The following is a 144,179-nucleotide window of genomic DNA, read 5'->3' on the forward strand; positions in this document are numbered from 1 at the left end:
CATGCGTTGAAGATTTGGAGGCATTATCTCTATGGTGTGTCTTGTGAGGTGTTTACTGATCATCGTAGCCTCCAGCACTTGTTCAAGCAGAAGGATCTCAATTTGAGGCATCAGAGATGGTTGGAGCTGCTAAAGGACTATGATATTACCATTTTGTACCATCCAAAAAAGGCTAATGTGGAGGCCGATGCCTTGAGTAGAAAGGCAATAAGTATGGGTAGTCTTGCATTCCTTACTATTAGTGAGAGACCCCTTTCAGTTGATGTTTAGGCCTTAACCAATCAGTTTGTAAGGTTCGATATTTCGGAGCCCAGTCAGGTCCTAACTTGTGTGGTCTCTCGGTCTTCCTTATTCGATCACATTAGAGAGCGCTAGTATTATGATCCTCATTTGATTGTCCTCAAGGAAAAGGTTCAACATGATGATGCCATAGATGTGACTATTGGAAATGAAGAGGTATTGAGGATGTAGGGCTGGATATGTGTGACCAATATGGATGGGCTACAGGAGTTGATTCTTGAGGAGGCCCATAGTTCGCGGTATTCCATCCATCCGGGTGCCATGAAGATGTATCAGGATTTGAGACAACACTATTGGTGGAGGAGAATGAAGAAAGATATAGATAGGTTTGTAGCTCGGTACCTCAATTCTCAGCAGGTGAAATATGAGCATCAGAGACCCGGTGGCTTGCCTCAGAAGATAGAGATTCCAGAGTAGAAGTGGGAGCGGATCACCATGGATTTCGTAGTTGGGCTCTCACGGGTTTAAGGAAGTTCGATGTTATTTGGGTGATTGTGGATCGGCTGACCAAGTTCGCGCATTTCATTCCTGTGAGCACTACCTATTCTTTGGAGAAGTTGGTTGAGATTTACATCAGAGAGATTGTTCGCCTTCATAGGGTGCCAGTTTCCATCATTTCAGACAGAGGCACACCGTTTACATTGCAGTTTTAGAAGGCCGTGAAGAGAGAGTTGGGCACTCAGGTAGAGTTGAGCATAACATTTTACCCTCAGATAAACGGATAGTCCGAGCGCACTATTCAGATATTGGAGGACATGCTACGCGCTTGTGTCATTGATTTTTCATGGGACCAATTTCTTCCACTCGCGGAGTTTTCTTACAACAACAGTTATCAATCAAGTACTTAGATGGATCCGTATGAGGCTTTATATGGGAGGTGGTGTAGATCTCTAGTGGGTTGGTTTGAGTCGGGTGAGGCTAGGCTTTTGGGTACAGAATTAGTTCAGGATGCATTGGACAAGGTGAAATTGATTCAAAAGTGGCTTCGTACGGTGCAGTCGAGGCAAAAGAGTTATGCTGACAGAAAGGTCTGTGACAAGTCTTATATGGTTGGGGAGAAGGTCTTGCTGAAGGTTTCACCCATAAAGGGTGTTATGAGCTTTGGGAAGAAGGGCAAGTTGAGCCCTCGATTTATTGGTCCGTTTGAGGTGCTTCGGAGGATTGGGAAGGTGGCCTATGAGCTTGCTTTGCCGCCTAGCTTATTGAGTGTGCATCTAGTATTTTATGTTTCTATGATTTAGAAGTATATCAGAGATCCATCTCATGTTTTGGATTTCACCATGGTTCAGTTGGATGGTGATTTGATTTATGATGTGGAACTGGTGGCTATTTTGGGGCGTCTTGAGGTCAAAGGATATAACTTCAGTGAAGATGCAGTGGAGAGGTCAGCCCGTCGAGGAGGCTACTTAGGATACCAAGCGGGAGATGCGGAGCAGATACCCACACCTATTTGAGGCTCCAGGTATGTTTCTAGACCCATTCGAGAACGGACGTTTATTTAAGAGAGGGGATGTAACGACCTGGTCAGTCGTTTCGAGAGTTATAGCCCCGTTCCCTATTTTTCTGCTTCATTTGTGTTCTTCAGCTATATTATGTCTTGCTGGGTCAGTTGGTTCGGGTCCGGAGTGGTTTTAGAGTAAATTGAGACACCTAGTCTCTTAGGAGAAAGTTTAAGTTGAAAAAGTTGACCGGATGTTGACTAATGTGTAAACGATCTCAGATTTGAATTTTGATGGTTCAGTTAGCTCCATTAGGTGATTTTGGACTTGGAAGCGCATTCAGAATGTAATTTGGAGGCTCGTGGTAGAATTAGGCTTGAATTGGCAAAGATAGAATTTTGGCAATTTTGGTCGGTAGTGGAAATTTTGATATCGTCGTTGGAATAGAATTTTGGAAGTTGGAATAGTTTCGTGGTGTCATTTTTGGCTTGTATATAAAATTTGAGGTCATTCGAATGTGGTTTAGCGGGTTTCGGCATCATTTGTGGAATTCGGAAGTTTGGAAGTTCTTAGACTTGAATCCGAGTGTAATTTAATGTTTTGATATTATTTTGAGTGATTCGAAGGTTTGACTAAGTTTGTATGATGTTATGAGATGTTTTGGTATGTTTGGTTGAGGTCCCGAGGGCCTCAGGTGAGTTTCAAGTAATTAACGGATCATTTTTGGTCTTAGGATGTTAGCTGATCTGCTGGTATTTTTCTGTTGATGGTTTCCTTTTACGCATTCGCCAGGCAGGTCTCGCATTTGCGAAGATCATCTGGAGATCAAGAGAGAATTTTTATTCACGTTCACGAAGGAAGGGATGTGTTCGCGAAGGCCCAGGAGTAGAGTGCCTCGCGAATGCAAGAGAAGTATCGCGTTCGCGAAGAAGAGAAGAGGCAACTGGGAATCCCATCTATTTGGTCTACGCGTTCGCGAGGGGTGGTCGCGTTCGCGATTGTTTGAGCTGGTAAATATTTGTGTTCGCGAAGCAAAGGTCGCGTTCACAAAGAATAGATTGAAGAGGCAATCCAAGTGGTCTACGCGAACGCGAGAGTACTGTCACGTTCGCGAAGAATAAAATCTGGGAAGACACTGTTATATTCAAAATCGAAGGTTTGAGCCCATTTTTCATATTTTGAGCTAGAGACCACGGATTTGAGCGATTTTTGAATGCATTTTCAGGGTTGATTGGGGTAAGTGTTCCTCACTTGATTTTGGTTAAATTCCATGATTGTATCTTGATTTCTATCATCTAAATTGTGGATTGGGGTGAAAAAATGGGAAAAAAATGGAAGAGTTCTTGGGATGGAATTATAGGGTTTTGAAGGAGATTTTCTTGTCGGATTTGAGTAAATTTGGTATGGTCAGACTCTTGAGTAAATGGGCTTTCGGGTTTTGTAAATTTTGTCAGATTTTGAGACGTGGGTACGGGGCCGGGTTTGAGCCAATTTCGGGTTTTGAGTATAATTTAGTAGTTTTTCTCGTGGAATTGAATCCTTTAGCATATAATAATGGTATTGTACTGCTTGTGGCTATATTCTGGGTGTTCGGAGGCCGATTCGAGAGGCAAGGATATTGTGGAGTAGAGATTTGCTCGGACTGAGGAAGTAATGGTTATAAATCTGGTCCTGAGGGTATGAAGCCGAGAATTTTGTGTCATGTGACTATTTTGGAGGTGACACACATGCTAAGTGGCGGGCGTGTGGTCGTGCACTGATGGGGATTGTGACTTGGTGCGTCCCATAGTGTCACGACTCCAAATACTCCGATCGTGATGGTGCCTATCACCGTTCTAGGCCAGCCAGAAACAACACAAACAATACGGAGATCATTTATAAATTCACTTTTCTAAACAGATTAAGTACCAAAGCTTTCATTTTTAAAATAGTAAAGAAATACACGGAATAAGTACGAAAATACATCAACCCAACCCGAATCTGGTGTCACTAGTCATGAGCCACTACATACAACTCAACACTGTCTGCTCAATACAAAACAAGTCTGAAATATTTAAAATACTAGGATAGGAAGGAGGAAGGCAGGTCTGCGAACGCCGTGCAGCTACCTTGCGATGTTCGGATAAGGCTCTGAGAGTGCTGGAAGCTCTCACTCTGATGCTCGGGCACCTGGATCTGCACACAAGTTGCAAGGAGTAACGTGAGTATGCCAAATCAGTAAGTAACTAAAGTAAATAAAGTCTGAGTGCAGTGACAAGCATTTAAAATTATATGCATACTTATCAAGAAAATCTCAACGGATATATCAAGTCAAAATCTGCAGTTCATAGCCAATTATCTCCTAAAACTCCACTTTTCAATTAAAAATACTATAAAGACATTTACTCAACATTTTTCAACAGAGGCTTAGTATAAAAGAAGAGTGAAAGCAGAAAAATGTCATAAACAAGCCCCTCATGCAAGGTATCACTCATAAGTATAGCCTCTCGGGCAAGTCTCTCAGTCAATCGCAACTCAGCTCTTGTCAATCAGTACTCACACTCAACACTCCAGCTCAATAGATATCTCATAATAACAATAATAACCATTGTGGCGTGCAGCCCGATCCATAATCTATAATCGACTATGCTCACTGTGGGTGTACAAACTCCGGAGGGTCTCCTACAGCCCAACCGTCATATCGTTGCGGCGCGCAGCCCGATCCAATACATATCGTTGTGGTGTGCAGCGCGATCCATATAAATATCGATGCGACGTGCATCCCAATCCATAAGTTATATATATAATATCACTGCAGCGTGCAACCCGATCCATAATATATATGTAATCCTCACCATTAGGTCCTCAACCTCTCTCAGTCATTAACCTCACAGCCACTCAGGCATATCAGTGAAAAATCAGGGAACTCAACCCAAACAGTTTTCATATATTAAGAAGTAGAGTGATGAAATCGGATTTAAATAATAAGCAGATAAAACATGACCGAGGATATGCTTTCAAATCAAAACAGGGTGAGAAAAGTAGTAAAATACCCCTAAGGGTTTAAACAGTTCGGCACACGGCCCCATACATGGCATTCAGCCCAAGTTAACGAATTCATTTCTCAAATACATGGATATCATATACAGTATATGAAAATATGCAGCTATACAATCACCACGGGATGGACCAAGTCAAAATCCCTACAGGGTACACGCCCACATGCCCGTCACCTATCATGTGTGTCACCTCATTTATCAAAACCGTACTAAATTCTGGGGTATCATACCCCAGGTCTAGATTTACAATTGTTACTTACCTCAAACCGAATGAAATACTACTCTGTGACGCCATTGCCTCTCAACTCGGCCTCAACTCGCGTCGAATCTATCCAAAATCAGAATCATCAAAACACCCTCGGATTCAAGCCTAAGGTTTTCAAAACTTCTGTATCCCGCAAATGATCAAAAAGTCTATCAAACCTCGTCTGAATGACCTGATATTTTGCACACACGTCCCAAATGACACAATGGACCTACTCCAATTTCTGGAGTTCCATTCCGACTCCGATATAAAAATTTCTGTTACCAACCAGAAAATACCAAAATTTCAATTCCGCTAATTCAAGCTTAAATCTACCACGAACCTCTAAATTATATTCCAAACACGCTCCTAAGTCTCAAATCACCTCACGAAACTATTCGAATCATAAAAACCAAATTCCGAGACCGTTTACCCACAAGTCAACTTCCGGTTGACTTTTCCAATTAAATGGCCAACTTAAGAGACTAAGTGTCTCATACCTCTACAAAATCACTCCGAACTCGAACCAACCAACTCGATACCATATAATACAGCTGAACAAGACATAAAGAAGCAGAAATGGGGGAAACAGAGCGGTAACTTATGAAACGACCGGTTGGATCGTTACACCCCCTCTTAAATAAACGTTCGTCCTCGAACGGGTCAAGAAACACACCTAAAGCCTCAAATAGGTAAGGATATCTGCTCCAAATCTCCCGCTTGGTCTCCCAGGTAGCCTCCTCCACGGGCCGACCTCTCCACTGCACTTTCACTGAAGCTATATTCTTTGATCTCAACTTTCGGACTTGCCGCTCCAAAATAGCCACTTGCTCCACATCATAAGTCAAATCACCGTCCAACTGAACCGTGTTGAAATCCAAAACATGGGACGGATCGCCAATATACTTCCGGAGCATAGAAACATGAAATACCGGATGCACACTCGACAAGTTGGGTGGCAAAGCAAGATCATAAGCCACTCTCCAATCCTCCGAAGCACCTCAAAATGTCCAATGAACCGAGGAATCAATTTACCCTTCTTCCCAAATCTCATAACACCCTTCATGGGTGAAACCTTCAGTAGAACCTTCTCCCCAACCATGTAAAACACATCACGGACCTTCCTGTAAGTATAACTCTTTTGTCTGGACTGCGCAGTACAAAGCCGCTCCTGAATCACCTTCACTTTGTCCAAAGCATCCTGCACTAAGTCTGTACCCAAAAGCCTAGCCTCACCCGGCTCAAACCAACCAACTGGAGATCTACACCGTCTCCCATATAAAGCCTCATATGGAGCCATCTGAATACTCGATTGATATCAGTTGTTATAAGAAAACTCCGCGAGCAGTAGTAACTGATCCCATGACCCTTCAAAATAAGTGACACAAACGCGCAACATGTCCTTCAATATCTGAATAGTGCGCTTGGAATGCCCGTCCGTCTGAGGGTGAAAAGCTTTGCTCAACTCAACATGAGTACCCAACTCTCGCTGCATAGCCCTTGAGAACTATGAAATAAAGTGAGTACCTCTATCTGAAATGATAGAAATTGGGACACCATGCAAGAGAACAATCTCTCGGAGATAGATCTCTGCTAACCGCTCTGAAGAATAGGTAGTACACATAGGAATGAAGTGCACGGACTTGGTCAGCCGATCCACAATCACCCAAATAGCATCGAACTTCTTCAAAGTCCGTGGGAGTCCAACTACAAAGTCCATGGTGATTCGCTCCCACTTCCACTCTGGAATATCTATCTATTGAAGCAAACCACATGGTTTTTGATGCTCATATTTCACCTGCTGATAATTGAGACACCGAGCTACAAATCCCACAATATCCTTCTTCATTCTTCTCCACCAATAATATTGTCTCAAATACTGATACATCTTCGTGACACCTGGATAGATGGAATATCGCGAGCTATGAGCCTCCTCTAGAATCAACTCCTGAAGCCCATCCACATTGGGCACGCATATCTGGCCCTGCATCCTCAATACCCCATCATCACCAATGTTCACATCCCTGGCATCATCGTGCTAAACCTTGTCCTTAAGGACAAGCAAATGAGGATTATCATACTGGCGCTCTCTGATGCGGTCAAACAAGGAAGACCGAGAAACCACACAAGCTAAGACCTGACTGGGCTCCAAAATATCCAACGTCACAAACTGATTGGCCAAGGCCTGAACATCAACTGCAAGAGGTTTCTCTCTAATAGGAATAAATGCAAGGCTACCCATACTCACCGCCTTCTTACTCAAAGCATCGTCCACTACATTGGCCTTCCCCGGATGGTACAAAATAGTAATATCATAATCCTTTAGTAGCTCCAACCATCGCCGCTGCCTCAAATTGAGATCCTTCTATTTAAACAAGTGCTAGAGGCTACGATGATCAATAAACACCTCACAAGACACACCATAGAGATAATGCCTCCAAATTTTCAACGTGTGAACAATGAAAACCAACTCTAGATCATGAACGGGGTAGTTCTTCTCATGGGGCTTCAACTGACTAGAAGCATACTCAATAACTCTACCCTCCTGCATCAACACACACCCAATACCAACTCTCGAAGAATCACAATACACCGTATATGAACCTGAAGCTAATGGCAAAACTAACACTGGAGCTATGGTCAAGGTAGTCTTGAGTTTTTGAAAGCTCGCCTCAACTCATCCGACCACCTGAATGGAGCACCCTTTTGAGTCAATTTGGTCAAGGGTGATGCAATAAATGAAAATCCCTAAACGAACCGATGGTAATAGCCCACCAAAGCAAGGAAGCTGCGAATCTTTATGCCTGAGGATGGTTTAGGCCAACTCTGAACTGCCTCTATCTTCTTCGAATCAACTTGAATACCCTCACTCGACACCACATGCCCCAAGAAAGCCACTAAACTGAGCCAAAACTCACATTTGGAGAACTTTTCATAAAGCTTCTCCTTCCTCAATCTCTACAACACAACCCTCAAGTGCTCTGCATGCTCCTCCTGACTACGCGAGTATACCAGAATATCATCAATGAGGAAAATAACGAACGAGTCGAGATAAAGTCGAAACACATTGTTCATCAAATGCATGAACGTTGTTAGGGTATTGGTCAGCCCAAAAGACATCACAAGGAACTCATAATAACCATATCGGGTCCTGAAAGTTGTCTTAAGAATATCCGAGTCCCTGATCTTTAACTGGTGATACCCTGAACGGAGATCAATCTTGGAGAACACTCTCACTCCCTAAAGTTGGTCAAATAAATCATCGATATGAGGTAAAGGGTACTTGTTCTTGATTGTAACTTTGTTCAACTGCTTGTAATCAATGCACATTCTCATCGTGCCATCTTTCTTCTTCACAAATAGAATAGGCACACTCCAAGGTGACACACTGGCACTAAAATGACCAGTAGAAGGACCTAGCATGGAAGAACCTTGAACCGATGGAGCACGGGATGAACTCTGGGCTGGTAGGGCATTAAGTGATGAATGGCCCTGATGTGAGCTATGAGAACCATGGCCCGATGATGCCCCACGATGAACTGAGTGAGCTGACTGAGCATGTCTTAATGGACGGCCTCTGCCGTGCTGAAACTGACCTCTCGAAAGAGCACTACCAAAACTACCGGATCTCTGAGGCCTCTTGGCCTTCCTTTCATCTCGCTCCTAGCAACGAACTGACTCAATCTCACGAGAAATGTCAACATCCTCCTCAAAAGTAGCACCTAACACCCTCTTCCTGGTCATGAGAATCCGAAGCTGATATGTGAGGCCATCAACGAACCTCTTGATCCTCTCTCTATCAGTAGGAACCAACCAAACAGCATGGCGAGCTAACTCCGAGAACCTTATCTCATATTGCATCACAGTCATATCACCCTGACACAACTGCTCAAACTGCCTGCGCAGTTACTCCCTACGAGACTGTGGCACATACTTCTCCAAAAAAAGAATGAAGAACTGCTACCGGGTAAGGGGCATTGCATCAACAGGCCTACGCCTCTCATAAGCCTCCCACCAAGTAAAGGCAGTTATAGAAAACTGATAAGTATTAAATGCGACCCCGCTGGTCTCCAAAATACCCGCTATACGAAGAATCCTCTAACAATTGTCCAAGAAACCCTGGGCATCCTCGCCCTCTGTACCACTGAAAGTCGGAGGTTGAAGTCTACCAAACCTCTCCAATCGACGCTGCTCGTGCCTGAGCCGGTCCTGCTGGAGCATCCGCAACTGGGACCTGATCATGAACTGGGGCGGCAGGTGGATCTGCAGGTATTACCCTAGCTGTTGTGCGGGCTACACCCCTGCTCCTACCACGGCCTCGGCTGTGACCTCGGCCTCTAGTGGCCGCAACTGGTGGTACTGGTGGTCGTTCCTCCTGACCAATAGCGCGTGTCCTCACCATTTGTGAGAGAATAGAATAACAAAAATTTAGTACCAGAATCAACAGATTCGCACGACAGGAATTTCAAGAATGTCAAGTTTTTCCTAAAGGTTCTGCAGCTTCCCGAGGATAAGTACAGACGTCTCCGTATCGATCCGCGAGACTCTACTAAACTGGCTCATGACCCGTGAGACCTATATAACCTAGGCTCTGATACCAACTTGTCACGATCCCAAATACCCCGGTAGCGATGGCTCCTATCACCATACAAGGCCAGCCAGAAATAACACGAACAATACAGAGATCATTTATAAATTCACTTTTTTAAACAGATTAAGTCTCAAAGCTTTTATTTTTAAAATAGTAAAGAAATACGCGGAATAAGTATGAAAATACATCAACCCAGCCCGAATCTGGTGTCACTAGTCATGAGCCACTACACACAACTCAACACTGTCTGCTCAATACGAAACAAGTCTGAAATATTTAAAATACTAGGATAGGAATGAGGAAGGGAGGGTTGTGAATGTCGTGCAGCTACCTTGCGATCTCCGGATAAGGCTCTAAGAGTGCTGGAAGCTCTCACTCTGATGCTCGGGCACCTGGATCTGCACACAAGGTGCAGGGAGTAACGTGAGTACACCAAATCAGCAAGTAACTAAAATAAATAAAGTCTGAGTGCAGTGGCGAGCATTTAAAATCATATGGATACTTATCAAGAAACTCTCAACGGATATATCAAGTCAAAATCTGCAGTTCAATAGCCAATTATCTTGTAAAACTCTGTTTTACAATTAAAAATCCTCTAAAGACATTTACTCAACATTTTTCAATAGAGGCTTAGTATAAAAGAAAAGTGAAAGCAGAAAAATATCATAAACAAGCCCCTCGGGCAAGGTATCACTCATAAGTATAGCCTCTCGGGCAAGCCTCTCAGTCACTCGTGACTTAACTCTCATCAATCAGTACTCACACTCAACACTCCGGCTCAATAGATATCTCATAATAATAATAATAACCACTGCGGCGTGTAGCCCGATCCATAATATATAGTCGACTATGCTCACTGGGGGTGAAATATTACTCCGCAATGCCTTTGACTCTCGACTCAGCCTCAACACGCGTCGAATCTATCCAAAATCAGAATCATCAAAACACCCTCGGATTCAAGCCTAAGGTTTCCAAAACTTCTGTATCCCGTAAATGATCAAAAAGTCTATCAAACCTTGTTTGAATGACCTGAAATTTTGCACACACGTCCCAAATGGCACAACGTACCTACTCCAATTTCCGGAGTTCCATTCCGACCCCAATATCAAAATTTCCGCTACCAATCGGAAAATGCCAAAATTCCAATTCCGCCAATTCAAGTCTAAATCTACCACGGACCTCCAAATTACATTCCGAACATTCTCCTAAGTCTCAAATCACCTCACAAAGTTATCCGAATCATAAAAACCAAATTCTGAGATCGTTTACCCACAAGTCAACTTTCCGGTTGATTTTTCCAATTAAATGGCCAACTTAATAGACTAAGTGTCTCATTCCTCTACAAACTCACTCTGAACCCAAACCAACCAATATGATACCACATAATACAGCTGAACAAGACATAAAAAGCATAAATAAGGGAAATGAAGCGGTAACTCATGAAACGACCGGCCGGGTCGTTACACATAGAAACTGTAATGTTGAACAACCTGTTGTTAGCTATATGCTCCCTATGTATTATAGAAAGATTGACTGTAAATCACGCTAGACAACATGTTTAGGCCTTATGTCGGTATTGTTTGGACTAAGGGTGTTAAATGGGTGGGTTGAGCTGGGTTGGGTTGGGATTTTTTTATACCCGTACGGGTTATGGTCCGGGTCGGTTACGGGTTGGGGCTTACCGTGTTTAACGGGTTCGGGTTCATCTGGATAAAAATTGAACCGTAAGGGTTATGGGTTGAGGGGGCCGGGCCGGGTCGGGTTTAGTGTATTTTTTAATTTTTTTTTTGTATTTTATATAACTATTGTAAGTTATATTAATACAAAATACAAGGAAAATGCAAAAAAATTGCACTTATAAATTGCAAGTACTACATTTATTTCATAATTCAAACTTACAAATTGAAAGGTTTACATTTAACAACAAGTAAATTAACCAAAAAAAGGTAAATTCAAAGGTTTTGCATTGCCTTAGTAAGTTCTTCATAATCAATATGAATTGAGTGACCTTCTTTTGAAGTGTTAAATTCGGATGGGTTACCATGTGTTAATATATCTCCAGGTTTCTCGTCTTCTGGGCTATCAACATCTTCACGTCCTTGATTTCTTCGTTCCGATCTAATCCAATCTCTGAAACATACTAAAACATCCAAAGCATTGCTTCCCAATGAGTGACGGATGTCTTTAAGTTGTCGTCTTGCTTGGCTAAATGCACTCTCTGATGCAACAGTTGAAATTGGCACATTCAGCACGTCCCGGGCCATAGCGAAAAGAACAGGAAATTGCTTTCCATTCTCATGCCACCATCCCAACGGTGAAAATTCTTTGTGCGAGGCTCTTTTTGCTTCTGCAAGTAGAATTGAAGTTCATCAATGTTCCTGGTACTGGTTTGAGTGTTAGAAAATGTAGAAAAAAATATTAAAACTATCAAGGCATTCTTCATCATCCACAGTAGTAGAAGTGGTACAGTGCATAGTGGGATTAACATTGCCTACAGTACGAGCAGAATCATCAATTACATTTGCATAATAATTATATAATTGTTGTAAATATTCATTTAGCTTGTTCATACAATTATATAAATATGGGGTTTCAGTTGGTCCAATCTCCATATAAGTAGATAAAACATTCATTAATTGGTGACAATCAGACATCTTAATAGAAGGATTTAAAACAGCACCAATTAAGTAAATCGGAGGAATTGGAAAGAAATATTTTTTGAATTTTGCTTGCACTTTTTCCACAACATCCTTATATTTTTCTTTCTTAAATTCAAAGAGTAGAAAAGAAATTTCAGTTATATGTACTAAAGCCATAGTAACAGTAGGGTAATATGCTCCAGAAAACTCAACAGTAGCTGTATAAAATTTATGTAAAAATTTAACAACATCATTAATGATCTCCCAAGTACCACTTGTTAGCATACGGTTTAGATCAGTACAATGCGCATTAACAACTTCAGTTATTGGGAATCTATATTTGTAGCAATATTTTAAAAATATATATGTATAATTCCATCTAGTAACAATTTCGTCTGGCATGAATCTGGGTTTAAGGTTATACTGGACACACTTATTCTTAAATTCCTTTATTCTATATTGTCTATTATTTCCTTGAATAACACCAACTGCTCTTCTAACATGAGTAATCTCAATTGAAAATAAATCAATGCCACTTTTAACAATTAAATTATAAATATGACATGCACACCTAACATGAAAAATTTCATCAAGAGGTGGTTGAAAATGCAGTTTTAATATTGAAATTGCGGCATTATTGTTAGAAGCATTATCAAAAGCCATGCACAATACTTTTTGCTTAAGATTATAAAATTCAACAACTTCACAAATAGTACTACTTATAAACGTAGCAGTATGACTCTGATCTTCATCATATCTAAAAGCGATAATACGTTTTTGCATACAAGTAGTATCATCTATCCAATGACATGTAATTGTCAAATAATCATTTCCATTAACAGCATGGCCAATATCAGAAGTTAGAGAAACTCTACAAGGAAGGTGGCTAAACAAATAACGTATGTATGTTTGATATTGTCCATGAAGTCTAAAGATATCAGCTCTACAAGTACTTCTAGGGATACCTTTAAATAAAGGATTGTAAATCCTTTGAATATACATAATAAGATATGATGAAGAAGCAAAAGAAAAAGGTAGACAACCCAAAGCAATTATTTTTGCTAACTCCTCACGATCCTTCATTTTATCATATTTCACTAGACCTCCAGTAGTAGGATTAAGAGTTGTTTGATTTCCATCACCATCAGCGCCCCGTTCTATGGGATGCTCAGTTCTCATATGTCTACTAAGCGTCCCAGTCCCCCTAAATTTCCTCCAGTCAAATGTTTAAAATTACCTTTACAAAGTTTGCATCTAACTCTGTCATTACCTTGAATTATTTCAAAAAATTCAAAACCTTACTTCTTTTTCTATGATTAGTAGTCGGAGCCACATGTGGTCTACTAGTAGTGCCATGACCACCACCCCTTGTAGCAACTCCAACACTACCAGCTCCAGCACTAGTAGGTGTAGCTGGTATCTCATCTTCCATTCCTAATTCATTATCTTTTATTCCAAAATCTTCTTGTAATTGTTCATAATCTATATTATCATTAGGCGATGTTTCGGAAACATATGTAAATGGGGTATTACTATTACTACCAGATGCTGAAGGACTACCTCTTTTTTTATTTTCCCTACCAGCAACTTTTCTACACGCTCTTTTAGCAGTATTAAACATATTGTAAAAATTAAAGTATAAGCTAAAATTAAATATGCAATTAAAATAGTAAATAAAAGAAAGAGTTGGAGGGAGTGCACTGAATTCGACAATAAATTGAGCACTTATTTACGCAATTCCGATATTACCACGAACAAACGTCAAGCAAGTATTTCAATTTTGAAGTTCAATTGTTCAAACTTCAAAATCCGAATGATAAAACACGATAAATTAAATTCAAGAAAAAAGAGCCAAATAAAATTAGAAGATGAATTGAAGACCTGAAGTCTTGAAAATTGGAGAATAAGAGAATGAGAGAAATTGAGAAATGAGAGTTGAGTGAAGAAATGAAGTAGAAGGAGGGTATTTATAGTTTTAGAGAAGGTTAATTTTGTAAATTGAAAAAAGGTTAAATTTTAAAGAAAAAAGAGGCTATTAATGTAATTAACCCATTGGGCAACGGATCCCTGCCAAGGGTGACTGTTGCCAACGGTTAGTGGGCCCCACTAATTTCAAAAAATTAAAAAAAAAACAAAAAAAAATTAGTCGTTGTACCGATCCGGTCCGGTTAAACCGGTACATGGCACTGTTCACGTTGACCGGGTTTGACCGGTCCGGTTAATCGTTACAAAAAAAACGTACCAACCCCCTCTACCCCTCCTACCCACATCACCCGGCCCCTTATGTACCGGGCCGGTCCGGTTCCGGTTTTAGCCGGTCTGGGCCGGTTTGGTTACGGGTCAACTCGGCCTGTTAGACACCTCTAGTTGGGATCCTTAGTGGTCGTTTCTTGTTGTCATCTCACTGTTTCATTGATATCCCGTACTTAGTCATGTTCATCCATTTTTATATCATATCTCAGTCTCTTTTATTCTATTTGATGCTTCATGTCATTGTTGTTTAGGCTGATTATCTTGATTTCTGAGAGCCCGAGAGACTGGAGAGATTGATGACTGAGTGAGGCCGAGGGCCTGATTGTGAAGTCATTTATGGGATTGGGTTGCACGCCGCAACATGTTTTATTGATTCTGCCATGATTGGTATTTATATAGCACTTGGGCTGAAGGAGTTCCTCCGGAGTCTGTACACCCACAGTGAGCGCAGGTACTTACTGAGTGAGAGTGTCGTGTGCCGAGTGCTGAGCGATTGTGAGGAATGAGTGGCTGTGAGGTTGGAGTTATTGGGAGGACTGAGTGATGATTTGCTCGAGAGGCAGGATATGATTTCATCATTGATGCACATAGTTGCCTTATATTCTTGCTTTGAGAACTGTTAAAAGATAATTTATCTGACCTTACTTGAATTTGACTTAAATCAGCTGATTTGACTTAAACTCTGGACTGAAAGCATGCCTATACTTTACTGAATTTATGAAATGAACTGTATTTGCATAGCTCGTCACTACTTCTCAGTTCCCTATTTATTTCTGTTACTTACTGAGTTGGTGTACTCACGTTACTCCCTGCACCTCGTGTGCAGATCTAGGATTATTTGATCGGGGAGGTTGTTGATAGTCTTCGCAACAGTCTGGAGATAGCGAGGCAGATGTCCGGCGTTCGCAGCCTTGCTTTTCTTATTCCCTATCTCTCTTTAGTTATATTTTGGATTTCAGACTATGTTAAATCTTGTTATTGTAGGACCAGTTTTATTAGATGTTCATGAATTAGTGACACCCCGATGTTTGTGGATTCCATTCGGTATTTCTATATTGAGTTCAACTCTTGTTTTCTTTTATGAAAACTCTTATTATGAAAAGGTTTTTAGTATATCTTTAAATGATTTATTGAAGTATTGTGAGAGTTGACTGGCCTAGTATCATCGATAGATGCCATCATGACAGGTTTGAGTTTAGACAACAGTAATTTGTATGAGGATGATATGAAAAATGCTTAACTTGGGAATGGTTAAATTTAGCAAGCTAAATTAACCATTTCAATTGAATTGATACTTTCCGGATTTTGGTTCATATTGATCTCTTGGTCATAACTGGTTTTTTCTAATTGATATAGGCAGGCACATAAGTTCTGAATTTAAGAACTACGACATGTACACGAGATAAAAGTCGTGTCAATCAAGTTTTATATCCTTCCTATCCAATTATGACAAAAACCTGTATATACACATTCTGAAGGTCAAGGTGATGGACTAGCTTTTAAGGATGTCAATATGGAGAATTTCAATGTAACTAATTGATGGTTGTGACCTCAAGGTCAAATGTGATTTACTTTTGCATAAAGGAGATGTAGACTCATTTCGTTGTAGCTTAATTTTGCATCTATTTGCCTTTCACTTTGCATTATCTGGATCTAAAGAACCAGTAATATATAGGTCATATCTTTGTAGCAAGTGAAAGTTTTTGCACAAACGAAAAATCTGATTTAGTCATATTACTGATGTGTATCAACTGTCTGTTATGCGCTACCTGTCTTTTTTGGTCACGGAGTCAAAGACTTCCTAGTACTTCAATCGGAGTAAAGATCACTAAAATGGAACTTGGATAAGATCGATCAGTCCTGTCAAGTTGCAAATATCTGGATGTTCACTTTATATGTCATATAACTACTTTATGGGAGCAATTATAAAAGTTAATTTCTAAATTGTGAGTTATTGAGGCAACATTCTGAGCATGTTGTAATACTTAAGAGTTTTAATTGCCTCATTATTCCACTTTTTGACCTATTTATTACACTAACTGACAACCTTTTCCGCTAATATTTTCACATGTTCAGCAAGTTTTGCGTTATGGTAAAGCTAAGAACTTGATCAAATGTTGAGTGCACGAAGAGCTTTCGCTGTTGGATTTAGCTGGTAGTGAGGGAGTTGCAAAGAAATTGACTGAAAGAAGCTCTAATCCATATAGGTAATCACTTATGTTTACACTGCCTTAGCAAAGGGAAAATGCATAAGTACCCCCTGTCCTATACCCGGATTCCTAACTACATATTTTTTCTTTGCGGGAATTCTATTAGCCCCTAAACTTATTTTAAATGTAATTATTTACACCCTTAACGCTGACAACCAAACTCTTGGCAAGTGGTGAGCTACACGCGCCTCCACATGTATTTCTAGTATTTTTTTTTTATTCTTTCTTCTTTTTCTTATCCTTTTTTTCTTTATTTCTTATTATTCTCATTTTTTTTGGTTATTTCATTCTTTTTCTTTTTGTTTTGGTCATCGGCGGCATAAAATGGTGGTCGTCGGAATTTCACAAACACCATTTTTTCCAATGATTTTTTTTCCGGTAACAGATTTTTATCCCGATCTAAGTGTGTTTTGTTTTTTATATATATAAATTTTTCTTGAAAGTATAATTTATGTGTGGGAGGAAGAGCAAAAGAAATAAAAACGAATATAAGCTGAGAAAACTTTTTCCAGTTAAAATTTCAATACTTCATGTTTTTTCCGGCGTGAGAAGGTTTTCCGATGATGAATTTTTTCCCCCAAATCTGAGTGTATTTTACTTTGCTTATGAATAGATCTTTTTGAGAGTTTAATTTGTGTGTGAAAAGAAAAAATGGAAGAAAAACGGTTTGACAAAGTCGCCGGTGAATGAATATCCGCCGGCATTAGAGAAGAAACAAAAAAAAAAGTAAAAGAAAAAAGACAAAGAAAAAGGAAAAGGAAAAGGGAAAGGGAAGAAAAAGTAAAAAATAATCTGAAAATCATTGAAATACACACATTCTGCCACGTCAGCGTTAAAAGTGCAAATAATTCAATTTAAAATAAGTTTAGGGGTAATAGAATTACCGCAAAGAAAAAGTGTGTAGTTGGGAATTTGGGTATGGGTCAGGGGTACTTATGCATTTTCCCCCTTAGCAAATAAAGGTAGTCCAATCTATATAGGCAATCACTTATTTTTGCACTACCTCACTAACTGCATTACATTTAAAGCAATCTGCCCATCCTAGTGACATTCCTTGCACACTTGATCCGAGAACATGGAAACTCCTAAAGCAATCTTTGCCATGTAGAATGTAATAATGGCACTACCATATTGAGTACTGCTTATCATTGATTACACTATTGTTTAAATTTCTCCTTATTCCTTAAGAAACAAAGAGAATGTTATTGCTGATTAATTTGTAACTCTTTTATTTCCTAAATTCTCTTGAATAACCGTAACTTGCTGCATTCATTTACATATTTCTTCGGCTTCTTGATGTTAGTTAGTCAGTTATTGGTTTCACTTTATCACGACAAGATTTATAAGCAGTTATATGTATTGAAGTACAGTAAAATATAGTAGTAAATTTCTATTTTTCTCTTTTTCATCTGCAATTATTATTTTTGGACATGAGATAATTCATATACTATTATTATATATAGATAGAGAATAGGAGAAAAGCTAATAGATTAGGCTTTAGTGAAGTATGTTTTGGATGTATATGTGGAGATGGGTGAAAACTCCCTGAAATATTACGTGATAGACTGTGAAGAATCAATATCCTACTTTAAGAAAGCCTCATATTGACTTGTAAGAAAATGTTATGAGGAGTAGATGCTGAAGATGTTGTTTGTTAAGCTTTGAAGTGTAAAGAATTGTTGTGAGGATTAGATGCTGAAGGTGTTGTTTATTTATAAGTCTGCTTTACATGTTGCATATACTACATAGTTCCTCACCAGTTATTGATTACGCTCTCTTGATGAAATTCAGGTCGAGGAATGCTTATAGCATGAAGAAGTTAGGACTCCATCTTTCACAACACACACAATTACTGCACTTCACAAAGTTCCAGATCTCATTGTTCTTACTGACGACAACTTTTCTGTGGTATGAAGCATTGAATGCAATACCAAATATAGAGGTAGTTTTACTTCTAGGGTGGAGCTGGTAGTATTCTGTATAGTTCATAACTTTAACGAAGGTTGTTGAAGAATTCTTCTTTAGTACGTAAATGGTGTAAAAGAATTACATACAATCTGTCATGGGCTGCTTTCCAGACACGCCCCATGACCCCTTGGCCGCGCCCCATGGTGGCCTAGCAAGCCTCACAATGCCTAGCGCCATGGTCGGCCCCGTGGTCTTGGTTGCGCCAAGTGACAAGCGCGCATGCGCCTCTGTCGCTCCACCGATGCCTCTCGCCAGCGCCCAAGGGCTGGCCAATGACAACAGCGCCGCGCGCCCTGACAATGCCGCGCGCGCAGATCCTGATGCCTCGCCAGCGCCCAGCTGCAGGCCCATTCCAACAACGCCTCGCGCACAGACCCTGATGCCTAGCACCAGCGCCCAGCCTCGGGCCAGCACATCAAGTGTCGCGCGCGCCCACAGCAACGCGCGCGCAGACCCTGACCCGCAAGACAAAGATGCTGCCATCGGACTTAGTTTTACCTTGTAATAATCTAAGTCCTTTTCATTGTAATCATAGGCTAGTTTTCATCATTTTCATTTCAGTGTGCTTCTACAGCTTTATTAGGGCTAGTCTTGTAATGTTGGTTTATTTTTTTTAAGCATTATTAAGGGGGACCAAACAATCAAACATTTCAATCAGCATTTTCTGGTGTCTCTCCCCTCGACACCGCATCATTGTAATCAGCATTTTCATTCATCAATAAAATCATCATCATCATTCAAAACCCAATTCTCTCTCAGCTTCCGCAATTTGCTCACGACATTGGTTTTTCCGCACGGCACTGACAATCTAGTCTAGCGTGCGGCGAGGACCTCATTGGCGAACAACAACCGCACTGACATCGGTTGCTTAGCCTTACGTTGCCCTTCCAAAGAACATCAGTAAGGCGTTGCGTAACAGTTGGTATCAAAGCCTAGGCTCGACATCGGACGAGGGAACACATTTGCCATCATCACCATTTCTGACCATGGTGAATCATGGGGAGCGCCTAGCATCCCTAGAAGAGACGGTTGACCGATTACGACCCATCGTGGATACGGTGCCTGATCAAAACAACAACCTAGTGCAAATGTTGGACGACCTGGACCGCCGAATGCGGCCTGCTGAAAATGACATTGCAAACATCAGTCGTGACTCTGACGACAACCGACAAACGGCAGCCATCGAAACTGCCAATATTCATGGCAAATTTGAGGACCTCCAACAGGAGCGTGCCGACGATTTAGCTCATCAGCAACATGAGGCAGACAGACTAACTGCCATGCAACAAACCATAGACGACTTGACAGACAAGCTCAATGTTGTCAATGCTGCCTTACAGAGCCTACTTCGAGAAGGCGACAACCACATCAGGGGTGCAGCAAACCTCACCCCCATTCCACAAAAGCTTAAGATACCGGAGCCAAAGCCATACGACGGATCCCGGGATGCTAAAGAAGTGGAAAACTTCATCTTCGACATCGAACAATACTTCGATGCCGTAGGCCATTTGGAAGAATCCAAAAAGGTAGCGACTGCTGCCATGTATCTTCAGGGCGATGCCAAACTTTGGTGGCGGGTCAAATACGAAGCCATCAAGGCCGGTGAAGATACTCTTCAGACATGGGACGAATTGAAGTTGGCCATACGCCTACAATTCTTCCCCGAAAATATGGAATACAATGCAAGGAGAAAGCTACGGGAACTCCGCCACACCAGATCAGTGCGGGAGTACGTGCGCGAATTCTCCGCACTCATGCTAAACATACGCGACATGGGGGACAAAGACAAACTCTTCGCATTCATAGAAGGTTTGAAACCTCATGCCCGTATGGAACTACAAAGACAATGGGTAGACACCCTGCCCAAGGCCATTCAAGCTGCAGAATGCCTTGGCGATTATCATTTGGGAACTCAGAACGACATACCCGAGCCGTCTGTCCGAGGGGGATTCAACGGGAACCATCCCAGCAATGGTGGCCCAAGCAAAAGTGGGGGAGATCGGAGCGCATCCAAAACTAAGACTCCTCCCTCCAACAGCAACAGTGCTGCATCCATCAACAACAATCAGAGGAGAAAGCCTCCCTCAGAATGTCGTCATTGCGGCGGGGCACATTGGAACAATGATGCCCAAACATCAAGGTCAATGCTCATCAGACTGTCGAGGATGAGACAGATTCATCAGACACATCCGAAGACGATCAGGTAGGCGCCTTCAATGCAATTGTTGGCTCTATCCCACATGCCTTAGCGGGGACCAGTGCATGTCCTCCTAAGAAAACATCAGTCCCAATCACCAAGAAAGGGAAAGAAAAGATGGAAGAGAGGCCTCCTAAACAAGCGAGGACCCTAATGTTCGTCGAATTGAAAGTGAACGGCAAGCCCCTTCACGCATTGATAGACACGGGTGCCACCCACAACTACTTGTCATCAACGCAAGTAGAGCGCCTAGGTCTTGTTGTACAAAAGAGCAAAGGCCGTGTCAAGGCTATCAACTCACCACCCCAGACATTGGGTGGAACAGCTACAAATGTCCCAGTGAAACTTGGCCCATACAAAGGAAGCATCGACCTGCGCATCGCAATCATAGATGACTTCGACATCATAGTGGGTTTGGAGTTCATGAGGCAAACCAACACCATACCGGTACCATATGCCAACATGCTCCTGATGATGGGAGAAAAAGGGGCCAAGCCCTGCACCATACCATGTTTTCCCATAAAGATGGCCGCTGAAAACATCTCGGCCATGCAGTTGGAGAAGGTAGTCGACAGACATGAACCCCTGGTTCCGGCTACCCTTCGCAGCAACAATCAGCCATCATGTCATCTGCCTCAAAAGACTGGTGACGCTCCTCATCGTGTGAAGACTTGTCAGCCATGCCACAAGGACAAGTCGGATCACTCATCACAGACTGGACCCTCGCAGCCATTACATATCCCTCAGAGACCATGGGAAAGTGTTTCCCTCATATACATCACGGGATTGCCCCAAGTCGGCAATCTTGCATCCATCATGGTTGTCATAGATCAGTTCTCAAACTATGCAACTTTCATAGCAGCCCCGCAAAACATCTCAGCAGAAGATACAGCTCGACTCTTCTTCTCGCACATTGTCAAACATTGGGGCCTGCCCAAAAACATTGTTAGTAGGCGCGACTCACGCTTCACTAGCAACTTTTGGACCCATCTCTTCAGGTGCTTTGAGTCAACATTGAGTCACAACACAGACATCCATCCACCATCGGATGGCCAGACAGACCGGTTCGATGACATGCTGGAGGAATATCTCCGCAACTTCGCAACCCGATCACAGAAGCATTGGGTGAAGCTCCTGGATGCTGCTCAACTGTGTTTCAATTCTCAAAAGAGCCATCATACAAACAAAAGCCCATTTGAAATTGTTACCGGACAGCAACCGCTTCTCCCGCAAACGGTGAATGCATCAACCATGCTGAAATCTCCTCGAGCTGCCAACTTCTCGAGCGAATGGGAGCGCAACATGGAGATAGTGCGGAGCTATCTCATCAGGGCCCAAGAGCGGGCAAAAAGGTTCACCGAACAAAAGCGTTGCTTTGCCCAACATCAACCAGGGGACAAAGTAATGTTATGCATCCCAAAGCGGTACTTGTTTGCAGAAAGGACCCATGACCCTCGTCTGCAACAAAAATACATCGGGCCCCTGCCCATTGAAAAACGCATTGGGAAGTCCACATACCAGGTAAAAACTTCATCCTGGTGGAAGATCCATCCAGTCTTCCATGTCAGCCGCATGGAATCATTGCGTCGCTACAACAGCAAGCTCACAGAGCAGAGGGGCGCAGACCTCCCATCCACCAACCATCAGAAACATCATCATCATCATCATCATAAAGCTCCGAGGACGGCGCCAACTCAGGTGGGGGAGAATGTCATGGGCTGCTTTCCAGACACGCCCCATAACCCCTTGGCTGCGCCCCTTGGCGGCCTAGCAAGCCTCACAATGCCTAGCGCCATGGTCGGCCCCATGGTCTTGGCTGCGCCAAGTGACAAGCGCGCATGCGCCTCTATCGCCCCACCGATGCCTCTCGCCAGCGCCCAAGGGCTGGCCAATGACAACAGCGCCGCGCGCCCTGACAATGCCGCGCGCGCAGATCCTGATGCCTCGCCAGCGCCCAGCTGCAGGCCCATTCCAACAGCACCTCGCGCACAGACCCTGATGCCTAACACCAGCGCCCAGCCTCAGGCCAGTACATCAAGTGTCGCGCGCGCCCACAACAACGCGCGCGCAGACCCTGACCCGCAAGACAAAGATGCTGCCATCGGACTTAGTTTTACCTTGTAATAATCTAAGTCCTTTTCATTGTAATCATAGGCTAGTTTTCATCATTTTCATTTCAGTGTGCTTCTACAGCTTTATTAGGGCTAGTCTTGTAATGTTGGTTTATTTTTTTTAAGCATTATTAAGGGGGACCAAACAATCAAACATTTCAATCAGCATTTTCTGGTGTCTCTCCCCCTCGACACTGCATCATTGTAATCAGCATTTTCATTCATCAATAAAATCATCATCATCATTCAAAACCCAATTCTCTCTCAGCTTCCGCAATTGCTCACGACATTGGTTTTCCCGCACGGCACTGACAATCTAGTCTAGGTGCGGCGAGGACCTCATTGGCGGACAACAACCGCACTGACATCGGTTGCTTAGCCTTACGTTGCCCTTCCAAATAACATCAGGAAGGCGTTGCGTAACACACAATTACTGCACTTCACAAAGTTCCAGATCTCATTGTTCTTACTGACGACAACTTTTCTGTGGTATGAAGCATTGAATGCAATACCAAATATAGAGGTAGTTTTTCTTCTAGGGTGGAGCTGGTGGTATTCTGTATAGTTCATAACTTTAACGAAGGTTGTTGAAGAATTCTTCTTTAGTACGTAAATGGTGTAAAAGAATTACATACAATCGCATGATTTCTATTCTTAAGTAGGTTGTGGTATAATGTTGCTATTTTCTTATCTATTCTCTTTGAATTATCCTGCTGGTTAATGGTATTGATGGAGTACCTACTTTTCTGATGCAATATTGTAGTTAACTGATCCTCCATGTCTTCATTGAGTATATTTTTGTCTTGCTATTTCTTTGCTTCCTCTTTTTGCTGTAGTTACTCTGCACATCTAGGTCAGGAATGCTTCTCTTGTGCAACTATTGTTGCATCTATTAACAGTGAGGATGTCGTGTAGTATCACCGGGTTCAACTAAACCCTAACTTTTGACGCGGAGTAAAATTTTACTTGTAAAAATTCATTAAAATTACAAAAATAGTAAATATGAACCCATATATAATGGCTTCAATACTAAAAACTTTAAAAATTGAACCTATAAGATTTAAATCCTGGATCCACCTATAGGTCTGTTGTGTACTATTGAGTTAATGCTCTTTTGTCCGGCATATGCACGGGCACTAACTATCTAGTAATTACTACTATTTAGAAGCGAGACTTAGGGCTGTTCGTCGTCCTGCTTCCTGATTTACAATTAGCTCCCTATTTTTTATCCAGAAGCAGGGGTATTTTTGTCACTCTACTCACTTTGTACTTTCTGCAGCGCCTTTTCCCTTCGCACTCTCTTCAATACGCGCTTTCTCGTCCTCTATCGACGTGGAAGACGAATCGGTTCTTGCTTCTGCTGCTGTCAGTTGTTCTTCCAGATAAGTAACGCCTGCTTTTGGATGGATATCCGATTAGGGGTGACTGCCAATAAAATCTGCAATACCTTCTGTTCTGTTTGGGTTTTCTTTTCCTCTTTTTTGGTTCATGGCTTCCTACTCTGTTCCTTTTGGTGTCTCTGCTTGCTAGGTGAAACAAGTGAGTACTTCTTGTTTCCTTCTCTGTCTCCTCCTTTAGATTTCTGTGTACTGCAGTATGTTACTCAAGAGTTATTAGTTGCGACCTTCATCTGTTGTAGCCTTTTCCCCCTATGACCATGTTCAAAGAAAGGAGCTGTAATTTCTTCTTTAATCAATAAACTTGTGGAGATTTGTATTCACTTAAAGCTAGTCACACAACTGGTCGTTCTGGTGCTTCTCGCATTATTTGCCCCCCTCTCTCTCTCTCTGTATCCTTGTACTTGAAAAAGATAACAATATTCATACTAAGATACCTATTCAAGTTGTTGTCACTATAATGTATACCCTTTAAGATTAAAACAAAAGGCCCACCAATTAGACCATAAATAATTGTTGGGAAATCTGGGAATAATGTTTAAAAGAATATTTTAGTAAATTCTTATTTACCATGTGACTGGTAGCTTGTATCCCCACCCTCCTTGTTTTCACTTGGGTTAAATTGCAGTCTACGATGAGCGACCAGCCTTTTTGTTGGGCTGTGGAAGGGACATAAAGATGGATGTTGGGTATGCTTTGTAAGTCTATTCATGCCTGTGCAAATTTCCAAGGCGTTGTTGTTGTGTTAGCATAATTAGGCTATAATACATGAAGTGATATGGAAATATGTAACAAGACTTTGTAACTTGCATCTTTCTTTTCATGTTAAATTTACTTGAATAAGTATTAGAAATGTAGAGATAAGTGGTTGGCACCAAACATGGCATAAAATTTACGGATGGATGCAGATAAATGAGTTGTTAAAATTTTGTAATTTTTCCTTCAGAACATTTGGTGAATGATTTTTGCTTGGAACAATGATTTAATTCAGTTATTTTTCCTTATCAGTTACCAAGGTACAGTACCAAAATCTTGCTGGAAAAATCATATTATTTTACCGTGGTACTTTTACCTGGGTGTTGTATTATATGATGTGTTAGAAGAAAATGAAAAATAACTTATCTCCAACTGAATGGCTCCAAGATTCCAGGCATGTTCCTGGAGAAAGTCTGCTGTCGACCTGTTAAATTTTGATCTACTGAATAAACAACGGAAATTTAGCCTTTGTGATCTATATTACGAGGATACTGGGTGGGGGTATGTAATTACATTTGGTTTTTTTGCATCATTGTATCTTAGAAGAGTCATACGAAGTACTGATAGCCTTTCTAACGTAGAGAGGGAAAGAATTTAAAGTAAATTAGTGCATCATGAGTTCTCCAAGCGTAAGAAGAAAGCATTGTATTTGAGAGAATGAATATAAATCAACTGAGATAATAAATTTAGGAAAAATTCTTTATTTTGTCAGACAAGTCAGCCTATTTTATGTGTTCGTTAATGTGCCAGAATGATATATTTAGTGCTTATTATCTATTAGAACACAAACAAATAAAGGAGAGAAAGGGGAAACAAATTGCTTCCACCCTACGGAGATGAAGTGAACCATAATTATTTTTAATGTTTGCTTCGATAATACACTGTTGCCAAAGTCTGTAAGAAATTCTCTTTTTTAAATCCTGAAAGGTTCTTCAATGAAAATTGGTGAATTACATGTTACTTTGATCGGTCAATCAGTCCACATCATAAAGTAATGGAATATTTGTTTCGGTGAGTTTAATTTCTTCTGCAACCTTTCTTTTGTTTCATCACTTTCTTTGGCAATCACCATTCCTTGGGTATATTAGATTTCCTGTTCTTTTGGATTGTTTCTTGTTGAATCTTCTACATGCATGTCAATATTTTTTCTGATTTGCCTATGCATGTTTGGGAATAGATACCTCGATTCAACTTGTGAGAAATACTGCAAATAATATTTGTTTTCAGGATATTTTTCCTAATTAAAGTGTACCATTACATTTGAGACAGTGACGCTACAATTTCCGTACAGAATTATTTCTAAGAGTATTTTTGATGCCCAACATGTTCTGTATGTTGACAATGACTGAAATTGTTTTTTATTTTTGTAGAATTGTTGACGTTTCTCTTACGTTCAGTACAACTAACACACTTGCAGAAAAAGTTCAGCACTGTAAGGTAACCAAGTATCTTATTTTCGTAGTTGTTGTTGTCCACCATTTTCTTTTGTACAATTATTTTGTTTATTTTTTGTTTGTTAGCTGATTTATATGCGTAACAAAAAGTTTGGCTTGACATATTCGCCTTTTCATTTATGGTGTCGTCTCACGGTGTCCATTTTCTTTTATTTCACTTCGGGTAAGGTTTTGGTTAGATTTTGCCGCTTAGTTAGCGAAGCTTTACCTTTGGAAAAGTACCTTTGAGAGGATGTTATAATACGAAGAAAAAAACCTAAAAAATTATCGTAATTGTTCTCCCTATAGGTACAAAAATTGATCAGAAAACTCAGAGGTATTCAGCTGATTCCAATGTCACTTATGCAAAAACTAATAGTCAAAGCGTACTTTTTTTTTTGAAAACATACCATGACATTATGAATCGCCTCCCATATTTTATTCCTTGGGGTAACTATATCTGGTCAAAGATCGCCTCAATTTTGTCACTTCCTGTCGTGTGATATCCATGTCGGTGATAAAAATTAATACAATGTTAAAAGGCTATGACAGTTTGCGCAGTATCATTTAAGAGTAGGTACTTCGGTTCTGATGGATCATACACAAAAAAACAAACGCCCGCTGTTAGAAACGGATAGGAATGTCAACCGACGTGAAAAATACAAAGCCATGTCAGCAGAGAAAAAGCAGAAGTTGCTGCTACAACGTCGACTTAAATAACAAGAGTCAAAGACACACACACCTCCTGAGAAAATAACTGTGGATCGCTTGACTGGAATAATGGATCCACCTGAATGCTCTACGAACACTTCTTACATTCTGCATCTAGGTTAGAACATACGATTCTCCATACATAATCGCTTTCACCTTGTCTCACAGCGTTATCTCTCATTTTAAATAGTTAACTTCCTCTATGCTTACTCTTTGATGTAGCTTTTAATACGTCTAAGAATCATCCTCTGCCTTCTGCTATGGGTAACGAAATAGATGTATTGCGTCCACTTTCTACCTATGAAAAAGGTGAGTATGCCGGCTTCTACGCTTACTTTTACACTACTTGCCATCATTTTGTGCCATCTAAGGACCACCTAACTTGGTCTTAGGTTCAATGTCAGTAGTACCTGTCACACCTCCTTTTTCCGCGCCCGAGGGGCGCAGGGGGAGTTTTTTCCAATTAAGTGACAATCGAAACGGGATTTATTTAATTATTTCAGAGTCTCCACTTCTGAGGTTTAGGGTGTCCCAAGTCACCAATTTTTAATCCCGAATCGAGGAAAAGAATGACTCTATATTATGGTCTGCGTATCAGAAATCCGGATAAGGAATTCTGTTAACCCGGGAGAAGGTGTTAGGCATTCCCGAGTTCCGTGGTTCTAGCACGGTCGCTCAATTGTTATATTCGGCTTGATTATCTGATTTTATACAAGTATGAAATTATGTGCCACTTTTATCTTTTAACCGCTTTTATCATTCACTGTTATTTTTGCAGGACTTGCAACGTCGTGAAAATGTATCTCGAACCGCGTTACAATCAATGTACCCGTGGTCGTCGACACACTTTGACTCCGTTGAGATTTGGATTTGGGTCACATCAATGTGCACCCGAGTTTAAGGAAATTAAGTTATTAAAGGCGCGCCTAAAGCGACTAGCGTATTTATTTTGGGGTAAGACCGTGAAATTTTACTAAACGGTCCATACCGAAGTCCAAATAATTTTTAAAGCAAATATTTACTGAGGGCCCCGCAATTTGTATTTTATTTGGCGAGGCTCATCTCATTCTTATTTTTTAAAAATGAATTTGCAACGTCATGGACACGCATCTCGAACCACGTCACAATCAATGTACCCGTGATTAGAAACATATTTCGATTCCGTTGAGATTTGGATTTGGGTCACATCAATGTGCACCCGAGTTTACGAAGGTAAGATTTATTAAGGCGCATCCTAAAGATTCTAACGTATTGTTATTTTAGGAAGGTTGTGAGATTTGCTAAACAACCCGTCCTGGAAACTAAATGCTTCACTAATATACATTTAACAAGGGCCCCGCATCTGCACGTTTTGTTTATTTTCATCAAGGCTCATCTCGTTCTTATTTTAAAGGATATCCTATAGCAACTACGTTTCTTATCGCGTTTGTCCTTATCAATTGCAAACAGTGGATAGTCCTAATTAATTACATGCTTGCAAGTTATCTGTAACAACATTCAGAAATGCCTAAAATCAGAAACGAGGCCGTCCGAACAAATAATCACGGGCCCAAATCCATCCCAAGCGTGATTGGCCAGACCTTGGCCACCGCTTGTTCGAAACAGGCCGGCTTGGCCTATTTTGGCCTGGACTCGACCGTTGTGAGGTTGAGGCCCTGAATTTGTGTTCCTGATCTTAAAACATGGTTTTAAGAGTTATGTATAGCAATTTATTGGAAAGGAAAGAACTTATTTAGTGTACGAATTTCATGCTTGGCATATATTACAGGCTTATACTACACCTTTGAACTAAATATGAGATACAAACTACTGCCTGGGGCATACTCTCATCACCAGCCTATATGCACATTCTAGCATTCAACTACCATACATTGACATTTATAGGCATGAAGACTATCTCTAGTACCCAGAACAAAATGTAAAACTATTACACATTGCATGAATATTTAATGTAACAATCTATGTGTAAAGAGACATCCTTCAAAATCTTTCATTTGTATTCATGCTCATTTTCAATTACATTTCTTGACAGTGCATTGGTTGTGTACCTGGTATAGAGGACAAAGAAGAAAGGGATGATCAGCTGGGCAGTATGCAGTAAACACAGCAACAGCAGATACACAGCAACAACACAGCAACAATATCAACCAAAAATGATGAAGCTCCCGAATAGTCGAGCAACAGACAACGAACCCAGAAAAACAGAGTAATGAACCAGCAGAGACAGCAGAGTATTCAATGTAACACCCCAGCAATTCAACAACCAAAAACAGCTCGAACAGGCAACCAGCAGCAATTGGCCAAAGCAGCTAAACCAACCTAAACTCTTATGTAATTTTCAGATAGTATTTGGTTACAATACTCTGAGACTCTATGCTTCTTGTTTTTTTTTTCTCTGCAGACTAAAAATGTCCAGCCTAAGACTCCAAACTCTAGCCTTAAGACTAAAATTTCCACTTTGTTTTTTTTTCTTTTCTGAAGACTAAAAACCAGCCTTAAGACTAAAAATTCCAGCCCTTTTTTCAGTTCTCAAATGGCCTATTTATAAGCCAAATGACTCAGTGCAGCCAGGCTGCCCCTCATCTGCAACTTGTAGCCTGCCCATACTCTTTAAAGCCCATGCCTAAGCATCTTTGGTGCCAGCCCCTTTTGTTCCCCACGCCTGGTTTTGTTTAATCAGGAGTTATGGACATCATTTTATTATTCAATTTAAGCCTCATACCCTTGTGTCTTGTTCCCCATTGGTATTAGTTTAATCCTAAATTAGTACCCTACTTGTTAGCCCATTTATACTAATCTTTTCTGTCTTTTTCAACACCCCAGAATGCCCTTGTTAACCCTGGATTATTACTGCCCTGCCTATTGCAGCATCAGGGCACTTTGGGCTTTGAACATTCGATTTCAGAACTGCCCCAACCTGGCCTTTAATTGTTTACAATGTAGTTACAAACTACCATTCTTGGGTAATGCCCAACATTCAAATCACAATACAGGCTCATTAGTCATGCGACATTATTAGCTCATTCGATTCATTAGTTATAAAAACTAATCGACGACATTTATCGAGTCGACTATACTAATTATAGCAGGTAATAATCAGTCGCTCGCATAAACAATACGTTCAGGTACCTAAGGGGTATCAGACAACTTTTGTTAAATTACTGGGCCTATATGAATTAGTTCATTTGACGACTAATCTAACTGACGATCATGTTTATCACAGAGTGTATTCAGAACAAACAGAAGACAATCGACCAAATAAAAGGCCTTTAACAGAGATGGAAGAAATCCGAAATAAAAATAACAACATAACAAACAAACACAACAGAACATGCTGACAACTTAATTAGAACTAAAACAAAAGAAAGAAAAACTTACCAAAAAGGTTTGAAATCAAAAATGACCCAAATTCTGATTCAACTTCGAACCCTTGAGGCCGAACAAACTTTAATCAGGGTGTTCTCACATGAGAACACCTTGATTAAGGTCTATTAGACCTCAAACCCTTGTCAAAACTGGCCGGGTTCCCCAGGTGCATGTGTTTCAAGTTCTGGATTTTCAGATCTTGATTTTTAGGAGTTGTGGGTAGATTCGGACCAAACCAAGCTTGGTTTGGTCACGAGGAAGGTCAGGGGAGTGTCTGGTATGAAGATGGGGTAGTTTGGTATAGGTCCAGGTTCGACTCAAATCTTCAAATGAAGATTCGAGTCGAAGGAAAGTGATTCGAGTCTAGGGAGTAACAGATCCATATTCAGGAGAGTGAGGGGGTCTTAGGGTGTTCAGGAGGTGGCCACCGGCGTCCATGCCGCCGGCTTTAATGGCGAGGGAGACGGGGGCGGCTAGGGTTTCTAATGGGAGGTCCGGCTTTGAGCTTGGGGACGAAGGGGTGGGGTGTTGGTATAGGGGGCGTGGGTGTAAGAGAAGGTTTATATATGGTCTATGGGATTGGATCTGAGCCGTTAGATCAGATGATCTCAACGGCTTGGATCTGATGCTGAGAAATGAGACGGGGTCGTTTGGTAGTTAAACGGGGTCGTTTGGTTTAAGTGAGGGGTTGGGTCAGGCTGGTTATTTGGGTCGGGTTTGAACCTGGGTCGCTGAAAGAGGTCCTGAACCGTTAGATCGGCTGGGACGGACGGCTCAGATTGATTTGCCTGAAACGACGTCGTTTCAGGAGGTGCCTGGGCAGGCCTAGTCTGGACTGGGCTGAGTGCTGGTTTGGGCCTGTTTTTGTTTCATTTATTTTGGGCCCAACCGATTTCAACTTTCTTTTGTTTTCCAATTTAAAGAAAAATAAAAATAAAAATAACTAATAAAACCAATGAAATTAAAACAAATAACAATATAGCACTTCAACATAATTATCATAAAAATAAAAATGTTTAAGTAAGTTAAATCATAACCTAAAACGGACGACGCACACATATATATTTTGAATTTTCTTTTGGAACGATTGCTCGTAAAGCAAAAATCACGTGCTTACAGCTGCCCCTCTTTGCACGAAGACACGAAGGGTTTTCGCGCAAAGATAAGCGAGCGATTTTTGCCCGTCCGAATACTCTGTGTGAAGCATTTTTTGAAAGAGATTTGACCGAACTTTTGCTTCAGAGGTTTCCTACATATCCTGGGCTGAAACAGGAATCAGGTCAATGTAGTTCGGGAAATTTTGGTAGCTGGGACTACCGTGTGACTGTATTGCGTGCTGCTGTTGTGCGCTGTTGTATACTGCTGTAGGATGCTACTGCTCAACCAATCTCCCTATTACATTGCTCTAAAAGGAAAACAAGAAGCTAAGCTAAATTGAGGATCCTGAAATCTTATCCATCTTCAACTTGTTCTTGTTGCTTTGCTTTCTTGTCGGCTAACACTTTCCTCCGATGCCTTTATCTTGTGACTTTGGGAGATGATGCTGGTCCTTTGCTGACGTTTGAATGCTAGTTTACATTACTTTGCTTGATCCGCTGGGGACATGGCTTTCTTCTTTAAATCTTCCAATGGTTTCTTCAGTGGTATGTTTCTTCATCAGCATCGTCATACTGGGCATGTTACAACGTTCCCAAACTGCTTCTTTTGAGATGCGTTCCTTTTTCCTTTTGAATTGCATACTTGCCTCTGCAGTTGTCTGCTTCTTGGTGCTGGGGATTTTATTGTTTCCCGTTTGGGGCTCTCTGTTGTACCCTTCCGTCTTCAGGTGGGGTGACTGATTCCAAAATCTAGAGCTAAAGAGTATTCCCGCATTATACTGGTGGGCGACCTAGAACTTAAATGTATTCCCGCATTATACTGGTGGGCGACCTAGAACTTAAATGTATTCCCGCATTATACTGGTGGGCGACCTAGAACTTAAATGTATTCCTGCATTATACTGGTGGGCGACCTAGAACTTAAAAGTATTCCCGCATTATACTGGTGGGCGACCTAGAACTTAAAAGTATTCCCGCATTATACTGGTGGGCGACCTAGAACTTAAATGTATTCCCGCATTATACTGGTGGGCGACCTAGAACTTAAAAGTATTCCCGCATTATACTGGTGGGCGACCTAGAACTTAAAAGTATTCCTGCATTATACTGGTGGGCGACCTAGAACTTAAAAGTATTCCCGCATTATACTGGTGGGCGACCTAGAACTTAAAAGTATTCCCGCATTATACTGGTGGGCGACCTAGAACTTAAATGTATTCCCGCATTATACTGGTGGGCGACCTAGAACTTAAAAGTATTCCCGCATTATACTGGTGGGCGACCTAGAACTTAAAAGTATTCCCGCATTATACTGGTGGGCGACCTAGAACTTAAAAGTATTCCCGCATTATACTGGTGGGCGACCTAGAACTTAAAAGTATTCCCGCATTATACTGGTGGGCGACCTAGAACTTAAAAGTATTCCCGCATTATACTGGTGGGCGACCTAGAACTTAAAAGTATTCCCGCATTATACTGGTGGGCGACCTAGAACTTAAAAGTATTCCCGCATTATACTGGTGGGCAACCTAGAACTTAAAAGTATTCCCGCATTATACTGGTGGGCGACCTAGAACTTAAAAGTATTCCCGCATTATACTGGTGGGCGACCTAGAACTTAAAAGTATTCCCGCATTATACTGGTGGGCGACCTAGAACTTAAAAGTATTCCCGCATTATACTGGTGGGCGACCTAGAACTTAAAAGTATTCCCGCATTATACTGGTGGGCGACCTAGAACTTAAAAGTATTCCCGCATTATACTGGTGGGCGACCTAGAACTTAAAAGTATTCCCGCATTATACTGGTGGGCGACCTAGAACTTAAAAGTATTCCCGCATTATACTGGTGGGCGACCTAGAACTTAAAAGTATTCCCGCATTATACTGGTGGGCGACCTAGAATTTAAAAGTATTCCCGCATTATACTGGTGGGCGACCTAGAACTTAAAAGTATTCCCGCATTATACTGGTGGGCGACCTAGAACTTAAAAGTATTCCCGCATTATACTGGTGGGCGACCTAGAACTTAAATGTATTAAAATTGCTTCCCCGTTCTTCCGAGAAAATTTTCGACAATCGGCAGAAAATTTTCTGCCCCGGTTTTGGTGACTTCCTTGGCGTTGCATCTCGCTGTCCTCATCAATCCTTTGTTTTCCTGCAGCAGACAGAAGGATTTAATTAGTTTTTATCGTGGTGGTAGAGGGTGCCTTTCTGGCGGATCATCTTCCTTTCTTCCCCTTTTCTTGCTCTTTGTCCCCATAATTGGTTGGCGGGCAAAGTTGCCTGTTGGGGGTCTCTAGCCTGCTTGGGATTGGTTTTCAATTTATCCCCTTCTCTGCTTTCTCTTTAAACACATGATGTGGGAGTCTGCTTCTAACTCCCGAAACCACTCCCTTTTGGAGCATACTTCTTCCAACATTTCCGAGCACAATCCCTGCATTGCTTGGGGCCGGCCTTTAAGACTGTTTGTATTATCCTGCATTGGATGAATTCCCCTTCGGTTTCTGGTAGTAAGCTTTGAAAAATCCTTTAAAGACACATTTTAGGAAAAGAAATAAAGATATGGAAAGGAGAAAATCTTTCTGAACCAATATTTTGTGGGAGGAGACAATCAAAAGAACTTATCTGGAGGACACAACTGGTCCTCGTGATCATGGCGTGCACCATAGATTCTGACCCAGTCTATTTGTATCAATTGATTTGCCCGATGGTTTGACTTGCTGGGGATGATAAAAGAGTGTTCATTTCGTTTCGAATGTGGTAGCTTTGCTGATCTGTCTCGTCGCCTCATAGTGCCCTTCGAGGGGTTTTCACTAATGAGACTCTCTCTTTTCTCTCATCTCCCGGCGCCTTATGGTGCCTGTGAAGGTTTTCACCAATAAGACTCTCTCATTTCATATCCCTCATCTTACATCGCCTCTCGGTGCCTGCGAAGGTTTTCACCGATGAGACTCTCTCATTTTATTTCTTTCGAGGAATCGGGGCGTTGTAGATACGACCCTCTCTTCTGGAGATTCCTTTGACTATCAATTCGTTCCCAGTCTTACGATCCTCTTCTTTGCTGGGGATTGGTGTATTATTCTCGGTCTTATTCGCCTGACTCGACATCTCTTGAACATCGATCGGGAGGTCTTTTGGACGTTGATGTTGGTTTTGGTGTGGGGTTAAAGAAAGGCTATAAAATTGAAGATAATTTGATGGGTGATGTGCTACAACTTTTGGAATCAAACCTTTGTTGGAACTTAAAAACATAACCTCTGCCCCAGTTTTCTTGCTTGGGGAATTTATTATTTATACTTATGTTGCGCTATGTGTGTTACGCACGCTGTGCCTATTACGCACACTATGTACATTATGCATCGTATATCCACTATGATGCATACTATGACCGAGCCGTGAGGCGCCTACGTATCCTCTTTGAGGAATCAGGTCAAACGTAGTTCCCACGGTTTTGTTATTTGTGATTTTATCTTCTTCCTTTTTCTTTTCCTTCTTTTCATTTTTTCATGTCTTTTTCTTTTCTTTTCTTTTCTTTTTCTTTTCTTTTCTTTTTTCATATCTTTCCCATTAGAAAATTGCTTAAGGCTCAAAGGGGGAAGCGAGGGTTAAAAGTGTTTGGATAGAAGAAAGAATTGCCTCCGTCATCTCATTATTCAACAAATGCCAAATACAAACAAATAAACCAAAAATTGCCATAATTGAAGAAGTTACGCATAATATCTCTTGACTGCATCTGAATTGATAGCCATGTCGACGCATCTACCTTCGACATCTGTCAAACACAAAGCACCGTTGGACAATATTCTGGTCACGATATAAGGCCCTTGCCAATTTGGGGCGAATTTGCCTTTTGCCTCGACCTGATGTGGGAGGATCTTCTTTAATACCTGCTGCCCTACTTCAAATTTCCTAGGGCGCACCTTCTTATTATACGCTCTTGCCATTCTCTTCTGGTACAGCTGACCATGGCACACTGCTGCCAATCTTTTCTCATCTATCAGGCTCAACTGTTCCAAGCGAGCTTTGATCCATTCATCATCATCAATTCCGGCTTCAGCGACAATTCGGAGGGACGGAATTTTGACCTCCGCTGGTATCACGGCCTCAGTTCCATACACCAACAAATAAGGAGTTGTGCCTATGGAAGTTCGGACCGTAGTGCGGTAACCCAACAAAGCAAAGGGTAATCTCTCGTGCCATCGTCTGGATCCTTCCACCATTTTTCGCATTATCTTCTTGATATTCTTATTGGCTGCTTCGACTGCTCCATTCTCCTTGGGACGATATGGGGTGGAATTGCGGTGTGTAATCTTGAATTGTTGGCATACCTCTTTCATCAGGCTGCTATTAAGATTCGCACCGTTATCCGTAATGATCACTTTTGGGATCCCAAATCTGCAGATGATATGGGAGTGAACAAAGTCCACCACTGCCTTCTTGGTTACCGATTTGAAGGTTTTAGCCTCAACCCATTTGGTGAAGTAATCAATGGTCACTAGGATGAACCTATGACCGTTGGACGCTGCTGGCTCGATGGGCCCAATGACATCCATGCCCCATGCCACAAACGGCCAAGGTGCTGACATCGCATGTAACTCTGTTGGTGGAGAATGAATCAAATCTCCATGTATCTGGCACTGATGGCATTTCCTCACAAAAGTGATACAGTCGTGTTCCATGGTGAGCCAATAACAACCTGTTCGAAGGATCTTTCTTGCCAATACATATCCGCTCATGTGCGGTCCGCAAACTCCCGCATGTACCTCTTCCATAACCGTCGTTGCTTGACCGGCATCCATGCATCTCAACAATCCCAAATCCGGGGTTCTTTTGTACAATACTCCTCCACTGAGGAAGAAACCATTCGACAAACGCCGAAGGGCTCTTTTTTGGTCTCCAGAGGCATGTTCTGGATATATCCCCATTCTGAGGTATTCCTTGATATCATGAAACCAGGGTTCGCCATCTGCTTCTTCTTCTATGGCATTGCAGTAGGCGTGCTGATCACGGACCTGGATGTGTAGAGGATCCACATACATTTTGTCAGGATGGTGCAGCATTGATGCTAAGGTGGCCAAAGCGTCCGCAACCTCGTTGTGAACTCTAGGGATGTGTTTGAACTTTACCGATCAAAATTGCTTGCTCAGATCATGCAAGCATTGTCGGTATGGTATGAGCTTTAGATCTCGTGTTTCCCATTCACCCTGAATTTGATGTACCAAGAGGTCCGAGTCTCCCAAGACCAAGACGTCTTGGACATCCATGTCAGCAGCCAAGCGCAGACCCAGAATGCAAGCCTCATACTCGGCCATATTGTTGGTGCAATAGAAGCGTAGTTGAGCCGTAACAGGATAATGCCGTCCTGTTTCAGAAATGAGTACTGCTCCTATTCCAACCCCTTTTGCATTTGCAGCTCCATCGAAGAAAAGCTTCCAACCCGGTTCCACAGGTAATTCCAAATCAGTCGTATGCATCACCTCTTCGTCAGGAAAATACGTTCTTAAGGGCTCGTATTTTTCATCAACGGGATTCTCTGCCAAATGGTCTGCCAGTGCCTGGGCTTTCATGGCCGTCCTCGTCACGTTGATAATATCAAATTCTGTGAGTAGAATTTGCCACTTTGCCAACCTTCCCGTGGGCATAGGTTTCTGAAAGATGTACTTTAATGGGTCCAAGCGGGATATGAGATAAGTAGTATATGAAGACAGGTAGTGCTTCAACTTCTGAGCTACCCAAGTTAGGGCGCAGCACGTTTTCTCGAGTTGAGTGTACTTGACCTCATGCACTGTGAATTTCTTGCTAAGATAGTAGATGACCTGCTCCTTCCTTCCTGTGTCGTCATGTTGCCCCAGTACACAACCAAATGAATTTTCCAAGACCGTCAGGTAAAGGATTAGAGGTTTCCCGGGCTTAGGTGGGACCAATACGGGTGGATTAGACAGATACCCTTTGATTTGGTCGAAAGCCTCCTGACACTCTGCCGTCCAACCCACCGCAGCATCCTTTCTCAGCAGCCGAAATATGGGCTCACAAGTTGTTGTGAGTTGAGCGATGAACCTGCTGATGTAATTGAGTCTACCCAGCAAACTCATTACCTCTGTTTTGCTCTTTGGCGGTGGCAAATCTCGGATGGATTCAATTTTGGATGGGTCTAACTCAATCCCCCGTCGACTGACGATGAATCCTAGCAACTTTCCTGATGGAACCCCGAATGCGCATTTGGCCGGGTTAAGCTTGATATCATACCTGCGGAGTCTTTGGAAAAATCTCCTCAGGTCTGCTACATGGTCCTCCTGACGCCAAGATTTGATGATCACGTCATCGACGTATACCTCTATTTCTTTGTGTATCATGTCATGAAACACAGCAGTCATTGCTAGCATGTATGTCGCCCCGGCGTTCTTCAACCCGAACGGCATTACCCGATAGCAGTAGGTTCCCCATGGCGTAATAAACGCTGTCTTCTCAGCATCCTCTTCGTCCATTAGGATCTGATGATAACCCGCATAGCAATCCACAAAGGATCCGATCTCGCGCCCAGCGCAATTATCGATCAGGATATGAATGTTGGGTAGCGGAAAATTGTCCTTGGGACTTGCTTTGTTGAGGTTGCGGTAGTCGACGCACACCCTGATTTTTCCATCCTTCTTTGGGACTGGTACCACATTGGCCAACCACTCGGGATACCGAGTGACCCGAATGACCTTCGATTGCAACTGCTTGATCACTTCTTCTTTGATCTTTACACTCATTTCTGTTTTAAATTTCCTTAGTTTTTGCTTGATCGGAGGGTACGCCGGGTCAGTGGGTAATTTGTGAACCACTAAATTGGTGCTTAATCCAGGCATATCATCATATGACCATGCAAAAACATCTTTGAATTCCCTGAGAGTTTTGATCAATTCTGCTCTGACATTCGGCTCAATGTGGATACTAATTTTGGTCTCTTGGACGTCATCAGCGTCTCCTAAATTCACAGCCTCGGTGTCATTTAGGTTAGGCTTGGGTTTCTCTTCAAATTGGCACAGTTCTCTGTTTATTTCTTCGAAGGCTTCACCTTCGTCACATTCAGATTCATCATCACAAACGACCTTTTGCATCATTGAGTCGGTTTCAGATTGATTTATTAGACTAGGTCGAAGATCCGCTGTGCATGCCATGTCATTAGGACCAGTAAAAAGAGAACTGTTCAGAAAGAAAAAGAACAAAACAAGGAATTAAAATGGGACAAAAGAAAAGAACTTCATTAAATTTGCGGGATAAAAAGGGTTCACACTTTTACAAAACGAAAGTAAAATTGGGATTACACCCTTGAATAATCCGATCAAACAAACGAACAAACAAAACAATAATCAAAGCCTACTACCAAGACTCCCCTCGGACAGGAAGAGGAGTAACCGTCCAATTGTTGGTCTTGGCCTCAGGCCCCACAAATTGTATCTCTGCTCTGCTGGAACCTTCTCCAGCTTCCACCATACTGACATCTGTGAATAGCCTCTCAAAACTCTGATTCAGGTCTTCATTTATACCGATCAAAGGTCCTCGAATCTTTGGGATCGCTGACCCCTTGGCACTTGCTTTAACAAAAGACCTTGAGAGGCGTGACACTGGTTCAGGCAGAAACCAGACCCTCTTCTTCATTCTTCGCGCCTCCTTCCTGTCTGCTGCGGTTGGTTTGAACCCCAACCCGAAGGTTTCCAGATTCTTAGGAAGGGAAACAGGTTCGACTATCCCTTGAAGTTCAACTCCCAGGCCTTTTCCCGGTACAAATCCGTTACCCAGCATCTCCGAGACCATCATGACCGTTGCGGCAGCTACCCTAGGGTGCGGGATGATTTCTCCTTCAGAAATTTTGTTGGCTGACCCTGTATCGAGAATCTGGTAGACCCAGGGGCCCTTGTCATCAGTGGTCTCTATGAAAGGCACAATGGTTCCGCTCATGGTGCATGTTGTATCCTCGCCGTGCAGTACGACCTCTTGTCTTTCCCACTCGAACTTCACTGTTTGATGTAGGGTGGAAGGCACCGCTTTAGCTGCATGAATCCAGGGTCGTCCTAACAGCAAGTTGTAAGATACCGTAGCGTCCAATACCTGGAATTCCATGGTAAACAGGACCGGACCAATGGTCAGTTCAAGTACAACATCCCCCACAGTGGCTGTTCCGTTTCCGTCAAACCCCCGGACATAGATGCTATTCTCCCGGATTCTTCCACGGTCGAATTTTAATTGGTCCAGGGTGGATAATGGACAAATATTGGCGCTTGAGCCGTTATCCACCAATACTCGAGTTACCACCGAGTCTTCACATTTGACAGCTAGGTATAGAGCTTTGTTATGCTCTGTACCTTCCACCGGAAGGTCATCATCTGAGAATGTTACCCTGTTCACCTCGAAGATCTTGCTGGCAATGGTTTCCAGGTGGTTTACAGAAATCTCACTGGGTACATGAGCCTCGTTCAATATCTTCAACAGGGCCCGACGATGCTCCTCAGAATGGATCAGCAACGACAACAGTGAGATCTGGGCCGGTGTTTTTCTCAGCTGTTCGACCACAGAATAGTCATGTACTTTCATCTTCCTCAGAAATTCTTCAGCCTCTTCTTCGGATACTGGCTTCTTGGTTGCCACTGGGTTTGTTTTTCTTAGCTCCACCGGAGCAAAACATCGACCTGATCGAGTCAGCCCTTGCGCTTCACAACTGACTTCTTCCACCTGTTTTCCTTGGTACGTCACCACTGCCTTTTCATATTTCCAAGGCACCGCCCTGCTGTCAATCATTGGCAGTTGGACCACAGGCTTTATGGTCACTCATTCTCTACATACCCCTTTCAACACGACTGCCGGTGTGGGCAGGATCCCTGGTATTACCAACTTGCTTGGCTCGGGTTTGCTTGCTATGATAGACGGGCTCTTCCCCAATATCACTACCGGCTTGACGCCTTCTCCCTGCGACTGTACACTTGTTCCTCCACTGGTTAAGACTTCTTTCGGGGCGGCTTGGATCATCATCACTGTTTGTGAGGGTTTTCTTAATTCTCCTCCCTCACACACCAACTCAATCATGTGAGTTTCGTGGTGCGCTGGCAGTGGGTTTTGGTTGATGTTATGAGCCTCTGGTGTCTGGACCTCGATCTTATTGGTGTCAATAAGATCCTGTATGGCATGTCTTAACTTCCAGCACTTCTCGGTATCGTGCCCGAGCATCCATGAACAGTATTCACAACTGATTGATCGATCTACATTCTGAGGTGGGGGATTTGGTTCCCGAGTGTGGACAGGACTAACCAAACCCAATTGCCGCAGCTTGTGGAACAAAGCGGTGTAGGTTTCTCCCAGCTCTGTGAAGGTTCTTTGCTTCTGCAACCTGTCATTCCTAGCATCTGGATTTCACCGGAAGCCTGCCCCTGAAGGGTTTCTATATGCCCTTGGCAGAGGGTAGGTGTTTTGTGGTGGTGCATATATGTTCTGGGGAGCCGGTGCGCGCCATTGTGGGCGAACCGGAGGCTGAGTGTATACCTGGGCTTGGTGTACGGAACAATGTGGTTCTCGAGGTGGATAGAAATTTTGTGGTGGGTTGTATGGGTAGTTTGACCTGTGAGGCCTGGGTTGGTTGTAATGCGGCCTGCCAGCCCGGGACCAACTGCCTACCTCGATCATGGCAACCTCTTCTTTCTTTCTTCTCAGCGCACCTCCCGTGCCGCTTTGAATAGCCTGGGTTGTGGCCTTAAGTGCCGAATAGTTCAAGATCTTGTCCGACCTCAAACCTTCTTCTATCATGACCCCTATTTTGACCACCTCATTGAAAGATTTTCCAACCGTTGTCACCAAGTGACCAAAGTAGGTTGGATCCAATGTCTGCAAAAAATAGTCCACCATCTCTCCCTCTCTCATGGGAGGATCGACTCTAGCTGCTTGTTCTCTTCAGCGGAACCCGAACTCACGAAAACTTTCCCCGGGTTTCTTCCCAGTTCTCAGTAACGTGAGACGGTCAGGGACTATCTCCAGATTGTACTGGAAATGACCTGCAAAAGCCTGCGCCAGGTCATCCCACGTGTACCACCTGCTGAAATCCTGCCTGGTATACCATTCCAGTGCAGATCCGCTCAGACTTTGGCCGAAATAAGCTATCAAAAGCTCATCCTTGCCTCCTGCCCCTCTCATTTTACTACAGAATCCCCGCAAATGTGCCATGGGATCACCGTGCCCTTCATATAAATCAAACTTGGGCATCTTGAACCCAGCCGGGAGTTGGACATCCGGGAAAGGGCACAGATCTTTGTATGCCACGCTGACTTGATTTCCCAGCCCGTGTAAGTTCTTGAAGGATTGCTCCAGGCTTTTGAACTTTCTAAACACTTCATCCTGTTCAGGGGCCTTAACCAGCTTCTCAACCTCTGCCGGTACTTCCAACTGTAGATTGTAAGCCTGTGGTTCGGGTGCATGGAATGTAGGCTCAGGGGGATAGTATTGGGTATCGTGAGCCTGAAACAATGGCTCACTGGTCGTTCGCTGCAAAGGGGCTGATGCAGGTCCCACAAAAATGGGAATATTGGGTGTTGGGAGAGATTGATGGGGTGGTGGAGCTTGGGAATCATGAGGGCTTCTTTCTTGATGATAGAGGGGATTTGGGCGGCTTGTGGAAGGGCCAGAGTGAGGGTACTCCGGCATGTGTCCCAGTGTTTCAGGACTCTTTTGTATTTTGGCTAGGGCTAGTTGCATTGCATTCATTTCTAGTCCCATCCTTTCAATCTTTTCCATCGCTTCTTTTAACAACTGGCTCATCGGCCTTTCTTCCTCATTGCTATTCTCAGAAGTAGTCATGCTTGTTGCTACCGGTCCTTTGGATCTGGTTTGGTATGAATGTGTTGCCAGAATTCTTTAACAACTAACTGTCTGAATCAGACAATAACAAACTTCGTTAGCGTTAGATTTCAACAGATTTGATCATAACACATAGAGGATGCAATGCACCTAGGCAGTTAACCGTTTCTATATGCTTTTCTTCAAGCAACATGCGTCATCCCGGCTTGCTCAGTTATCCCCTTTTAAAGTATTTGGAAATTCTGTGTTTCATTTTATTATGTACCTTATTCTCTTTCTTTATTAAAAGCGGTCGAATCTTATGGGGATTGCCTACGTATCACGTCCCCGCGTGAATCAGACTAGGCGTAGTTCTGCCTTAAAGTAAAGAAACACACAATTCTTGTGAAATCATTAAATTCATTCTCAAAATTTTGCTATTACAAATTAAATCAAGCAAGGAATAGCAATAGTACAGACTCCACAGTTCTTAACCCGTTTTGACTAAAAGAAAGGAAAATAACATATGGAAAAACGACAAAGCCAAATAAACAGGACTCAACCCAAGATTAATTTTCCAACTTAGGGACCCGCGAGGCATCATTCGGCCTTTCCGCGGCCCTTGGTGTGAGGTCCCTCTGCAGGTTTTTCAACTCATTCATGATTCGGTGGACGCAACCCATGATGGAAACAAGGAGGGTCTTTCGAGGCTTTTGCTCGCATGCCAGGCATCTCATGTAGATGTAATGCCCAATCTCGTCGATCTTTCCCCGGATGTTGTCCCTTTCTGTGAACAAATTCCTTATCTGTTGGTTCTTCAATCCCAGTGTTTGCGCATTGTTGGCAAGCTGATCCTGGAACATCTCCATTTGCCTTTCCATTCTGGTCATTGCATCGTAACATTGCCTTCTATCGGCTTGGGCATCTCGTGTTTGCTTGAGGATCCTTTCTCGAAGAGAGACATTCGTTTCCCTTAATGTCCCGATGCTCAGTTCATACTCCCTTATGACTCGTTGCAGGCGCTGCCTCCGAGCCATCGCACCCTTTGCCCACTTGGTTCGCAATTTTGCTGTGCTGGCCCTGGCTTTTTCCAAATCTTCCTGGCATTCCGCAACCTGATCCTTTAACCCTGCTATCAATCTTTTATCTGCCCGGCTTCTCAGCTGGCTATTAGCCTCTTTTTTCATTCTCCGGATCTGAGCTTTGAGGATCTCGCCTTCTCTGATTAACTTGTTCTTTTCTCCCTTGTGGGCAGCAGACTGTAATTGGCACTCAAACTTCATATCCTGAACTTGTTGCTTCAGTTTGCCTGCTTTGACAAGATATTCCTGCTCTTTGGCCAACCAGCCCCACTGTTCTTGTGAAGATTTGGCAAATTCTTGCAGGTGAGGTCTTTTGGTCGGTCTTCCAGATGATGTCTCCCCTTTGTACCAGGCCTGATACCCGGGCGAAACTTCCCCTTTTGCCCGATTCATTACACAAGTATTTGCTTCTAAGTATTGACATTGGCTCCAAATTTGACGAACCCTTGCTTCAGGAAACTGGCCGTCGAGACTGATCTCGATTACCTGGATGCTCAGATCCTCGTCTTTCGGCACTATCTGATACCTCCCAAGTTGCCTTAAAACCCGATGCGGCGCGTATGGTTGAATACTTTTGAGTCCCATTAAGAGAAAATGGGGCCTGGCTGCTGGCATGTATATGACTTCGTCGATCGGTAACCACCCTAGCGCCCACTGTATTTGACTAGCGTTGAGGGTATGGAAATATGAGGTCCATGCTGTGACTCCTTCTGGTAGGTAGGTTTCATCAACTCTGGTATAGAACTCCTCTATGCAGGTCTTTCCAGCGGATCCATGGCTCAGAAACTGGGCTCGGTGACATAGGTGTTCGGTCATCCACATTTGCAACAACAAATTGCAACCCTCGAAAAAGCTTCCTCCGGCTTTGCAAGAAGTGAGTGCCCGGAATATATCAGATACTATCATGGGCGCCAACATACTATCACTCTGTGTGAGCAACGTACTGACGACCCCTGCTATCTTTATGTCAATATTCCCATCTTTTCTTGGGAATACTAGTAGTCCTAAGAAAGTTATCATGAAAGCAATTCGTCTATGTTCTTCCCACTTTTGGCGATTACCTTTGCTGCACAACTGGTTTTCTGGCTTGTCGAATCCTCCTATGTGACCATATCTTTGATATATGAAACTCATGCTGCAAAAACCTTTTGCCAAGTCAGGGTTATGAATTGTTCTGACTATCTTTAAGGAGTCCAGGAACCGGTGTATTGCTACAGCTCTTGGAGCAATCAGATATTTGTGCCTCAAAGGAGTCTCAGCGCTGCCGATATACCCTGCTATTTCTTCTAAAGTTGGGGTAAGTTCAAAATCTGAGAAACGGAAGACATTGTGCGCAGGATCCCAGTGGGGGACTAGTGCCCTTATGATATCTCCTCGTGGCCTGATATCCAACAAACTCGTGAGGCCTTTCAGATACTTCTTGATTTCGTCATGCCCTTCTTTGCCCAAATCATTCCACCAGAGCCGCAATTGGAGGGGAATTTTATTCATGATTGAAAAGGGTTCATTCGGAATCGTGCTCATTCTGCACATTTATTAATAAGATTTTAACAAACGACACTTATCCTGATAAAAACAAAAATATATGCGATTTTTTGTGAATTTTGAATTTTCGTATATATATATAAAAACTTTCTAAAGAAGTCAATAACGGATATATTCTGGATTTTTGTTTCGAAAACTAGGAGCTTGAAAGGACTTTTCTAGACCTTTAGCAAGACAAATACTTTTGCCACAAATAAAGATATATATACATTTTGAAGTAAAGAAAAACTTTTGAATTTTTCATATATATATATACATATATTTGCCAAAAATTATAAATGTAAAGACAACAAGACTCTTTTTTATTATTATTTTCATAAACAAAAAACCATTTTAAAAATAAGATCTCTTTTTTTTTTTTTATGATTTTTATGACAAGACAAAATCTATATTTCTATTGATATTTTATTTTTTGAAAAACAGAACAACGACTTTTTCAAAATTTTGGTAGAGTTTTGACAGTATTTGTTTTTTTCTTTTTTTTTTCAACAATAAACAATCAATTCCTAACCGTTATTTCCTTTTTTTCACAATATTCCAAATATTCAAACATCGGTCAGCATGCGGGCATGAGACAAATAAATGCACGGGAAACAATAGGATGCATCAGAATGGTCTTTTCATATCAGGTTGGTAGTCCTAGACGGACCCAACCCCTGTGTTGAGTCCCCTAAGTCATATGCAACATGATGCAAATAAGCGTTCCTACTAGGGATCCGGCATGAAGTCACGTTATTCTATGTTCAAAACCTGGGTTGGTGTTCTAGACAGTGTACCCGAGCGGACAACTCGAGTTGAGGAAGGAGCTCCTTTCCGGGAACCAAAAGGCCAGCCGGCTTAGAAACTTTCCGAGCCTCTTTTATCTAGGGTATGACACTAACAGAATAGGGAGTCTCAACCAGTGAGCACATCCCCGGAGGTAAGAAGAGAAAGGTTTCGGCACAGTTTATATACAGTTCAAATAATATCAAAGCGGTAAAAGCAGCATTTAGCACATTAGGCTCAGAACATGTAATAATCAGATAATAAATAAAGCCAAATAATAACAATTATTCTAAGCTCGAATTCTTAACCCTGAACCAGTGGTTCTGGGTAAATATAAATCCCCAGCAGAGTCGCCAGAGCTGTCACACCTCCTTTTTCCGCGCCCGAGGGGCGCAGGGGGAGTTTTTTCCAATTAAGTGACAATCGAAACGGGATTTATTTAATTATTTCAGAGTCGCCACTTGGGAGGTTTAGGGTGTCCCAAGTCACCAATTTTTAATCCCGAATCGAGGAAAAGAATGACTCTATATTATGGTCTGCGTATTAGAAATCCGGATAAGGAATTCTGTTAACCCGGGAGAAGGTGTTAGGCATTCCCGAGTTCCGTGGTTCTAGCACGGTCGCTCAATTGTTATATTCGGCTTGATTATCTGATTTTATACAAGTATGAAATTATGTGCCACTTTTATCTTTTAACCGCTTTTATCATTCACTGTTATTTTTGCAGGACTTGCAACGTCGTGAAAATGTATCTCGAACCGCGTTACAATCAATGTACCCGTGGTCGTCGACACACTTTGACTCCGTTGAGATTTGGATTTGGGTCACATCAATGTGCACCCGAGTTTAAGGAAATTAAGTTATTAAAGGCGCGCCTAAAGCGACTAGCGTATTTATTTTGGGGTAAGACCGTGGAATTTTACTAAACGGTCCATCCCGAAGTCCAAATAATTTTTAAAGCAAATATTTACTGAGGGCCCCGCAATTTGTATTTTATTTGGCGAGGCTCATCTCATTCTTATTTTTTAAAAATGAATTTGCAACGTCATGGACACGCATCTCGAACCACGTCACAATCAATGTACCCGTGATTAGAAACATATTTCGATTCCGTTGAGATTTGGATTTGGGTCACATCAATGTGCACCCGAGTTTACGAAGGTAAGATTTATTAAGGCGCGTCCTAAAGATTCTAACGTATTGTTATTTTAGGAAGGTTGTGAGATTTGCTAAACAACCCGTCCTGGAAACTAAATGCTTCACTAATATACATTTAACAAGGGCCCCGCATCTGCACGTTTTGTTTATTTTCATGAAGGCTCATCTCGTTCTTATTTTAAAGGATATCCTATAGCAACTACGTTTCTTATCGCGTTTGTCCTTATCAATTGCAAACAGTGGATAGTCCTAATTAATTACATGCTTGCAAGTTATCTGTAACAACATTCAGAAATGCCTAAAATCATAAACGAGGCCGTCCGAACAAATAATCACGGGCCAAATCCAGCCCAAGCGTGATTGGCCAGACCTGGGCCACCGCTTGTTCGAAACAGGCCGGTTTGGCCTATTTTGGCCTGGACTCGACCGTTGTGAGGTTGAGGCCCTGAATTTGTGTTCCTGATCTTAAAACATGGTTTTAAGAGTTATGTATAGCAATTTATTGGAAAGGAAAGAACTTATTTAGTGTACGAATTTCATGCTTGGCATATATTACAGGCTTATACTACACCTTTGAACTAAATATGAGATACAAACTACTGCCTGGGGCATACTCTCATCACCAGCCTATATGCACATTCTAGCATTCAACTACCATACATTGACATTTATAGGCATGAAGACTACCTCTAGTACCCAGAACAAAATGTAAAACTATTACACATTGCATGAATATTTAATGTAACAATCTATGTGTAAAGAGACATCCTTCAAAATCTTTCATTTGTATTCATGCTCATTTTCAATTACATTTCTTGACAGTGCATTGGTTGTGTACCTGGTATAGAGGACAAAGAAGAAAGGGATGATCAGCTGGGCAGTATGCAGTAAACACAGCAACAGCAGATACACAGCAACAACACAGCAACAATATCAACCAAAAATGATGAAGCTCCCGAATAGTCGAGCAACAGACAACGAACCCAGAAAAACAGAGTAATGAACCAGCAGAGACAGCAGAGTATTCAATGTAACACCCCAGCAATTCAACAACCAAAAATAGCTCGAACAGGCAACCAGCAGCAATTGGCCAAAGCAGCTAAACCAACCTAAACTCTTATGTAATTTTCAGACAGTATTTGGTTACAATACTCTGAGACTCTATGCTTCTTGTTTTTTTTTTCTCTGCAGACTAAAAATGTCCAGCCTAAGACTCCGAACTCTAGCCTTAAGACTAAAATTTCCACTTTGTTTTTTTTTTCTTTTCTGAAGACTAAAAACCAGCCTTAAGACTAAAAATTCCAGCCCTTTTTTCAGTTCTCAAATGGCCTATTTATAAGCCAAATGACTCAGTGCAGCCAGGTTGCCCCTCATCTGCAACTTGCAGCCTACCCATACTCTTTAAAGCCCATGCCTAAGCATCTTTGGTGCCAGCCCCTTTTGTTCCCCACGCCTGGTTTTGTTTAATCAGGAGTTATGGACATCATTTTATTATTCAATTTAAGCCCCATACCCTTGTGTCTTGTTCCCCATTGGTATTAGTTTAATCCTAAATTAGTACCCTACTTGTCAGCCCATTTATACTAATCTTTTCTGTCTTTTTCAACACCCCAGAATGCCCTTGTTAACCCTGGATTATTACTGCCCTGCCTATTGCAGCATCAGGGCACTTTGGGCTTTGAACATTCGATTTCAGAACTGCCCCAACCTGGCCTTTAATTGTTTACAATGTAGTTACAAACTACCATTCATGGGTAATGCCCAACATTCAAATCACAATACAGGCTCATTAGTCATGCGACATTATTAACTCATTCGATTCATTAGTTATAGAAAACTAATCGACGACATTTATCGAGTCGACTATACTAATTATAGCAGGTAATAATCAGTCGCTTGCATAAACAATACGTTCAGGGACCTAAGGGGTATCAGACAACTTTTGTTAAATTACTGGGCCTATATGAATTAGTTCATTTGACGACTAATCTAACTGACGATCATGTTTATCACAGAGTGTATTCAGAACAAACAGAAGACAATCGACCAAATAAAAGGCCTTTAACAGAGATGGAAGAAATCCGAAATAAAAATAACAACATAACAAACAAACACAACAGAACATGCTGACAACTTAATTAGAACTAAAACAAAAGAAAGAAAAACTTACCAAAAAGGTTTGAAATCAAAAATGACCCAAATTCTGATTCAACTTCGAACCCTTGAGGCCGAACAAACTTTAATCAGGGTGTTCTCACATGAGAACACCTTGATTAAGGTCTATTAGACCTCAAACCCTTGTCAAAACTGGTCGGGTTCCCCAGGTGCATGTGTTTCAAGTTCTGGATTTTCAGATCTGGATTTTTAGGAGTTGTGGGTAGATTCGGACCAAACCAAGCTTGGTTTGGTCACGAGGAAGGTCAGGGGAATGTCTGGTATGAAGATGGGGTGGTTTGGCATAGGTCCAGGTTCGACTCAAATCTTCAAATGAAGATTCGAGTCGAAGGAAAGTGATTCGAGTCTAGGGAGTAACAGATCCATGTTCAGGAGAGTGAGGGGGTCTTAGGGTGTTCAGGAGGTGGCCACCGGCGTCCATGCCGCCGGCTTTAATGGCGAGGGAGACGGGGGCGGCTAGGGTTTCTAATGGGAGGTCCGGCTTTGAGCTTGGGGACGAAGGGGTGGGGTGTTGGTATAGGGGGCGTGGGTGTAAGAGAAGGTTTATATATGGTCTATGGGATTGGATCTGAGCCGTTAGATCAGATGATCTCAACGGCTTGGATCTGATGCTGAGAAATGAGACGGGGTCGTTTGGTAGTTAAACGGGGTCGTTTGGTTTAAGTGAGGGGTTGGGTCAGGCTGGTTATTTGGGTCGGGTTTGAACCTAGGTCGCTGAAAGAGGTCCTGAACCGTTAGATCGGCTGGGACGGACGGCTCAGATTGATTTGCCTGAAACGACGTCGTTTCAGGAGGTGCCTGGGCAGGCCTGGTCTGGACTGTGCTGAGTGCTGGTTTGGGCCTGTTTTTGTTTCATTTATTTTGGGCCCAACCGATTTCAACTTTCTTTTGTTTTCCAATTTAAAGAAAAATAAAAATAAAAATAACTAATAAAACCAATGAAATTAAAACAAATAACAATATAACACTTCAACATAATTATCATAAAAATAAAAATGTTTAAGTAAGTTAAATCACAACCTAAAACGGACGACGCACACATATATATTTTGAATTTTCTTTTGGAGTGATTGCTCGTAAAGCAAAAATCACGTGCTTACAGTACCCGGGGAACTACGTAACAAAGACTCCGAAGTAGTTATGCCTAGAGGTTCGTTTGGTTTTCTGTCTGCTGAAACACTAATTGTTTCCTCTGGTTCACCTTAATTTTAACAGTCTATTTCCAATATATAGGTCGTACACCCACTACAAAGTCTTGTCCAATTATCGGTCAGCTGCGTTCAAACTATGCTCTGCTGAAGAAAGTTCCAATCTGCAAATTTTGCTCAGCAAAGAGATTTCAGTATGAACCGCCTACATTTTGTTGTGGCAGTGGGACAATAAAGTTAACTTCTCATCAAATGCCTACCAAACTGCGTAATTTATTTCTTGGAAACAGTGTGGAGTCCAAACACTTCCGAACATACATTAGAACGTATAATAATCTTTTTGCGTTCACATCACTTGGTGTAAAGTATGATAAAGATTTAGCAAAAAGAAATTCTGGTATCTACACCTTCAGAGTTCAAGGGAAGATGTACCATTGGATAAATAATTTGCACACTACAGATGACAAACCAAGAAATATACAGTTGTACATTTATGATAACTGCAATGATCTGGCACACAGGATGGCATGTTCCGCCAGAATCCACGAATCAGTAGTGAAAGAATTGATGGATATATTATCAATAAATCCATACTCTGTGTTTTTACGATCCTTGGTACATATACCGAACCTTCAAGATTTCCACATAGCCCTCATATGCGACTTAAATTTGGACCAGAGAGTATATAATTTGCCGACTTCATCTGAAATTGCAGCAATATGGACTGAGGAAAATGATAGCGCAACCTTTAATGCACCACATATTCAAATTTACCCTCGCACTGATCGAGCACGAATGGTGAATTACTATTATGGCTGTTATGATGCATTGCAATATCCGCTATTATTTCCGCTAGGGCAAAGTGGATGGCATTGTGGTATTAAGAAGCTCCCAGCAAATTGTCCTGCGTACTTACGAATTGCGCATCACGAAGAGGTACCAAGTATAAGAAATGTTACGTCACTTGACGGATATCTTGAAATGGAAGCTGAAATTCTTAAAAAAGGGCAGCGACGAAGAGATACAGTTTCTGTTCGTGAGTATTATTGTTACAAATTACAAATGAGAAATGACGATGAAGATGAAATATTGCATACCGGAAGAATATCTCAGCAGTATTCAGTTGATGAATACATTAAACTAGAAATGCAAAGGTTGGATTTCGCAGTGTTCAATCAAGATTTATTCAGGATGGCTATGCTACAAGGACTTCTTGACATCTTGTGATTAGGTGAACGCGATGCTTCTAATATCGGGAAACAAAATTTTCTTCCAAGCTCTTTTATTGGAGGGCCGCGGGATATGCGACAACGGTACATGGATGCTATTGCGCTCGTGCAGCATTTCGGTAAACCTGATTTATTTATAACTATGACATATAATCCCTCTTGGATGGAAATAAAGGAACATTTAATCTCAACTGATGAGGCACATAATAGGCCTGATTTGATCAGCCGTGTATTTAGAGCGAAAATAGAAGAATTCAAAAATGATATACTAAAGCGAAATATCTTTGGAAAGGTAGCAGCTTTTATGTATACTGTAGAGTTCCAAAAGCAAGGTTTACCACACGCTCATTTTCTTATAATATTAACTAATGAATACAAGTTACTTACCCCAGAGGCTTACGATAATATTATTCGTGCTGAAATACCTGATGAAAATGCAGAACCAGATTTATATTCGCTTGTTCTTAAACACATGATGCATGGTCCATGCGGTAATCTAAACCCAACAAACTCTTGTATGAAGAAAAAAGGCTACTGTAAATTCAAATATCCAAAAAGCTTTGCGGACCGGACATCAAAAGGAGTAGAATCTTACCCAATTTATAGAAGACGCAATACAGGACTGGTGGTAAAAATAAGAGAACAATACTTGGATAACTCATGGGTTGTTCCATATAATCCTTTTTTGCTGGGAAAATTTGACTGCCATGTGAATGTCGAGATATGCTATGATATTAAGGTCGTTAAGTATCTCTATAAGTATATATATAAAGGTCATGACAAGATTGCATTTTCAGTACATAATAATGATACAAATACAGAAGTAGATGAAATAAAGGAATACCATTCTGCTAGATGGGTGTCGCCTCCCGAAGCTATGTGGCGCTTGTACGGTTTCTCCATTAGTGAAATGTCATCGACTGCATGCTCTCTTCAACTTCATCTAAAGGAAAACAATTTGTTTCATTCAGAAGCAGCGCAAATGTAGATACACTTGTAAATAATCCGTTGATTAAGCAAACGATGTTAACACATTTTTTCGAAATGAATAGAACAAATGCAGAGGCTATGAAGCTCAATCTATTATACCGGGAATTCCCTGAACATTTTGTTTGGTCTGCAACAGAGAGGATGTGGACACCTCGGAAACACCGATATGCTATTGGTCGTGTTGTAACATGTCATCCAATAGAAGGTGAACGATATTATCTTAGAATGCTATTAATGACTATTAGAGGACCAAAATCATATAATGATTTGCTAACTGTTAATAGAGAACGTTGTAGCAGCTTTAGAGAATCAGTGGAAAAACGGGGATTGCTACAAAGCGACAATAGTTTGCTTGAATGCATGTCGGAAGTAGCAAGTTACCAAATGCCATACAGTTTGAGACATTTATTTGCTATATTACTGATTTACTGTAATCCTACTAATCCAAGACAACTCTGGGAACAATTTGAAGAGCACATGTCCGAGGATTATAAGTTGGTACCCAATATTCAGAAAAACGATATTCGATACCGAGTTTTAAACCATATTAACGATATATTACACTCTATGGGTGGTGACATAAATGAATATCAACTCATTCCTGAAACAATAAGGCCTTCTGTAGCGGCAAAAGAGGCAAAGGAGGTACACTTCGAAAGGACTATCGCGGTTACTAATGAGGATATACTATTACACAAAAAGTTGAATAAAGATCAGCTTAAAGCATTCAATATAATTATAGAGAGAATTTTTTCAAACAAAGCTGCGGCATTCTTCATTGATGGACCTGGAGGAACAGGGAAAACCTTTTTATATCGTGCATTGTTGGCAACTGTACGATCTAAAAGGTATATAGCATTGGCAACTGCCACTTCCGGCGTAGCTGCATCTATACTTCCTGGTGGACGAACTGCACATTCACGTTTTAAAATTCCTATAAATACTGATGAAAATGTGACCTGCAACATCAGCAAACAAAGCTCACTTGCCTGTTTGATTCAGGATGCAAAATTAATTATATGGGATGAAGTATCTATGGCGAAAAAAAGAACGATCGAACTGCTTGATTTACTTTTAAAGGACTTAATGGATTCAACGATACTATTCAGTGGAAAAGTTGTAGTTTTCGGAGGTGACTTCAGGCAGACATTACCAGTAGTTCGGAACGGAAAAAAGGAAGATTTCATTAACGAAAGTTTACTATATTCTCATATTTGGGAAGAACTTGAAAGGCTGCGGTTATTCAAAAATATGAGAGCGAAAAATGACCCTTCATTTTGTAATTATTTATTGCGAATAGGAAACGGAGAAGAAAAAGTAAACTCAGCAAACAAGATTGAAATTGCAACTTCTTTGATCATTCCTTATACAACAGAAAAGGAATCTTGGATAAATTATTCGCGATAACTTATCCAGACGTGCATACATTTTTTTTCCTCCTCATCCTATACAAGTTCCCGTGTTATCTTAACAACTAAGAATGATTTCGTCGACGACATCAACGACATGCTTGTTGCTCGCTTCCCAGAAGAATCAAAAACTTTTATTGGTATTGATGAAACTATTGAACCTCATGATCAATCACAATTTGAGGATCTATTGCACAGTTTAAATCCACCTGGTCTGCCTCCTTACAAATTGACATTGAAACAAAAATGCCCAATTATATTATTACGAAATTTAAATCCGTCTGATGGTTTATGTAATGGAACACGTTTGACTTGCTGTGATTTTAAATCGCATGTCATTAGCGCCAATATTTCAGTTGGTCACTTGAAAAATACACATGTGTTTGTCCCTAGGATACCATTATTAGCATCCCAAGATGAAAAAATGCCTATTCTATTTAAAAGGACACAATTTTCTGTAAGACTGTGCTTTGCAATGACTATAAATAAAGCGCAAGGTCAGACATTAGATTTTGTTGGAGTTTATTTGCGAGAACCTGTGTTTTCGCACGGTCAACTTTATGTGGCTTTTTCCAGAGCAAAGAGTTCGAACTGTGTGAAAGTGCTAATCCGACCCACTATACCAGGTAGCGAGGACGATCACTACACGGATAACATTGTTTACAAAGAAATCATCGAAAAAGCTACTTTATGAGCATATTGCGACAATAACAGATAGTATCCTAGCAAAAAAAAGGGAAACAACTCACGAAGAATACTGATGATGTGCAATCCGATCGGTAGCAATCAGCTTGTATTCGCTCAAGCGATGAAACGATAACTGATGCTCTTTTCGCACATGACTTCTCTAACAAAGATGAATCTATACGAGGCTGTGGCATTGGCTATGATGGTCGTGGAGAGGCATTTTTGCATGAAAATTTGGTACATACTGCTGGAGATAAAGGCCAATAGTTGGACAGTCGATGGCATCACTTAATACACAGGTGGAGAACTGTTCCTATATGTAATTCTTTCACAATCTAAAAGATGACAGAGATATTTTTAAACAGATGTACCTCTATATTTTATAAAATATAAATGTTTACAAAACTTGAGAGTTTACTGCACCTGAACTTTACATGAGAAAAAATAATTTGTTAGGTTCTACAGAGTCATTAGATATACAGGGACAAGCCAATTAGCCATGAATAATCTTTTTAACTAACAATGCCAACTTCGTGTGCTAATTATCATTGCATATAATTATTAAATATAAAATTTCATCCATTTTATTATTTGTGTGTACCTATTTTTTATCGTTTGATATATACTGATGATGTCTTCTTCTTTTTTCCCAATTTAGAATCTGCATAATACATGGAGCATAGATTAACCATTGATAGGATCACTCCACAAACAAAAGAGTGGACGTCAAAGGTACAACTCATTGAGAAGCCTCGGCCAAGGCAAAGTAAAGATGGAAAGACGCGATTCCAGATTGCTGTTGTCCAAGACGAAAGAGTAATCTTCTAACTACCATGTTATTTCTTATTCTACTGGTTCAAATATAATTGCAATAGCTACTATTGTTTAATTGAAAGAAAATAAAGAGATCCATCAACTTAGGTAATCACAAGTGTCATCATTTCTCTCATACTGGCTATGTGAGGAACTAAATGTTTGAGATAATATATGAAAGTAGATATTCCATTTACCATTCATGTATGTCTGACATGTGGTTCTTCAGACAAAAATTGTGGTACCAAACTTTGCAATTTCTTCTTTGGATTATTTACTTCTTCATGTATAGTCCTTTATTTATCCAGAAGGATATATTTACGATACACTTTGCAGTCGTCGTGTTAGAAATTTGCTTAAACTTCTTACATCTTAAGAAATTAAAGAACAAGAATTCGGAAGGCATAGACTAATTTAATGGTAATAATTTCATTCATTCAATGTTCTTTCTCCAAGGCTGCACTCTAATAAAACAGATATCCATAAATTACTGCAGTTTGCTGCTTCATTAGATGTGAACATGTAGTGGTCAGATATGATGATAAGCTTGTCATTAAGTACCTCTAATGACTTTTAGCTTAAAATTTATCTTCCGAGATATGATATATGAGATCTGTCACGTTCTAAGAAGTTACTATTTGTATCTTAGGAAGCCTTTTTAAAATCCAAATTATGCATTACAATAAACAACATAAAATCACGTTAAAATTAGATTACATATACTATTTCAAACAAAAGAGTAAATGGAAGCATTCCTAATTGCGAGACATATGATAGATTGTCTATTTTTTGAATACATCCCCCACAATGCTAATAATACCAGAAACAGTTCATTGAAATACTTCAGCTCACAAATTACTTATATAATACAAATTAAATATTAGGTACTATTATGTCAAGAATATGACTTTATTTTGTTGCAAATACCTACGCATACACATAGGAATATGTTTCCTTTTAATTTAAAGTGCCCTCTTATTTGAAAGACTCTTCGCGACCGATTTTCATTCATTAAATTAGCAGTTTAGACCTTGTCTTCAACTATAGGAGTGTCATTTCATAGTTATCCTTCCACAACTTACAGATTGTTGAAACCATATTGTTTTCTTTGTGTTAACTGATTAGGTATACCTTTATTTAGTAAGCTGAAGGATTAAATGTAGACGTTTCCTCTAAGATAGTAAACTTACACTTTCATAATTGACAGATTATTGAAATCATATTGTTGTCCTTGAAACATTTAAGTAGTTGGCTAATAATAATACTAGTAACTAATACGTTAATGTTCTTTCGCAGTCATACATTGTATTCAATTTATTATTCATCCTGCTAATTTGTGATCCTTTGAAGTTAATTTTATTTACTACCTTGCTGTAAACCTTTTGACTGCTACACTATGCATTTCTCATGTAATACCAATTGTCAGTTAACTAATGTATACATGATTTTAATTTTTCTTTTTACCAAGATAATTTTTTACTTTGTAGCTGCTGGAATACAAACCACACTTGGTAACAGGTCTATTTGGTTTCATCCATACGGAATTGTTAACTTGCTTTCTGTACCATTATTACTGGACTATTGGTGACACTAACAACGAAATTTCGTTAATCTCATCCAAAGTTGCTTCGAGCAGTAACAAGGTTTTACAATAACAACTTTGTTTATGCTATTATTCTTCCACAATGTTGTCCACATTTTCATGTTGTCAAGATCCTTTGCATTTAGTTTTCCCTTGGCCCCTAAATTCCAATTGAGAGGTAGAAAGGAAAAAACAGTTGGTGGAATCTTGAGATGGTAGCCTCATAAGAAAAGTAGCTAAAAGTGGTGGAAACTTCAGAGTGGCCTCATAACAGAAGTAGCTAAAACATATAGATTTCTTGGGGCTGTCACAAGAAAATTCCCGAGTCATATTATTTTTTCATTTAAACGTTTTAAAAATATATAATTAGTTTCCAGATTTTGTGATGCAATACTGTGGATTCTCTTTAGTTTTGGTGGATGAGATCTACATTTGAGAATCGGGAGGTCAACTACACATTCTTTACTTCAAAGAGTCATGCTGACTTTAGGTCAATGGTATGAAATAATTTTAGCTATGGTTTATGACTGAGTAATATTCTTCCTCGGGCTCCTTTTCTGGTAATGCTCTACAAATTGCAAATCTTGTATAGATTAGTTATCAATTGTTTTTCATGAGTTTCAGGCTGCTCATACTGTACTTTTTTACTATGTTAATATTTCAATATGTTGCATTTGTATGTCTCCATGTGTTTATATGGATACACTTACGCAAGGGTAGTTGAGTAAGTCATCATTCTATTAAAATGCAGGAAGAGCAAGTAGTCGTTGTTCTATACGGGGAAGACATAGAAAAGTATGCAGACAACTTCACCCCGTTTTCCACTTACTTGATATCTACTGCAAAAGTGAGAGTTCCTTTACCCTACGGAGTACTTATAAACCGTTGTGAATGGGTTATTGACAAATTTACTATCGTCGAAGAGGTGAAAGATGCTAACATACAAGACCCACCGTTCCCACCTCCGATGAGGTTGAATACTGTACCCTTTGCATATTTGCACGAGCAACGGCGAAATACGGAATTTGGTAACCATTATTTTACGCGTAATACCTTCTGACAATTAAATTTATTTGTATCCTTACATTCTAAGACCGTATACATTGGTCTAAATTATAAGTCGCTTGCAATGTCCACTACACATACATAATTGCCATTGTGGTGAACTGCGGCTCGATAAAGTATGTTGGCGCTAACAATAGCAAATGTCGTGAAATTACCATAATGGATACCAAGTAAGTCTGCTGGCATTCTATTTACTTTATTACTTTCTTCCAAAAAAAAAAATTGGCTACAAATATATAGTCAGATACTGTATGACGATGTCGTCTTATTTAGTTGATTACTTTTGTCAGATACCTTTAATTAAAAAGTTATAATGTCATGAGATTATAATCTCAGCCATCTCCTCATCGGTGTCACCTTCTTCGACTAAAGCTGGCAGGAAGCAATATCTCCAGACTCATCTATTGCACCTTCAACTTGATCTATGCCATATGCGTTACTGCTTTGTTCAACAAATTTGATCTTTCTATAAATAGAACAACACATAAGATCTCCAAAAAGAAATTGTATAGAATTTCAGACATAATCCAACTTTCTCTTTGTCATTACATTTTGAAGTATAACATTTTAGTGATCACCATGGTTTAGTACAAATTTTTATTCTGTATATTGGCCTAGGTAAAATCCAGTACTACTCACGAGAAAAGAAATGCAAAGAAGTCTGAAATGTGTCTATTACTATTTTGTTTAATTTGTCTGTTACTACCTTTTTTAATGTAAACATTAACTACTACCATTTGATATATCGTAGTGAAGAAGACTTCATTACTTAATGGGAGATTAAAACTCCTTATATTCTACTATCCGTGTCATTTTTGTAGCTAAAACATGATTCATATATAATACGAGTTAAGAAAGTTTGTTACTCATTTTAGAAGATTATCCATTGGAAAATATTTAAATGTGATTTCCAAAAAGAAATTGTATAGGATTTCAAACATAATCCAGCTTTCTCTTTGTCTTGACATTTTGAAGTACAACATTTTAGTGATCACCATACTTTACTACAAATTTTTATTCTGTATATTGGCCTAGATAAAATCCAATACTGCTCACGAGAGAAGAAATGCAAAGAAGTCTGAAATGTGTCTATCATTAATATTTTTTTAATGTGTCCATTACTGCCTTTTTTAATGTAAACATTAACTACTACCATCTGATACATCACAGTAAAGAAGACTTCATTAGTCAGTGGGAGATCAAAACTCCTTATATTCTACTGTCTGTGTCATTTTTGTAGCTAAAACATGATTCATATATAATACGAGTAAAGAAAGTTTGCTATCCATTTTACAAGATTATCCATTGGAAAATATTTAAATGTGTAGCTAACTCTAATATATTAGATAGACGTGTCTCATTTCTTCAAATGCTCTCCTATTTCCTCTTCTAGGTCAGTTACAACTTTTTGTAGAAATATTTTTGGTTGACAAAAAACCTTAACAAAGAAACATAAAGTGCAATATATTAACATCTGGAAAAATATTTATATAAGTTCTTAAGTGCCTATATAGGCAGAAAAATTGTCTTCTCAATCTTTATACTCGGCAATCTATCAGGTAATTTATTTGTTCTCTTTTTTGGATCCTAAAATATATATTTTGCCGATGTATTTGCTGCGTAGATTTTAGAAAATACAGTGACAACTACATAATCCAGAAGTCATTAATTCCAAATCGAGAAAACCGTATAGGTTATGCTGCATTTGTTTGCTTAGACACGCAAGATGCATCATTTAAAAATCCTTTTTGCCAACCTTCACTCTCCTGCGCGAACATGTTACTTCTTGTAGCATTGTTTGAATTACGGTCTTATCGAATTATCTCTGCTATTTTTATATTTACACCCTCGTCTTTATTACTCTTGCTGACATTGTCAGACTTGTATTTTTTTATTGGGTAGTGTCAGTTATTGTCCATTCCTTTTACTGTAGTATGAGGCCTACTATCCTTACCCTGTGGGAAGACTTCGCCGACGCTGATGGAAGCATCCTTGCTGCAGAGGTTGTTGAATATCCAGTAATTGTAGCAAAACGAATTACGCGCACCACCTATGTTGGTATGGAAAACATTACGCTCTTTTTTTTGGGTATTCCAAGAGGTCTATTGTGAATTCTTTACTAACATAATGAGTCATATAGGATTATCATTGTCGACAAGGTACAACTCGGTCATATTGATAAATCCACCATATCCTCAAGTTGGAAGACTTCTAAATTGGTATGGAACAAATATTGATATAATCGAATTTTATATTTTGTTAATTAGTTCATGCAAATTAAACATGTGCAAGTAAAACTAAATAGTCCAACATATGCAATTCCCTTCTGTACTACCATGTTTTCCTTCTTCCCCAAAAAATGGGACATACTTAGCGGACTATAAGTTCGAAATTTCTGTTTCAGTTAATTACAAGTTTATACAAACTTGGTATCTATGTATTTTCATTGAAATGGTTTTGAACTATATTGCATCTCATTTTACAATATAACTTTATGAGTTTAAAATCTTAGAGCTTATATGCAAATTTTCTCACCGATATAATATCACACACGGATATATGTGTGAGTTTGCCTTTATATTCAGTCAGTATTTAGGTATGGTATATGTAATATTGCTAAGAACAACCAGTACTTCTATGAGCTCCCAATATGTAATGTTATCCCTTTTAGCAGCTATAAAAATAGCACTGCAGCACGTTGGTTATTGGGGATAGCTACTTTACAATCTCACAAATAAGGTGATATCGCTGTTCAATGCTGACTAAATTTGTGCAAAATTTGCTTATTCTTTCAACAGGAACTGCTGCAATCACTGAGGCTAATAACCAGAGTTTCTTATATGTATTCTTATAAAGTGTCTACACTATATGTACACATACCACATATGCATTATATGTTGGAGTTGTGGCCAGCTGAAAAAATATGTTATATGCATTATAATTGTGTCAGCTAAAAGAATTTTTTTTGGTACTTTCTGTTAATTTTTCGTGTTATTGGTGTAATCTGCGCAATAATTTGTCACTGAAACAACCTATTCTTACTTTTTCCTACGCTTCTAAATTTTGTCACAACCTTTTCGTGTCGTTTTAAATCTACCTGACATTTTGTTGCCATTGAAATGCCTTTATACATGCACAGGGTCAGAGACAACCGACCAAGACTAATGAGATACAGTCAGGGCAGTAGATTCGTCTCTTGTGCTTGCGACAGAATACAATAATACTGTCCCAATTGCTGATATCCAGTCACAACCTCATGTAGGTGTATTTCATCCATGCTAATAGGTGTACATATAGAGTACTTTAGTATTTTTATCCCAACTCAATAAATCTACTTTAATCCCTCTCTTTCACAGATACAACTCTTTTACGTGGAAGGTAAATTATCATTGACGGCTGATGACCAAGATTTTTATGAATTATTGTGTTCCCACTGCGGGCAACAGTACAGAACTCATTCGCCGAAAATTATTCATTGTGCGAGCTGCATGCGATGTTAACACCCAGGTATTGTGACTTTGAATTCAAGCCTAATAAAATATGTCTGTTCTACATCTTCAAACAAAAAAGGTTTCTTCAGTCATTGGCTTTATGAAAATCAAATAACGCAAATTAATTGCTAACGTAAATCAAAGCGACGAATTAATTTACTTGATGCTTAAATCATGTTCTCTTATTATTCTAGCTTTGGTAGTACATCATGAAACATTTAGTTTATGAATGTTTCTGCCTGTAAAACTCAATATGGTTGATTTACTCTTTCATGTTAAAGAAACTTTATTCCCTTGAAGATTTGTTACTCTCCAGAACAGAAAAACGGAGAATTGAACAGTTTCATGTTTCTAAAACTTCATTCTTTTGGGTTTATGGAGAGCATTTTCATTCTTTTCTAAGAAACCAGGCAAGTCAATTATTACTAACAATTATTTTTCTTGTGGGGTTCTTAATGTTAATTGTGCTTCTTCTTTTTTGTTGCTATTAGAGCACACTTTGAAGTTGTAATGACAGATGGCAGTGGATCAGCTGTTGCAACATTAATAGGCGAATTAGGAGAGAAATTTTTTGATATGACCGCCGCAGATATATGTGAAATGTCAGTTAAGGTACATTGTTGATGGTAGCAGGAGAAACTTTTTTAAAACTATGATATCGTGAAAACAAGTTTGCTGTTAATTTTTCAATTATGTTTTTAACTGAACATAAATGTAATTCAAACAGAACTTAACATAATTTTTCTTTTCACCACTAACCATAAGTTGGTGGAGTGAAATTTTCTTTTTCTCGCATCAATCAAAAAAGTTCATTGTAGGAATCATATATTGTATTATCTCCCAAGAACTTTTGTCATTTTGTAACATCTAAAAGTTTTATCCTTCCTTTTTTTCCACCTACTAATTAAAATATAACCACTAATTAAATAAGTTGGTAATTTTTTTTAAAGAAAGTTATTTGATATTTTGTTTGTATTTCAATTGAAGAATTACAACTAAAGTAGTTTCACCTCCACCTTAAATGGTATAGTGGATAAGCTTTTCCAGATAGACAAAACCATACATAGAGGTAAAAAGAACATCAAATAGTAAAAGCTCAACAGAAACAATAAAGTGAAATGTTAGTTAACCCTAAGTTATTACTTGACTATTCAATGTTGCTTTGTTAGTTCATCATCTGGCTTATACTGCTTAGCAATGTTAGTTACTGCCAATGCACAGAGGTTGTCAACAATTTTCTTACTAAAGTACTGATTATGTGTGCTTATACCTCCATTTCCACATGCCTGTCGAAAACTAAAACATCTCCTTTAGGTCGCTTAAATATTACAATTGGCTTCTTAAATTCATCATTAATGAAAAAATAATTAAAGGCTATAAAAGCTTCTAGCGTCTGCATCCCAAGTACTTTATAGGCTTAAAACATCCAATTAATTCAGAGTATATTACTTTTGAGCACTATCTTGATGTGTTAATTCATCTTTTTCTCTCCTGCAGGACCAACCATTACCTCTTGAACACGTTCGACAACGTCTTCCTTATAAACTCTTCAAGATACAATTGAGAAAAATATTTTCTAGAACTTCTGATCCACGGTTGTTCATTGTGTCCTACTATGTGAAAGAAGATTTGTTTCAATTGCCCGTACCAGTAGCTTCTGAAGAAATTGGAGAGAGCAGTAACACTAAATTGGAAAATGTTGAGCTGAAGAAACAGATAGAAAATGAAGGCAGCGGTCAGTTGAATGTGGAACAAGTTACACCCATAGAAGAGCTGAAGACCGAGTTAACTACAGAAGGTGGCTCTTCTACCAAGAGGCAACAAACTGAACTGGAGACTCCCCCGAAGAAAAAATGAAGGTTAATAAACTTTATCTCTACTTTTTCATTACTTTTTTCCATACTAAAGATGATAAACTTTTACGAGCTTGTTATTCATGTTCAAGAATAAATTCTTTGATTTCTGATGTACGAGTAGTAGATTATAGTTGAATCACAAACAACTCAAAGAAAACTTTAAATTAAAAAAAAAACTACTGCATATTCCATTCCATTCTATATTCATTCATAAGCTCTAATTCACTCACATTCATCATCTTCAAAGAACGCCTTCCCGCAGGCAATCCAAAAAGAAAAGACAGACAAATTAATAGTTGTGTTGATAATGTTGACAACCCATTGTTAGCTAAAATTCTAGTGCACTACCTTTCATTAAACATCAGTAATGTTCCAGTGTTCATGCCTACAAAAGAATTCCCTAAGTTCCTATAATAATATATTGCATAACTGCTGCGTTGACTGACTTATTTTGTTCAATTTACTATTGTTACACTTTTTATTCCTAATAAAAAATTACTTATAAAGTAGTACTACTTTATCAGTACATGTTTTTTAAGACATTCTTTTGTCTGAATTGATTTATACTTTCTACCTTGCACTTTTATTTCCCTTGTATTGGTATAACTGACTAAGATTATGCAACATGTTTTTCAATATAAATTGTGGTTTACTGGAAAAAAAAAATTTGGTTGACGAAAAAAGGTATCATTATAGATCTTACATCTGTTTTGTTCGCAGGGTGTTATAACTTTGTAAAATGGCTGTATATACGCTTTCTCATGCTATGTACATACGTGTTTGAAGGTCGCTAGCTTGTGTTTGACAGGTAATGAAAAGAACAACCGCTATATTTTTAAGCTACCAGATACGTTGCTACCTGCCGTTACTGACGTCCTTTTGTTTCTAATATTGCAGAAAATATGGACAACGCAGGTCACTTTGTGTGACTTACTGGCATGTACATTTATATTTTTGTTAGCCGGTAAACATATTGGTTCTGTAACTAATGTAAATAGTGGGTTGAAAGACTAGCATTAAATATGACCTCTTTTTTTGGCTTGAATTTGTTTTCTTCGCTCTACTATATATCCAAGTTTTTAAGACTAAATCGAACGAAACTTACTGCTATCCAAAGGATCATTTAAAGTGACCACGACGCACTTCGTCGCAGAGACCATAATATTTAACAAATCAACTCACATATTTCAGTACATAATTTATCATAATGCAAGTTGCTCCCTATAAAAGGTTATTTATTTTCTTTATAAATTAATAAAAGCTGCTATTTTTATCAAGTTTGGGCCCGGGCCATTCCCACTAGTATATAATAAGTGGAAGTTCACAAATACGACTAAGGGTAGTATCGATAATATATTTTGCATTATGGGTAAATTGTGAGTGTGCCTTTAACCTTGAATGACATACACGTGTTCTCCTTGCTACAAAATACAAATTGCATTATTTGCCATTTGGGCTTTTTAATTAGTAATAGTAATGTGAAATCAACTTAATTTTCTTTCTCTGGTCATCTCCATTCCAGTCGTTCTTCTTCTTCCAGTAGCTTGGGTTATTTTCTGGTGAGTTCTTATTCTTTTCGTTTATTTTCATTCTACTAGGGGTTCTTTTTGCAATTTTCTGCTTTTTTTATACAGTTGAACTTTATGATTGTCATTTGAACACCAAAGGGTGTGGTTATAAGAATAGTATAAGCTGAGTTAGTGAACTTTTATAGTTTTTCAGTCTTATGGCTTTCAGTTTGAGATATAAACTTTCTAATTATAAGAAAAAGGGAAATACAGAAATACTAAGAAAAAAATTTCTGTTTTTTTAATTAACCATGCAACCCATCATACATTCTCTTTGTTCGGTAGCATTTTCTTGACAAAAGACATTTGGGGCTTGGCTGAAGTTCTTCGCCAGTCCCTTTGCTACTAAAGTTTACTTTTTTATTTTGAATTCTTGAGTACAATCCTTTGGTCTTGACGTGTTTGATAAAACTCTTCAATGAATTTTAGCTTTCTATTTGATTTTATATCATCCTCCGGATGTAAGAGAGGCAAGAACAACGCATGCGTAGACATATTCTCAACTCTAGAGACGCAAATGTTTGACACTGTTAGTGGTTCGAGGTTTATAATGGGCGTGACATAAAACAAGATAACTCTAGATTATTATTTCTTGGTTGTGACTTGTGAGTTAGGTTGGGCACAATTTGATTTTTCATAGCAAGACTTACGAATTCAAGTTGTTCTTTCCTCAAAGATTTATTCTGCAGTTTGTGAATTATTTACTTGGAATATATGGCTGCGCAATTTTGAGTGACTAATTTTTGAAGTACAGGTACTCTAGGGGGAAAAGAGCGATACCTATGACTGTAAGAGGTAATTTCTACATTTTCTTTTCACATTGTTCGACTATCAATAGTTTTTTATGCTGTGTGTTTCTCCGTATTAGTGGAGGTGGATATAGGACATGAATCAGTACTAGACAACGGCAAGGAAGATGAGTCTAAGGAGCTAGGAGGAAGGGAAGATAAACTAGGAGATTCAACAGAAGAAGAGGGGGACACGAAATTAGTGGCAAAACTAGTAGACTCGGGTGCAGTAGGCGTAGGACTAGGTAACGCAGTAGGCATAGGGAGGATAACACGGGGCACAGAAGGATGAGGAGGTAGAAAAGCAGATAAATTTGCATATGGAAAACAATGCTCAATAAAGCGAACAGAGAGACTAATATAGACACGGTTAGTATCAAGACATAGACATCGATATCCCTTGTGACGAGAACTGTACCCTAAAAACACGCAAGGAGAAGAAGGAGAGTCAAGTTTGTGAGAACGATAAGGAGGCAAATTAGGATAACAAAGACACCCAAAAGGTTTTAAATGGTATAGTCACGTGGAACCCCAAATAGGTTCTCATAGCGAGAGAGCTTAGCTAGGGAAGAGGAAGGAAGATGATTAATAAGATGAACAACAGTAAGAAAAGCTTCAACCCATAAAGAAAGAGGGGCATGAGCATGAAAAAGTATAGTGCGAGCAACATTTGTGATATGACGGTGCTTATGCGCAGCTACACCATTTTGCTCAGGAGTGTGAGGACAAGATAATTGATGATGAATAACATGCAAGCAGAGAAAAGAGATAAAGGAAGAACTTTGATACTCGCCCCCACCATTTGAACGAAATGTCTTAATAGACCCACCAAATTGATTTTCAACAAGAAGTTTAAAATAGGTAAAACAAGATATGATATCACTTTTATGACGAAGAGGATAAATCCATGTGTAACGAGTGAAATCATCAATAAAAAGAACATAATAATGATAACCATTAACTGAGGGCACAGGGGACTGCCAAAAATCAAAATGAATTAACTCTAAAACATAAAAAGTAGTTGAAGTAAGAAAATGGCAAAGCCGAATGTTTAGAGCTTAAACAAGAATTACAAAAAAAAAAAAGAATTTGAAAAAGGCCTAGACAATGAAATTAACTTTCTAGATCTAAGTAAATCTAAGACAACATGACTTGGATGCCCCAAACGCACATGCCAAATAGAGCTAGAGTCATGTAGAGCAGCAAAGGTTGATGGCTGAGCAAACGATGACAATGTAGAGGAAGACTGAAAAGGATGGAGAGTCCCATCAGTGAGGGAGTGATGCAAAACTTTCCCCGTCGCCAAATCCTTAACATCAAAACCCCAAGAAAGAAAGTTAATACCACAATTATTATCTTTGGTAAATTGATGAACAAACAATAAATTCTTGCAAAAATGCGGAACATATAAAACAGGGGACAAAGTAAAGGAGCAAGAAAGAGTAGAAAGAGAAGAAGAACCAACACCGTTAACAAGAATACAAGTACCATTACCAACCAAGATGGAATCGTTTGAAACAGGAGAAAAGGAAGAGAGGTTACTCAAATCATTAGTCATGTGTGTGGTTGCAACAGAATCCAAGTACCAATTTTTGTCTGGAGGAGACTGCAATGAGAGTGCTGCCATATTCGCCTGAAGACTAGGAGCAATATAAGCATGGTTATGGCGCTGAGGACAAGCAAGTGTCGTATGATTAGAAAGATCACAAATCTGGCAAATCATAGTAGTAGAAGTGGGAGTAGGAGCCACAAATGCAGGCAAGTGATAAGGTGAGGGAGCCAAGACACCACGACCAGAGGTAGAATGCTGGAAAGGACCTCCATGAGAAACTGGGAAAGGTGACGGGCTATACTGAAATTGTGAAATATTGCCACGACAATAATCTTGAGCACGACGTCGGCCACGACCACGGCCACCTCCACGACCGCGGCCACGACCATAACCATGTCCACGATATCCAGAAGAAGCTGAGGAAAGAGGATCAGCTACTGTAGCAACCAACGCCGTAGTAGGTGATACTAGATCAGGAGAAGACAAAGTACGAGCCTCATGAGTAAGAAGCATTGTCCACAACTCAGAAAATCGAGGAGCAGGACGCATGTGCGAGGCCATGATCACAAAAAAGTCATAAGACAACGAAAGCCCATTCAAAGCACATCGAACCAACTCAGAGTCATTAACACTACAGCCAATAGAATAGAGGCAATCAGCCAATTCCTGAATCTTAGACATATAAGCATAGATCTCCCCTTTTAATAGTATGTAATTGATGCTTGTACTGCATTTCTCTCGTTGTGGATGGATGTAGAAAGTGATTTTTAATGTTGTCCAAGCATCTACAACTGTAGAACAATGATATAATAGAGGAATAAGGTCACTGTGAATTGTTGCCTGAATCCCAGTAAGAAGAAGACGGTCTTGCTTTCTCCACGTAATAAAGGCAGGGTTAACTGACTTGGAAGTACCATCAAAAGAAACATTAAATTCAGGAGGAGGTGATTCAAAACCATCAATATGTCCAAACAAATCATACATCTCAATAACAGGTTGAATGAGATGTACCCATTTAAGATAATTAGTTTGATGTAAAACTTTAGGAACAAGATCCTTAATATGCACAGAAAAAGCAGTCCGAGCCATATTAATAACAAAAGAATATGTAGCAAGAAACGAGATTGAAAGAACTAAATAACGAGAGAAGGGCTTCCCTTTTTTTTTTTAAAAAAAATATGAGAATTGACTGGAGGGGAAAAGAAAAGGTGAAGAACAATTCTATATCTAATGGGTTAAAGAAGAAAGGTCAAAAGTGAAGAAACAATGAAGGAAAAACGTGGGGCACACAAGAAAGTTAAATAAGACATAAGTAAATCTACAAAGCAACAGTAGAAAGAATTAGTAATAAAATAAGGTTTGAATAGCAAAAAGAAGACATAAGGAACAGAGAAAGCAGAGATGCTTCAGCCGTAAATTGCAGTGACGGTCCGCGCTAGGTAGGGTTAGGGTATGATCTTTAGGCTTCTGATACCATGATATAATAATGTCTCATAGTAATATTTTGGGATTGTCATTGTATTTATAAAGCTGTATATAAGTGTAAGAAACAAGAATACCCTTATTTAGAAGGGTAATATACAACAATTCCTAAGCTAACATGGTAAAAAATACATGTATATTATCATGTTTCTCCCTGTAGTATTCATTGTATGTTTCTCTGTATAGTATTCGGCATTTGTTGTGCTAATAGCTTTATTCCTCTTAAAAGTATTGTCGTTTTGTTCCTGCTGTTGTTACTTTTTAATTCTAATATTATATGCTTAGTCATAATTCTAAACTGTTGTACTTGATATTTCGTGTTATGCTGTAGAGATATGTGTAATTTACGAAAAAAATGTTTAGACTTTAATAAATAACTTTGTGAAGCATGCGGAAAACAGACGCCTCACAACAAAATAAAGGTGATATTTAAAATTTGAATTCGATTGCTTAAATTTTTTTTGGACTTATTATACAGATTGGCTGTAAATGAAGTAGAGGGAGAAAATTATTCTTTGTTTTCCAGCACTTTAAACAAGCTTTTTCCTCTTTGGTAACCAGTTGAAAGCCATCATGGTTAGGAACTTCCAACCTTACGAATCCTTATAGTTGGGTGTTGCTCAAACTTATTCCATATAATTTTTTTATATTTATTGTCAGAGATGAGAGAGCCACAGTATAAGTGTGTAACTTATTTAGAAACTATAATTACTTCTGTTTCTCATTCTTCTATGACCCATTGGTTTTATAGTACTTATATACAAGGGAATTTATGAAAGCTTCATCAATTACGTAGTTCCTTTTCCAAAATGATGCAATGAAGAATTGTTATGTGTTTAACTAAAAAATGGGATTTCGGTCAAAGCTTTAATTTAGAAGAACTCGGGTTACTGATAATCAAAAGAATATATGAAAGAAAGTAATTTGGCTAGCAATAATATAATCAGAAGAAAAACAAGTAAATCGATATATTCAAATAGTCTTTCGTGTCCTTGCAATTGATCAGTTATCTCCCTTTTATAGCTATTTGGGAGATATGCGTTTTGCTCTTGTCATAATAAGGCTATTATGAGTAATTAAAGATATTGAATGCTACATTACACAATCATTGTATTTAATACAAATTTTCTAACGTATTCAGTATTTAATGCTCACTAAATACTGTATCTGTATTCTCATATATTGTCAGATTCATTCCCCTTGATTCCTGGACCTAAATGACTTAAATAGGTACGGGCGCCGAGTCCTTTGAATATCTGTCTGTGCCTCTTCCTTTGCCTTTGCTCGTATCTGTTGCAACTCGTGTCTCTTTGCCAGCTGTAACTCTTTGACTAGTCTACGTGTCTTGACACGTCATCTATATTCCACTTTAATATGTAAACCCAATTTTTCCCAATACAGATAGTCCCCCCACATGCCATTTATTCGTCAATTGAATATTTGGGAAGTGGATTTCATTAAAACGAGAATTTTTGTCACCATTAATGCTATGACAAAATTTACGCTTCAATTGTCACTTCTATTTAATGCTCTTCTCACGTGTCACCTTTTTATTAGTTCTGCAATTTTGCTGCCCTTTTTAAGGCTTTTTCATAGCTCCACTATTCACGAAGCGTCAGTTATCATTATTATGGTACTTCCATCATTACACTTTTTCCTTTGGCGGTCGCTTATCAGTATAAATATAACTTCTTTCTTTGTCTTTTCCACATAAAGTTTACTGAATATTCAATTTGTCAAATCCCTGTTTGCTTCTTCATTGTATCATCCTTCTTCATCATGTCTTCTTCAAATTCTAACCCTAGAAGGGTTCCCATAGTTGATATCTTCCCGAATGCCCCCATTAGAAGCAGAAGGGGAGGTAGGCTTCGTAATTTAGGATCTGTTCGCGGTTCTTCCACTCCTTTACCTAGTTCTGGCCCTTCTTCTAGAACTAGGGGTTCGCTTTCACAAAGATCTTCTTCAAGAGGTAAAGAACCTTTTGAACCTCTTCGTGAGCCTACAGTAGAGGAGATAGTTCCTATGGAACTATCTTTTTATCATGACAGAGAATCTCTTAGGAACCAAGTCTCTGGTTTAGATCGTGCTGATATTTATCCCACTCAAATTACAGAAGGTTTGACTTCTGTAGTTCGTAGAGACTGTCATTAGAGTAGTGATTTTCCTATTATTATCCCTAGTTCAAATCAAAGAATCACCTCTTACATAACCGGGTTTTCTTTTGTTTATACATACCCTTTCACCTTAGGGTTTAGACCATCTATTGACCCTGTTATTCTTGAGTTCTGTCGTTTCTTCGATGTTTGTTTGGGTCAAATTGGCCCAATCATATGGAGGGTTGTTGCCTGTTTGAGGCATTTGACCAACACAGTCGGTGTTCCCTTTACTTTCCCTCATTTGATTCACCTTTACTCCCCTAGACTCTTTCGCAATGGTGTTTTCACACTAGTCAGTGTGAGCACGTGATTTTTGCCCTATGAGAGCTACTCCCAAAAATTCAAAATAAAATGGTTTTGTGTTGTTTGTGATTTATTTGTATTTTGTCTGTGCATGTTTATTTCTACTTTAATTAAGAAAAATACAAAAATATGTGTTGCATGTGCATTTAGGATTTAATTTTACAATTTAGGAATTAATTAAACAATCAAGTTTGTTTTACAAAATGGAAAATTCACAAAAATATGTACTTTGCATTTTTTTTTGCATTTAATGTCCGAATTGTTTGATTTTATCTTTATTGATGTTTAATTTCGTGTGATAGTTATTATTAAGAGTTAATATTTTTAGTTAATTGTCGATTTTATAATTTAATTAGGATTTTTAGTATTATTGTTGAAAAGGAAAATTGAAAGGGAAAAGAGAATAAGAAGAGGAAAATTCAGTTGGGCCAATTTGGCCAAGCCCAAATCCAAAAACACAGCCAAACCTAGCCAAAAAACCAGCCCATACCCGCCCCAAATCCAGTCCACCTGCGACTAATCCAAACGACGTCGTTTTAAGTCAGTCAATCTCAACCATTCGTTTGATTGGATCGAACGGTCCAGATCAACTCCTCCAATACCCGACCCATTCCCATCCAAGACCGATCCGGTCTCGAGGTAAGTGAAGCGACGTCGTTCCCATTAATGAATGGATCCAAGCCGTTAATCTTATCAGATCGAGCGGCCTGGATTCATTCCGCCCCTTCTGGTATATAAGTCCAAACCTTACCCGTCCCCCCCCCCAAGCCAAACCCCTCCCCCTTCGTCCCCAAGAACCAGAAACCAAACAACCCCTGAAACCCTAGCCGCCCTCATGCCCCTTCGCCTGAAAGCCGGCGGCAACGACGCCGACGACAACGAAATTCACACCACTGAACCTCCTAATCACCCTCAACACAGATCCCTACCCCTTTAACCTCGAATCATCCCGGTCTGTCTCGAATCTTCAATCGAAGATTCGAGAAAAACCCTAAACCTATCCAACCAATCCCAAATTAACACCCCTAAGCAATCTGACCACCCTCGTTACGAATCCGTTAACCGTTTGCCTCGTATCAACCTCTAGCTTCTCGAATCTTCAATCGAAGATTCAAGCAAAATCTAAATCTACCCCAACTAGTCCCAAACTCCCACCACGGCACCCCCTGACCTCCCTCGTGCCCAAGATACCTTTGGCCTGGTTCAAATCTTGCTAGAACCATTCGAACCCCAAATGGAACCAAGACCCCTATAAAGACCAAACCTGGGTTTTGTCTGAAATTAAAGGAATTTGGGCGTCTAATCGACCTTAGTCGAAGTGTTCTCCGATGAGAACACTCGATTTAAGGTCCGTTCAACCTCAAAAAGTTCGAGTCAAGAGTTCGACCTGGGGTTCGTCTAGTTTCTGTTTTGTTAAGGTATTTTCTTTTCTCCTTTCTTTCTTGTTCTATTTTTGTTACGGTTAATTGTGTTTTGTTTAGTTATAATCCAGTTTTTGTCCATTGCTTCTTCTTCTTCTCCAATCAGACCTTTTTATTTGGTCGAGTCTGCTTCTGTGCATGGTCGAATGTATGTATTTAGCCATATAATTTGTTAGTTTATAAGTTCCCTGTTTTGTCAATACCACTCGAATCACTTGTTGGTTTGTTTATTCCGATTGTTTGTTGTTAAATGCTAAATGTTATAGCTTGTGTAATCAATTGAATAAGCATCGTCGATTAGTCTTTTAGGCTTAAATATTATGTTAACATGATAATAGTTCAACCTTTGGTTCATACCAGTATGTTTACCATCCTGCATCTTGTGTATACTTGAATTGGAGTTGTGTGTGCTCATTCCCTGTATTTGGTTTGACCTCCTGTTCTTTATAGTTGTTCGCATGAACCTCCTACCTTGATTCATACTGCTTCAATTTTGGCTTGTATTATTGAATCCCTGCTCAATCACTGGGTCTGAGTTGATCAGGATTGGTTCCCAATATGATCAGTTCATTCCCTTTGATTGATGCCATGTTTGAAATGATTTGGTCTTCTGCTTTGAATCACTATGTGAATTTGGTAGTGGGAATTGGTTTATAGTTGTAGTAATTTAGTGATCAATTAGAAATTAGTTGTTAGGGTTACAACTTATAGAGTTTTAATAACAGATCAATGAAGCTTAGGGCAGGGCAGTAATACACAAAGGTCAAGGGGGTAATTTTGGGATTTAACAGGTCTGCAAGTGGACTAACTTAAGTGACTGTTCAATGGATAATAGATACTATTAGTTTAATATCAATGGGGAACATAACATGATAGTATGGGAGTTAATAGGAATACTATAATAACCCATAGTTTTGATTGAAACAATAGGGAATAAGGCATGCAAGTGTGGGGAACAAAATAACTTCAAACAAGAAGACATTAAGTAATGGGATTCAAAGAGGGATGGACATTTAGAATCTGATGGTTTCAAGGTAGAGATAGCAGGCCTATTTTTGGGTTATAAATAGAGTCATTTAAGACAGATTTAGGGGGCTGGTTGTTTTTTGGGAGAGGAAAAATCAGTTTTCTTTCAGTTATTTTCAGAGAGTCTAGGCTGGATTTTTAACATTTAAGAGTTCAGCAATTTGAGAAAAAAACAGGCTAGTTTTTAATCCTAAAAGGTTCAGTGTTTGAGAGCTAAGAAACTGAAAAGTGAGGTCTTTTCTTTTACTGCTGAATATCAGAACTAGTACTGTTACTGTTTCATTGGTGTTGCTGGTTGGTATTTCTGGGGTTTCAATTGGTTTTTCCTGAGTTTGCTATTGGTTATTTGCTACTGTTTCATTGGGTGCTGCTGGAATTCTGCTGGTTGTTTTCTTTCTAATCTGTCACTGGGTATTCTGTTTACTGGTTGTTGCTGGTTATTGTTGTTGTTGTTGTGTTGCATACTACTCTGCTGATCTTCTTATTCTTGTATTCCAATACCAGGTACACTACCCTGAACCACATTGATGTAAGCTCGTTGAAGTTTGAAATGAAATGTTCGAACACATTTGTTATTCAACTGAGGACTGCTTGCATTTTAATTAATAGTAGTTTAGATGTTTTCTTGTTATATAGATGGTAGTTATGTGTATAATCAGAACTGTTTCTTAAGGTGGGTTATCTGTTAAACATTGTATAACATTGAACTGTTAAATTGAACCCTTGGAATGACATGAAGTGTAGTCAGTTCAATAGGTTTGTGAAATGGGATTGTTGAATCAGTTTGGAGGAACTCGATTGTCATCATTAATAGGTGGATCTAGATTAATGTCAGGTTAAAAGGGTAATGAACTTGTAATAGGATTTCAATTCATGAGCTGATCTAGTAATATTCATCCTACTCGCTAGTAATTTTATCATTAATCATGCTAGTGTATTAGGATGTCTTCGTTTGAATAACAGTTTCTGAATTCGATAGTAAGCAAAACCTGAATTGCTGTTGGTAGATTAGTGTTGAAATCAGTTAAAAGTCAGGAAAAGAAAGGCTCATTTACATTAAATCGGTTCATTAAAACCCATAGTTCGTAATAGATAATGGGTATGATAAATTGGTTTAGGAATTTTGGAGTTCATGTCTGTCAATTAAAATGAAGGTATGCATTGTCGTTGAGGTGCGTCATCGTTAAGTTGTTGGTTCGAACAACAAAAGCTGGGACATTGCACGCTTGTAATTAATTAGGCCTTTTTCTCTATCTTTATAGACAAAAGTAAATAGAGAACCATAGTCGCTTTAGGATATCCTTAAAATAAACGAGGCGTGCCTCGCCTAATAAGTTGCAAACTGCGGGGCCCTCAATAGATGCTTATGATAAACACTTAGGTTTCGGGATATGCCGTCTTAGCAAATTTCGTGGCATTCTCAAAATAATAACGCGTTAGCATCTTTAGGCGCGTATTTAATAATGCTATCTTCCTAAACTCGGGTGCACATTTATGTGACCCAAATTCAAATCTCAACGAAGTTGGAACGTATCGAAAATTGCGGGTACATTTATGTGGCGCAATTCGAGATGCATTCTCACGACGTTGCAATTCTTTAAATAATAAATGATAAAAGCGGTTCAAGGTTAAAATTGGTACATAGGTTCAAAATGTATTAAAATCAGATAAATAAGCCAAATATGACAGTTGAGCGACCGTGCTAGACCCACGAAACTCGGGAATGCCTAACACCTTCTCTCGAGTTAACAGAATTCCTTATCCGGATTTCTGGTACGCTGACTGTTAAACAGAGTCATTCTTTTCCTCGATTCGAGATTAAACCGGTAACTTGGGACACCATAAGTCTCCCAAGTGGCGAATCTGAATTAAACAATAAATCCCGTTTCGATTGTCCTTTAATTGAAAAAACTCCCTCTGCGCCCCTTTGCAGGGCGCGGTGAAAAAGGAGGTGTGACAGCCAGGAGCAAGAAAGTTTTGGTGAGCCCTGAGGATGACAAAGACCGTGGCTGGTATGCCAGGTTTGTTGCTGCCCCTACTGTTGGTTTAGTGGGTAATGATAATGTTCCCTTCCCTAAGAAGTGGAATTTTGCACGTAAGTCTTTTTAACTTTCTCGTACCTTTTTTCTTCAAGTTTGTCAACTTTTCTAATTTTGCTTTTTTTTTAGCAACCATGGGAGTTGTGGAAGACGTTCCCAATTTCCGTGATTAGGTAGACAAGTTATTGAGGACCGCACCAATGGATGGTAGGTCTTGGAAGACACTTTCTAACTGTTTTGGTTGGAAAGTAAAAACTCATGGTAAGAGCTTTTATTTTATTTCATCTTTTCATGTATATATTATTTTTTTGCACTAATTTCAATCCACCTTTTTATCAGGATTTGCCATTCGTAGAGTCACTGTCGAGGCAGTCGCGGCTTCCCACATCTCTTTGGAAATGGCTCAATAAATAATCTTGGGTTCTTCTGCAAAAAGAAAAGTCGTTGCCGTTGAGGAACAAGACTCTGAAGAGGAGGAAGACGGGGGCTCTTTGGTGACAAGGCCACGAGCTCGAAGACGCATCATTTTTTATGATGAAGCAGAGGTATCCCCCCGTCGTTATGTTCCTCTTACCGAGTCTGTTGAGACTCTGGTACTGATTCTTGATGATGACGTTGCACCCGCTGCTGCTCATGACTTTGTTAAGCAGCTTTTTATTAGCGGGTTTGGTAGTGAAGGCTTAGGCCCTATTTTAGATAAAGTACCATTGGCTTCTTTTTCGATACCCGTGTCTGTAACTCATTCTTTGCCAGTCTCGATTGTTTCTGTTCCTCCCCAGACTATTTTTACCACCTCTTATGTTCCTCCTTCGACAATTCCTCCTCCAAACATTCATTGCACTGAATTTGGTTCCTCAAGTAGGAGTGCTGCTATGAGGCGAGTAGTCATTGAAGTCCCTGCTGAGGGCAGTCTCTTAAGGAAATCAAGTCAAGCGGATGTATGGCTAGAGCCTTTAATTGGCCCAATTGAGAAAGCTAAGATAGAGAGCCATAGTTCCTTAACCCTGAGGAACGATATTGTGCGTGCCACTTTGAATGTATTCCCCTTCTCTTTTTTCTTTTACTTTGTAATTTTTCTATCTTTGAGGATTCTTATTTCTTTTTCCCCTTTTTAGGCCAACCTTATCAGCACAGAGATGATGAAAAGAGTTGCCCACTCAGATCAATTAGTGCGTGATTCTCAATTAGAGGCGTGCAATTGGAGGGAACAGTTTGAGAGCTTGCAAATTGATGTGGAGTATTTAGAAGAGAGTAAGAGTACCTTGGAGAAGCAGGTACGGGTTTTGACTTCGGAGTTGGCGATTGAAAAGGCTTCCTCAAGCCAAGTAGATAAAGAAAAAACTCGCCTTGAAACTTCCTTCTCAGAGCAGCTGTCCAAGGCTAGTGAAGAAATCAGAGAGTTGAAGGCTCTTTTGAGTAAAAAAGAAACTTACGCTAGGAAGCTCGTACAAAATTTGACCCAGGCACAAGAAGACCTTCGAGCTTCTTCTGATAAGGTGCGTGCTTTAGAAAGCTCCCATGCCTCTCTCCAGACTTTTTACACATCTGCCTTGGCGGAAAATGAGAAGTTAAAGAACGAGATTGCTGACTGGGAAAGGGATTATGAGAACCTTGAAGATAAATCTGCTATTGAAGTAAGTTGGGCGTTTTTGAATTCACGTCGTGATACCCTAATTGAAGCTGGCCAAGAAAATTTCAACTTGGAATCTAAGTTGGGCTAAAATCAATGAAACTATTGAGAAAGCTCAGCAAACTCAAGATTTTCCTTCTCCTATGGCCGAAGCTTCCGTGAATGTTGAAGTCGATACGGGTACCCCAACTATTTCAAGCCTAGTCGAGCATGTTGCTGCAAGTCAAGTTGAGCCCGCAACTGTTGATACTCCTGCCCAAGTTGAGCCCGTTGTTGTTGATGCTCCCGCTTCAGTACCTTCAACTTCTCAGTGACCAGCTTTAGTTGTTTGAATATCTTTGTTTTTGTTTTATTTGGAAAATTGTGATCAAACCCTTGGTTTCATTTGAGGGTTTATTTTGGAAACGCAAGTCCCCAGACCTTTTCATGGGGCAATTTGTATAAACAATTTGTAGCTTTACAACTAAGTACGTACTTAGTCTTAAGTTTTTTTTTAAAATATTAAGAAGTTTTCTTGTTATTATCTTGAACTTCTGTTTACTTTATTCTTGCCTTTATTTCTAAGGACTTACAGAATAATTTGCATTTTTATTCTTCAAAAATGCTTATGTTAAACTTATGACTAATTAATTTAAACATAAGTTTTATAAAAGAGGGCCCTTTTATATTCGACACTTAATAAAGAAGATGTCTCAACTTCATAATGGTGTTTAACATACGATAAAAGAAATAGGAACACACATGTTTCTTTGAAATAACTTTGACAAGTTTTTGTTTGAACCTTGTCTAGTTTTGAATAACACTTTACATGTATTTGAATTACATCTATAACTTTCTCTTAACTGTTTTTCTTGTAACAAATTTAAAAAAGTAAAAATAATAAACACGAGGTTTTTATTTATAACCTGTTTCAGTACATAGCCTTTACCCTAACTATAGTAAGATTTTCTTTGGCCTTAGTTCGTGACTTCGTGACTTTTACTCTGCACTTGACTTCTTTGCCTTTTTTATACACATGCATGTGTATATTATGTAGTCCCCCAAGTGTTTGAGTGTTGAAGTATGAAGCTTCGAGCACTTGATTATTCTTCTCATTTGGTCCTTTCCCTGAAAAAGGAAAAACATACGAGACTCGGAGGTGCGATTATAGATGAAGACTGCTTAACCCATTTTGAATTTCTATCAGAATATTTGTAACCCTGGGCCGGGAAGTTTAATGTATTCCACGTGCCTTGCAGGTCGTGGCTCATCATTTAATACGGGCTAGCTTTTTGCCTATCATCTAAAATCGTTAGTAAAATTTTAACAATTCGAAAATAGAATTTTAAAACATAGATACCTGACCGTGGGTATTCCTTAGAAGTAGTATCTCTTCAAATGAACATCATTCCAATGTGAAAGTAGTATTTTGTCATCCATTGTCTCCAGTTCATATGCTCCTTTACCTGCAATATCATGATTTCTATAGGGTCCCTCCCATATTGAACTTAATTTACCTGCATTAGCTGCCTTCGTAGATTGGAAAGCCTTTTTGAGCAAGAAGTCCCCAATTTTGAAGAATCGGAGGCGTGCTGTTTGGTTGTAGTTCCGTTCTATGACTTACTTTTGTGCTGTCTTTCTTATTAATGCAGCTTCCCGTCTTCCTTCAAGTAAATCAAGATTTACACGCATTTCTTCGTCATTAGACTCTTTTGTTGCCTGCGTAATCCTCGTACTTGGCTCTCCTATATCAACGGGAATTAAAGCTTCTGCTCCATAAACCAACGAAAATGGTGTTTCTCCTGTGCTTGTTTTTGCGGTTGTGCGATATGCCCATAAAACACCAGGTAACACTTCTGGCCAATTACCTTTTGATTCCTCTAAACGCTTATTCAAATTGTTGATAAAGACTATATTTGTTGATTCTGCTTGCCCATTACCCACCGGATGATAAGGCGTAGACGTAATCCTTTTAATCTGCCAACTTTGAAAGAATTCTGTGATTTGAGCTCCTATAAACTGAGGGCCATTATCGCACACAATCTCTTTTGGTACACTGAATCGGCATATGATATTCCGCCAAATGAAATCTTTCACTTCCTTTTCTCGCACCTGTTTGAATGCTCCTGCCTCTACCCATTTAGTAAATAATTAGTGAGTACGAGCAAAAATTTTACCTGTCCTTTTACTTGTGGTAATGGACCCACTATATCCATTCCCCATTTCATAAATGGCCACGGTGCAATGACCGGATGTAGTAACTCCGTAGGCCTATGCATATTGTTACCGTACCTTTGACATTTATCGCATTTAGCCACGAAACTCTCTGCTTCTTCTTCCATTTTAGGCCAATAATACCATGCCCTAATTAGGGTTCTTACCAATGATCTTCCTCCTGCGTGATTTCCACAATGCCCCTCGTGTATTTACCTTATTACATACTCCGTTTGAGAAGGTCCGAGGCATCTTGCTAAGGGACCACCGAACATTTTTTGATAAAGATTTCTTTGCTTTAAGCAGTACCGAGCAGCCTTTTTTCGAAGTGCATGAGCTTTTTTCTTATCATCAGGGATGGTACCATACTGTAAAAAAGCAACAATCTCGTTCCTCCAATCTCGTTTGCATCACTTGCCACGTCAGCCGCCGATGCGAGATTAGCTAGGGCGTCTGCTTCAACATTTTCGTCCTTTGGTATTTGTGTAACTTTCCAATTTTGAAATTGTTTTATCAAATCTCGTACCTTTTCCAAGTACTGCTGCATCATTGCTTCCCTGGTTGTATAAGTCCCCAACATTTGATTAACTACGAGTTGTGAATCACTCTTGATTATAATCTGATTTATGCCAAGTTCTCGTGCCCGTTCTAAACCTGCAATTATAGCCTCATATTCTGCCTCATTGTTAGTTATAGAATGACATTTGATAGCTTGTCGAATGGTTTCACCCGTAGGTGGTACCAATACGATCCCTAGACCTGCACATTTTACGTTAGATGAACCATCAGTGAATAAAGTCCAAGTTCCTGGGTTAGCTCCATTGAACACCTGTAATTCTTTATCTGCTTCTAATTGCATCCTTTGGCTAAATTCAGCCACGAAATCAGCTAACACTTGAGATTTTATAGCAGTTCTAGTTGGTATGTGATTTCGTATTCACTTAATTCTATAGCCCACTTAGCCAATCTACCTGATAACTCATGCTTATGCAATATATTACGTAAGGGATAAGCAGTTACTACAGCAATAGGGTGACACTGAAAGAAAGGTCTTAATTTCCTAGATGCCATGATTAATGCAAGTGCAAGCTTTTCCAATTGAGGATATTGTGTCTCTGCATCTAACAAAGATTTACTAACATAATTGTCACACCTCCTTTTCCGCCCCGCGAGGGGCGAAGGAGTTTTTTCCAATTAAAGGACAATCGAAACGGGATTTGTTTATTTATTTCAGAGTCGCCACTTGGGAGATTTAGGGTGTCCCAAGTCACCGATTTAATCCCGAACCGAGGAAAAGAATGATTCTGTATTACAGTCTACGAACCAGAAATCCGGATAAGGAATTCTGTTAACCCGGGAGAAGGTGTTAGGCATTCCCGAGTTCCATGGTTCTAGCACGGTCGCTCAACAATCATATTCGGCTTATTTATCTGATTTTATACAAATATGAACTTATGTGCAGATTTTAACTCTTTACCGCTTTTATTATATTTTTTAAAGGAATGTGAACATCGTTTAAAACATGTCTTTGGATTGCGTCACATGAAATGCACCCGCAATCCGGAACATATTTTTATCCAATGTTTTGGGATTTGGATTTGGGTCGCATGAAATGCACACCCGAGTTTAAGAAAATAAGATTAATTGAGACGCATCCTAAAGAACTAACGTGTTATTATTTGCGGGGAAAAACCGTGAAATTTGCTAAACGGCTCGTCCCAGGATTTAAATGTTTAATATATACATCTAACGAGGGCCCCGCCATTTATGCGTTTATTTGGGCGAGGCTCATCTCCTTTTTATTTAAAGGAAAACCTAAAAGAGAACTATGATTTCCTATCTTTGTTTATCTCTAACAAAATGGAAAGGTCTTACTGTATTTACATAATTATGAGTCATTATAGTTAAACTTCAAACGTGATTTATTGAAAGAGGGACGTGATACGGGAAGCCCATTGGCAGTTATGGGCCCAGACCTAATGTGCAAGGAGTTAAATTCGGCCTGGGCCACTCTTATTCCAATTGGGCCTATTCAACTCATTTGATAGGTGTTTAACATTTATAAACAAACAAGGGGGGGAAAAAGCTGAAATGCGATGTTTGCCTTAATCAAACCATATTTCTAACAACTTAAAACAGATCATTTCTTTAAAGAAATAACTATTGAGTACCTAACATGCTTCTTGATAAATAAAATAATGAATTAATAGAACATGGCTACTACAACATCAATCCCTTTCCATTATAAGCAACACATATAGTTTTCCAACTGAATGATAGGTATAAAAGTTCAACTACATCACAGCTAACCACATAGTTCTATTAGGAAAAATAAACTATCATGCAGGCAACCTATTCTTTCAATACATTTTTTTCTAAAGCTAATTCGAAGTAACTTCAACATCTTCCAACTTTCTTTATATTCATGCCTCAAATTTCAGCTTACATTGATAGTTTATCAGTCGTGTACCTGGTATAGGAAAGCAAAAGAAGAAGGAGAATGATCAGCAGAGACAGTATGCAACAACACAACAACAACAGCAATAGGGACAGCCCAATAATTGACCAAAAATCGGCAGCAACTTAAGTGAAAACCCAGCAGAAATTTCAGAAGAAACCAACAGCAACAGCCAGTGGACTTTCAGTCCAAAACAGAGAACCAAAACACTTAACTGGAGCAGTTTTTAGCAAGTAAAGAACCCAGGGAAACTAACTAAAAACCAACAGTGTGTCCAAACAAACCAGACCAAAGCAGAGAAAGAAACAGGTGTAGAAACACAATGGTTTCTGCTTGTTATGTTCAAAAAACCAACACTCTTTTTTAACTCTCAACACTTAAAATTATCCAGCCTCTAGTTTCTGATTTTTCCCTAGCTTTTAAACTCTGATCTCTAGCCTTTTCTTTTTATTTCCAACCTTTGATGTCTAACCCCTTTTTCTTAACCCTCAAATGAATCTATTTATAGGCTAAATACAGGCCAGCCCTACTGCCTTGTTTACCCCAGCCCTCACATTCTGCCCATAACTCCTTAAAACTAAAAAAAATGCCCAATGCCCATCTTCCTGACAGCCCCTTAGCATGTGCTTTCTGCCCAAAGGCATGGGCAGCCTATAACTTTTAATTACCCCCATGCTACCAAGTTTGGTTCCCCACTATTGTATTAGTTTAATGCTATTTTAGTACCCTATTGTCAGCCCATCTTAAACTACTCATTTCTGCTCTTTTCACACCCCAAAACTACCCCTGTTAGCTCCTAATTATTACTGTATTACCTCACTGCACCAGTAGGACATTTTGAACTTTTGCAAGTTCAAATTCAAGCTGCCCCAAACTGAATTCTAGCTATTATAGTGCAGCTACAATCCATTCACAGATAATATCAAGCAATCAACTAAACGACAATGATTCGATCAGTCATATGAAGCTATACAAATCAGAATTTTTGTACATTCAGTCTTATGAAACTAATCGACATCATTTATCTAATCGACTATACTAATTATAACATAGAACAAACAGTCGACCAAACAAACAACACGAATAAGGCATCAACTGTCTTTGACAATTTTGCACGACACAGGGAAACTACAGGCATTATCGATCCGACGATATTAAACAAATTGAATTATGTATATCACTATACGTATTCAACCATAAATAGAATAACAATTAACCAAATAAAAGGTCTTACGAAGATGGAGAACAACTGACAGAAAATCCCAGAAATAACAAACAAACTAATTAACCATGCCGATAAACTAAAATAATACTAAAACAACAACAGAAAAGGAAAAGTGAACTCACTCTGAAAAGCTTAAACACAAGCGACCCAGGCCCGAACTGGATTTGCCCATTTGAGGCCGAACAGACCTTAATCGCGGTGTTCTCAACCGAGAACACTTCGATTAAGGTCTATTAGACCCCAACCCTCCGTTTAATCTGGCCGGATTCCAAAAATTCTTGTGTTCTAGGGTTCGAACAGTCTGATTTGGGGATCAAGGATTTGTGGGTAGATTCGGACCAAACCAAGTGGTTTGGTCACAAGTGAGGGCAGGATAGTGGCTGGTATGAATCCGGGGTGGGTTGGTGTAGATCGGGGTTGGGCTCGAATCTTCAAATCAAGATTCGAGATGAAGGGGGATGATTCGAGGCAAGGGGGTAACAGATTTGGGTTCAGGGAGTGAAGGAGGTGCTATGGTCTTAGAGGGGCGACCGACGGCATAGATGCCGCCGGGTTTCACGTGAAGGAAGCTTAGGGCGGCTAGGGTTTGGGAGGTCTGGGTTTGGGTTTGGGTTTGGGACGATGAAGGGGGTGTTCGGATGGGGGCGTGGGGTGTGATGAATGATTTATATATGGGGTAAGGGATTAGATCCTGGCCGTTGGATCGAGTGGGATCTATGGCTAGGATCTATCTAGCACCAGGAAACGACGTCGTCTCCCTTAAATGGGAATGGGTCGGCCTAAGGTTTAAATGGGTCGGGTGCTGGGGAAAGCTAGGGGATCGTTGGATTAGGTGGGACAGATGGTTCAGATCAAACGCCTCATACGACGTCGTTTGGGGGGCGTCCCTGGAAGACCTGGTTTGGACTAGGTCACTGTATTGGTTTGGGTCCGATTTTCAGTTGAATTTTCAGCCCAAATCAGATATTTTCCCTCTTATAATTTAGACAAAAATTCCTAAAAACCAAAATTAAACATACAAATATTAATTAATACTTAACAACAAATATCACACGAATTAAAACATTTTAATAAAATTACGATGACAACAAAAATGCGTATTTTGTGATTTTCACTTTTAAACAACCAAAGTATAATTAACTAATTCCTAAATGCACCAATTATTCCTAAATGCCTGCAGCATGTATTTTTGTATTTTCTAACTATAGCGAGGCGAGCATTTACGGACAGAACAATTATTAAAATGTCACATAAATCCTCAAAATTGTACCCAGGGTTAACTTGTTTTATTTCTTTTCCGATTTCTTTTGGAGTAGTTTCCATGAAGCAAAAATCACGTGCTCACAGCTGCCCCTCTTTTTCCGAAAACACAAAGAGTTTTCGTGCAAAGATAAAGTGAGCTGATACGAGCGATTTTTGCCCGTTGGAATATTCCGTGTGAAGCATTTTTTTTGAAAAAGATTTAACCGAACCTTTGCTTCAAAGGTTTCCTACATATCCCTGGCTAAAGGGGAATCAGGTTAATGTAGTTCGGGAAGTTTTGGTAGCTGGGACTACCACGGGACTGCAATGTTACTATTGTTGCATGCTATTACCACTGCTTACTGATCTCCTTGTTACACAGTGCTTAAAAGAAAACAAGAAGCTAGGCTAGACTACGGATCATAAGATCTCATCTGTCTTCAACTTGTTCTTGTTGCCTTGCTTTCTTGTCGGCTTGTGTTTCGTTCGGTGCTTTTCTTCCGAGAATTTGGGGATGACACTGGCCTTCTGCTTTTCTGAATACCAGTTTTTATCATTTTGTTCGGTCCGCTGGGGATTAAGATTTTCGGTGGTTCCTCTGGGGATTAAGCTTCACAGGCCGCTTCTTTCAAGACGCGTCTTTTCTTCCTTTTGACTCATGCGCTTGAATTTGTGTTGGGACCTCTCGTTGCAACCTTCTGCTTCCCGGCGCTGGGGATTTTTTATTGTTTCCTGCTGGGCATTCCTGTTGTAACCTTCTACCTTCCGGCGGGGTTACTGATTTCAAGACCTGAAGTATAAGACTAAAAAGTATTCCTCTCGTTATACAGGTGGGCGCCTGGGACATAAAATGTAAAGACTGAAAAGTATTCCTCTCGTTATACAGGTGGGCGCCTGATTAACTAAGACATGAAAATATTCCTCTCATTATACAGGTGGGCGCCTATTTAACTAAGACATGAAAATATTCCTCTCATTATACAGGTGGGCGCCTTTTTAACTAAGACATGAAAATATTCCTCTCATTATACAGGTGGGCGCCTATTTAACTAAGACATGAAAATATTCCTCTCATCATACAGGTGGGCGCCTATTTAACTAAGACATGAAAATATTCCTCTCATCATACAGGTGGGCGCCTATTTAACTAAGACATGAAAATATTCCTCTCATCATACAGGTGGGCGCCTATTTAACTAAGACATGAAAATATTCCTCTCATCATACAGGTGGGCGCCTATTTAACTAAGACATGAAAATATTCCTCTCATTATACAGGTGGGCGCCTATTTAACTAAGACATGAAAATATTCCTCTCATTATACAGGTGGGCGCCTATTTAACTAAGACATGAAAATATTCCTCTCATCATACAGGTGGGCGCCTATTTAACTAAGACATGAAAATATTCCTCTCATCATACAGGTGGGCGCCTATTTAACTAAGACATGAAAATATTCCTCTCATCATACAGGTGGGCGCCTATTTAACTAAGACATGAAAATATTCCTCTCATTATACAGGTGGGCGCCTATTTAACTAAGACATGAAAATATTCCTCTCATTATACAGGTGGGCGCTCTTTTGTTTCACAACATGCTGTGAGAGTCTCCTTCAACTTCAAAACTACTCCCTTAAGCGTTTATTTTCTCACAGCCCTGCAGGGCATAACATGTTATCACCTGGGGATAGCGTTGTTGAGGATAGGATGGTTAGGGTTATCTTGCTGCGGATTAATTCCCTTTTCTTCCTTCTCTCTTTCTGTGGTGTTTGACCACCTTGGACCTTGGTCCGTGATTTACTGCAGTTCTTGCTGGGGATCCTTTTGGAACTTGGTCCACAAGTCCTTCAACCGTCGTTTCCTTCATGTTCCCCTTAGCTTTCTAAGCTAGTTTGTCATTTGGTTTTGCAACGAACGCCTTTTGTCCTATTGCCTTGGCTTTGGCCTGTGCCCTTCGCATTTTGCTTTGTACCATTTTGGCCCCTGGTAGTAAACTCTGAAAGGTCCTTCTCAAAACGAATTTCTGGAAAAGTCTTTTTAGACAAAGAAACGAAAAAGATAGAAAAGAGAAAAATCTTTCTGAACAAATGCTGGGGGGAAGAAGAAAAGGAAAGAACTTATCTGGATGGTATGACTGGTCCCTATGATCATGTCATGCATTACGGATTACCCGACCCAGTCTATTTGTATCAATCAATCTGCCTGATGGCCTTACTTGCTGGGGATAAATAGGTGTCCACCTCTTCGCAAATGCGGATCCTTTTTGCCAATGTATCTTGTCGTCTTATAGTGCCCTTAGAGGGGTTTTCACTAATAAGACTCTCTCTTTTCTCTCAGCTCCCGTCGCCTTATGGTTCCTGTGAAGGTTTTTACCGATGAGACTCTCTCGTTTTATTTCTCTCATCTTTCGTCGCCTTATGGTGCCTGTGACGGTTTTCACCGATAAGACTCTCTCATTTTTCCCTTCAACGGGGAATTGGGGTGCTGCCGACATGACTCTCTCCTTCGGAGATTCTTTTTTTTTTGGCCATCAATTCATTTCCAGTTTATGATCCCCTTCTTTGCTGGGGATCAGCGTATTATTCTCGGCTTCTATTGGCCTGACTTGGCACCTTTCGGATATTGATCGGGAGGTCTTTTTGGACATCGATGTTGGTTTTGTGTGGGTTAAAAAGGGAAAGGTTGTCAAATATTTAACGTGACTTTGAGGGGTGAAATGTTACAACTCTTGGAATCAAACCTTTTTTGAAGATTTAAAAACATAACTCCTGCCCCGATTTTCTTGCTTGGGGAATTTTTTATATTTACACTATGTTGAGCTATGCACATTATGCACACTATGCACACTAACGGTACATTATGACCGAGCCGTGAGGCGCCTACGTATCCTCTTTGAGGAATCAGGTCAAACGTAGTTCCTACGGTTCCTTTTTCTTATGATCTTTATCTTGTTTTTATTTTTCTTTTAATTTATTTTTTTTTCATATATTTTCCCATTAGTGATTCCAAAAGAGGGATACAAAAGAATAAATAAGGCTCAAAAAAAGGGGAGCAAAGGTCAAAAGTGTCTGGATAGAAGAAAGAATTGCCTCCGTTATTTCATTATCCAATAAGTACCAAATACAAACAAACGAACCAATAACTATCATAATCAAAGAAATTACGCATAATATCTTTTGACTGCATCAGAATTGATAGCCATGCCAACGCATCTTCCTTTGATATCTGTTAGACATAAAGCGCCGTTGGACAACACCCTGGTCACGACATAAGGCCCTTGCCAATTTGGGGCAAACTTGCCTTTTGCTTCGATCTGATGTGGGAGGATCTGTTTCAATACTTGCTGCCCTTGAATTTTCTGGGGCGCACCTTCTTATTGTATGCTCTTGCCATTCTCTTCTGATACAACTGGCCATGACACACTGCTGCCAATCTTTTTTCATCTATTAAGCTCAACTGCTCCAGTCGAGCTTTGACCCATTCATCGTCGTCAATCCCGGCTTCAACGATAATTCGGAGGGATGGAATTTCAACCTCTGCCGGTATTACTGCTTCAATTCCGTATACCAACAAATAAGGAGTTGCACCTATGGAAGTCCGGACTGTAGTGCGATAACCCAACAAAGCAAAGGGTAGTTTCTCGTGCCATTGTCTAGATCCTTCTACCATCTTCCTCAGTATCTTCTTGATGTTCTTATTGGCGGCTTCAACTGCTCCGTTCGCCTTGGGACGATATGGGGTGGAATTGCGGTGTGTAATCTTAAACTGTTGGCATACCTCTCTCATCAAATTGCTGTTAAGATTTGCACCATTATCTGTAATGATCACTTTTGGGACCCCAAACCTGCAGATGATATGGGAGTGAACAAAATCCACCACTGCCTTTTTGGTTACCGACCTGAAAGTTTTAGCTTCAACCCACTTGGTGAAGTAGTCGATGGTCACCAGAATGAACCTGTGGCCATTGGCCTCTGCCGGCTCAATAGGCCCAATGACATCCATGCCCCATGCAACAAATGGCCATGGCGCTGACATTGTATGCAATTCTGTCGGCGGAGAATGAATCAGATCTCCGTGTATCTGACATTGATGGCATTTCCTCACGAAATTGATACAATCATGCTCCATAGTGAGCCAATAGTATCCTGCTCGAAGAATCTTCTTTGCCAATACATATCCGCTCATATGTGGCCTACAAACTCCAGCATGCACTTCTGCCATAATCGTCGTGGCTTGACCGGCGTCTATACATCTTAGCAATCCCAAGTCTGGGGTTCTTCTGTACAACACTCCTCCACTGAGGAATAAACCATTTGACAAAGGCCGAAGGGCTCTTTTTTGGTCTCCAGTGGCTTGCTCCAGATATATCCCCATTTTGAGGTACTCCTTTATGTCATAAAACCATGGCTCGCCATCTACTTCCTCATGTACCGCATTGCAATAAGCATGCTGATCGCGAACCTGAATGTGCAACGGGTCAACATACATTTTGTCGGGGTGGTGTAACATTGATGCTAAAGTGGCCAATGCATCAGCAACCTCATTATGAACTCTCGGGATGTCTGAATTCCACTGATCGAAATTGCTTGCTCAGATCGTGTAAACATTGTCGATATGGTATGAGTTTCAAATCCTGTATTTCTCACTCACCCTGAATCTGATGCACCAAGAGGTCTGAGTCTCCCAAGACCAAAACGTCCTGGACATCCATGTCTGCAGCTAGTCGCAGACCCAATATGCATGTTTCATACTCGGCCATGTTGTTGGTACAATAGAAGCGTAGTTGAGCTGTAACAGGATAATGACGTCCTGTTTTAGAAATGAGTACTGCTCCTATTCTAACCCCTTTCGCGTTTGCGGCTCCATCAAAGAAAAGCTTCCGACCTGGTTCCTCGGGTAATTTCAGCTCGCCTGTATGCATTACTTCTTCGTCGGGAAAATACATCCTCAAAGGCTCGTATTTTTCATCAACGGGATTCTCAGCTAAGTGATCGGCCAGCGCTTGGGCTTTCATGGCCGTCCTCGTCACATAGACGATATCAAATTCTGTGAGCAAAATTTGCCATTTTGCTAACCTCCCTGTAGGCATAGGTTTCTGGAAAATGTACTTTAATGGATCCAAACAGGATATGAGATAAGTGGTATATGAGGACAAATAGTGCTTCAATTTCTGAGCCACCCAAGTCAGGGCGCAACATGTCCTCTCGAGTTGAGTGTACTTGAACTCGTATACTGTAAACTTCTTGCTGAGATAATAAATGGCCTACTTCTTCCTCCTGGTAATGTCGTATTGCCCCAATACGCAGCCAAACGAATTCTCTAGGACCGTCAGATAAAGAATTAATGGTCTCCCCGGCTCAGGTGGAACCAACACAGGTGGATTGGACAGATACCCTTTGATCTGGTCGAAAGTCTCTTGACACTCCGCCGTCCAGTCTTCCGCAGCGTCTTTCTTCAGCAGCCGAAATATAGGTTCACAAGTTGCTGTGAGTTGAGCGATGAACCTGCTGATGTAATTTAGTCTCCCCAACAGACTCATTACCTCTGTTTTGTTCTTTGGTGGTGGCAAATCTTGGATGGATTTGATCTTGGATGGGTCCAACTCAATACCCCGTCGACTGACGATGAATCCTAACAGCTTTCCTGATGGAACCCCGAAGGCGCATTTGGCCGGGTTGAGCTTAATATCATACCTTCGAAGTCTTTGAAAAAATCTCCTTAGGTCTGCTACATGGTCTTCCTGATGCCAAGACTTTATGATCATATCATCTACGTACACTTCAATTTCTTTGTGTATCATGTCGTGAAACACAGTAGTCATTGCTCGCATGTACGTTGCCCCAGCATTCTTCAGTCCGAATGGCATTACCCGGTAGCAGTAAGTTCCCCATGGTGTAATGAAAGCTGTCTTTTCCGCATCTTCTTCGTCCATTAAGATCTGATGATATCCTGTATAGCAGTCCACAAAGGATCCAATCTCGCGCCCAGCGCAATTATCGATCAGGATATGGATGTTGGGCAATGGAAAATTATCCTTAGGACTCGCTTTGTTGAGATTGCGGTAGTCGACGCATACCCTGATTTTCCCATCCTTCTTCGGCACTGGTACCACATTGGCCAACCAATCGGGATATCGAGTGACCTGAATAACCTTCGCCTGCAGCTGCTTAGTCACCTCTTCTTTGATCTTCACACTCATCTCTGTTTTAAACTTCCTCAGTTTTTGCATGACCGGAGGGTATGCCGGGTCAGTGGGCAATTTGTGAACCACTAGATCGGTGCTTAATCCCGACATATCGTCATATGACCATGCAAAGACCTCTTTAAACTCCATGAGGGTTTTGATTAATTCCTCTCTGACGTTTGGCTCAATGTGGATGCTGATTTTGGTTTCTCTGACATTGTCTGCATCCCCTAGATTTACAGCCTCGGTGTCGTTCAGATTAGGCTTGGGTTTCTCTTCAAATTGGCACAATTCTCGGTTTATTTCTTCGAAGGCTTCATCCTCGTCATATTCAAACTCATCGTCACAATCGATCTCTTGTATCATTAAGTCGGAGTCAGATTGATTTATTAGACTAGGTCAAAGATCCGCTGTGCATGCCATGTCGTTAGAACCAGTAAAAAGAGAACTGTTCAGAAAGAGGAAAGAACAAAACAAAATTAAAATGAGACAAGAAAAGAGAATTTTATTAAAAATGTGGGATAACAGGGTTCACACTTGTACAAAATAAAATGAGATTTGGATTACACCCTGGAATAATCCGAAAAACAAGAAAGAAAAATCAAAGCCTACTACTAGGACTCCCCCCGGATAGGGAGGGGGGTAACCGTCCAATTGTTGGTTTTGGCCTCAAGCCCCACAAACTGTATGTCTGCTCTGCTGGAACCCTCTCCAGCTTCTACCATATTGATATCAGCGAACAGCCATTCGAAACTCTGATTCAAATCCCCGTCCATCCCAATCAATGGTCCGAGAATTTTTAGGACCGGTGACCCCTTGGCACTTGCTCTAATAAAGGATCTTGAGAGACGCGGTATTGGTTTGGGAAGAAACCAAACTCTCTTCTTCATTTTCCGCGCTCGATTTACATCTGCCGCAGTCGGTTTGAACCCTAGTCTAAAGGTCTCCAAATTTTTGGGCAAGGAGACAGGTTGGGCAATCCCCTGAAGCTCAGCCCCCAGGCCTTTTCCCGGCACAAACCCATTACCCAGCATTTCTGAAACCATCATGACCGTTGCGGAAGCTATCCTAGGGTGCTAAATGATCTCACCCTCGGGAATCTTGTTTGCCGACACTGCATCGAAAATCTAGTAAACCCAGGGACCTTTGTCATCATTGGTCTCTATGAAGGGCACAATGGCGCCTCCCATGGTGCACGCAGTGTCCTCGCCGTGCAGTACGACCTCTTGTCTATCCCACTCGAACTTGACCATTTGATGCAAGGTGGATGGCACCGTTTTGGCCGCGTGGATCTATGGTCGTCCCAACAGAAGGTTATAAGATACTGCGGCATTTAATACCTGGAACTCCATGGCAAACTGGACCGGACCGATGGTCAACTCAAGTATAATATCCCCCACGGTGGCTGTTACATTTCCGTCAAATCCTCGGACGCAAATGCTGTTCTTGTGGATTCTACCATGGTCGATCTTCAGCTGATTCAGGGTGGATAGTGGACAAATATTGGCACTTGAGCCGTTATCCACCGGTGCCAGAGTAACTGCCGAATCTTCACATTTGACAGTCAAGTAGAGAGCTTTGTTATGTTCCGTGCCTTCCACTGGCAGATCATCATCAGAGAATGTTACCTTGTTCACCTCAAAAATTTTGTTGGCAATCGTTTCAAGGTGGTTTACTGAAATTTCATTGGGCACATGGGCTTCATTCAGTATCTTCATCAGGGCCCGGCGATGTTCATCCGAATGGATTAGTAATGATAGCAGCGAGATCTGGGTCGGTGTTTTCTTTAACTGTTCGACCACGGAGTAATCCTGCACTTTCATCTTTTTCAAGAATTCCTCAGCTTCTTCTTCTGACACAGGTTTCTTTGTCATAGCTGGGTTGGATCTTCTCAACTCCATTGGAGCAAAACACCGTCCTGATCGAGTCAGTCCCTGCACCTCACAACTATCCTCCTCCACTTGTTTTCCCTTGTACATCACCACTGCCTTTTCATACTTCCAAGGCACGGCCTTACTATCAATCATTGGCAATTGGACTACCAGCTTTATGGTGACCAGTTAGTTCCCTGCATACCCCTTTCAACACAACTGCGGGTGTGGGTGATGTCCCTGATATTACCAATTTGGCTGGCTCTGGTTTCTTTGTTGCGGTGGACGGACTCTTTCCCAATATCACCACCGGCTTGACACCTTCCTCCTGCAACTGTACCTCTGGTCTTCCACCGGTCGATTCTTCTTTCGGAGCGGCTTGGATTGTCATCACTGTCTGTGATGGTTTCATTGGCTCTCCTCCCTCATATACCAACTCGATCATGTGAGCTTCGTGGTGTACTGGCAATGGGTTCTGGTTGATGGTGGGCGCCTCCGGCGCCTGGACCTCGATTTTGTTGGCATCAATAAGATCTTGTATTTCCTGCCTCAGCCTCCAACATTTTTCGGTATCATGCCTCAGCCTCCAACATCTTTCGGTATCATGCCTCAGCATTCCTGAGCAGTACTCGCAGCTTATCGATCGGTCCAAATTTTGGGGTGGGGGGTTTTCCTCTCTAGGCTCAACAGGACTCACCAAACCTAGCCGCCTCAATTTGTGGAATACGGCGTATAGGTCTCTCCCAACTCAGTAAAAGCTCTATGTCTCTGTAGCCTGTCATTTCTAGCAGCTTGACTTCCTTGAAAGCCCGCCCCCGGAGGGTTCCTGTATGCTCTTGGTGGAGGATAGGCGCTTTGTGGTGGAGGGTATGTGTTTTGTGGTGGTGTATATATGTTCTGGGGAGCCGGCGCGCGCCATTGTGGGCAATCCGGAGGCTGAGTGTATGTTTGGGCTTGGTGCACGGAGAAGTGTGGTTCTCGAGGTGGATAGTAGTGTTGTGGCGGGATGTATGGATAATTTGGCCTGTGGGGGCTGGGTCGGTTGTAGTATGGTTTGCCGGACCTGGACCAACTGCTTGCCTCAACCGTGACGATTTCTTCTTTCTTCCTCCTTCCCAGCGCACCTCTCGTGCCGCTCTGAATAGCCTGGGTCGTTGCCTTGAGCGCTGAGTAATTCAGGATTTTGTCAGACCTCAAACCCTCCTCTATCATGACCCCTATCTTTACTACTTCATTGAAGGATTTTCAAACCGTCGTCACCAAGTGACCAAAGTAAGTTGGATACAGCGTTTGCAGGAAGTAGTCCACCATTTCTCCCTCTCTCATGGGACGATCAACTCTGGCTGCCTGTTCTCTCCAGCGGAAACCAAACTCACGAAAGCTTTCCCCAGGCTTCTTTCCGGTCCTCAGCAATGTGAGACGGTCAGGGACTATCTCGATATTGTATTGAAAGTGACCTGCGAAAGCCTGCGCTAGATCATCCCAAGTGTACCATCTGCTGGAATCCTGCCTGGTATACCATTCCAATGCCGATCCACTCAAGCTTTGACCGAAATAAGCTATTAGTAGCTCATCTTTGCCGCCTGCCCCTCTCATTTTTCTACAAAAGCCCCGCAAATGTGCCATGGGATCACCGTGCCCTTCATATAAATCAAACTTAGGCATCTTGAACCCAGCCGGGAGTTGGACGTCCGGGAAAGGGCATAGATCCTTGTAGGCCACGCTGACCTGGTTTCCCAATCCATGCAGGCTCCTGAAGGATTGCTCCAGGCTTTTGAACTTCCTCATTACCTCATCTTGCTCTGGGACCTTAACCGGCTTTTCAATCTCCGCCGGTACCTCCAAGTGCGTATTGTAGGTATGGGGTTCTGGTGCATTGAATGTGGGTTCAGGGGGATAGTATTGCGTATCGTGAGCCTGAAACAACGGCTCGCTGGTTGATCTTTGCAGGGTGGCTGATGTGGGTCCCATAAAAGTGGGAACATTTGGTGTTGGGAGATGTTGATGGGGTGGTGGAGCTTGGGAATCATGGGGGCTTCTCTCCTGATGATAGCGGTGATTCGGGAGGCTTGTTGAAGGGCCAGAGTGAGGGTATTCCGGCATATGCCCTAGTGGTTCAGGGCTCTTTTGTGCTTTGGCCAAAGCTAACTGCATTGCATTCATCTCCAGTCCCATCCTTTCTATCTTCTCCATCGCTTCTTTCAACAACTGGCTTACCGGTCTTTCTTCCTCGGTACTATTTTCTGAAGTAGTCATGCTTGTTGGTACTGGTCCTTTGGATCTGGTTTGATAAGGGTGTGTTGCCAGAATGCTTTAACAACTAACTGTCTGGTATTTGTGGAAAACAACAAACTTGTTAGTGTTAGAGTTTAACAGATTTGATAATAGCACATTGGGGAAGCAATGCTCCTAGGCAGTTAACCATTTCTAACATGCTTTGCTTCAAATGCATGCGTCATCCCGGCTTGCTTATTTGCACCTTTAAAGTGCTTTGGGAACCCCTGTATTTCTTTCCATTATTCTTTCCTTTTCTTTCTCTCTCTTTTTTTTTTCTTTTCCTTTTAGTGGCGGTCGAATCTTATATGGATTGCCTACGTATCACGTCCCAGCGTGAATCAGACCGGGCGTAGTTCTGCAACAAAGTAAAGACACAAAAAATCTTTTGGAATCATTCAATTCATCACCAAAATTTGCTATTACAAATTACTTATCTCAAATAAAGAACAGCAATAGTACAGATTCCAAAGTTCTTAACCTGACTCGATGAAAAGAAGAAAAAAAACAACATATGGGAAGACAATGGACCCATAAAGCCAACAAACAAGACTCGAACTAGGGATACATTAAAATTCCAACTTAGGGGCTCGCGAGGCATCATTCGGTCTTTCCGCAGACTTTGGTGTAAGGCCTCTCTGCAAGCTCTTCAACTCATTCATGATCCGGTGGACGTAGCCCATGATGGAAGCAAGGAGGGTATCACGAGGTATTTGCTCACATGCTAGGCATCTCATGTAGATGTAGTGCCCAATCTCATCAATCCTTCCTCGAATGTTGTCCCTCTCAACAAACAATTGCTCTATTCGTCGGTTCTTCAATCCCAATGCTTGAGCATTGTCGGCGAGTCGATCCTGGAACTTCTCCATTTGTCTTTCCATTCTGGTCATCGCATCGTAACAGCGCCTTCTGTCAGCTTGGGCATCTCGTGCTTGTTTGAAGATCCGCTCCTGAAGAGTGGAGTTCGTTTTCCTTAATATCCCGATGCTCATTTCAGAATCCATTATGACTTGTTGCAGATGCTTCCTCCGGGCCATTGTACCTTTTACCCATCTGACCTTTATTCTTGCTATGCAAGCTTCCGATTTCTCTAATTATTCTCGGCTTTTGCTGACTTGATTTCTCAACTCTGCTATCAATCTTTCGTCGGAGCGACGTTTCTGTCGGTCGCTGTTACTCTTACTGACTTGGCGAATGCGGGCTTTCAGTGTCTGGTTTTATTTGGCTAATTTGTTATTTTCACCCTGCTCAGAGGCGACTTGCACGTTGTTCTCAAATATAAGCCTTTCAACTTGTCATTTTAGCTTCCTGATTTCAGCCCGGTAGCCTTCCTCCCTCCTTAACCAGCCCCACTGCTCCTGCGAATCATCCTTAAATTGTTGGACGTGAGCTCTTTTAGCAGGTCTCTGACAAATTTGGAACCTTCTCTCGAGCCAAACATCGTACTTTGGGTCTACCTCACCCTTAGCCAGTTCTCGAATCATAGTCTTGGGCTCCAAGAATCTACATTCGTGCCACAGCTTTCTAATCTTTCCTTCGGGAAATACGACTCCTAGGCTCAGCTCAATGGCGTGCTTGCTTAGATCTTCATCAATGGAAATTACTTGAAATCTTCCTAGTTGGCGCAATACCCGATGAGGAGCGTATGGTTGGATGCTGCGAAGTCCCATCAAAAGAATATGACATTCCTCGGCCGCCATGTATATTACCTCAGTATCGGTCAACCACCCAAATGTCCACTCAATTTGGTCGGCTGTTATTGACCTCAAACGTGTAAGCCATGCTTCGACACCTTCGGGGAATACGACGCCTGTCATTCATTTCTCAAAACCGCTGATACAGTTCCTCTCGGTCAACCCGTGGTTCATGTATCCTGCTCGGTGATAGAGGTGTTCTTGCATCCACAGCTGGAGTAACAAATTGCATCCCTAGAAGAACTTGCCTCCTTCTCGGCATATAGTTAAAGCTCGGTAGATTTCGAACAAAATCAAAGGAACCACAGTGCTGTCAGTTCTTTTGATTGCAACATCGGCCATCCCCACAAGGCTTATCTCTACTTTCTTATCTTTGCGGGGACAGATCACGATTCCCAGGAATGCCGTGATAAATGCCAAAGTACGTCTTGCTTCCCACTTGTTTCTGTTCCCAGCATGAATTAGTCCGAGGTTTGGTTCTTCAAAACCCTCAGGAGTACCATACCGTTTATATAGGAATTTGAGAGCACAACATCCTCTTGACAAATCATCATTTTGCACCTTCCGACTAATGCTTAGCAAATCCAAAAACGCGTGCGGAGATACTGGCCTTCGTGAAAGTAAATACTGTCCTCTTAGTTTCCCATTCAATCCCGCATATCCGGCGACTTCCTCTAGTGTAGGTGAAAGTTCAAAGTCAACAAAACGGAATACATTTAGTAGAGCTTCGAGGATTAGAGCTTCGAGGATATCTGTCCTTGGCTTGATATTTAGTAGATTGACAAAACCTCCCAATACTCTTCCCACTATCTCTTTACTATAGGCTTCCAGATCGTTCCACCACATGTGGAGTTGTAGAGGGACCTCGCTAAAGACTGAGAACGGTTCATTTTGATTTGTGCTCATCCTGCACATTTATTAAGGTAATTAAAGAAAGAAGACTTTTATTAGACTCAAAACAGAACTATCTATATTTGATTTTTTTTTTAATTTTGAAGATGAAGGACTCGGTTTTCAGATACGGCCTTTCAGCACTTCAGGGACGAAGATTTTAAGGTTGTGTGGGTATACCGATCAAAAAATCAACAAAAATGGTCGTCTGTGCAAATTCAAGCCTTCCGGCGTCCCTTTCGGGAGTACTTGGTTATTTATGGCAAAACAGCCTGACTAGATTTATTTCTGATGAGATTAGCATTTGACATTTTTTTTTTTGGTTATCTTAGCAAAAGGGGAAGTTGGACCCGATTAGGGCTGCCTACGTATCTCACATCCGGTGAGAATCAAACCGGCGTAGTTCTCCCAATTAAACAAACTATTTTGAAGTACTTTAAGCAAAATAAAAATAAAAATAAATAAAATAAGGAAAAAAAACTATTACCTTGATTTTTTATTTTATATATATATTTTTTATATTTTTTCTTTTTTTTTCTTTTTTTTTAACCTATTTTTGCTTCTGTTGGCAAATAAACTAAAACAAAAATCAAGACTCTTTTCCCATAACAGAACAAGTTATTTTTCTCATTTTTTCATTTCTGCAGATCGGACAAACTAAAAATGATAGACTCTTTTTTTTATAATAAACAAACTATATTAAAAGTAAAATATTTTTCTCAAAATTTTGTTAGAGTTTCGACACTATTTGGACGTTGTTATTTTTTCAAACAGAAGATTAACCCTATACACTGCTATTTCTCAAAACTAATTTTTTTTTAATATTCAAAGTCGGTTGTCATGCAAGTCCAAAACAAATAAATGCACAGCGTTGAGTAAGATGCATCAGGATGGTCTTTTATGTTTCAGATTGTTATTCCTAGACGGACCCAACCCCTGTGTTGAGTCCCCTAAGTCAAAAATGCAAATGATGCAGACAAGCGTTCCTACTAGGGATCCGGCACGTGGCTTTGTTATACTAGGCTCAGAACCTGGGTGTTTGTTCTAGACCTGGCTTACACGAGCAGACAGCTCGAGCCGAGGGGGGGCAACGTACCGGGAATACAGAAGCTTCACCGGCTTAGCAACTTGTCCGAACCTCGTTCTAAATTGGGATTTGACACTATATAGAAAAGAAGTCGTACGAAGTACACCCTTCTTCATGATTCAGAAGACTCAGAGAGAAGATGGGTTTCGGCACAGTTTATATACAGTTCACCAAATATCAAAGCGGTAAAAGCAGTTAGTTAGCACATTAAGCACAGATCATGTAACGAAATCAGATAAAGCCAAATATAACAATTTATTCTAAGCTCGATTTATAACTCTGAACCAATGGCTCTGGGTCACTTTGTCCCCAGCAGAGTCGCCAGAGCTGTCACACCTCCTTTTCCGCCCCGCGAGGGGCGAAGGAGTTTTTTCCAATTAAAGGACAATCGAAACGGGATTTGTTTATTTATTTCAAAGTCTCCACTTGGGAGATTTAGGGTGTCCCAAGTCACCGATTTAATCCCGAACCGAGGAAAAGAATGACTCTGTATTACAGTCTGCGAACCAGAAATCTGGATAAGGAATTCTGTTAACCCGGAAGAAGGTGTTAGGCATTCCCGAGTTCCGTGGTTCTAGCACGGTCGCTCAACTATCATATTTGGCTTATTTATCTGATTTTATACAAATATGAACTTATGTGCAGATTTTAACTCTTTACCGCTTTTATTATATTTTTTAAAGGAATGTGAACATCGTTTAAAACATGTCTTTGGATTGCGTCACATGAAATGCACCCGCAATCCGGAACATATTTTTATCCAATGTTTTGGGATTTGGATTTGGGTCGCATGAAATGCACACCCGAGTTTAAGAAAATAAGATTAATTGAGACGCATCCTAAAGAACTAACGTGTTATTATTTGCGGGGAAAAACCGTGAAATTTGCTAAATGGCCCGTCCCAGGATTTAAATGTTTAATATATACATCTAACGAGTGCCCCGCTATTTATGCATTTATTTGGGCGAGACTCGTCTCCTTTTTATTTAAAGGCAAACCTAAAAGCAAACTATGATTTCTTATCTTTGTTTATCTCTAACAAAATGGAAAGGTCCTACTGTATTTACATAATTATGAGTCATTATAGTTAAACTTCAAACGTGATTTATTGAAAGAGGGACGTGATACGGGCATCCCATTGGCAGTTATGGGCCCAGACCTAATGTGCATGGAGTTAAATTCGGCCTGGGCCACTCTTATTCCAATTGGGCCTATTCAACTCATTTGATAGGCGTTTAATATTTATAAACAAACAAGGGGGAAAAAGCTGAAATGCGATGTTTGCCTTAATCAAACCATATTCCTAACAACTTAAAATAGATCATTTGTTTAAAGAAAGAACTGTTGGGTACCTAACATGCTTCTTGATAAATAAAATAATAAATTAATAGAACATGGCTACTACAACATCAATCCCTTTCCATTATAAGCAACACATATAGTTTTCCAACTGAATGATAGGTATAAAAGTTCAACTACATCACAGCTAACTATATAGTTCTATTAGGAAAAATAAACTATCACGCAGGCAACCTATTCTTTCAATACATTTTTTGCTAAAGCTAATTCGAAGTAACTTCAACATCTTCCAACTTTCTTTATATTCATGCCTCAAATTTCAGCTTACATTGATAGTTTATCAGTCGTGTACCTGGTATAGAAAAGCAAAAGAATAAGGAGAATGATCAGCAGAAACAGTATGCAACAACACAGCAACAACAGTAACAGGTGTAAGCATGTGATTTTTGCTTCACGGACAATCGCTCCAAAAGAAAATAAAAATAGTGGCAAATGGCTTCGCTATACAATTTTTCGATCTTTCCGTAACATGTGTTGTTGGTCATTTGGGGGTCTGTCCATTTTACATCTAGTCATCATCAAACAAAAATACAAAATGCCTGTCGTTAAAAGAAAATTCAAAAAAAAATATATGTATGTGTGCATCGTTCGTTCTAAGCTGTGATCTAACCATTTTTATTTTATTTTATTTTTATTGTCCATTTATGTGTGTTTATCGTTGTGGGTGTCACTCAATATGTGTGTAGGTTTATTTTAATTTTTACATTGTTTTAGGAATTTTTGTTTAAATTGAAAAAAAAAAAAGAGAAAGGGGAAAAGGAAAATCTGATTTGGGCCCCGAAACAAGGCCCAAGACCAAAATACTGATCCAGTCCAAGATGAGCCTGCCCAAACACGGACTCAAACGACGCCGTATCGGCGTCCCTACCAAAGCCGTTGATCTGATTCAAACGAACGGTCCAGATCAGGCTGTTCAACTCGCCTCAACGACGTCGTTTCAGGCAAAATGATCTAAGCCGTCCAACCCCATTGATCCAACGGATCCAGGCCCTCCTCTAAACCCGTCAAACATGACCCGATCCAATCCCCTACCCGGTCTTAACCCACTATCAGCTCCCGAACGACGTCGTCTCTCCTCAATGAGTAGATCCTGGCCCTTGGTCTCAATTGATCCAATGGCCAGGATCTAAACCCTCAATACATATATAAACTCGACCCTTACCCCCACGCCCCAAGCCGCACCCCCCCTTCAGCCACTGTTCACCATCTTCCCCAGGGCCCCTTTCCTCTCAAACCCTTAGCAGCTTAGGTTTTCCCCCGTGAGCCCGGTAACCATGGTTCCGATGACCACCAAAGTAACATCCCCAATGCACCCAAACACCCTGAACACAAATCCGTTAACCGTTCACCTCGAATCAACCCGTAGCTTCTCGAATCTTCGAACGAAGACTCGAGCAAAAACTAGATCTACACCGATTGACCCCAAACTCACACCACAACCCCTCCTGACCTCCCTCACCCCCGGAGTGGCTTTGGTTCCGTTCGAATCTGATTGGGATTGAACGGTTCCCAAATCGAACCTCAAGAGCCCTAGGATTCAGATCTATGGGTTTGTCCGAATCAGTGGCAGGATCAGGGCCTAGCAGACTTTTACCGAAGTGTTCTCAGTTGAGAATGCTTCGGTTAAAGTCCATTAGACCCCAAAATCACCTGGCCCGAGTTCGAACTTGAATCAATCTTAGTTTCATTTTCCTGAGGTATTTTTCCTTTTTCTTTTGTCCTCCTAAAATCTATCTATCGTTCATGTTCTGGTTTGTTTTGTTTCGTGACTAGTCTGTCCATGTGTGTACGTTTTAAGTTTGTTGTTGGTTTTATTGGTTGCTTGCTGTATATTATAGCTTGTGTAGTCATCTAAATAAGTGTCGTCAACTGAATTCACTTGAAAGATGTTATAGCTTGTGTAGTCATCTAAATGAGTCTACATTTCAGTATTGATTACTATGCCTGTTTCTTGTTGGTGTTACTTGTATCGGCATGACCAACTTGTACCCTTTAATTGGCACCCTCGTTTGCTTAAAGTTTGAATCATTGCCTGAACTTAGGCAGAGAATTGGCAATTAGCTTTAGAAATATAACAAATCAGCCTGAAAGCAGTTTGAGTTTAATTAGCTAGTAGTCAGGTATTGGCTGAAATTAGAGAGGTCTATATACTAACTATTAAGAGTTAGGGTAATACAGTAATATGCAAGGTATAAGGGTAATCTTGGCATAAGACAGGGTCTGATTAGGGGATAATTTCAGAATATGTCAAGTGGTAATTAAAATAGGATTAAATTAATGCTAATGGGGGACCAGACCTAAGAGTATGGGAATTAATTGAATACTTAACTAAACCCATAACCCTTGATTAGAGTAATAAAGACAGGGCATGGGGGCTGATTAAGGATTCCAAGAAAGATGCCTTTAGGCATGGGGAGTTAAGGGGTATGGGCAGTCTGCAAGTAGGAGGGAGGCAGCTTAGCTGCCCTTGGTCATTTGGCTTATAAATAGGCCATTCGAGAACTTAAACAGGGCTGGACTTTTAGTCTTCAGAAAAGGAGAAAACAAAAGGCTGGAATTTTTAGTCTTAAGGCTGAAACTCTTAGTCTGAGGAAAGGTTTACTGAGTTTAAAGAAAGCTGAAAAACATAAGTTAGTTTCCAAATAGATTGTAACCAAACACCATCTGAAAGTTGAACAAGAATTCATATTGGTCAAGCTGCCTTGGCCAAGTTCTGTCGTCTGCAGTGACTGAGCTGTTTGTTGGTTGCTGAACTATTGGTATTTGCTGCATTGAACTTCTTTTACTTCTGGTGTATCATTACTCTTCGCCTGGAATTATTGGTTTGGCACTCGACTATTTGCTGGTTTCATTGGTTCTGGGAAACATTGTTGTTTGTCTGTGGACTGTGGACACCACTGGGATTGTCCATTTGTTGTCCGACTCTTTGCTGAGCTTCATCATTATTGGCTGGTTGTTTGTTGCTGTGTTGTTGCTGTGAATCTGCTGATTGCTGTTGTTTGCTGTGTGCTACTCAGCTTATCCCTTTCCTTCTTCTTCTGTTCCTCTATACCAGGTACACACCTAAGACACTGTCAGATGTAGCTGGAAATTTGAGCATGAATGTAAAGGAAAGACCTGAAGAATGTTTTTTATAGATATAGATTGTTACATTAAATATTCATACAATGTGTAATAGTTTTACATTTTTGTTCTGGGTACTAGAGGTAGTCTTCATGCCTATAAATGTCAATGTATGGTAGTTGAATGCTAGAATGTGCATATAGGTTGGTGATGAGAGTATGCCCAAGGCAGTAGTTTGTATCTCATATTTAGTTCAAAGGTGTAGTATAAGCCTGTAATGTATGCCAAGCATGAAATTCGTACACTAAATAAGTTCTTTCCTTTCCAATAAATTGCTATATATAACTCTTAAAACCATGTTTTAAGATCAGGAACACAAATTCAGGGCCTCAACCTCACAAAGGTCGAGTTCAGGCCAAAACAGGCCAAGCCGGCCTGCTTCGAACAAGCAGTGGCCCAGGTCTGGCCAATCACGCTTGGGCTGGATTTGGGCCCGTGATTATTTGTTCGGACAGCCTCGTTTCTAATTTTAGGCATTTCTGAATGTTGTCACAAACAACTTGCAAGCATGTAATTAATTAGGACTATCTACTGTTTGCAATTGATAAGGACAAACGCGATAAGAAACGTAGTTGCTATAGGATATCCTTTTAAAATAAGAACGAGATGAGCCTCGATGAAAATAAACAAAACGTGCAGATGCGGGGCCCTTGTTTAAATGTATATTATCGAAGCATTTAGGTTCCAGGACGGGTTGTTTAGCAAATCTCACAACCCTCCTAAAATAACAATACGTTAGACTCTTTAGGACGCGCCTTAATAAATCTTACCTTCTTAAACTCGGGTGCGCATTTATGTGACCCAAATCCAATTCTCAACGGAGTCGAAATGTGTTTCTAATCACGGGTACATTGATTGTGACGTGGTTCGAGATGCATGTCCATGACGTTGCAAATTCATTAAAAATAAAGAACGAGATGAGCCTCGCCAAATAAAAATACAAATTGCGGGGCCCTCAGTAAATATTTGCTTTAAAAATTATTTGGACTTCGGGATGGACCATTTAGTAAAATTCCACGGTCTTACCCAAAATAAATGCGCTAGTCGCTTTAGGCGCGTCTTTAATAATTTAATTTCCTTAAACTCGGGTGCGCATTGATGTGACCCAAATCCAAATCTCAACGGAGTCAAAGTGTGTCGACGACCACGGGTACATTGATTGTAACGCGGTTCGAGATACATTTTCACAACGTTGCAATTCCTGATAAAAACAGTAAAATGATAAAAGCGGTTAAAAGTTAAATTTTGCACATAAGTTCACACTTGTATAAAATCAGATAATCAAGCCGAATATGACAGTTGAGCGACCGTGCTAGAACCACGGAACTCGGGAATGCCTAACACCTTCTCCCGGGTTAACAGAATTCCTTATCCGGATTTCTGGTACGCAGACTGTAATATAGAGTCATTCTTTTCCTCGATTCGGGATTAAAATTGGTGACTTGGGACACCCTAAACCTCCCAAGTGGCGACTCTGAAATAAATAAACAAATCCCGTTTTGATTGTCCTTTAATTGGAAAAACTCCTTTGTACCCCCCCCACCCCCCCGGGTGCGGAAAAAGGAGGTGTGACAGCTCTGGCGACTCTGCTGGGGATCGGCTTTCCCAGAACCACTAGTTCGGGGTTAAGAATTCGAGCTTAGAATAATTGTTATTATTTGGCTTTATTTATTATCTGATTATTACATGTTTTGATCCTAATGTGTTAACTGCTGCAGTTACCGCTTTGATATTATTTGAACTGTACATATAAACTGTGCCGAAACCCTTCTCTTCTCTCTTGAGAAGCGCACGCTGGTCGTGGCTTCTTTCTGTTAATGTCATATGCCAAAATAGAACGAGGATTCGGAGGAGTTGCAAAATCGGATGGCCTTTTGGTTACCGGTACACAGCTCCCATCCTTGGCTCGAGTTGTCCGCTCGGGTAAGCCAGGTCTAGAACAAACACCTAGGTTATACAGCATAGCATAACATAACTTCATGCCGGATCCCTAGTAGGAACGCTTATTTGCATCATGTGCATTTGACTTAGGGGACTCAGCGCAGGGGCTGGGTCCGTCTAGGACAGGCAACCTGAGAATAAAGACCATCCTGCTACATCCTGTTTGCTTTATGCATTTACTTGTTTCAAGGCTTGCATGCTGACCGGTTTCTGAATATCGGGAATGTTTGGAAAAGGAAGAGGAATAACGGTTAAGGGGTTAATTATTTATTCTTGAAAAGTCACAAAAATGGTTAAAGCTCTGCCAGAATTTTGAAAAAGAGAAAAAATGTGTGTCTTATTAATTTGTTTTAAAAAGAAAAAAAAAGGGAGTCTTTGATTCATTTTAAGAGAAAAATAGTGTGTCCCCAAGATTCGATTTATGCCCGAACTACGTCAGTTTGATTCTCGCATGGTGCGGGATACGTAGGCAACCCCCATCGGGCTCAACTTGTTTTTCAAAATATAGGTACAATCCAAAGAACGAAAGTTCTTAAGGTAACATCATACTTTTTCGAAAACAACCAAATTTCATTTTTCTTTTAGAAGTGTGTCAATTTGGTATTTGAGTCCAATGAATCTGGATCTTTGCTTAATCACCCCAATAAACATGCAGAATGAGCACAAGTCCAAGTTTGCCGGTAACAGTTAGAAGCAAAATCCCTCTGGAGGTGCGATCATGGTGGGAGGATTTGGAAAAATCAGAGCAAGACAAGATCAAACTGCACCTGGGAGGTTTGGTTGATTTGTTGAACGTCAGGCCTCGGTGCGACATCATAAAGGCTTTGGTTACATTTTGGGATCCGGCCCACAACTTGTTCCGTTTCTCGAATTTTGAACTCACCCCAACCTTAGAAGAAATGGCGGGTTACATGGACGTCACTGAAGGTTTGAGACACAAATACCTGATCGCTCCAAGAGCCGTGAATTCACACAAATTCATGGATCTGTTGAAGATAAGCAAGGGAGTCCCGTACGCCGAACTAGATAGAGGTTTTTCTACCCTACAATTTATATACCAGAGGTACGGGAGCATAGGAGGATTCAATGACCCAGAAAGTGGTGTTTGCAGCAGGGGAAATCTGGTAAAATGGAATGAGCATAGGCGGTTCGCTTTTATGGTGGCATTTTTGGGCCTTGTGGTGTTTCCCCGAAAAGATAGAAATATCGACCTGAAAGTGGCTGGAATCGTCAAAGTCCTAATTACCAACGATAAAAGCATCCTTGCTCCCATGATAATGTCAGAAATATACCGAGCCCTCACGGCTTGTAAGGCTGGAGCAGACTTCTTCGAAGGGTGCAACTTGTTGTTACAGATATGGATGATCGAACACTTGTGTCACCACCCTCAGTATATGCGCTACATGTCTACAAATGGGGGCTGCATCGAGGGTTATAGCCTAAGGGTTTCAGGTTTCCGATCACCGAGAGGGTTTGAAGAGTGGATATCCTATCTCCGGATCATCACCGCAGACCAAATAAACTGGACTTTGGGTTGGCTCTCTGTGGAAGAAATCATATACATGCCCGCCACTGGTCCTCACTTCCTCTTGATGGGACTCAGGGGTATTCAACCTTATGCCCCTTACAGGGTAATGAGACAGTTGGGAAGATGTCAAGTACTACACCCGGACGAAGATCTCAGCACTTATGCAGTCGAGGTCAGCAGTGACGGCCAATTTCCTGAAAAGACAGTTCGTTGCATATGGAGTGAATGCCAGTACTTGACGGCAAATACCCGGGTAAATGATGTGTCTAGGGGTGAAGTCTCGCCGTCCTATCTCACATGGCAGAACAAGAAGAGCATCGTGAAACGGCCAACCAAACGGCCTCACCTCCGAAGTTTTGTTGAGTCATCGCAAGAACAATGGGACTGGCTCGCAAAAGAGGAAGGTTACCTGGTTGAAATTAGGAAGCTGAAGCGACAAATTGAAAGGATGGTATTCGAAAACAACGTGCAAGTCGCCCAAGAGCAGGCTGAAAAAGACAAGTTAGCCCAAGAGAACCAAACCCTGAGGGCCCGCCTTCGCCAAGCCAGTAAGAACAACATCGACCAACAGAAGCGCTGCTCCGACGAAAGATTGATAGCCAGTTTGAGAAATCAGGTCATCCAGAGCCAAGATGAATTAGACCAATCAGAGGCTTGCATAGTAAGGATGAGGGTCAAATGGGCAGAAGGTACAATGGCCCGGAGGAAGCGCCTACAGCAAGTCATGAGGAATTGTGAACTGAGCGTCAAAGCAGCAAAGGAAACAAATTCCGCCCTGCAAGAGCGGATCTTCAAGCAAACACAAGATGCCCAAGCCGACAGGAGACGCTATTACAATGCAATGACAAAGATGGAAAGGCAAATGGATATGTTCCAGGATCAGCTCGCCACCAATGCACAAACGCTAGGATTAAAGAGCCGACAGATAAGGCAGTTGTTCGCAGAAAGGGACAATATTCGAGCAAGAATTGACGAAATCGGGCATTACATCTACCTAAAATGTTTGGCATGCGAGCAAACACCTCGGGAAACCCTCATTGCTTCCATCATGGGCTGCGTCCACCGGATTATGAACGAGTTGAAGAGCCTGCAAAGAGACCTTACACCTAGGGCCGCGAAAGGGCCGAAAGATGCCTCGTGGGTCCCTAAGTTGGAAAATTAGTTGTTGATCGAGTCCTGATCGTTTTGTTTGTTGTTTCCCCATATGTTGTTTTCTTTTCCTCAAACCAAGTTTAAAACCGTGGAGTCTGTACTGTTGCTATTTTTCTTGAAGTAATGTGTAATAGCAAATTTTGATAATGAAATTAAGCAACTTCGGAAGAATTTCTATGTGTCTTTACTTTAAGGCAGAACTACGCCTGGTCTGATTCACGCGGGGACGTGATACGTAGGCAATCCCCATAAGATTCGACCGCTTTTTATAAAAATAAATAAAGAAAAGAAAGTGTAAATAAAATAAAACGCAGGGTTTCGCAAAATACTTTAAAGAGACGAATGAGCAAACCGGGATGACGCATGTTGTTTGAAGCAAAACATGTAGAAACGGTGAACTGCCTAGGTGCATTGCATCCTCTATGTGTTATGATCAAATCTGTTAAGCTCTAATACTAACAAAGTTTGTTGTTGTCTGATATCAGACAGTTAGTTGTTAAAGAATTCTGGCAACACATTCATACCAAACCAGATCCAAAGGACCGGTAGCAACAAGCATGACTACTTCGGAGAATAGCAATGAGGAAGAAAGGCCGATGAGCCAGTTGTTAAAAGAAGCGATGGAAAAGATTGAAAGGATGGGACTAGAAATGAATGCAATGCAACTAGCCCTAGCTAAAACACAAAAGAGTCCTGAAACACTGGGACACATGCCGGAGTACCCTCACTCTGGCCCTTCCACAAGCCGCCCAAATCCCCTCTATCATCAAGAAAGAAGCCCTCATGATTCCCAAGCTCCACCACCCCATCAACCTCTCCCAACACCCAATATTCCCATTTTTGTGGGACCTACATCAGCCCCTTTGTAGAGAACGACCAGTGAGCCATTGTTTCAGGCTCACGATACCCAATACTATCCCCCCGAGCCTACATTCCATGCACCCGAACCACAGGATTACAATCCCCATTTGGAAGTACCGGCAGAGGTTGAGAAGCCGGTTAAGGCCCCTGAACAGGATGAAGTGTTGAGAAAGTTCAAAAGCCTGGAACAATCCTTCAGGAACTTGCACGGGCTGGGCAATCAAGTCAGCGTGGCATACAAAGATCTGTGCCCTTTCCCAGACGTCCAACTCCCAGCCGGGTTCAAGATGCCCAAGTTTGATTTATAAGAAGGGCACGGTGATCCCATGGCACATTTGCGGGTATTCTGTAGTAAAATGAGAGGGGCAGGAGGCAAGGACGAGCTTTTGATAGCTTATTTCGGCCAAAGCCTGAGCGGATCTGCACTGGAATGGTATACCAGGCAGGATTTCAGCAGGTGGTACGCGTGGGATGACCTGGCGCAGGCTTTTGCAGGTCATTTCCAGTACAATCTGGAGATAGTCCCTGACCGTCTCACGTTATTGAGAACTGGGAAGAAACCCGGGGAAAGTTTTCGCGAGTTCGGGTTCCGCTGGAGAGAACAAGCAGCTAGAGTCGATCCTCCCATGAGAGAGGGAGAGATGGTGGACTATTTTTTGCAGACATTGGATCCAACCTACTTTGGTCACTTGGTGACAACGGTTGGAAAATCTTTCAACGAGGTGGTCAAAATAGGGGTCATGATAGAAGAGGGTTTGAGGTCGGACAAGATCTTGAACTATTCGGCACTCAAGGCCACAACCCAGGCTATTCAAAACGGCACGGGAGGTGCGTTGAGAAGAAAGAAAGAAGAGGTTGCCACGATCGAGGCAGGCAGTTGGTCCAGGGCTGGCAGGCCACACTACAACCAATCCAGACCTCACAGGTCAGAATACCCATACAGCCCACCACAAAATTTCTATCCACCTCGAGAACCACATTGTTCCGTACACCAAGCCCAGGCATACACTCAACCTCCGGTTCGCCCACAATGGCGCGCACCGGCCCCCCACAACACATACCCAGCTCCATATAATAACTACCCACCGCAAAACACCTACCCTCCACCAAGGGCATATAGAAACCCTTCAAGGATAGGCTTTCGGGGAAATCCAGATGCTAGGAATGACAGGTTGCGGAAGCAGAGAACCTTCACGGAGCTGGGAGAAACCTACACCGCTTTGTTCCACAAGCTACGGCAATTGGGTTTGGTTAGTCCTGTCCAGACTCGAGAACCAAATCCCCCACCTCAGAATTTGGATCGATCAATCAGTTGTGAATACTGCTCAGGGATGCTCGGGCATGACACCGAGAAGTGTTGGAAGTTAAGACATGCCATACAGGATCTTATTGACACCAATAAGATCGAGGTCCAGACACCGGAGGCTCCTAACATCAACCAAAACCCACTGCCAGCGCACCACGAAACTCACATAATTGAGTTGGTGTATGAGGGAGGAGAGCTGAGAAAACCCTCGCAAACAGTGATGATGATCCAAGCCGCCCCAAAAGAAGTCTCAACCAGTGGAGGAACGAGTGTACAGTCGCAGGCAGAAGGAGTCAAGCCAGTAGTGATCTTGGGAAAGAGCCCGTCCGCCATGACAAGCAAACCCGAGCCAAGCAAGTTGGTAATACCAGGGATCCTGCCCGCACCGGCAGTCGTGTTGAAAGGGGTATGCAGAGAACGGGTGACCATAAAGCCTGTGGTCCAGCTGCCGATGATTGACGGCAGGACTGTGCCTTGGAAATATGAAAAGGCGGTGGTGATGTACAAAGGAAAATAGGTGGAAGAAGTCAGTTGTGAAGCGCAAGGGTTGACTCGATCAGGTCGATGTTTTGCTCCGGTGGAGCTAAGAAGGACCAACCCAGTTGCAACCAAGAAACTTGTGTCCGAAGAAGAGGCTGAAGAATTCCTGAGGAAGATGAAAGTACAAGACTATTCTGTGGTTGAGCAGCTGAGAAAAACACCTGCCCAGATCTCACTATTGTCATTACTCCTCTATTCCGAGGAACATCGTCGGGCCCAGTTAAAGATATTGAACGAGGCTCATGTACCCAGTGAGATTTCTGTAAACCACCTGGAAACCATTTCCAGCAAGATTTTCGAGGTGAACAGAGTGACATTCTCAGATGATGACCTGCCGGTGGAAGGAACGGAGCAAAATAAAGCTCTATACCTAGCTGTCAAATGTGAAGACTCGGTGGTAACCCGAGTATTGGTGGATAACGGATCAAGCGCCAATATTTGTCCATTATCCACCCTGGACCAGTTAAAGATCAACCGTGGAAGAATCCGGGAGAATAGCATCTGTGTCCGAGGGTTTGACGGAAACGGAACAGCCACTGTGGGGGATGTTGTACTTGAACTGACCATTGGTCCAGTCCTGTTTACCATGGAATTCCAGGTGTTAGACGCCACAGTATCTTACAACATGCTTCTAGGACGACCATGGATTCATGCAGCAAAAGCAGTGCCTTCCACCCTACATCAGACGGTGAAGTTCGAGTGGGAAAGACAAGAGGTCGTGTTACACGGCGAGGATACAACATGCACCATGGGCGGAACCATTGTGCCTTTCATAGAGACCGCTGATGACAAAGGTCCTTGGGTCTACCAGATTCTCGATACAGGGTCGGCCAACAAAATTTCTGAAGGAGAAATCATCCCGCACCCTAGGGTAGCTGCCGCAACAGTCATGATGGTCTCGGAAATGCTTGGTAATGGATTCGTGCCGGGAAAGGGCTTGGGAGTCGAGCTTCAAGGAATTGTCCAACCTGTCTCCCTTCCTAAAAATCTGGAAACTTTCGGATTGGGGTTCAAACCAACCGCAGCAGACAGGAAGCAAGCGCGAAAAATGAAGAAGAGGGTCTGGTTTCTGCCTAAACCAGTGCCACGCCTCTCAAGGTCTTTTGTTAAAGCAAGTGCCAAGGGGTCAGCAATCCCAAAGATTCGAGGACCTTTGATCGGTATAAATGAAGACCTGAATCAGAGTTTTGAGAGGCTATTCGCGGATGTCAGTATGGTGGAAGCTGGAGAAGGTTCCAGCAAAGCAGAGATACAATTTGTGGGGCCTGAGGCCAAGACCAACAATTGGACGGTTACTCCTCTTCCTGTCCGAGGGGAGTCTTGGTAGTAGGCTTTGATTAATGTTTTGTTTGTTTGTTTGATCGAATTATTCAAGGGTGTAATCCAAATTTTACTTTCATTTTTGTAAAAGTGTGAACCCTTTTACCTCGCAAATTTAATAAAGTTCTTTTCTTTTGTCCCATTTTAATTTTTGTTTTGTTCTTTTTCTTTCTGAACAGTTCTCTTTTTACTAGTTCTAATGACATGGCATGGACAGCGGATCTTCGACCTAGTCTAATAAATCAATCTGAAACCGACTCAATGATGCAAAAGGTCGTTTGTGACGATGAATCTGAATGTGACGAAGGTGAAGCCTTCGAAGAAATAAACAGAGAACTGTGCCAATTTGAAGAGAAACCCAAGCCTAACCTAAATGACACCGAGGTTGTGAATCTAGGAGACGCTGATAACGTCCAAGAGACCAAAATTAGCATCCACATTGAGCCGAATGTCAGAGCAGAATTGATCAAAACTCTCAGGGAATTCAAAGATGTTTTTGCTTGGTCATATGATGATATGCCTGGATTAAGCACCAATTTAGTGGTTCACAAATTACCCACTGACCCGGCATACCCTCCGGTCAAGCAAAAACTAAGGAAATTTATAACAGAAATGAGTGTGAAGATCAAGGAAGAAGTGATTAAGCAGTTACAAGCAAAGGTCATTCGGGTCACTCGATATCCCGAGTGGTTGGCCAATGTGGTACCAGTCCCGAAGAAGGATGGAAAAATCAGGGTGTGCGTTGACTACCGCAACCTCAACAAAGCAAGTCCCAAGGACAATTTTCCGCTACCCAACATTCATATCCTGATCGACAATTGCGCTGGGCGCGAGATCGGATCCTTTGTGGATTGTTATGCGGGTTATCATCAGATCCTAATGGACGAGGAGGATGCTGAGAAGACAGCGTTTATTACGCCATGGGGAACCTACTGCTATCGGGTAATGCCGTTCGGGTTAAAGAACGCTGGGGCAACATACATGCGAGCAATGACTGCGGTGTTTCATGACATGATACACAAGGAAATTGAGGTGTACGTCGATGATGTGATCATCAAATCTTGGCGTCAGGAGGACCATGTAGCAGACCTAAGGAGATTTTTTCAAAGACTCCGGAGGTATGATATCAAGCTTAACCCGGCCAAATGCGCATTCGGGGTTCCATCAGGAAAGTTGCTAGGATTCATCGTCAGTCGACGGGGGATTGAGTTAGACCCATCCAAAATTGAATCCATCCGAGATTTGCCACCGCCAAGGAACAAAACAGAGGTAATGAGTTTGCTGGGTAGACTCAATTACATCAGCAGGTTCATCGCTCAACTCACAGCAACTTGTGAGCCCATATTTCGGCTGCTGAGAAAGGATGCTGCAGTAGGTTGGACGGCAGAGTGTTAGGAGGCTTTCGACCAAATCAAAGGATATCTGTCTAATCCACCCGTATTGGTCCCGCCTAAGCCCGGGAAGCCCCTAATTCTTTACCTGACGGTCTTGGAAAATTCATTTGGTTGTGTATTGGGGCAACATGATGACACAGGAAGGAAGGAGCAGGCCATCTACTATCTTAGCAAGAAATTCACAGTGCATGAGGTCAAGTACACTCAACTCGAGAAAACATGTTGCGCCCTAACTTGGGTAGCTCAGAAGTTGAAGCACTACCTGTCTTCATATACTACTTATCTCATATCCCGCTTGGACCCATTGAAGTACATCTTTCAGAAACCTATGCCCATGGGAAGGTTGGCAAAGTGGCAAATTCTGCTCACGGAGTTTGATATCATCTACGTAACGAGGACGGCCATGAAAGCCCAGGCACTGGCAGACCATTTGGCAGAGAATCCCGTTGATGAAAAATACGAGCCCTTAAGAACGTATTTTCCTGACGAAGAGGTGTTGCATACGAATGATTTGGAATTACCTGAGGAACCGGGTTGGAAGCTTTTCTTCGATGGAGCTGCAAACGCAAAAGGGGTTGGAATAGGAGCAGTACTCATTTCTGAAACAGGACGGCATTATCCTGTTACGGCTCAACTACGCTTCTATTGCACCAACAATATGGCCGAGTATGAGGCTTGCATTCTGGGTCTGCGCCTGGCTGCCGACATGGATGTCCAAGACGTCTTGGTCTTGGGAGACTCGGACCTCTTGATACATCAAGTTCAGGGAGAATGGGAAACACGAGATCTAAAACTCGTACCATACCGACAATGCTTGCATGATCTGAGCAAGCAATTTCGATCGGTGAAGTTCAAACACATCCCTAGAGTTCACAACGAGGTTGCGGATGCTTTGGCCACCTTAGCATCAATGCTGCATCATCCTGACAAAATGTATGTTGATCCTCTACACATCCAGGTCCGTGATCAGCACGCCTACTGCAATGCCATAGAAGAAGAAGCAAATGGCAAACCCTGGTTTCATGATATCAAGGAATACCTCAGAATGGGGATATATCCAGAACATGCCTCTGGAGACCAAAAAAGAGCCCTTCGGCGTTTGTCGAATAGTTTCTTCCTCAGTGGAGGAGTATTGTACAAAAGAACCCCGGATTTGGGATTGTTGAGATGCATAGATGTCAGTCAAGCAACGACGGTTATGGAAGAGGTACATGCGGGAGTTTGCGGACCGCACATGAGCGGATATGTATTGGCAAGAAAGATCCTTCGAACAGGGTGTTATTGGCTCACCATGGAACACGATTGCATCACTTTTGTGAGGAAATGCCATCAATGCCAGATACATGGGGATTTGATTCATTCTCCACCAACAGAGTTACATACGATGTCAGCGCCTTGGCCGTTTGTGGCATGGGGCATGGATGTCATTGGGCCCATCGAGCCGGCAGCATCCAACGGTCATAGGTTCATCCTAGTGACCATTGATTACTTCACCAAATGGGTTGAGGCTAAAACCTTCAAATCGATAACCAAGAAGGCAGTGGTGGACTTTGTTCACTCCCATATCATCTGCAGATTTGGGATCCCAAAAGTGATCATCACGGATAACGGTGCGAATCTTAATAGCAGCCTGATGAAAGAGGTATGCCAACAATTCAAGATTACACACCGTAATTCCACCCCATATCGTCCTAAGGCGAATGGAGAAGTCGAAGCAGCCAATAAGAATATCAAGAAGATACTGCGAAAAATGGTGGAAGGGTCCAGACAATGGCACGAGAGATTACCCTTTGCCTTGTTGGGGTACCGCACTACCGTCCGGACCTCCATAGGCACAACTCCTTATTTGTTGGTGTATGGAACTGAGGCCGTGATACCAGCGGAGGTCGAAATTCCGTCCCTCCGAATTGCCGCTGAAACCGGGATTGATGACGATGAATGGGTCAAAGCTCGATTGGAACAGTTGAGCCTGATAGATGAGAAAAGATTGGCAGCAGTGTGCCATGGTCAGCTATACCAGAAGAGAATGGCAAGAGCGTATAATAAGAAGGTGCGCCTCAGGAAGTTTGAAGTAGGGCAGCTGGTATTAAAGAAGATCCTCCCACATCAGGTCGAGGCAAAAGGCAAATTCGCCCCAAATTGGCAAGGGCCTTATATCGTGACCAGAGTATTGTCCAACGGTGCTTTGTGTTTGACAGATGTCGAAGGTAGATGTGTCGACATGGCTATCAATTCAGATGCAGTCAAGAGATATTATGCGTAATTTCTTTAATTATGACAATTTTGGTTTATTTGTTTGTATTTGGCGTTTGTTGGATAATGAGATGACGGAGGCAATTCTTTCTTCTACCCAAACACTGTTTAACCCTTGCTACCCCCTTTGAGCCTTAAGTTATTCTTTCATACCCCTCTTTTGGAATCACTAATGGGAAAGACATGAAAAAAAAAGAAGAAGAAAAAGAGAAGGAAAAGAAAATGAAAAGAAAGAAAAGAAAAATAAAGGAATATAAAACCGTGGGAACTACGTTTGACCTGATTCCTCAAAGAGGATACGTAGGCGCCTCACGGCTCGGTCATAGTATGCATCATAATGAATATAGGATGCATAATGTACATAGTGTGCATAATAAGCACAGCGTGCGTAACGCACATAGCGCAACATAAGTATAACAATAATAAATTCCCCAAGCAAGAAAACTGGGGCAGAGGTTATGTTTCAAGTTCTAACAAAGGTTTGATTCCAAAAGTTGTAGCGCACCACCCATCAAATTATTTTCATTTTTCATAGCCTTTCTTTAACTCCACACCAAACCCAACATCAACGTCCAAACGACCTCCCGATCAATGTTCAAAGAGATGTCGAGTCAGGCAAATAAGACCGAGAATAATACACCGATCCCTAGCAAAGAAGAGGATCGTAAAACTGGGAATGAATTGATAGTCAAAGGAGTCTCCAGAAGAGAGGGTCGTATCTACACGCCCCGATTCCTCGAAAGAAATAAAATGAGAGAGTCTTATTGGTGAAAACCTTCACAGGCACCATAAGGCGCCGGGAGATGAGAGAAAAGAGAGAGCCTCATTAGTGAAAACCCCTCGAAGGGCACTATGAGGCGACGAGACGAATCAACAAAAGCTACCACATTTGCAACAGCATGGACAGTCATTTATCATCCCCAGCAAGTCAGACCATCCGGCAAATCGATTGATACAAATAGACTGGGTTGGGAATCTATGGTGCACGTCATGATCACGGGGACCAGTCATGTCCTCCAAATAAGTTCTTTTGAGTCTCTTCTCCCACCAAAATTGGGTTCAGAAAGATTTTCTCTTTTTCTAGCTTTTATTTCTCTTCCTAAAATTTGTCTTAGAAAGGATTTTTCAAAGCTTACTACCAGAAACCGGAGGGGAATTATCCAATGCAGGATAATACGAACAGTCTTAGAAGCCGATTCCAGGCAGTGCAGTAATCGTGCCCGGCAATTTTGGAGGAAGTGAGCTCCTAAAGGGAGTGGTTTCAGGAGTTAAAAGAAGACTCCCATAGAATATGCTTAAAGAAAAAGCGAAAATGGGGATTAATTGAAAGCCAATCCCCAGCAGACTAGAGACCCCCAACAGGCAACTTTGCCTACTAATCGAGTGGGACATGGAGCAAGAAAAGAGAAGAAAGGAAAATCATCCGCCAAAAGGCACCCTCTACCACCACGAAAAAACTAATTAAATCCCTTTGTCTGCTGCAGGAAAACAAAGGATTGATGATGACAGCGAGAGGCAACGCCAGGGAAGTCACCAAAAACCGGGGCAGAAAATTTTCTGCCGATTCTCGAAAATTTTCTCGGAAGAACGGGGAAGCAATTTTAATACATTTAAGTTCTAGGTCGCCCACCAGTATAATGCGGGAATACTTTTAAGTTCTAGGTCGCCCACCAGTATAATGCGGGAATACATTTAAGTTCTAGGTCGCCCACCAGTATAATGCGGGAAATACTTTTAAGTTCTAGGTCGCCCACCAGTATAATGCGGGAATACTTTTAAGTTCTAGGTCGCCCACCAGTATAATGCGGGAATACTTTTAAGTTCTAGGTCGCCCACCAGTATAATGCGGGAATACTTTTAAGTTCTAGGTCGCCCACCAGTATAATGCGGGAATACTTTTAAGTTCTAGGTCGCCCACCAGTATAATGCGGGAATACATTTAAGTTCTAGGTCGCCCACCAGTATAAATGCGGGAATACATTTAAGTTCTAGGTCGCCCACCAGTATAATGCGGGAATACATTTAAGTTCTAGGTCGCCCACCAGTATAATGCGGGAATACATTTAAGTTTTAGGTCGCCCACCAGTATAATGCGGGAATACATTTAAGTTCTAGGTCACCCACCAGTATAATGCGGGAATACTTTTAAGTTCTAGGTCGCCCACCAGTATAATGCGGGAATACTTTTAAGTTCTAGGTCGCCCACCAGTATAATGCGGGAATACTTTTAAGTTCTAGGTCGCCCACCAGTATAATGCGGGAATACTTTTAAGTTCTAGGTCGTCCACCAGTATAATGCGGGAATACATTTAAGTTCTAGGTCGCCCACCAGTATAATGCGGGAATACATTTAAGTTCTAGGTCGCCCACCAGTATAATGCGGGAATACTTTTAAGTTCTAGGTCGCCCACCAGTATAATGCGGGAATACATTCAAGTTCTAGGTCGCCCACCAGTATAATGCGGGAATACATTTAAGTTCTAGGTCGCCCACCAGTATAATGCGGGAATACTTTTAAGTTCTAGGTCGCCCACCAGTATAATGCGGGAATACATTTAAGTTCTAGGTCGCCCACCAGTATAATGCGGGAATACATTTAAGTTCTAGGTCGCCCACCAGTATAATGCGGGAATACTTTTAAGTTCTAGGTCGCCCACCAGTATAATGCGGGAATACTTTTAAGTTCTAGGTCGCCCACCAGTATAATGCGGGAATACATTTAAGTTCTAGGTCGCCCACCAGTATAATGTGGGAATACTTTTAAGTTCTAGGTCGCCCACCAGTATAATGCGGGAATACATTTAAGTTCTAGGTCGCCCACCAGTATAATGCGGGAATACTTTTAAGCTCTAGGTCGCCCACCAGTATAATGCGGGAATACATTTAAGTTCTAGGTCGCCCACCAGTATAATGCGGGAATACTTTCAAGTTCTAGGTCGCCCACTAGTATAATGCGGGAATACTCTTTAGCTCTAGATTTTGGAATCAGTCACCCCACCTAAAGACGGAAGGGTACAACAGAGAGCCCCAAACGGGAAACAATAAAATCCCCAGCACCAAGAAGCAGACAACTGCAGAGGCAAGCGCGCAATTCAAAAGGAAAAAGGAACGCATCTCAAAAGAAGCAGTTTGGGAACGTTGTAGCATGCCCAGTATGACGATGCTGATGAAGAAACATACCACTGAAGAAACCATTGGAAGATTTAAAGAAGAAAGCCATGTCCCCAGCGGATCAAGCAAAGTGATGAAAACTGGCATTCAAACGTCAGCAAAGGACCAGCATCATCTCCCAAAGTCACAAGATAAAGGCATCGGAGGAAAGCGTTAGCCGACAAGAAAGCAAGGCAACAAGAACAAGTTGAAGATGGATAAGATTTCAGGATCCTCAGTCTAGCTTAGCTTCTTGCTTTTCCTTTTAGAGCAATGTAACGGGGAGATCGGTTGAGCAGTAGCATCTTACAGCAGCATACAATAGCGCACAATAACAGCAAACACTACGGTCACACGGTAGTCCCAGCTACCAAAATTTCCCAAACTACATTGACCTGATTCCTGTTCAGCCCAGGATATGTAGGAAACCTCTGAAGCGAAGGTCCAGTCAAATCTTTTTCAAAAATGCTTCACACGGAGTATTCGGACAGGCAAAAATCGCTCGCTTTATCTTTGCGCAAAAACCCTTCGTGTCTTCGTGCAAAGAGGGGCAGCTGTAAGCACTTGATTTTTGCTTCACGGACAATCGCTCCAAAAGAAAATAAAAATAGTGGCAAATGGCTTCGCTATACAATTTTTCGATCTTTCCGTAACATGTGTTGTTGGTCATTTGGGGGTCTGTCCATTTTACATCTAGTCATCATCAAACAAAAATACAAAATGCCTGTCGTTAAAAGAAAATTCAAAAAAAAATATATGTATGTGTGCATCGTTCGTTCTAAGCTGTGATCTAACCATTTTTATTTTATTTTATTTTTATTGTCCATTTATGTGTGTTTATCGTTGTGGGTGTCACTCAATATGTGTGTAGGTTTATTTTAATTTTTACATTGTTTTAGGAATTTTTGTTTAAATTGAAAAAAAAAAAGAGAAAGGGGAAAAGGAAAATCTGATTTGGGCCCCGAAACAAGGCCCAAGACCAAAATACTGATCCAGTCCAAGATGAGCCTGCCCAAACACGGACTCAAACGACGCCGTATCGGCGTCCCTACCAAAGCCGTTGATCTGATTCAAACGAACGGTCTAGATCAGGTTGTTCAACTCGCCTCAACGACGTCGTTTCAGGCAAATGATCTAAGCCGTCCAACCCCATTGATCCAACGGATCCAGGCCCTCCTCTAAACCCGTCAAACATGACCCGATCCAATCCCCTACCCGGTCTTAACCCACTATCAGCTCCCGAATGACGTCGTCTCTCCTCAATGAGTAGATCCTGGCCCTTGGTCTCAATTGATCCAATGGCCAGGATCTAAACCCTCAATACATATATAAACTCGACCCTTACCCCCACGCCCCAAGCCGCACCCCCCCTTCAGCCACTGTTCACCATCTTCCCCAGGGCCCCTTTCCTCTCAAACCCTTAGCAGCTTAGGTTTTCCCCCGTGATCCCGGTAACCATGGTTCCGATGACCACCAAAGTAACATCCTCGATGCACCCAACCACCCTGAACACAAATCCGTTAACCGTTCACCTCGAATCAACCCGTAGCTTCTCGAATCTTCGAACGAAGACTCGAGCAAAAACTAGATCTACACCGATTGACCCCAATCTCACACCACAACCCCTCCTGACCTCCCTCACCCCCGGAGTGGCTTTGGTTCCGTTCGAATCTGACTGGGATTGAACGGTTCCCAAATCGAACCTCAAGAGCCCTAGGATTCAGATCTATGGGTTTGTCCGAATCAGTGGCAGGATTAGGGCCTAGCAGACTTTTACCGAAGTGTTCTCAGTTGAGAACGCTTCGGTTAAAGTCCATTAGACCCCAAAATCACCTGGCCCGAGTTCGAACTTGAATCAATCTTAGTTTCATTTTCCTGAGGCATTTTTCCTTTTTCTTTTGTCCTCCTAAAATCTATCTATCGTTCATGTTCTGGTTTGTTTTGTTTCGTGACTAGTCTGTCCATGTGTGTACGTTTTAAGTTTGTTGTTGGTTTTATTGGTTGCTTGCTGTATATTATAGCTTGTGTAGTCATCTAAATAAGTGTCGTCAACTAAATTCACTTGAAAGATGTTATAGCTTGTGTAGTCGTCTAAATGAGTCTACATTTCAGTATTGATTACTATGCCTGTTTCTTGTTGGTGTTACTTGTATCGGCATGACCAACTTGTACCCTTTAATTGGCACCCTCGTTTGCTTAAAGTTTGAATCATTGCCTGAACTTAGGCAGAGAATTGGCAATTAGCTTTAGAAATCTAACAAATCAGCCTGAAAGCAGTTTGAGTTTAATTAGCTAGTAGTCAGGTATTGGCTGAAATTAGAGAGGTCTATATACTAACTATTAAGAGTTAGGGTAATACAGTAATATGCAAGGTATAAGGGTAATCTTGGCATAAGACAGGGTCTGATTAGGGGATAATTTCAGAATATGTCAAGTGGTAATTAAAATAGGATTAAATTAATGCTAATGGGGGACCAGACCTAAGAGTATGGGAATTAATTGAATACTTAACTAAACCCATAACCCTTGATTAGAGTAATAAAGACAGGGCATGGGGGCTGATTAAGGATTCCAAGAAAGATGCCTTTAGGCATGGGGAGTTAAGGGGTATGGGCAGTCTGCAAGTAGGAGGGAGGCAGCTTAGCTGCCCTTGGTCATTTGGCTTATAAATAGGCCATTCGAGAACTTAAACAGGGCTGGACTTTTAGTCTTCAGAAAAGGAGAAAACAAAAGGCTGGAATTTTTAGTCTTAAGGCTGAAACTCTTAGTCTGAGGAAAGGTTTACTGAGTTTAAAGAAAGCTGAAAAACATAAGTTAGTTTCCAAATAGATTGTAACCAAACACCATCTGAAAGTTGAACAAGAATTCATATTGGTCAAGCTGCCTTGGCCAAGTTCTGTCGTCTGCAGTGACTGAGCTGTTTGTTAGTTGCTGAACTATTGGTATTTGCTGCATTGAACTTCTTTTACTTCTGGTGTATCATTACTCTTCGTCTGGAATTATTGGTTTGGCACTCGACTATTTGCTGGTTTCATTGGTTCTGGGAAACATTGTTGTTTGTCTGTGGACTGTGGACACCACTGGGATTGTCCATTTGTTGTCCGACTCTTTGCTGAGCTTCATCATTATTGGCTGGTTGTTTGTTGTTGTGTTGTTGCTGTGAATCTGCTGATTGCTGTTGTTTGCTGTGTGCTACTCAACTTATCCCTTTCCTTCTTCTTCTGTTCCTCTATACCAGGTACACACCTAAGACACTGTCAGATGTAGCTGGAAATTTGAGCATGAATGTAAAGGAAAGACCTGAAGAATGTTTTTTATAGATATAGATTGTTACATTAAATATTCATGCAATGTGTAATAGTTTTACATTTTTGTTCTGGGTACTAGAGGTAGTCTTCATGCCTATAAATGTCAATGTATGGTAGTTGAATGCTAGAATGTGCATATAGGTTGGTGATGAGAGTATGCCCAAGGCAGTAGTTTGTATCTCATATTTAGTTCAAAGGTGTAGTATAAGCCTGTAATGTATGCCAAGCATGAAATTCGTAAACTAAATAAGTTCATTCCTTTCCAATAAATTGCTATATATAACTCTTAAAACCATGTTTTAAGATCAGGAACACAAATTCAGGGCCTCAACCTCACAAATGTCGAGTCCAGGCCAAAACAGGCCAAGCCGGCCTGCTTCGAACAAGCAGTGGCCCAGGTCTGGCCAATCACGCTTGGGCTGGATTTGGGCCCGTGATTATTTGTTCGGACAGCCTCGATTCTAATTTTAGGCATTTCTGAATGTTGTCACAAACAACTTGCAAGCATGTAATTAATTAGGACTATCTACTGTTTGCAATTGATAAGGACAAACGCGATAAGAAACGTAGTTGCTATAGGATATCCTTTTAAAATAAGAACGAGATGAGCCTCGATGAAAATAAACAAAACGTGCAGATGCGGGGCCCTTGTTTAAATGTATATTATCGAAGCATTTAGGTTCCAGGACGGGTTGTTTAGAAAATCTCACAACCCTCCTAAAATAACAATACGTTAGACTCTTTAGGACGCGCCTTAATAAATCTTACCTTCTTAAACTCGGGTGCGCATTTATGCGACCCAAATCCAATTCTCAACGGAGTCGAAATGTGTTTCTAATCACGGGTACATTGATTGTGACGTGGTTCGAGATGCATGTCCATGACGTTGCAAATTCATTAAAAAATAAAGAACGAGATGAGCCTCGCCAAATAAAAATACAAATTGCGGGGCCCTCAGTAAATATTTGCTTTAAAAATTATTTGGACTTCGGGATGGACCATTTAGTAAAATTCCACGGTCTTACCCAAAATAAATGCGCTAGTCGCTTTAGGCGCGTCTTTAATAATTTAATTTCCTTAAACTCGGGTGCGCATTGATGTGACCCAAATCCAAATCTCAACGGAGTCAAAGTGTGTCGACGACCACGGGTACATTGATTGTAACGCGGTTCGAGATACATTTTCACAACGTTGCAATTCCTGATAAAAACAGTAAAATGATAAAAGCGGTTAAAAGTTAAATTTTGCACATACGTTCACACTTGTATAAAATCAGATAATCAAGCCGAATATGACAATTGAGCGACCGTGCTAGAACCACGGAACTCGGGAATGCCTAACACCTTCTCCCGGGTTAACAGAATTCCTTATCCGGATTTCTGGTACGCAGACCATAATATAGAGTCATTCTTTTCCTCGATTCGGGATTAAAATTGGTGACTTGGGACACCCTAAACCTCCCAAGTGGCGACTCTGAAATAAATAAACCAATCCCGTTTCGATTGTCCTTTAATTGGAAAAACTCCCCCTGCGCCCTCCGGGTGCGGAAAAAGGAGGTGTGACAACAGGGACAGCCCAATAATAGACCAAAAATCGGTAGCAACTTAAGTGAAAACACAGCAGAAATTTCAGAAGAAACCAACAGCAACAGCCAGTGGACTTTCAGTCCAAAACAGAGAACCAAAACACTTAACTGGAGCAGTTTTTAGCAAGTAAAGAACCCAGGGAAACTAACTAAAAACCAACAGTGTGTCCAAACAAACTAGACCAAAGCAGAGAAAGAAACAGGTGTAGAAACACAGTGGTTTCTGCTTGTTATGTTCAGAAAACCAACACTCTTTTTTAACTCTCAACACTTAAAATTATTCAGCCTCTAGTTTCTGATTTTTCCCTAGCTTTTAAACTATGATCTCCAGCCTTTTCTTTTTATTTCCAACCTTTGATGTATAACCCCTTTTTTTATCCCTCAAATGAACCTATTTATAGGCTAAATATAGGCCAGCCCTACTGCCTTGTTTACCCCAGCCCTCACATTCTGCCCATAACTCCTTAAAACTAAAAAAAATGCCCAATGCACATCCTCCTAACAGCCCCTTAGCATGTGCTTTCTGCCCAAAGGCATAGGCAGCCTAACTTTTAATTACCCCCATGCTACCAAGTTTGGTTCCCCACTATTGTATTAGTTTAATGCTATTTTAGTACCCTATTGTCAGCCCATCTTAAACTACTCATTTCTGCTCTTTTCACACCCCAAAACTACCCCTGTTAGCTCCTAATTATTACTGTATTACCCCACTGCAGCAGTAGGACATTTTGAACTTCTGCAAGTTCAAATTCAAGCTGCCCCAAACTGAATTCTAGCTATTATAGTGCAGCTACAATCCATTCACAGATAATGTCAAGCAATCAACTAAACGACAATGATTCGATCAGTCATATGAAGCTATACAAATCAGAATTTTTGTACATTCAGTCTTATGAAACTAATCGACATCATTTATCTAATCGACTATACTAATTATAACATAGAACAAATAGTCGACCAAACAAACAACACGAATAGGACATCAACTGTCTTTGACAATTTTGCATGACACAGGGAAACTATAGGCATTATCGATTCGACGATATTAAACAAATTTAAATATGTATATCACTATACGTATTCAACCATAAACAGAATAACAATCGACCAAATAAAAGGTCTTACAAAGATGGAGAACAACTGACAGAAAATCCCAAAAATAACAAACAAACTAATTAACCATGTCGATAAACTAAAATAATACTAAAACAACAACAGAAAAGGAAAAGTGAACTCACTCTGAAAAGATTAAACACAGGCAACCCAGGCCCGAACTGGATTTGCCCATTTGAGGCCGAACAGACCTTAATCGAGGTGTTCTCAACCGAGAACACTTCGATTAAGGTCTATTAGACCCCAACCCTCCGTTTAATCTGGCCGGATTCCAAATATTCTTGTGTTCTAGGGTTCGAACAGTCCGATTTGGGGCTCGAGGATTTGTGAATAGATTCGGACCAAACCAAGCTTGGTTTGGTCACGAGTGAGGGCAAGATAGTGGCTGGTATGAATCCGGGGTGGGTTGGTGTAGATCGGGGTTGGGCTCGAATCTTCAAATCAAGATTTGAGATGAAGGGGGATGATTCGAGGCAAGGGGGTAACAGATTTGGGTTCAAGGAGTGAATCAGGTGCTATGGTGTTAGATGGGTGACCGGCGGCATAGATGCCGCCGGGTTTCAGGCGAAGGAAGCTTAGGGCGGCTAGGGTTTGGGAGTTTTGGGTTTGGGTTTGGGTTTGGGAAGATGAAGGGGGGGTGTTCGTATGGGGGCGTGGGGTGTGATGAATGATTTATATATGGGGTAAGGGATTAGATCCTGGCTGTTGGATCGAGTGGGATCTATGGCTAGGATCTATCTGGCACCAGGAAACGACGTCGTCTCCCTTAAATGGGAATGGGTCGGCCTAAGGTTTAAACGGGTCGGGTGCTAGGGAAAGCTAGGGGATCGTTGGATTATGTGAGATGGATGGTTCAGATCAAACGCCTCATACGGCGTCGTTTGGGGGGCATCCCTGGAAGACCTGGTTTGGACTGGGTCACTATATTGGTTTGGGCCCGATTTTCAATTGAATTTTTGGCCCAAATCAGATATTTTCCCTCTTATAATTTAGACAAAAATTCCTAAAAACCAAAATTAAACATAAAAATATTAATTAATACCTAACAATAAATATCACATGAATTAAAACATTTTAATAAAATTACGATGACAACAAAAATGTGTATTTTGTGATTTTCGCTTTTAAACAATCAAAGTATAATTAACTAATTCCTAAATGCACCAATTATTCCTAAATGCCTGCAGCATGTATTTTTGTATTTTCTAACTATAGCGAGGCGAGCATTTACGGACAGAACAATTATCAATATGTCACATAAATCCTCAAAATTGTACCCGGGGGTAACTTGTTTTATTTCTTTTCCGATTTCTTTTGGAGTAGTTTCCATGAAGCAAAAATCACGTGCTCACAATAATAGATCGGAGATTGTTTACCTTGGTCTTCTCGGACTAAAAAGCACTTACCGCTACTTCAGAAATAGCAAGGTAAATGAGAAGTCTTTCCTTAGCCTTTGGTTTTGCCAACAATGGTGGATTTGATAAGTACGTTTTCAAATTTCTGAGCGTCTGCTGACATTCCTCATTCCTTTCGAAATGATCCTACTTTTTAAGAGCTGAAAAGAATTTAAAGCACTTTTCTTATGATTTGGAAATGAATCTTCCCAAGGCTGCAATTCTTCCTGTTAATCTTTGAACTTTTTTTTTACTTGAAAGCATATCAGGGATTTCTTCAATGGCCTTGATCTATGGGGGATTCACTTTAATACCACGGTTAGAAACAAGAAACCCAAAAAACGTTACCTGATGCAACAACAAATGCACATTTCTCGGGATTTAACTTCATATTAAATTTGCGCAGAATTTGAAAAGTATCAGACAGGTGTAATATGTGATCTCTCGAATACTGAGATTTAACAAGCATATCATCTATATAAACCTCCATGGTTTTCCCAAATGTTCTTGAAACATTTTAGTAACCAGCCTCTGATATGTTGCACCAACGTTTTTGAGACCAAAAGGCATTACTTTATAACAGTAAGTCTCTCTGTCTGTTATAAATGAAGTTTTTTCTTCATCTCCCAGATCCATTTTGATCTGATTATAACCTGAATATGCATCTAAAAAGCTTAATAGTTCATGCCCTGCAGTTGCATCAATCAGCTGATCTATATGTGGTAGGGGAAATGAATCTTTAGGGCAAGTTTTATTAAGGTCTGTGTAATCTACACAAACTCACCATTTACCGTTCTTCTTTGGAACTACGATAGTATTGGCTAACCAATTAGGATACTTTACCTCGCGGATGGATCCAATCTTTAGCAATTTTTGAACCTCTTCCTGAATCACCTGATTCTTGAAAGTTCCTTACTTTCTTTTCTTTTGCTTGACAGGAGGGTATGATGGGTCTTCATTTAATTTGTGAGTCATCACCTCCGGTGAGTATCCCTTTCATGTCAGAGTGGGACCAAACAAAACAATCTACATTAATTTTTAAAAATTCAATTAACTTACCTCTCATGCCTTGGCTAAGATTGGCCCCTACGTAGACTTTCTTATCAGGCCATTGAGCGAATAACACAACAGGCTCCAATTCCTCAATTGTTGATTTGATATTTTTGTTTTCTTCTGGTTCTTGAATGGTGTCAGGCCTTGAATCCACATCTGTTCGTCCCTGTTCAGTTGAGGTTTGTGTTGTGGTGCCCTCAACTGTCTTCTGTGATTGCTATTTTCCTTCATTTTTCGTAGTTGAATCTACTACAAAATTGATGCTCCTAGATGTATGTTAATCTTCATGAATTTGACATACTCCCCAGGGTGATGGAAATTTAATGACTTGATGCAAGGTTGAAGGAACAACATCCATTTCATGGATCCATGGTCTCCCAAGGATCATATTGTAAGTCATCTTCATATCTACTACTTGAAACTTCGTATCTTTGAGGACTCCTTCTGCGAATGTGGTGAGTGTTACCTCTCCTTTCTTCACAACACTAGAATTGTCAAATCTAGATAGAGTATGCGTCTTTGGTATTATTCTATCTTCTGCTTGCATCTCACGTAATACTCTTAGCAAAATAATGTTCACGGAACTACCTGGATCAAGAAAACTCGTTTTACATTAGTATCATGTACAATTAGAGATATTACCAGTGCATCGTTATGAGGGGTTAATATGCCATCTGCATCATCAAATGTAATGCTTTCTTCCTCTATGACATGTCGCACCCGTTTCCCTTGTGTGATTGTAAATTTGGAAATTTTGTTAGCTGCAGTGTATGATATGCCATTAATGTCTTCACCTCCGCTTATAACGTTGAAGCTTCTTTTGGGAGAAGGTGGCTTCAGGGGCTCCTGCTTGTTCTTCATGTAAGCTTGCTTACCTTTCTCACTGAACAACTCAGTGAGATATCCTTGTTTTAATAAATGATCAACTTCACTTTGTAAAAACCTACAATCTGTCGTTTTATGCCCATGGTCATTATGAAACTCGCACCAATGATCAGGGTTGTGCCTATTTGGATTCAATCTCATCTCTTTTGGCCATCGTACCTTATCTCCCATGCTTCTCAAAACAGCTACGAGCTCGGAAGTGCTCACGTTGAAACTATAACCGTCAAATCTCGCCTTCAAATTTCTATCATCATCTCATGACTCATAGGTATTTCGATCGTTTCCAAATCTTGATGAAGAACCTAACTCTCTATTCCTTGATCTGTGATCATACCTTCGATTGTCCTGCTTTGATCGTGAGTCTTTTCCCGTAGGTACCATGTATGGCTCGTACCTATTTTTATCGGATCTTTTTTCGGTCTCTGCACGTCTCGAACTTACCTTTTCTTCTTTTTGAAGTCGTAGAATAGAATCTTCTTCTATCCTCAGCTTCGTGCTATACCTATTGTAAACGTCATTCCACGTTGTAGCTGGGAATTCACGAAGGCTTTCTTTGAGTCGCCTCGTAGCTTCTGAGCTTTTTTCATTCAAATTGCTTGTGAAAGCTATAGCTGCCCAATTATCTGGTACACGTGGTAATGTCATTCTTTCACATTGGAATCGGTCCACGAATTCTCTAAGCAATTCTGAGTCCCCTTGCTTGATCTTGAAAATATCTTCCATTCTTTTTTCGACTTTTTGAGCTCCCGAGTGTGCTTTGATGAAAGAATCTGCAAGCTCAGCAAAAGAATTTATAGAATTTTCGGGTAAAAGAGAATACCATGTTAATGCTCCCTTGGTGAGTGTTTCACCAAATTTTTTGACTAATATTGATTCAATCTCCTGCTTAGTCAAATCGTTGCCTTTTACGCCTATTGTGAATGCAGTCACGTGGTCTCGTGGGTCTATTGTTCCATCATATTTTAGAACATCAGGCATTTTGAATTTCTTTGGAATTGGGAGGGGAGCAACACTTGGTTTCCAAGGTTGCTGTGAATATTTATCCATATCTACCCCTTTGATTACGGGCGGCATCCCGGGTATTTGCTCTATGCGGTCACTTTGCTCCTTGAGATGTTTCTGCAATGTTAGTACTAAATTTTGTAAATCAGAATTGATTAAATTACTTGGTTCTCCTTCCAGTGGTTCATTGGGAGTTCCACCGCTACCTGAGTTAACAAGCCCAGAACGAAGGTTCTCCAAAGTGTTGTTATTTGGAGTGAGTGTGGGTGTTGCAGCAGGTAACTGGTTAACAAATGACTCAAGAGCTTTATTGACCTGTGCAGCAATTAGTTTTTGCAAAGCTTCATAGATAGCCTCAGCATTTTCAAATTGAGTGTGTCCATTCATATGAGACCCCTCAGGAGTGCCCTCACGAGACCGCCGAGGAGAATCTCGTCGAGAAGAGACCAGGGTGTTAGTATTCTGTGGATCACCCTGATGCTGTTGGTTTTCTTGGTTTCCTTGAATGTCGTCATTGTTGTTCGACATGGTTGATGCAACAAGAGAAGTTAAGCTAAAAGAGAATAGATTATCAGATTTTCGGTAACGGGACCAATTTGTTTAACCAAAAAATGGGATTCGGTCAAAGCTTTAATTTAGAAGAACTCGGGTTACTGATAATCAAAAAAATATATGAAAGAAAGTAATTTGGCTAGCAATAATATAATCAGAAGAAAAACAAGTAAATTGATATATTCAAATAGTCTTTCGTGGCCTTACAATTGATCAGTTATCTCCCTTTTATAGCTATTTGGGAGATATGCGTTTTGCCCTGTCATAATAAGGCTATTATGAGTAATTAAAGACATTGAATGCTACGTTACACAATCATTGTATTTAATACAGATTTTCTAACGTATTCAATATTTAATGCTCACTAAATACTGTATCTCTACTCTCATATATTGTCAGATTCATTCCCCTTGATTCCTGGACCTAAATGACTTAAATAGGTACGGGCGTCGAGTCCTTTGAATATCTGTCCGTGCCTCTTCCTTTGCCTTTGCTCGTATCTGTTGCAACTCGTGTCTCTTTGCCAGCTGTAACTCTTTGACTAGTCTACGTGTCTTGACACGTCATCTTTATTCTACTTTAATATGTAAACTCAATTTTTCCCAATACAGTATGGACTTACTGCTTTATCTTGGTATCGATACTCTACTTACATTGAAACTGGATAAAGAGTTAAAGATGTGAATACTTAACTGCATCTTCACTGTAATAAAGTCTTCTCTTGGATCCTCACCCCTTCTTGTATATGTTTAATGTATGTTGCTAGATACCTAATTGGAACTTCCACTGTGGTTGATACAGGATGATATGCGGACTGTGCAAGCGTCATTCAGTTCAGCAGCTCTCGCGACCCGTGGAGAAAAGACAAAGAAATGTACCAACAGGAGCTCCTCGTGACAAGCTTTAAGGTGTATCAACCATATAGAAGACATTGTTGCGTGTGTTCTTGTTATGTTTTATAGAGCAGCTCATTGTTTGAATTAAGACTAGCTTCTGAATTCTTAAATGATGTTCTTTTCATAAGGTTGCATGTATTCTTGTTAGCTATGTTTCCTTGGGTGTTTCGCCCTTGGCTGATTGTTTGAATTAAGCTTAGTGTTTGTTGAATATTCCACTGCAGTATTTTCATGTGCAATATGCAGTGCTTGGCCGAGTTATCTGATTTTATCGTCACATCTCTTTCGTAGTACACTGAATATCTAGAATTTCATTCAAAATCATGAATATGACAAGAAGTAAAGGCGGACCCAAGATTTGAGCGATGCGGGGGCACCATCGCTTTTAGATATGCCAATTATTAGCTACAAAGTTTGACGTACCAAATCTTTGAAAACATAATAATTATGATTAATATAAAGAAAATAAAGTTCAGTATTTACTAACATAACTAATTTAGTACTAATATAAGATTTTCCGCTCATGCTTAAACTCGTTGTATTTATAATATGTGCAAACCGTGCAAAGTTTGAACTAAATTCTTGTATAGAATATCCCAATGTGATTCTAGCTAATTAAATGTTAATTAGTTAATTGTTTAGGTATCACTAATTAGAATTGAGAAAGTATATATGGTGCTGATGCATAGAAAATCATAAGTCACTTGCAAATTTTCATATGGAAAACACACATCAAGTTGTCCAAGTTATTTTGTATTTTACTATCTTCAAAAGGTAAACTTTATTAGTAATTATGTGAATCCAATCGCACTCTTATTCTTGTAAAATAATATGTTTAACTTCCCCACGAGGCTTAGTTCTTTAATTTACCTCTTTTAATTTTCCTCTCAAATGAATCGGAGATAAAAATTTTAAAGAAAGAGAAAGTTCTAAATAAGGAAGAATTTGAAAAAGAATAAAATAAATTAACACTAAACTAATTCAAAACAAGATAAAAGGAAAAAATATACTCCAATTGACTACTAGGGAGTAGTAGTAAAGTAACAAAAAGGAGTAGTAAGTATAGTTGAATAAAGAAAAGTAACCCAAAAACAGGAAGAAACAAAAAAGAACTTAAAAAAATAAGACGACTGTATACAGGGGAGTTGCGATCTGGCACTGTCCGCAAATGCCAGTTCTCCTGCGAAGCTTTTGTGGTTTGAGGGGGCCAAGGAAAATATATGAGGGGTCCTCACGATACATACATATATATATATATTATGGAGGTTCATTTAGTACTCCGTTGTAAATAATCTTCCTGAAGAAGCTTATCCATATGGGACTCCACCGTAAATATGTTTATCTATTTAGTACTCTATTGAAAATAAGCTTCCTGAAGAAGCTTATCACTTCGGTACCCGTTTATGGATAAATATTACCCTAGGTAGAAAATTATCCATACCGGGTATAATAAGCTTATCCATTCAGTACTCCGTTATGGATAAACATTGCTCTCAGTAGAAGATTATCCATATCTGGTATAGTAGCAGCTTACACAGTAGCTTGCAGTAGCAGCTTACACAGCAGCTTCCTTTCTTCTATAAATAGAAGAGATTTCAGTTCATTATGTACATCAGTTTGAATTCGAATAATATAACAGTTTCTCTCTATACTTGTACTTTACAGTCTTTATTTTATAACACGTTATCATCACGAAACTCTGACATCTCGAGCAAATACTTTGAAAGTATTAGAGGTAAGAACTTTCTTTTCCTAAATAATGTCAAATCTTTCTAAACTTGAATTTGTAGCCCTGGATATATCGGGCAAAATGTCTTGGGTGCTTGATGCTGAAATTCATCTTGATGTGATGGGTCTGGCAGACACCATCAAGGATAAAAATCAGGCATCAAACCAAGACCGTGCCAAAGCAATGATATTCCTACGCCATCACCTTGATGAGGGCCTGAAAATGGAATATCTCACTATTAAAGATCCAGTCATACTGTGGAATAATTTGAAAGATAGATATGACCACCTGAAGATGGTCGTTCTTCCACAGGCACGTTATGATTGGACTCATCTAAGGAAACAAGATTTTAAATCTATCAGTGAGTATAATTCTGCTATGTTCAGAATTATTTCCCAATTGAAATTATGTGGTGATAATATTACTAATCATGATATATTGGAGAAAACTTTCACCACTTTTCATGCCTCGAATATGCTCCTGCGGCAGCAATATCAAGAGATGAGATTTAAAAAGTATTCTCAACTTATCTCACATCTTATAGCAGAGCAACATAATGGGCTATTAATGAAAAATCATGAAAGCCGACCTATTGGTTCTTGTCCATTCCCTGAAGTGAATGAGACGAACTTCCACCAAGCTAAACGTGGAAGAGGTCGTGGCCCCAGTCGTGGTCATGACCGTGGTCGGGGAAGAAACCCCAATCATGGTAATAATAATGCACCAAAGAAGCCTCCTCACCACCAGCAGTGGAAAAGGAAGGAACAAAAGCATGAAGCGGTGCAAGCGCCAAATGCAGAAAATGCATGCTATAGATGTGGAGGAAAAGGGCACTGGTCACGTACCTGTCGTACGCCAAAGCACCTGGTTGAGCTTTATCAAGCCTCCCTGAAGAAGACAGAGAAAAATGCTGAAGCAAATTTTATTTCTGAAGATAATTTAAACTTCATGCATTTGGATGTAGCTGATTACTTTGCACTCCCAGAAGGAGAAACAAGTCATGTAATCGGTAGTGAATCTGTAGAAATGTAAATATTTTAATTTTTGTTGTTTGTAATAGATAGTATGGTTATGTAATTGTTGTACATAAATAAAAGTTATGCTTTGATAATGATGTTTACTATAATATATTTTATTTATGTTATTTTGAAGAATATGGATAACCCTCAAATTATGTTTGGATCAAAGACAAATCATGAAGATATTTGTGTTATTGATAGTGGAACAACTCATGCCATATTCAACGATCAGAAATACTTTTCTTATTTGCATAAGGAAAAAGCAAATGTTTCAACAATTTCTGGTAATATAAGTTTGATTGAAGGCTCCGAAAGAGTCATAATATTTCTGTCTAAGGGAATAAAACTTATTATAGACAATGCATTGTTCTCCTCCAAGTCCCGAAGAAACTTGTTAAGTTTTATAGATATCCGCCGAAATGGGTATCATGTTGAGACAATAGATGAAATGAACAGGGAATATCTTTGTATTACAAAGAATATTTCTGGCTAGAAATGCATTGTAGAAAAGTTACCAACTTTATCTTCTGGCTTATACTATTCAAAAATTAGTACAATTGAAGCACACTCTATCGTAAACCAGAAGTTTACGGATTCAAATACTTTTGTGCTTTGGCATGGCCGTTTGGGCCATCCCGGATCAATAATGATGCGACGAATTACTAAAAATTCGAGTGTGCATCCATTAAAGAACTTGAAGATTCTTACAAATGATGAATTTTCTTGTGATGCTTGTTATCAAGGAAAAATGATCACTAGACCATCACCAATGAAGGTTGGTATCGAATCCCCTGCCTTTTTAGAGCGTATACATGGGGATATATGTGGACCTATTCACCCACCAAGTGGGTTGTTTAGATATTTTATGGTCCTAACAGATGCATATTCAAGATGGTCTCATGTGTGCCTACTATCATCTCGCAACCTGGCGTTTGCAAAGCTATTAGCCCAAATAATTCGATTAAGGGCACAATTCCCAGATTATCCTATAAAGGCTATTCGCTTTGATAATGCTGGAGAATTCTCATCTCAAGCTTTTGATGATTATTGTCTATTCGTTGGGATAAAAGTTGAACATCCTATAGCTTATGTTCATACTCAAAATGGTCTTGCAGAGTCATTTATTAAACGCCTGCAATTGATAGCAAGACCACTACTTATGAAAACAAAATTGTCCACTACTGCTTGGGGTCATGCTATCTTGCATGCAGCATCACTTATCCATCTCAGATCGACACATTATAATAAATATTCTCCGTCACAATTAGTTTTTGTCATGAACCAAATATTGCCCATCTACGAATTTTTGGATGTGCTGAATATGTGCCAGTAGCACCACCACAACGTAGTAAGATGGGACCACAAAGAAATATAGGAATATATGTTGGGTTTGAATCACCCTCTATTATTCGCTATCTTGAACCATTAACAGGAGATTTATTTACTGCTCAATTTGCAGATTGTCGGTTTGAAGAAATAAATTTTCCACAATTAGGGGGAGAGAAAAAGGAAATCAAAAGAGAAATTGTGTGAAAATTTTATCATTATCTCACTTTGATCCCCGTACCCTTATATGTAATCAGGAGGTCCAGAAGATCATCCATTTACAGAATATAGCAAATCAAATGCCAGACGCATTTACTGATTTGAAAAGGATAACTAAGTCACATATTGTAGACATGTGATTTTTTACTTTCCCCAAAATTTTTATATTTTTAGCACGTAAATATTTAATTTAGGCCTAATATAGCTATTTCAACTCATTTTAACTCTTTTATTTTATTTTCTTACAAGAAAAATAAAAATTACAAACAAGTACTTTAGTTTATGTACTTTTTATAAAAAAACAATTTTAAAAAAATAGTACCTTATTTTTATCTTTATATAATTTCGAAAACACAAAAATAGTTTATATTTAGTTTAATTAATTAGGATTAGCTTTGGTATTGTGCAATATTTCTATCTTATTTTAAAATGCATTATGTAGTATTTCAGATTATGAAAAAAATACAAAAAAATATATATATTGCATCTGCATTTTGGATTTTATTTTACATTTTTAGATTAATTAAGTAAGTTGTTGTTGAAAAAATAGAAAAAGATCATAAAAAATAGTCATGTTACATTTTACTCTTTAATTTTCAAATTTTGGCAATTTTCTTTTAATTTGGTTTTTAATTAGTTGTAATAATAATTAGGGTTAATTAATTTAATTTCTAAGATAATTTGGGGATAGAAATTAATTTAGGTTTTATTTAAAAAGAATGAAAAAAGAGTCTTACCTAACTAATTAGGAAGCTTCTATATTCGTAGGGTAAAACTAACACTAATGAAAATTAAATAATAACACTAACTAGTGGATAATTAAAGAAGTTAAAAGTATAATTTGTAATGGAAGATGCACTAATTTGGTGCCTATTTAGAGATTAGAGAGCTGGAGAAAGAGGGGGGAAGTTCAAAAAGATAGAGAGGAAAAAAAGATGGCTTCTTTTTAACGGAGACAGGGGTATACACTCGATATACAGTCAGTATACACTCTATATACACTAGAGATACTCTCGATATACAATGGATATACACGGACAGCCAACGAAAAGAGGATCTTCTTCCTCCTAAAAATTCTACATCTAGAGCTTAACATCCACCATGAAAGAGCCATGAGAGATCATCTTCTCCACCTGAAAAACACCCCATAAAATGCCCCAAATAGTCCACTTCCAAAACTGTTCCGACGAGTTTCGAGGTCGTCGAAGAACGTAGTTCTGAGGTTTCCGGTTCGAGGTCTCGATTTTACTTGCGGTTCCTGTTTAACTTTGCCGCTGTTGTTTTGTTTGAATTTGGAAGATAAGGTCAGCTCCTATTTTCTAGCACTTTGATAATACTACTGTATCAGTGTTGATCTTCTCAGCTAGTTTGGTTATTGTCGATTTTGCATCCCTGTATTTGTTTGACGTAAAATATTTTATTATCTTTGGTTAGTTGGAAACGTGAGTTTAAGTTGAAGGCCTTTTGATTTATTTGAAGGTTGCTGAAGAAGTACATGATTTCCCTTTGAATTTAAAACTCATTATTTAGAAAGTAAACAACAAAAGCTATGGAAATTGTTAGTTAAAGTTGAAAAGTATTGCTATTTATATCATTGTGTCCTTTAGATGTGTTTTAACGATGTATTGTATGTAGTTGTCAAATTAGTGCCTTTATTTATTATATTAGCGGTTAACTTTAAAGATGCCTGAATGATGTGTTGTATCGTATATCTACTTGTGAAATGGCCATGTTTCATATTATTAAATCCTATGAATATTCTCACGATATTTTGTCAATAAAGAATTTAATATCTTTTGATCTCTTCTATTTTGGTTTCACCTGAACCTATGTCAAACAATTTTGATATGCTTGTTTTCTGCACATATTGGAGCAAATGTTTACTTTAGCAGTAATGTACCGCAGATGTATCCACAATAGTTCTCCTATTGAAGATGGTTTTCCACAATATATTTTGTTCATAATCCATAGCCCGCATATAACTAATTTTAATCCTTTAGAAATCGAGGCGTGCCATTAGTTGAATTTTCCATGGCCCTCGCAAATTTGAAAGTGCGTAGTTGCTTTAGGCGCGTTATTTTAATAATTTATCTTATTAAACTCGGGTGCGCATTTATGTGACCCAAATCTAAATCTCAACAATGTTGGATAAAATACGTCACGGACCGCAGGTGCATTTATGTGACGGGGTTCAAGACGTGTTTTAGATGACGTTGAATTTTTCTTAAAAATTAAATAAAGAAAAGCGGTTTAAGTTAAAATTGGCACATAGGTTTAAACATGTACTAAAATCATATAGTAGGCCAATTATAACAGTTGAGCGACCGTGCTAGAATCACGGAACTCGGGAATGCCTAACACTTTCTCCCAGATTAACAAAATTCCTTACCCGGATTTCTGTGTTCGCAGACTGTAATACAGAGTCAATTTTTTCCTCGATTCGGGATTTGAACCGGTGACTTGGGACACTATTAATTATCCCAAGTGGCGACTCTGAATTTTAATTAAAATAATCTCATTTCGATTGTCACTTAAATTGGAAAAACTCCCTTTATTATACCCTCCCCGGGGTGTGGGTGAAAAAGGAGGTGTGACAGCTCTGGCGACTCCGCTGGGGAATTATCCCAGAACCACTGGTTTAGGGTTAGAAATTTGAACTTGGAATAATTGTTATATTGGCTTTATTTATTATCTGATTTTATTACATTTTTTTCATCTAATGTGCTAAATGTTGCTTTTACCGCTTTGTTGTTCTGTGAATTGTATATAAATTGTTACGAAACCCATCTTCTCTCTGAGTCTTCTAAATCATGAAGAAGGGTGCACTTCGTGTGACTTCTTTTCTGTTTAGAGTCAATCCCATTTTTTTTAGAACGAGGTTCGGATAAGTTGCTAAGCCGGTGAAGCTTCTGTATTCCCGGTACGCTGCCTCCTCCTCGGCTCGACTTGTCCGCTCGGGTAAGCCAGGTTTAGAACAATACACTCAGGTTTTAAACCTAGTATGACAAAACCACATGCCGGATCCCTAGTAGGAACGTTTGTTTGCATCATGTGCATTTGACTTTGGAGACTCAACACAGGGGTTGGGTCTGTCTAGGACAGGTGTACCTAAAATAAAAAAGACCATCATGATGCATCTAACTTGCTACATGTGCATTTATATGCTTCGGACTCGTATGCTGACCGGCTTTTAAATATTGGAAAAAATGAAAAAAAATGAAAAAAAGGAAGTGAAATAGTAGTGTAGAGGGTTAAGAGAGTTAATCACTAGTTTTGAAAATACCAATGCCCGAATAGTGTCGAAATTCTGCCAATTTTTTTTTAGAAAATGAAAAAAAAGTTTTTATTTTAAATAGTTTATTTTATTCAAAAAGCAAAAAAAAAAGTCTTTATTTTTAGTTTGTCTTGTTGTCAAAATAGTTTATTTAGAAAAAAATAGTCTATTTTATTTGCCCGAACTACGTCGGTTTGATTCTCACCGGATCTAGATACGTAGGCAACCCTCATCGGGTCCAACTTCCCCTTTTTGCAAAAATACCCAGAAAATGTCAAAAAATTTATTATAAATCAAGTGATGTTGTTTTTGTCAAAAATAGCCAAATGTTCCCGAAAGGGACGCCGAAAGGCTGACTTTGCATAAACGGCCACTTTTGATCATCCTTTAGAGTTTTGATCGGTTGACCCTCACAGGCTTATCCCCGAAGTGCTGAAAGGCCGTGTTCGAAAAATCGGATCTTTCTTTCTAAAAATATAGTCAAATCATTTTTTGAGTCAAATAATTTTTTTCTTTTGTTTAAATCGCCTTAATAAATGTGCAGGATGTGCACAAGTGAAAACAAACCCTTCACCGTCTTTAGCGAGGTCCCTCTCCAGCTCCATATGTGGTGGGACGATTTGGGAAAAAGCAACAAAGAAATAGTGGTCAGAGTCTTGGGGGGTCTCATCAGTCTACTAAATGTCAAGGCAAGGACGGATGTCATCGAGGCTTTGATACAATTTTGGGACCCGACCTGAGATGTATTTCGCTTTGCGAATTTTGAGCTTACACCCACACTGGAGGAAGTAGCAGGTTATGCGGGTATGAATGGGAATCTGAGAAGTCAGTATCTGTTGTCACCAAGGCCGGTATCGCCATACCGATTTCTGGACTTGTTAAATATCAGCCGGACTGTGCAAAATAATGATTTATCGAAAGGATGTTGCGCTCTTCAGTTCTTATATCAGCGTTATGGTAATCCGCGGGGTTTTGACGAGCCAAATTTGGGAATGACTCACACCGGAAACAGAGGTAAATGGGAAGCAAGACGAACCATGGCATTCATAACGGTATACTTGGGAATCATGGTTTGCCCACGAGACGACAAGAAAATAGAGATAGGTCTCGTGGGGATGGTTGATGTCGCAATGAAAAAGGCTGACAGCATTATAGTTCCTCTGATCTTATCAGAAATATACCGAGCATTGACCGTGTGTAAGGAGGGAGGAAGTTTTTTCCAAGGTTGCAATCTATTACTTCAGTTGTGGATACAGGAAATCTCTGCCATCGAGTGGGGTATATGAACTTCGGGCTGACTGGTTTAAACTGCATTGAAAAGTTTGAGAAGCGGGTAACGGGTGTTGCGTTCCCCGAGGGTACTGGAGATTGGTTTATACAACTGAGATCACTAACGGCGGACCAAATTGAATGGGCGTTTGGGTGGTTGCCCGCTACTAAAGCAATATACATGTCAGCCAAAGAATGTTATGTTCTTCTAATGGGTGTCCGTAGTATCCAACCATACGCTCCCCATCGGGTATTGCATCAATTGGGAAGGTTCCAGATTATCCCTCATGATGAAGTTTTGAGCAAGCATACCATCGAGCTAAGACCGAATGCCACAGTCCCGGAAGATACAATTCGCAAATTGTGGCATGAATGCAGATTCCTTGAGCCCAAAACTATGGTGCGAGATTTAGCTAAAGCGAGGTGGGCCCGAAGTATGATGCATGGTTTGGGAAAAGGTTCCGGATTCGTCAAAGGCCTGCTAAAAGAGCCCATGTCCAGCAATTCATGAATGACTCGCAAGAACAATGAGGTTGGCTGGCAAGAGAAGAAGGCTATTGGGTTGAAATTGGCAAGCTGAAACAGCAAATTGAGGATCTGAAATATGAAAATAGCGTGCAAGTCGATGCTGACACAGGAAAAAAGAACAGATTGACTCAAGCAAATAAGGCCTTGAAATCCCAAATCCAACGAGTCAGAATTGATGCCGACAACCAACAAAGGAGCCGGTCCGACGAAGGTCTGATAACTGGGTTGAGAAACTAAGTCATTGAAAGCCGAGAGGGTTTGGCAAGATCAGAGGCCTGCATAGCAAGAATTCGGGCCAGATGGGCAAAAGGTACAACAGCACGAGCAAAGCACTTACGGCAAGTGAGAAGGGATTATGAAGCGAGCATTGAAATATTAAGAGAAACAAATTCCACTCTCAAAGATCGGGTCTTTAAACAAGCCCGAGATGCCAGAACGGACAGGAAGCGCTGCTATGATTTAATGGCCCGAATGGAAGAACAAATGGAGAGGTTCCAAGATCAACTCGCTGACAACGCTCAAATACTGGAAGCAAAGAATCAACGAATAGAGAAATTGTTCATGGAAAGGGATAGAATCAGGGGTAGAATTGAGGAGATTGGGCATTACATCACCATGAGGTGCCTAGCATGTGAGGAAATACCTCGTGATACCCTTTTTTGCTTCAGTCATGGGTTACGTCCACCGAATCATGGAAGAATTGAAAAGCTTGCAAAGGGGCCTTGCACCAAAGCCCGCGGAAAGTCCGAACGATGCCCCGTGGGCACCAAAATTCAAAGCGTTAATGTACTCCTAGTTCAAATCTGTATTTTTCTATTTTTCAAAAGTCTGTTGTCTGTCCGTGTGTTTCCTTTTGGCATCAAATTATGTTAGTACTTCGGAGTCTGTATTTTGTTTTCCTTTTCCAAATGGGTTGTTTGTAATAGAAGTTTTAGTAATGAAATAAATTTTCCAAAAATTGGTGTCTTTATTTGTGGTAGAACTACGCACGGTCTGATTCATGCGGGGACATGATACGTAGGCAATCCACATAAGATTCGACCACCGCTAAAAGAAAAAGTGAATAAAAGAAAGGAAAATAAAGAAAGAAAAAGAGAGAAAGAGAAAGCAAATAAAGGAAAGTTTCAGAAACACCTAAAGGGCACAAGTAAAATAAGTCGGGATGATGCATACAGAGCAAAGACATGTTAGAAATGGTTAAAATGCCTAGGAACATTGCATTCCCCAACGTGCAATTGCAATATGTGTTAAACTCTAACGCTAACAAGTTTGTTGTTTTCCAGAGATTTCAAACCAGTTAGTTTGCTAGAACGTTCTGGCAGATTACCATTACCAAACAAGAACCAAAGGGCCCATACCAAAAAGCATGACTAACTCAGAAAACAGTGTTGAAGAGGAAAGGACGGAAAGTCAGATGCTGAAAGAGGCAATGGAAAAAATGGAAAAAATGAAACTAGAGATGAACGAAATGTAGCTAGCCCTGGCTAAGGTACAAAAGGGGCCCGAACCACCCGTTACTCCTACTCTCCCACCAGGACACACGCCGGAATACCCTTCACCCGGCCCTTCAACAAGCTTCCCAAGTCACCACTACTATCAGGGAAGAAATCCCTATGATCCCCAAGCTCCACCACCCAATCAGAACCTTCCCCCACCAAATGTTCCTGTTTTCGTGGCACCCCCACCAGCCACGTTACAAAGATCATCCAGTGGGCCATTGTTTCAGCCTCACGATAACCAATATTATCCCCCTAAACCTACCCTCAAAGCACCCGAGCCATATACTTATAATCCTCACTTTGAAATCCCGGTGGAGACTGAAAAGCCGGCTAAGGGCCCGGAGCAGGACGAAGTGCTTTGAAAATTTAAAAGCCTGGAGCAGTCCTTCAGGAATATACATGGGTTAGGCAATCAGGTCAGTGTAGCTTACAAAGATCTATGTCCTTTCCCTGATGTTCAATTACCGGCAGGGTTCAAGATGCCAAAGTTTGATCTATACGAGGGGCACAGTGATCCAATGGCACATCTGCGAGGGTTTTGCAACAAGATGAGAGGAGTAGGTGGTAAAGATGAGTTTCTAATAGCTTACTTTGGTCAAAGTCTAAGTGGGTCTACACTGGAATGGTACACAAGACAGGATCCGAGCAGGTGGTACACCTGGAACGATCTAGCACAAGCATTCGCAGGTCACTTCCAGTACAACCTTAAGATCGTCCTTGACCGTCTCACATTGCTGAAACTTGAGAAGAAGCCGGGAGAGAGCTTTAGAGAATTTGGGTTCCGAAGGAGAGAACACGCAGCAAGAGTTGATCCTCCGATGAGAGAGGGGGAAATGGTGGACTACTTTCTACAGACTCTAGAGCCAACTTACTTTGGTCACTTGGTGACGTCAGTTGGCAAATCTTTCAACGAGGTGGTGAAAATGGGCAGTATGATTGAAGAGGGACTTAAGTCCAACAAAATCCTGAGCTATTCGGCAATCAAAGCAACAACTCAGGCCATTCAGAGTGGCACGGGAGGTGCGCTCGGGAAGAAGAAAAGAGAAGAGGTCGCAACAATAGAGGCAGGTAATTGGTCCAGATCGAGAGGTCCTTTCCCCCGCTACAAAGCCAGACCCCATCACCCAAATTACCCTCACACTCCAAATTACCCTCCACAACCCTACTACCCACCACAAGAACCACATTTCTCCGTCCATCAAGCTCAGACATATACCCAGCCTCCGGCTCGCCCACAGTGGCGCGCGTCGGCTCCCCAAAATACCTATCCACCTCCACAGAATACATATCCACCTCCACAAAACATATATCCACCACCAAGGGCCTACAGGAATCCCGCAGGGCCAGGTTTCCGGGGGAATCAAACTTTCAGAAATGAAAGGGTGCAGAGACAAAGAACATTCATTGAGTTAGGAGAAACCTATACTGTTTTGTTCCACAAATTAAGGCCGTTAGGTTTGTTGAGTCCTGTTGAGTCCAGATTGTTGAATCCCCTTCCCCAAAATATGGACCACTTGGTAAGCTGTGAGTATTGTTTAGGGGCTCCCGGACATGATACCGAGAAGTGCTGGAAGTTGAAACGTGCAGTGCAAGATCTTATTGGCACCAACAAGATCGAGGTTCAGACACCGGAGGCACCCAACATCAATCAAAACCCGTTGCCAGCACACCACGAAACCCACATGATCGAGCTTATGCACGAAGGAGGGGAGCTAAAGAAACCCTCACAGACGGTGGTGATGATTCATGCAAGTCCAAAAGAAAAGTCGACAGGTGGAGAAGAGGTGGTACAGTTGGTAAAGGTAGACGTCAAGCTATTTCGATAATTCCTTTTGTAGAGGTGGTGATGGGGAAGAGTTCGCATGTTGTTGCAAAGAATCCACAGCCAGTCAAAGTAACAGTACGAGGGGTACCAAGCAAGCCAGCATGCATAGGGTCAGTTGTTATCAGGCCAGTAATGCAGATGCCGATAACCAGCGAGAAAGCCGTGCCATTGAGATACAGTAAAACGATGGTAATTTACAAAGGGAAGGAGGTTGTGGAAGAAGTATGTGAGGCCCAGGGCTTAACTCGTCTGGGAAGGTGTTTTTCTCCCGTAGAGTTAAGAAGATCCAACCCTGCGGTGGTAAAGAAGCCAGTGACGGAGGAAGAGGCTGAGGAGTTTTTGAAGAAAATGAAGGCACAAGACTACTCCATTGTGGAGCAGTTAAGAAAGACCCCAGCGTAGATTTCGTTACTATTAGTGCTGATCCATTCCAGCGATCATTGCCAGGCACTGATGAAAATCCTGAACGAGGCCCATGTTCCGGATAAAATCTCTGTAAATCACTTGGAGAGGATAGTGCACAAAATCTTCGAGGTAAACCGAGTGACGTTTTCTGATGATGAATTGCCAGCAGAGGGTACAGAACACAACAAAGCCCTATACTTGACTGTGAAATGCGAAGACTCGGTGGTCACCCGAGTATTGATTGATAATGGATCAAGTGCCAACATCTGTACTTTGACTACTCTGAACAAGCTGAAAGTTGATCATGACCGGATTCACAGGAACAACATCTGCGTCCGAGGTTTCGATGCACGGTGGGTGATATCATACTGGAATTGAACATTGGCCCAGTAGAATTCACCATGGAATTCCAAGTGGTAGACGTGGCAGTATCATACAATCTTCTATTGGGGCGACCCTGGATCCATGCCGCCAAAGCAGTGCCTTCTACATTGCACCAGATGGTGAAATTTGAATGGGACAGGCAGGAGATAGTGGTGCACGGGGATGACGGTACAGGCATTGTGAGTGATGTCGTTGTGCCATTCATAGAAACTGATGACGACAAAGGTCCATGGGTGTACCAGGTTTTCGACGCGGTTTCAGTGGATAAAATTTCTGAAGGCGAGGACCTTCCACTTCCCAGGATCGCAGCTGCGACCTTCATGGTAGCCTCGGAAATGCTAAACAGCGGGTTTGT

General features: G+C 40.7%; 1 protein-coding gene across 18 annotated transcripts; it reads left to right on the forward strand.

The window, feature by feature from the left end:
* Positions 1-24,142: 24,142 nt before the first annotated feature.
* LOC107789466 (uncharacterized) lies at positions 24,143-64,592 on the forward strand. 18 transcript variants are annotated; one of them, XR_012707944.1, is made up of 12 exons: positions 24,203-24,529; positions 26,514-26,580; positions 54,680-55,039; positions 55,399-55,556; positions 57,887-60,258; positions 60,341-60,419; positions 61,340-61,458; positions 61,557-61,707; positions 62,183-62,303; positions 63,319-63,550; positions 64,268-64,355; positions 64,445-64,592. XR_012707944.1 is itself a non-coding variant. In XM_075250047.1 (5 exons), the coding sequence occupies exons 1-4, from the start codon at positions 24,394-24,396 to the stop codon at positions 27,561-27,563; spliced, it is 327 nt and encodes a 108-aa protein (XP_075106148.1). In that variant the 5' UTR covers positions 24,154-24,393; the 3' UTR covers positions 27,564-27,596; positions 28,066-29,300. The 18 variants fall into 18 exon arrangements, 4 of the variants coding, with proteins under 4 accessions (XP_075106148.1, XP_075106147.1, XP_075106146.1 ...); XR_012707931.1 differs by adding an exon at positions 25,016-25,085 and having other exon boundaries at positions 24,143-24,529; positions 61,557-63,550; XR_012707933.1 differs by lacking the exon at positions 54,680-55,039 and adding exons at positions 25,016-25,085; positions 27,510-27,596 and having other exon boundaries at positions 24,154-24,529; positions 61,557-63,550.
* The last annotated feature ends 79,587 nt before the right edge of the window (positions 64,593-144,179 follow it).

Source organism: Nicotiana tabacum, chromosome 3, assembly GCF_000715075.1.
Source record: "Nicotiana tabacum cultivar K326 chromosome 3, ASM71507v2, whole genome shotgun sequence".
Taxonomy (NCBI): Eukaryota; Viridiplantae; Streptophyta; class Magnoliopsida; order Solanales; family Solanaceae; genus Nicotiana; species Nicotiana tabacum.

Excerpts from the sequence above, each read along its gene's own strand:
- LOC107789466 (XM_075250044.1), top strand. The coding sequence starts at position 24,394 with ATGGATATCCGATTAGGGGTGACTGCCAATAAAATCTGCAATACCTTC. Across the intron at positions 24,530-26,513 it reads CTGCTTGCTAGGTGAAACAA|AATTGTTGACGTTTCTCTTA; the intron begins GTGAGTACTTCT and ends TTATTTTTGTAG. Across the intron at positions 26,581-28,065 it reads AAAAAGTTCAGCACTGTAAG|GACTTGCAACGTCGTGAAAA; the intron begins GTAACCAAGTAT and ends TTATTTTTGCAG.